Source organism: Lissotriton helveticus, chromosome 8 (genome assembly GCF_964261635.1).
Source record: "Lissotriton helveticus chromosome 8, aLisHel1.1, whole genome shotgun sequence".
Lineage (NCBI taxonomy): Eukaryota > Metazoa > Chordata > Amphibia > Caudata > Salamandridae > Lissotriton > Lissotriton helveticus.
The window spans coordinates 428,334,116-428,478,294 of record NC_136069.1 but is presented as its reverse complement, the minus strand read 5'-3'; the positions used below and the strand labels follow the sequence as shown (position 1 = coordinate 428,478,294).

At 44.6% G+C, this 144,179-nt stretch overlaps 1 long non-coding RNA gene across 1 annotated transcript; it reads right to left on the bottom strand.

The window, feature by feature from the left end:
- Positions 1-50,791: 50,791 nt before the first annotated feature.
- Positions 50,792-119,134, bottom strand: LOC144771670 (uncharacterized). The gene is made up of 3 exons (XR_013599421.1): positions 118,964-119,134; positions 51,046-51,092; positions 50,792-50,885 (listed from the first exon to the last, which is right to left on the bottom strand). It is a non-coding gene; the product is annotated as an uncharacterized LOC144771670 (long non-coding RNA).
- Positions 119,135-144,179: the final 25,045 nt, after the last annotated feature.

Below are 144,179 nucleotides of genomic sequence, written 5' to 3'. Positions count from 1 at the left end.
ACATAAGCCTAGGGCTACAGGCAGAGGGGGAGGAGTGGGAGTGATCTTTAAAGAAGAGCTGGATCTCAGACTCTTACAGACTAATGAAGTTGAGGGCATAGAAATGATGGGGTTCGCATTATACTCTTTAAGTGGGAACCTACTTACCGGATTTCTATGCTTTAGGCCCCCGGGGGGCTCTACAGACTATCAGAACCTTTTTGGTGTAATTGCCAATCTTACGCTGGCCCACTCCAGAATGATTATTCTTGGAGACTTTAATCTCTGGGAAGATGGGAAGGCTAATAACCATCTGCGAGACCTAAGACATACTTGTACTAATCTGGACCTCATCCAGATGGTGGAAAGCCCGAAACATGAAGGGGGGCACGTCCTTGATTTGCTATTTTCTAATCAAGCCCCAATGAGGGTACTAAATGTAATGCCTCAGAGTTGGTCAGACCACCATTTAGTCCTGTTTAGCATTAGGACGTTGCACCCAAGGGATAGTGAAGGTCAGCAAAGGTCCCATAGGATAGGCAAGAAATGGGCGAAATTAGGTCAGATTAGACCCCCAGTATTTGACCCAGAGGTCACACATTTCGACCCCATGTTATCGGTAGAAGAGAACTACTTACTATATACAAACCACATATCTGCCATTTTAGACCAGGTAATCCACATGAAGAGGATAAAAAATAAGAGGAAGGCTACAGCGACTTGGTCTAATGAGGAGCTGAAACAGCTCTGCATGCTCCGCAAGAAGGCGGAAAGGAAATGGAGGAAAGGGTATGGAGAGGAAGGTAAAATCGAACTAAGACGGAGACAGCTACATTATAAGGAAAGCATCCTTAAGGTTAAAGCCGACTTCTATGCTAGATCAATTGCCCATGCATCGAATGGGACAAAAGCCCTTTTTGAAATCACTAAGGCTTTGTCTGCCCCTAAATATATGGACAATAAAATGGCAGCATCACAAAAACTCTGCGATGAAATTGCCACACATTTCCAAGATAAAATCGCTAAGATTGTGGATAGTTTTACTGCTACCAACAAGGCTGAACAACTTAATCCTGTACAGACGGGAGCTGAAGATCAATTACAACCGGTTTCTCTGAATAATTTTCAAACCCTCCCAAAAGCTGCATTTGATAGTCTGGTAGAGAGTGTTTCCTCAGGCTCACCGAATTATCCCCTCCACTCCAGAATATGGAAGTCATCTGGCCGAGACACTCTTCCTTGGTTGAGGCAGATTTGTAATCAGTCCCTGGAGAAAGGAGAGGTCCCAGAGGAATGGAAAAGGACAGTGGTGACTCCACTGATTAAAAAGCCCTCCCTGGATCCATCTGAACCAGCCAATCTCAGGCCCATCTCTCTACTACCCTACCCAGTGAAGATCCTAGAAAATACAGTTAGTAGGAAACTGTCGCGCTTTCTGGAGGAGAACTCTGTACTTGACAAAGATCAATTTGGCTTCCGCCCTGGTCACGGGATGGAGACGGCCCTGGTCACAATGCTGGATAACCTGCGGGTGCGTGCCGACAATGGGAATGCGACTGTGCTAGTGCTTCTCGATATGTCGGCCGCATTCGACACGGTGAACCACCTCATCCTACTGGATAGACTACAGAATCTGGGAGTGAGGGGGCGGGCACTATAATGGCTACAATCTTACCAGGCAGGACGTCAGCAGGTGGTAACACTAGCTCCTTTCACTGCCAGTAAATCATCAGTCATTCATGGGGTGCCGCAGGGCTCTGCGATCAGCCCCATCTTATTTAATATTTATATGCAGCCCCTGCTCCCCATTATAAAGTCTGCCGGAGTCTGCACAGTCAACTATGCGGACGATATACAACTGGCATTCTCTCTGGAAGGTGACAATGCAGTATCTCTTGACCTGTTTCAGGAATGCATGCGGAAGAATTCCCTACGCAGGAAAGACCGAGGTGGTCTACTGTTCCTCGGGTAGGCCACCTAGACCATTTACCTCTGAATTTAGGCTTACCCCAGAGGAGGAACCATTGACCCCGGCAAGCAGAGTACGTAACCTGGGGGTGCTGATTGACAAGGATCTCCAGATGGAATCACAGGCTAATAAGACCACCAATGTCTGCTTTGCTTTAATACGTATGTTGCGTAAAATATTTCCCTTGCTACCTAAAGAGGCGCACCCACTGGTAGTAAGTAGTATAGTGGGTAGCAGGCTGGATTATTGCAATTTGCTGTATCTGGGGGCCCCATTATACATTCTGCAGGGGCTCAATAGAATCCAGTCTGCAGCAGCTAAACTTGCCCTCGGTTGGTAACGCTGCTCCTCGACAACACTAGCCTTGAGAGAGCTGCATTGGCTACCTGCGATGGAACGTATTCGCTTCAAATCCCTGTGTTTGGTTTTTAAAGCGGTACATGAGATAGGGCCAGTTCCTATGCAGGAAAGGTTCTCCTGGTATCAACCCACTAGGCAGCTCCGATCGTCCAGTGCCGCACTACTCACGGTGCGTAGGTTAAAACGGGCCAGATTAGGAGGTAGAGCAATTAGTGTGTTCGGCGCTCGGTTGTGGAATGGACTCCCCCAGAGCCTTAGACAGATCAGCGCCCTCCTAGAGTTTCGCAGGAACCTGAAAACCTGGCTTTTTCCCAAAGCCTAGCCTGAGTCCCCCATTGAGGCTCAGGCAGGTGTGACCTATTCAATCGTGGTTCAGTTGTTAGTCTGAACCACCAGGATACCCGTGGGGTGACAGTAAGCGCTATATAAGTTCTAAAATCAATCAATCAATCAAGTCAAACTTCAGTGAGGAGCAAAATGAGATAATTGGTCACTGAGGTGACCAATCATCAACATCAGCTGTTTGTGAGCTCAAAGCTGCCACTATTGAAAAAAGAGGCAATATGGCAGACTATCGTGCAGAAAATAAATGCTGTTGGCCAAGCTAAGAGGACAGACAACGACTGCAAAAAAGCACTTGCACGATTACAAGTGCAGAACAAAGGCCAAATTAGCGTTGATCCTCAAGGCTCCTTGCAGACTAGAGGAGAAAGCCCAGCAGACCAGGAGGTGTTGGATGCCCTGGAGGAGCAGGTGACAGCTGTCATCATGGAGGAATTGGTGACTGGAATCCCGGGACAGGACAATGCAGCACATAAGAACCAACACCAGTCATTGGGTAAGTTACAACAAGCCCAGATATGTGTGTCCTGGGGTTAATTACAGCCAGATATGTACCTGTGCCCCAGTGTGCTATGTGCATCTTGATGTTATGTCTTCAGGGCCTTAAACCATGTACCCACACCTAAAGTAAATGACACCGGCCAATTATACATTGCACAGGCCAAATCAGCTCCATCCTGTCCCTACCTGCTATGCCCAAAGATCAACACCAGTCTATGTCCCACTTGGCCAACTGACTCTGTTGTTAAATGTACAACATGGTAACCAGATTTACAAGTATTTTAGTATGATATACTGCGGGCATATTTACAAGCCCCTTGTGCCGCCATGCGTCAATTTTTGTGACGCACCGGCAGCACAACCTGCTGCCCCATATTTACAAGGACACGAAAAGCCACCATGTGTGGCTTTTCCTGTCCTTGTAAATGCTGTCCCTTTCCACGCATCACTTTGCGTGAAAGGGGTGTTCCATGGGTGTTGTTGTGGGTGTTCCCATGCAAAACCCAAGGAACCTGGCACATTCCCAGATTTACGAGAAATCATAAAACTGGGAATGCCGCAGAATAGTACTCTTCCCAAGGGGAGGCATAGGGAGGCGCAACAAGTACAAATATTTTCATTTCTCCTCATTTTTTTCCTCTTTCTATGCATTCTGCAGCTCACATAGAAAGAGGAAATCATGTTCTGTGGGACAGGAGAATGCTCAATATTTACAAGGCAGCCCTGAGGCCCTGAGGAACCTTTTTTTTGGTTTAATGCTGCGTTGTAAATATTGATCCTTTTAACACAGTTTTATGCATTCAAGGGGCGTGCAATGGGTGTTGCTGGTGGCTTTTACAGTAACATCGATGGCATTTTGACACTATCCCAGATGTATGTGCAATCGTTTTTCTGACGCAGTGCAAAAAATGTATGCCTCCCCATGGGATGCGTAAGGGAGGCACAAAGTTATACATTGTTATCCGCGTGCTGCATTCTGCAGCACACATAGTAATGGCACTAACCCTCATGTGATTCATTTTCTATAAAGTTTCCCTTCCTGCCCAAGGCAAACACCCATGCAACTCAGGCACACTAACACCTTGGTGCAAGTATGCCTGCTTTGTTGCATGGCAGACAATTGTACACCAGCACCGGGGTGAGCAATTGCATCTGTCATATAAATGTAAATGTGACGTCTGACTGTTCTCTGAAAGTAATTCTGCACATTTCATACATATGTCTTGTGGCACCACACTGTGTTCGTTTCACGTTCATATTTGTAATCTTTCTGTGCACCACTCATGTACCTTCACTCTGTCACAATCCTTACGCATGCTTCAAGCTGGTATAAGGAGTAATGTAGGGATTCACAAATGTGAATTGCCCTTGTGTAACAACACATTACTGGAGTTGCAAATGTTGTGCTAGACACTCCATCAATGCTTGATCATTGCACAAACAAATGAGTCAGGGTTACAGACGTATCTGTTGAGGCACTTTGCCATGGAGCTCCATGAAATAAATTCAGTTCCACCAAGGTGTTTAAAACTTTTTGCTGTTAAAAGATTTGCATTGCAGATTTTCACTCGAAAAGCACAGTTTTTCACACATCAGGCCGATGGTGACTCACTGACTGTACAGGTCACTAGTCCACACAATGCATATGTATGTGTGAGTATAGCTATGGGTGTGTAGGTAGGCATTCACTTACCAAGAGGGCCGCCGACTTCCAATCCTAGATGGTCCTGCAGGTCCGTCTTTCTACTGATGACATCTTGCCAAATGTGCTTCAACTGGTGGACTGTCCATGTCGTAGATCCTGACCATCTGCTGCTGGACCCTTTCCCACCTTTGCCAGTGTTTCTGGAGTGGGTAAACCTTGCTCACAAGGCCACCAGTGCCAATCATCCTTGGCAAAACATTTTTTTAAATAAGACAAAGTAGGCCCCCAAACTCGATGGAGGACAGTTTTTTGGACCTGCTTCCAGGGCTGGACTGGGAACCAAAACCTGCCCTGGCAAAGTGCTCAGCCGGCCCACGCCCCACCTCGGGGGTTGGGGGTGCCGCCGAGCTCTTTGCCAGGGTCGGTTTTCGGCCGATTTTGTTACAGGGCCGATTTTGCAGATATGCTGCAAAAACGGCCCTGTAACAAAATCGGCCACCAGGGGCCCAAAATCGGCCCCCACCCGTGCGGCGCACCGGGGGATTGCCCGGTGCCCGCTACGGCCAGTCCAGGCCTGCCCACTTCACATCACTGTGAATGTAAATTTCGGAACAAAAGAATTTACAGCAGAAACTTAGAACCCAACCTTAACCCTAAGCTTCAACTATTGACCCAAAATAAGCACACACACTCCACAAGACACCAATTTGTACAAGATAATTTATTTGACAGGACAGGACAATATAGACAATAATTTAACAAAACAATGACCAAATGCTCGACAATTTGACTCGACAATTTGGCTCGACAATTTGACCCAATTCTCTCAGCTCCACACAATAGATTCCACCAATAAACACAGTCCTAGGAATAGTAAGTGAAAGAGACAGTAACTGTGTACTTCCTTATTTGCAGCATGGCTGAGTCATTGCATCATTTCCTGTATAAATGCAACACGTTTCTACGTTTTGCGTCAAATTTTGGTTCTCTGCATCGTTATTCTAGACACAACATCCATTAAAAGATCACTTTATCTGCAGACATGATGTTTGTCAATGATGTGTTGTTTTACCATATGGTGCATTACGCTTAGTGTAGAATCAGTTATTTGTACAGGGGATGCAAGAATATAATATTTGATGCGTCATTTTTCTGAGCAATGCAGCACGTTTTGTATGCAATGAATCCCACAACCAAGTATATAATTGAAATAGGTGATGCGTGACTTTTTGTAAGGGATGCATCACGTAATGCTTAGGTTTTGTTAACTTACAACAAAATGCATGAGATTTACAGTGAGGTAGACATTTTTGGGACAGACATTCATGTACGTGCTAAGGATATGTCACCACTATTTCTTATGCATCAATATTGTTGAGTTGGTGTGCTTACTAATGACACTTTGCATAGGAGATGTGTAAAGCACTAATGTGACACATCCCATTATAGTGTACTATGCACTGTTGGTTATGCTTTGACATTGCCTATTGGCGTATTGTTTCACTACATGTATTATTATCATACATACGCCACTTTTATACGTTTGTGTTGGGAACATCTTGAGAAAGATGCACCTGCAGCAAAAGGCAAATTGAACAATATGACATGTGAGGCACAGACCCCATGGTTGGCACATACGTTGCCAGCCCTGTAAGGCAATGCATTACTGTGATGGACACAGAGGCTGCTTAGAAGCAGAACCATTATTGCACAGTGCAGACAGCAACACAACAGAACTGGACGGCACCCACATGAAAGGGGAGGGGGGTTGCAAGCCAATTACCCACCTATACAGGGCTGCCATCATTGTGCGCTATGCCACATATGCTATTTTGCATACTGTCATTGTTTTACCCGAATACTTGTTTGACTCTGCTCCCATGTCTGTTGCATGGCACAGGTGCAAAGGTAAAGGTATGTACCCATTTTCATGGGGCCATGCACACATGCCAATGTGTGTGCCACATCTGGAGATGTTGCTTGTGATATGAGTGCACCTGGCCTGTCAGGATCGAGGAGTGCGCACATTAGTGGCCGCAACACCTTTGGTTTTAGGACATTTTTCTGGGACAGCAAGGCATGTGGAGACATACGTTGCCCACCCCGGGCATTTGGATCATACGACCCATGGTTTTTCATTTATTTTCCAAGCATTTGTCTATTGATACTGTTGATATCTCATGACCTGTGAACAAAAGAAACACACCAGCAACTCTTTTGTGAGTATTTATGTTTTTATTGTGTACTATTTTGGACATGTGGAAAATCTAAATTACATTGGAAAAAGTGATTGACAATGTGTGTGTGTCATTTGATCCCAGCAGCAGTGTTGAAGATGTCTCTGCCATCTGCTTCAGCTTCATCCTCATCGTCGTCCATTGTCTCAAGGGGCTGTTGCTCTTCATCCCAGGACACATTACTGTTAACACATATATTGTGGAGTATTGGACAAACTATGATTATCTTACAGACCTTTTTGGGTGAATACAGCAGCCTGCCACCAGATAAATCCAATCAACAAATCCTGTCCTTGAGCAGGCCATAGCGTCTCTTGATCACTTTTCGTGTTCGGCAATGGGCATGGTTGTAGGCCTTTTGAGGGTCTGTCTGGGGTGTCCAGCTAGGGTCATCAGCCATATCTGTAGGCCATATCCTTGATCAGTTGTAAGTGAAAAGTAAGAGAACTGTATTAACTGTTGTTCATGCTTCACAATACATGACATGTGGTGTATGTCATGTACGCTGATATTTTCAGTAATATTACAGAATTTCTGATTTGGTAGAGTGTTTAACACATAGTTGCACATTGCTTGTGAAACATGTGACATAACTTCCTGTGTGTCATGTCAAAGGCATGACAGGGATGGTGCGTTGCTGGCGTTGAGTTACTGAATGCAATGTATAATGGCTTGGATTCTGTAATGGAAACCTGGGTCCCTATTATGTATGGTGCACACTTTCCATGTTTACGCATAGCACACCTTGGGGTCGTTGCACTGGATGCAAACATGGAAAGTAGGACCTATTGCATAGATTGTGCTGAACCCGTGGTTGCTACTTATTCATACTGCCATGAAGCCAGCACATTCAATTGATATGCATAGCAGCTTTCAAACAGCTGCTCCGTGTTTTACTGTGCACATGGAAATCAACATGCACTTTGACAGGGTATTTCATTTTCCCTTGAAGGCGGATGCAGTGATTGGCTGCAACCGCATGCAAGGTGATGTCTGTGGTAGCCATGGGACACCCTTTCAAGCCTCCTGATGGCGGCACTTTGTGGGTACACTGGCAATGTCCCATCTCTAAGGTGGTGCACTGCTTGTGCGCATAATGAGAGCTTCTTGGCCTCTGCACCTGGGCCTGTGATACAGTGCAGGCATACAGCCAAGGGTATTTGTTCATTTGCATGGTTTCACACCACCATGCCAGAGTGGAGACGCACCCTTCAGACAGCTGTTGCCTCGTAGGCACCAGGGCTATCAGCATTTCGCAAGGTGAGTTACATGCATCTGTGTAGTGTAGTTCCTATATTCCCAATAGGCTCTGCGCATTGGAATAATATAAACAGCAGTGTAGACGTAGGACTGAGGTCATCTAGGTCTCTACTGACTATATTAGACTTAATTAGTTTTGCCAGCTAGCTCAAAGGTCACTAGAAACTTTCTCAAATAAACAAGGAGGAGTTTAACTTCCCTGGATAGACAAGAAGGGATTAGCTTCTGACAACCATAAAACATGACAACTTTGCTCCCTCAGAATAAGAGTGTATCTCTAGAGTCGTGTGAAAACAATAGACAGCTATTTCACTCAGTCAATTGTGCATACTTAGTTTCACCAGAGTGCAGAGAAATAGAGAGACGGGCGTTTTCAATAAAAGGTGTTATTTATTGAGCAGTCTTCTTTCTCATGCAAGAGAAATGAATTGCCACAATTGCAATACTTATAGTAAAGTAAAGTGTGTACAGTAAAAGGAGTATTATAAAATAATACTGTAAAAGCATTGATATGGTTTCTTAGCCATATGATACTTTAAAATACATAAAATATATACATACATAAATACATTGACTAACGTACTCAACTGGTGCTTCTAAATACGCCAACCCTGGTGTACCTGACCTAAGCCTAATACGTGGGAAGGAGTAAGTAAGTAGCAGTTTAAGTTAAGTTGGTTTTGCCAAGAATCTGAATCAAGAATTCTCTTTAAGGGTTTAGTCAGCTCCGTACCTGGGTAATAGAAAGCAGGAGGTCGGTATCTCTCTCTCAGGACTCGATATCCCAGCAACCCGCAAGGGCAGCTAAAAACACCAGAGCTGGATTTTCTCGGCTGGGGAAAAAGACAGCGTCTCTCTCAGTGGGTCAAAAGGGAGGGGCGGCGTCCGTGGGCTCTTGCATCAGCTGGGCTCTCGGGCAAGTAGATAGCCGCTCTGCTCCAAACCACCGTGTGTTTGCTTAAGGCAGCGTTGGTATATTTATACCTGAAAGGTGCCGGGTTTGACGTAAGGTTGGACATAAGACGTCAATAAAGATGTCACTAAGAACTGGTCCGTTCTTTCAGTGCTCGCAGGAGTTCTAGGACAAATCAAAACAGAAGCATGGGGATTTCCCAGGTTGCTGGAGGTTTGCTTTGTTTAAAGAACGCGTTGTACTCTCTAGGAGTCTGGGGAAGTAGCCTTGCTTAATTTGGACTGCATGGGCTACGACTAAATATGGATATGATTCTTATGCCTTTATAAGGATATTATTTATTATAGCCATATAAGGGCATACATTAGGAATATCGAATTAGGGTCCTAGATAGAAATACAACAACTGTAGAGATCTATGTGATTGCAAAGTGCCCTGGGGGCACACATATAGGGCATATAGGCCTGTTAGACTGCCAATGGTGTATGTACTTTTCTACTGTATGTTGTGTGCTTATAGTGGATATGTGTGTTATCCTTTGCACAATGACAAATTTTATCAGTATTATATGAGGACATGAGTTGTGCCTGATGCCCAGCTATTGTTACATGGATTCTTAAAATGTTGCTTACCTACAGGTAGACCATTGCCATATTGCCCAATTTGGAAGCGGTCACAGAAAATACATGCATCATGCACACTAACAGGATATTTGGCCAGTGAATTGGTGAAGAGTCCCCGATGGTCCACAAAGGTCTGGACATTGATTCAGTGGGTATGCTTCCTCTTACAGTATAGATGGGCAGTTGCTGCAGGAGGGACCAGTTGTACATGCGTGCAGGCCATTGCTTCAAGGACAAGCGAAGCCATAAAAACCTTGTTTTATCGCCATCTGCAGATGTTGTGTGTTGGGGAAATGGAGGTACTGTGATGTGAGGTGAATAATTGCAGCCAGGATTGATGGAAGGAAGGCTGAAAAAGAGGTCTGGGAGACACCTGCCACTAGTGCTGCTGTAGTCTGGAATGATCCTGAGGCCAACATGTGTAAGAGGGCCATGAGCTTGTACTGTGGTAGGATGTTGCAGACCCTGTCAGTTGTTGGCTGTAGCCATGGTGAGATCTGATGCAGTATGATCATAATGGACGCCCTCCTGAGGCAATAATATCTGATAACATCTTCAACCCTGAGCCAAATGATGGTGGTTCTCTGTAGATATATGCGCTTCCTTCGCCTGAGCTGCCTTTGTGGTGGTGGAGGTGGGGGCAGTTGTGGTATTTGGTCTGGTGGTGGTTGTCGTCTTCTCTTTCCAACTCCCAGCTGCAAGGTCAGGAGGTCCATGTTGTCTGATTAGATGGAAGACTGTTCTGTTAGTTTTCTCTTTTATTTCTATTGCACATGCATCATTTCTTACGCATGGGTTTGTGAGGCACAGGGATTCTAACGCACTTTTCAAGATACATGACGCAGCCCAGAGATGTGTCTTCATGGGGATAGGTTGTAAATATACCTGTGTCAGTATTGCGAGACATTTTACGTAGAAACGCCTACCTTGCATATATTAAAACTTACGTGGCGCAGCAGTTACCCGTGCAGATCCATTCCGATGCAGTGCTGTCTTCCGTGACACATCTCCCTTTTTTCACTATGGAAATATATCATAAAAAACAAAACATTGGTGTGTCACAAAAAGTGATGCACCAGTGGCGCAAGGGCTTGTAAATAAGCCCCTTACTATTTTTCACGCTATGTATGCTGTGAGGTGTTGCATGACAGGACAGGGCCATTTCTGCTACCATATGGTGCTGCTATTTTCATTCGCTGTGCTGGCACACTGTCTTGCTGCCTAGCGCCGTTCTCAGACTTTTGCACCATGGTGCAAAAGTGTCTGCGTACGTCAAGCATTTGTTTTGCACTGGAATGCTGCCCATCCAGTAACAAACACTATGGTTAGACATAGTTTACAACATTCCCAAATTTGTATGTGTGATGTACAGCACATGTACTAAGTTAGAAAAATGTAGATTTTCTCCAAGATTGCACCTGCCTCGAAGAGGCACGCATCTTTGGCACAGAGCCCTGGGTACAAATATTAGTGGATAGAGTTATGCATTAAAAACTATCGGTCGCTGTATGTGAATACCCATGTTTCACCCATGGAACACAACCAGAACTCAAAGTAGCATGAAGCACTCCTTTGCTTTATTTTAGGGCTATTTCCCACCTCAAATCAAGTTTGACGCTGGACAGTCCGATATCAATACTGTGCCATCACTTTTAGTGGCTTAAACCTATGCCAAGAAAGATTGTGAAAGTAGCTGGAGTCATGTAGGTCTAGGCTGAATAACTGTCTGTAAATTTCATAGACCGTCCGTTATTTTTGTGTCACGTCCTTCGTCCATCATCATTTCTTTTAAGGATGTCTTTTGTCCATAATTTTGGGGATTGCAGCAATCTGTGTTGTTCCCCTGCGAGAAGCCCCAACAGTTTAACGTTTTCACAATCAGTGCCAGCTCGCACTTCTCTTTTAAACTCTAGAAGCTCAGTAGCCCCTCCTCCCCGACCTCACCCAGACTGTGAACAGGCCCTATGTCATTCTGACTGCGGCTGATTATCACATAAAGAATGACAGTGGGCCCTTGTGTAGTTACAGCTGTGGTGTGCCTTCCCCTACATAGGCCTAGGGTATGGCTTTCTGCTTTTGTCGAAAAGCCATGCTGGGGGACTATGCAGCATTTTGAAATTTTCGACAGGATTAATGGCAAAGACTTCTGAGTGCTTAGGGCACCTGCAATTTTCAGGCTATAGCAAAAATGTCTAACTCTGGTGTATAATGTATCTCTTGAAGAGATCTGAGTTTTCACTAATCCAAGTTTTGACTCATCATAAGAAGGTACAGAGGGATGATGCACCTCTTACAAAGCACAAAGTGTAACATGCAGATCAAAGAAATATTTTGCATAATGCTAAATATTGTTTAGTAGTGACAACCCCAACCACTATGTTATGTTTTAAATCCTGAGTTTGTGTTTCTCTGGGGCAAGCCCTCTTAACATGCATTTGGCCCACTGGAATTATGTTATTGTGCAGCTGGAATGTTTTCCGCATGATTATGGATTTGTCGTATTTGCCACATAATCCATCATCAGCTGGATAATCTGAAGATTCTAATTAAAAAATAGTTTCTAGCTCAAATGGTTGAAAAAATAACTAAAAATGCAGTGACAAGTGTTGCAAAGGGCCTTTGCAAAGGTTGACTGGTCACCTTTCCTTTGCATATTGCTATATTTGGTACTAATGAGGTGCCCAGATATTGTTAAAAGTTGACAAAAGAGGAAATAATGTAGTAATTCTATCAGAAAATGTGCCGCATCACACATCATAATTTCTCTGTTCTTGCCAAATAATTTAGTCGACCCTGCAGCATAATTTGGCCCTCCCCTGCTGCATAATTCCAGTGGCCTTGCATATAGTACCTATGAGTATGGATGATAGGTGAGTACTACATCTTGCAGCCCTCACTGTATTAAGTAACATTTCCAATACATTGATTTACAAACTTATATGAGTCATTGTCTCTGAAGCGCCCAACACCCTACATTAGGGCTGAGTAGCACTGTCAAAGAAATTAAACACACATGAGCGAGGGTCTATATAGAGATGAGGAGCACCATTGGAGGTTGATAGTGAGGGAATCTGTGAAGAGGGAGGCCTTTGGTGAAGGGGTGCAATAAAGGTCTCTACATCTCCTGCAGTGTGGGGGCAGACAACCCTTCAAGGGAACCCCAAACCTTCAGGAGGCCTCATATAGCCTAAAGCCAATGTACATATGTGAGATATAGGGGTCTCAGGCACCTCATTTCATTCTGCAGGGGCCCCCATAGTTTTGCGTTATGCCACTAAGTTTGTGGGAGGGTGCACCAACAAAGACTGTCTTACCAGTTGCAACAAGCACTAAAGCCGATCCTGCCAGGGTCGTAGCTATCATTTCTGCAGCCTGAGCTGTGCCCCAGGCTCTGAGGAAAAGTACTGCAGTATTTGAATGTAGGATGACTAGTAGGAAGGCATAACCTATGAACTGAGGGATTTTATTTTATTATAACCTGTGTTTATGTACAGTGTTTATTTCACCATTTCCAGTTAATGGAGGGCGAAGAGCACAACTAAGAAATGTCTAACATAACAAAACTGGTGGACACTAATCCCAAAACCTCATAGTGCCTCACTGTAAACTGCCAGACAAATGCTCCGAGCTGGAGCCTTGGATACATTTCTCCCTCATTCTTTGAATAATAGTATTTTTTCCTAGCAAACTGTGATTTTCTATCTGTATGTATGTATATGTTATTTCTGTAGTATGACCCTAGCCAAAAAGGCAGCAGAGAGCTGTACAATGTCCAAAACAAACTTTATGTCTGAAAACCGGTGCCAAATTTATGATGGGTTTATTTACTAACATTTAATGCAACACAGCGCAGCAAGTGAAGTTCTGCTGTGTTGCCTGAAACAGAAATAGCACAACAGCACCTTATTTTCAAATATATGGTGCAGTTTTGCTCTCTCCTAGTACTGGGACATTTGTGGCAGCCTCGTACCAAAACATTGTGGTCAAGTACGTTTTTTGTGCAGCAAGGGAAACCTATCCTTTGTGGCTATTTCCTCTTTGTTTGTGTGCTGCAGGATGAAGCATACATGCAAAGAGGAAGTAACAAGGAGGAATAAATATATTTCTTCTCATTACACCTACCTCAGTTAGGCAACCCATTTTGGCACAAACCCTTGCTTACTAGTTTTTGTAAATGTGGGCTTACATTGAGATGCATTGGGATGTGCATGCACCACCCATGTAACACCTACCTGACCGTTCTCTAACTTTGCAGTTAAAGACAGAATAGCAAAGAGGACTAGTTGACCATCTTTTTGTGCTGATGAAGAGCGTGTGAAAACAAAGGCTGTGAGCTGACAGTGTTTTTGTAACACACTACAACTTTAGTACCTGTAAACAAACTGTGCAAACATTTCAAAACATATCATTAGCTAGAAAGCCACAAATGGACCCCTCGTTTGTAATTCAGAAGTGTGCTTGTGTTAGACCTGGCAACCTAGGTGTAGTTTTTCCCTGTATTTTTGCCTCTACCTCCTGTGCTGTGTGCTGGACTTCGTTTTCACTGGTCTAGATGCTTTGGGCACTTTGCCACTGCTGATCAGTGCCAATGTGCAAATACTCCCTCTATAAATTGTGACTATGGATCGGTGTTTCCAAGATTGGATTGTTTGACTGACTATTAAGTCCCTAGTACAGTGCACTGTGTGTGCCCAGGACCTGTAAGTCAAATGCTGCTAGTGGGCCTGCTGCGCTGATTATGCCACCCACATAAACAGTCTTGCAAAAGGTTCTCAGACCTGCCACTGCAGTGTCTGTGTGCAGGTAGGACTGCCATGTCAACCTGGCATGTGCACACACTTGCCAGGCTCTAACTCTCCCTTTTCCTACATGTGAGTCACCCCTAAGATAGGCCCAAGGTACCCCTGTGGGAAGGCCGCAATATCTTTGAAAAGTAGGACATGTTTTGATGGGTGTAACATGTCCTGATAGTGAACTACCATACCAGCCAACATGAGTGTGGAAGCTCCACTCTTATATTTTTTGAGGCAGCTCTATGCTAATATGAAAGCAAGGATACGTTACGGGGTAAAGGGTGAATGTACCGCATCATTGGGCATAGAGGGGAGTAAGATAGGGCTGCGTCCTGGCACCTTTTTTATTTACACTCTATACCAATGGATTGGGACAAGCATTGGTGGATTAGTGCAAGGACCTGCCACAAATTGATAACCACCCTATACCGGCCCTTCTCTACACCGATGAAGCCGTCTTGGTGTCAAGTACACAATTGGGGCTCCAAGGGGTGTTAACTAGTTTCATTGCGTACATGCAGAACTTTGGACTTCAAGTTAATATCTTAAAGACATTTATTATGAAGTGCGGGAGAGGGAGCACAAAGTGTGGCGACCTATACATAGATAATAAAAAGATAGAATCTACAAAGACATCCCCTTATTTAGGTACCCGTTTCAGTCACAAAGGAGCATTGTCCCAGCGTTTCTTCCTGATATCCATGTTTACCCTTGCGAATTTTGCAGGAAAATTGGGAAAAAGTCCTCCTGAAGAGTTGTTAAGCATTAACACTGCAAAATGTGTCACTACCGCTATATGTGGCACTGGTGTTTGGGCCTATTCTGACACCCAGCCCCTATAGTTGGTGGCGAATGCCTTTTTAAGATTTCTTTTGGCTGTCCCAGGCAGTTCTTCCACTTATACATGCCACGCAGAGTTGGGGATACCCTATGTAACGGACATAATAAAAATACAACCAGTTCTTTTGTGGCACAGTACCTGGACCACCACGAAAACCAACTTTCACGGGGACATTATAAGAGACTATCCCAAGCTCAATCAGGCTCTTGACATTCCATGGCTAAAATAAATCAAAGATTTTATGAACAATTTGGGACATCCGAAATATTATGAGGATCCAAGCTCTACACTTTCTGTCACGAGAAAAGATCTCAAAAGAGAGTGCATGACTCTTTTAGAGACAAATACATTTTCTGCAGAAATAGCAAAGCCAACAGTCCAGTCCAATTAATTGATCCTGACCCCGTACGGTATTTCAGCCTTTTCTTAAAAACATTGAAGGTTTACAGGATAGATTTGTCGTGACTAGTTTTAGGTTTGATATATTCCATCGATTAATAACTTTACCTGTCATGAACGACTGGTCAAAAATATTAAGTAAATGTCCATGTGACAACGTGTCCATGCAGTCCACAATAAACACAGTCCTTTTCTGTAAATTGTATGTAGTCCAAAGAAAGAGGTGGATCTTGCCAATTTGAAAGCTACTAGGATTTAGACAATGCTGTCCTGAATTTTTATTTTTTGCAATCCCTAAATAATGAAGGTCTCATTCTCTGACACCAGAGAACAAAGAGAAATTGAATATAAATATTGGGGCCCAGACCCCAGAACTTTATAATACAAGCTGGGAAAGCTGAAGGAGAAGTACTGCCCCTTTGCTGTGTACTGTGTGCCGTGTGCTTTCTGGGGTTGGCCTGTAGTGGCTGTTTCTGCCAAAGAGAGGTTAAAGACTTTGCTGTGTGCTGTGTCTCCTGCTTGAAGAAGATCTCCAAGGACTTGAAGTAGAGCGTGTCTCCTGTTCTGAAGTCTCAGGGACACAAAGATTTTATCACCAGCTCCCCTGAACTTCCTTGCTGGGAGTTCTGACCTGCCAAGAGGTGCCTGTTGCTGAAGCCTCTGAAGGTTGTTCCTGCTGTTGGGAGCTGGAAAAGAGACACAACTATGAGAAATGCGACGCATACGCATCAGTTTCAACGCATCGCCTCTGTACCGCTGTAAAAACCGACACAGCGCCTGCCACGGCTAGACAAATTGCCAAACGCCAAATCACATGCACTGATCTCCGAAGTCCGAGATCACCGCACTGATTCCGACACAGGCCCTGCTGTGCGGCTGCAAGAACCAACTCATCATGGGACCCCGGCTGAAGAGACCAACGCAGCTCCGTTACTGCTGCTGCTGCATTGAGAACTAATGCTTACCTGATCCCCACGCATCACAACGGGGCATCAAGTCTACAAGAACACCGGGGCCGCAATAAGAAACTGACGCATCACCTCCCCACACAGTAAGAAACCGATGCATCACCTCCCCTTTAGTAAGGAACACACATATCACCTTCCCTGCATGGCAGTAAGAAACCGACGCATCACCTCCCCTGGAATAAGGAACCTATGCATCACCTTCCCTGGATATACAGAACCGACACATCACCTTCCCTGCGGCTGCTTTTGTTTATGATTGTGATGCATCCAAGTTACTTTGTGTTGAAAGTGTTGCATCTATAGCTTGCTATGGACAGAACTGTCTCTACCTTCTGAAGATTACATTTTGATTACTGTATTGTGGATTTCTGCAATGTTGGTCTTGTTTGTTTTAGAAAAAGATTACTTGTTTTTCTAAACTAGTGCGGTGTCCATTTGTAGTGTTTTCACTGTATTTCTGTGTGTGCACAAATGCTTTACACACGTCCTCTGAGATAAGCCTGTCTGCTATTATCAAGCTACCAAGGAGGTGAGCAGGGGCTATTTTAGAAGTGTATCCCCCTTACCCTCACTAGGAAGCAGGGTCCCTACTTGGACAAAGGTACAAACCATTGGCAACTAGAGACCCCCATTTCTAGCAGCTTAAAACAGAGTTTTAATAGGATCAAAACAATCAAGGCACTTTACTTGGTGATGGTCAAATGATACATATTTGCTGAAACCACATTCCCACAGATTATTGTTTGTGCGCTATTTAGTTTTATCAAGTAAAACTGCATGTTGGTATTTTGCTGGCATTTAAATGGAAAATGTCTTGTATGTAAAAGACAGTTCCCCTCTTCTGACCTACAATAATGCCTCAACAACGCATACAACTTCTAGTCTGTAGCCCATTTCTGTGCATAAATGAGAATCTGCAATTTACAGCTCACAAAAATGAAACAGCCGAATCAGTATACTATTTTCCATATACAGGTCAAATAAGGAGGGCTGATAAATGGCTACCCAGGGCTTTATACAGTAATGTCGACTCCTCTCTAACTGTTCTGGCTCACAATAGTACCATAACAGTCAGCAGTCTGCAGCCAATTATAACTAATGCAGGCTGGTTAATAACTCTCTTTTCCTGCTTCATGCTTTTACCCTCACACAAGACCTGCCTGCTATGTGTTTTATCCATAACTTAGTACTGTCCTAGTCCCTAAACCAGTTTTCCCGAGCTAAACAGACATGGGATACCTGGAGGTATCTGACACATAAAGCTGGCCACCCAGAGGATTGCACTCTAGTCCAGCACAGCAGGTCCCAACTAGCTACATTCTGTGTGAGGCTTTACATCTCACAAAGGCACTCGGATATGAGATGCTAGTAACAAAGTCCATCCGAGCAGATCTTCCGACCACTTCTCTCACCAAAAATGCCTGCTCAAGACCATGAAACATGAACACAATATTATACTAGGCAACCCAGTGCGGTAACCATATAATTAGATTATGATCATATGAAATACCACAAAAAGACCTGCACAGTTGCTCAAAGCTGCGTGCATACCAAGAAACCATGAAGTGCAAGATTGTCTCAACCTAATATAAACTTATTTTGACTTGCACTTAAGCTGGTTGTGTATTTACTTACTTAAATACTAACAATCAATCAATCAATATAAACTGTATTTGGTTCATAAACGAGTGAACCATACACAATCTTAAAAATACTTGTAAAATGACTGAGCATAATCATAAAATATACAAAACCAATTAATGTAGTGCTACCAAATACATTTGAAGGTACACAATAAATTATATAAAACATATTGTTCCCACACAGAACTAAAACCAGATCCTAAAACTATAAAAAGCATCATAGGTGGCACGGTTACTCAAAGTACTTAGGGACAACACATTTTCCCATAGACACAGAATGGGCAAACCCCTTTGATGCATCTGGCCCATAGTGCCTTGAGATTGCGCAGCTGCGCGAAGAAATACATTTACACATAAACAGGTCTCTTCATCTGAAATTTGCTGAAGATGGCAGTAGGCCTGAACACAATACCTTAAATTCCTTAATCTTCAAAGGAAATAAAAACCTCTTGGTGTAAATCTAGAAAATTAAGCATTGATTGGCTAGAAAATGTATTGCATGGGGAAACTTTGCTTTCTAATTTTTGCTGATATCCAAACGGAAAGCAAAGCAAATATGTATTCATTACAGCTCTGAAGCGAATCAACAATGAACGCACCCAGTGTCCTCTAATATTCCATAAATAACAGGTAGAAGACATTTCAGGATTTATGTGTAAGTAGCTAGCAATAGATATTTTCAAGCGTTCAACATTTTCCCTGCCCACTTGTAACTGAGCCCACTTGTACTTGCTTTCTGTCACTCGAAGCACAGAGTGCCCTATCAATAAAAATCTCCTTTAATCCAATCTCCTTAAACGATTTATTGACAAATGCCGGCCATGGCATTGAAAAACCCTTATTGCAATCCAAACAATAAGTTATATGGTCCCTAATTAATGATGCCTCCTCTTTTTCCAAACAGGGAGCCACACTCAGGGGGTCCAAATAAGCTACATTCTTTGGATGCTGCTTTACATCTCACAATGGCGCTCAGATATGCGAAGCCAGTAACAAAGTCCATCGGGAGCAGATCTTCCTGAGCACTTCTCCCACCAAACATGCCTGCTCAGGACCATGAACTGTGAACAAAATATCAGGCTGGGTAACCCAGTCCAGTAGCCGTATAAATAGATTATGATCATATGAGATACCACAAAAAGACTTGCACAGTTGCTCAAAGCTGCACGCATACTGAAAAACCGCGAAGTGCACTATTGTCTCAACGTATCATAAACTTATTTTGACTTGTACTTATGTTTGTTGTTTGTTTACTTACATACTCACGAGTGACCTTCTCTGATGTGTCTGTAAAATCAACATTTTGTCCCGAATTTTTGTCCTGAATTTTGACCTTCTGGCCACAATTTTTATCCTGGCTTATGACCCTTTGTTCTCAATTTTCAGCCTCACGTCCTGAATGTGCACCCAAGCCAGTTGGTCAGCCTATGTAAGAGGATACTTTGGGTATGTGAGGGTGTGGAGTTTAGCGTTGTGTCGCTGCGGGATTAGGTAATTCACATCAGAAGCGCTGCATCCGGCTTTACTTATCGATGTGCTTGCCTACTAGGATCCTGGTATTAGGCCTATGTTGACATGCTTGATGCTGAATATCTAATATGCTCTCACAGAAGCCAAACCCCAGACAACACTGGCCATAATGAAAACTCTGCCAGATTTTGAGGCCAACCCAGGAAGTTGTGTCATGAGGAGGAACGTTTCCGTAGGTGGAGAGGTTTGCATTGCTGACCATTGGTGAGAGAAGCGATAGATTAGGAGCTGGAAGTCAGCGATAGAGAGAAAAGAGGCTGTAAACGTGCACATAGTTTGGGCTGAAGAGCTCAGAAGCAGAGACAGTGAACAGAGCCCTTCAGAAGGCACAGGGAGAGTTTTCAGTGAAGTGGGAACAGGGCTGGCTTTAGCACTGGTGCCGCCCTAGGCAACAATCTTTGTGGAATCAATTAGTCTGCGCTGATAATTGAATGAGGAGTTGGCCTAACGGCTAGGGCGCTCGACCTCGGACCTTGGGATCTGGGTTCGAGTCTCGGTAACGACGCCAAAACCTTCCTGTGATTCTGGGCAAATCACTTAATCTTCCCGTGCCTAAAAAATGAAAGTGTGTCGTAACGTAACTGGAAAAATATGTAATGCGCTCTGATACCTTATTCGGGTCTAGTTCGCGCTATATAAAACTCTGCAAAAAAAAAATGATGAGTTCATTACAATGTGGAAAAGTAAATTTTGCCATGTTCTGTGTCCCTACGTGTCCCCCATCTTATGTTATGTGTGCATGATTAATATGCATATGTATTCCCCATGTTCGATTAAAGACGCAATTACAGTTGTGTCCATCTCTAGTATGCTAGTTTCCAGTTCTCGTGAAAGCTACGAGTATTAGGCCTATGTAAAGTCACGTTGCCACGTTTCTCAGTGTGCACGTTATTTCATTGAAAAGTCCCCGTTTCTAGGCCTCAAAAGGGCCCGGACACCAGATTCAGCTCCTGTCTCCTGAACCCTCGCTGAGGAGCGATACAGCCCCCACCTGTATTCCTGACCCTTCACTTACTTCCTGCCTCACAGTGCCCGGCTCAGCCTGGCTCTGCCTACGAGTCTGCCAAGAGTATGTTATGATTCTAGTTATCAGTCCAGCTCTCCTTCTCTGCATTCCTAAGCTACTGAATCGCATCAATAGTTTCCGTCATTGTCTAGCCTTTACGTCTCCATGTAGGAGAAATACTGCATTTAATGGTCATTTAATATTCCTCAACACGCACTACATGTAGAATAATGCATGCTCCAGTCTTAGAGTCTGTTAGCCTCTCCCCTCCTGACTCTTAGTTTATATCAACATGTTCTCTAAACATTAGATACTAGATAGGGTTTAGGTACATGTCGCCCTGACTCTCCAGACTTCAGTCTCTACTCCTAGCGCAGAGTTCATAGCCCCCAGCTTCTCCTAGTAACACGTCATTGTCAGTTTGCGCGCACCACTAGGTTAGAGGTCCCGGCTCCTTAGGTAGCCCCCTCCATGTTTCCGCCCCATTTATGACATATTCTGTTACGTTTACATCACATGTCTATGTATACGCCTCCTGTTACACCTACTTTCACCCTTATCTTTCGCGACTGCTATTGACCACACCCACTGTATTCACTGTAATGCAACTGTTTTAGTATATATGCTTGTGCACTGTTATTAAATGTTATCCTTTCCTTTATTCCCTTACGCCGATTCCCTTGATCCTGTCCCCCCTGCAGGGCCCTGCCATCCTGTTCCCGTGCAGGTTGTCCTGTTCCTGTCCTTTATGCTGTATTAAACCTGCAAACTCCTACTACCTCGAATCTTGACTCTTATTTATTGAGCTATCTGTTATTGCTATGTCCAGTCAAACCTAGATCCGGTATTATTTATTTATATACCACATAATGGCGCCCGAATAGGGACATGCCCTTTCCCCACGCGCCGGTGAAGCCACGCCGGCCCCCTGACCCTCTGCAGCCGTGACGGAACCATACCGTGCACGTGCAGATATTTCTGCTTCAAGTATCCCTCAGGCCCACGGAGGAGACGGAGGTGGCGGTCCAGCATCCAGACGAGGCGGTGGAGGAACGCGGCGAGTCCCGACCAGAGCCCAAGCCGAGAGTTCAAGGTCCGAGGTATCCGGAGGCCCACCCGTAACTGAAGTCCGAAGTTCGTCCGTCCGGCGTCGAAGCAGTCCAGTCCAGTCCGAGGCTTTCCGTTCTTGCTGCCCGGTGAGTACCGTTGCTGGGGTAGTATCTAGACAGGGTCAATCTAATCGACTCTGGTCCGTGGGTTTTGGTGGTACACAGACCCAAAACGAAGTGTCCACTTCGGTGGATGCGGGTCCTGACGTGTCTCTTTATGAGACCGGTAAGTTTCGTACTGTTTTAGCAGTGCATCTAGTTTCTGTTCTAGTCAGTTCTGTTCTCGAGAAAAATTTATGTATTCTGTTTTCAGTATTCCAGGTAGTATTTTGCCAAGACTGTTACTTTAAAATGTCATTCATGTATTTTAATGTCGTGGTATGAAAGTGGTGTAATTATCGTGTTCATTGTGTATTGTACTGTGTCTAGATTACAGTTCAGTCATGCCCTTGTTTTCTAAATTACGTCAGTTAAAAACCAGAAAAGGTCTGTTAGAAGCAGCAGTTCCTGTCCCGCCTAGGGACAGTCCAGGTCACTTTATGTATCAAAAGCATGGCATAAGTGCCATATTATATCTAGATTTATGGGTGGAGTACACCAAAGAGTTAGAAGAAAAGTATAGATGGCCCATATCAGGTACGTGGGATGCCGAGTGCATCATGCGAGTAGAAGAAGCAGTATGGAAAAAGAAAGCCAGACAGTCACAGAAAGATGCCATCGAGTTATGGCGCAAAGAATCTCATAAAAGAACCGAAAAAGAAATCAGAAAGTCAGAACTAAGTAGAGAATCCTTAGAACGAGCCCAAGAAAGGGAACTAATCGAGATAGGTGAACGAGTTAAAACGGAACAGTCAGACAGACAGAGGAATGCCCTTATTAAGGGTATGTACCCTCTTCTTGCCGAGGGCTTGCCAAAAGCAACCCCGGAGGCATCCAGTAATTTCCCGCCACCATTAGTTCCGATCAAGCTACGTCACAAACCGACCGCAGCTGATATTTTTATCTCGTCCTATTTGGACGACACAGTCCCAGAATATGCAAATCCTGTTCCGCCAGCTCCTGTAAATAATGTAAATCCTGCTCCTCCAGACACCGGGGCACCTTTTGCAGTACCTGCTACGGTACCCCCGGTCCAGTCTACATTACAATTTCCCGCCGCGCCAGCACGAAGAGTATCAGTCGATGATTCTAGTTCAGGGGCCGCAGGAGGAGGTCCTCCTGGTACCCCGCCACCACACCAACGTGTAACGTTAGTCGAGTTACATGAACGTGGGTTACAGCGTACGCCCAAATATAAGTCCGTTGCAGAAATCCGACGAGCTCTTACTGAATGCCGCTATGATCCAGTCACAGGTGATGATAGTACGGTTATATATTCCATACGTGTAAGACGGGTGACCGGGTATTTGGACACCCTACCGAATATGAAAGAAGATCTAGACAGAATATATCGTTTCATCCGTACAGGGGATGATCCAGAAAGTATTGGCGAAGCCATGTCTCAAAGGAAAGCTGAGATCCAGCTCATGATATTAAAGTTTCTGATTAATTGTTTAATAAGAGAACAAGATTCCCCGACTAAAGATCCGGCCGAAATGAGAATCCTGACAAGGTGGAGTGATAATATAGCCGAGGGTAAGCACAGAACCATCAGTAGTATAGAGAGTATGTACAAGAAAATTCGTAAAGAAATAATAAGGTTGCACGAGAAGCGCAAAGAAGCACTAGTCAGCGAGAAAGAAAATGACTCTTCTACTGAAGAGGTAGACGACGAGAATCCCACTAGAATAGCGTACGTAGGTAGAACTAGACTTTCCGACCGACATTCACGTCTAGACTACAAGAAAACTGTTCCTCATCCAGCACCAGAACAAGGTTCTCTAGAACAAGTATTTCAAGCTACCGATCACATTCTGAAATCACGAATCGGTTACAGTGAGTTAAGTACTATGCATGAACAAGAACTAGCCCGATCAGCAGTCCGATGGATTACTGATTCTACCACTTTTCCAGATGAAATAGTGGCTCAAATGTTTCTGAAACTGCCCCCAGCCGAGCAGCGACTGGTGGGTATGTATATGATCCAGCACCTCATTACTCTGTATGAGGGTCAGCATTCCGATCCAGGTCCGTTACACGATGTCCTGAACGAGTTACTCCAGTATAGATGGAAAGGTCTAGGTACCGATTTAATTAGTGTTATTCTAGAACAGCGCCACAGATATAGAACGTTTTTGAACCCGCATTTTGTCCATGTCTCACCTCCAGAAAGTAAACCGTTTTACATAGATAGACAGAATCCGTTACGAGAAGTACACCCAGTTAGGACAGCGGATGGAGAAATGCAACGAGTGTTTGTTTACACTCCGATTACAAAGATGGAACTCTTAGAGATGAAGAAATTAATTCCCTGTCATGACAAAGATCCAGCAGGGTTCCACCGAGAATTAAAAGACATGCTCCGTATGGGAGAATACACGTATCCAGATATAATTAAAATGTTAAAGGTCCTGTTGCCCGCAGGGGTATACGAGAAACTCAAGGAAAAAGAATGGGAGGTGGGAGAGAAAAAGATCGATTGGGCAGTTCTAGAAGCTGAAGATAAGATACGAGTACCAGGTACCGGTCTAGGAGAGAAATGTAAAGAATTACCAGAACTGTTAATTCAAGTTTTGCCAAGATTATTAGCCACTAAAAAGGAAGACTGGGATGCAATCTCAGCCTGTAAACAGAAACAAGACGAAGACATTAGTGATTTTTATTCTAGATTTGAGAAATGCTTTAGTATTAACAGTGGCCTCAAGACAAGTAGTGAGTCATACCCTCATCTTTTTGTTACTAAACTAGTCGAGAATTCAAGTCCACAAGTTAAGAATCGAGTTTTGAAAGTCGAAAGTACCTGGCAAGCTAATACCCCGTCCCAAATGTTACAGATGCTTCAGTATCACCAGAATAGAATCAGAGAAGAGCAAGATCATGAAAGGAAACGTATGAAAGACACGAAAATGAAAGTATTAGTTGCACAATCTGTTCCTCAAGACAGTCAGAAGAGGGGTACGAATCAAGCCAGTCATCCTGCTGCTCCCGTTAAAGGGACATGTAATTATTGTAAACAGCCAGGTCACTATATAAACGAGTGTGCAGTTCTGAAACACAACATAGCTACCGGTAAGACTAAAGAAAGACCACGTCCGCCTAGACAAGAACAAGTTTCACAGACTTCTCAGCCACAGAATGCACCGCAGACAGTTACAGTACCGCAGCCTATAGCTGCAACACAGCATGTTACACAGCAGATGTATCAGTATGCACAGTCCGAGTACCCAGAGTACCAGCAGTACTCATGAAACAGCCTAGAGAGGGAGGTAGGCTTGCCTCTCATCGAGATACCTGTAGATCAAGAGGGTCCCTATGTTCACAGTCAAGTATTAGGGAAAGACAGAAAGTTTCTGATTGATACAGGGGCAAGTAGGACCACCATTAGTCACGACGAGGTTCCAGGGGCTCCGCTCTCAGGCTCTAGAAATGTTTCCCTTGGATTTTCAGGAAAGCCTATTGTAAACGAGATATCAAAGCCAGTTACTCTAGAAGTAGGTCCATTGTCCCGTACTACTGATCTATTACTTACGAAGTCATGTCCAGAAAATCTGTTAGGCATTAAGACCCTGAAACAATTAGGTGCAGTTATTTGCTGCTCCCCAGAAGGAATACGACTGTTCTTGCGTGATTTCAAGGGTCACTATGTATTACGTGATTTTGATCCAAGATTGTTAAATGTCCCCCAGCATCTATGGGCACAAGGTCCAACTGATGTAGGTTATATGCAAATCACACCCCATCGTGTGACTCTCAAGCCAGGTGTAGTGTTACCACGAATCAGACAGTACAGATTGCCACCTGAGGCTGTAACAGCCTTATCCAAAATTATTGACGAGCTCATCGCTCAAGGAGTAGTTGTAGAAACTGACTCCAATGTATGTAATTCTCCGATCATTCCAGTCATGAAACGTACTGATCCAAATGCACCCCCAGTATATCGATTAGTGATTGACCTTCGAGAACTCAATAAATGTATTATTCCCCAGTACCCAGTTGTCCCAGATATCTCTTCCCTATTGACAGCCATTGATTCTGAAGCCTCATTTTTCACAGTCATAGATCTCAAGAACGCATTTTTCAGTGTCCCCATTCATCCAGACAGCCAGTTTCTTTTCGGATTTTGTTTAAATGGAAGGAGCTATATGTTCACACGAGCTCCTCAAGGTTTCACAGAAAGTCCTAGTATTTACAGTCAAGCACTTAAGAGACAACTAGATAACATTCACATGCCAACTGACACTGCCCTGCTCCAGTATGTCGATGATCTACTGATCACAGCCCGTTCTGAACGTGCTTGCGAGCGAGCGTCACTTACAGTTCTGTATTTCCTAGCCGAAATGGGGCACAAGGTGTCCCCTTCGAAGCTTCAATTCTGTGTCCAGCAAGTGATCTATTTAGGCCACTTACTGTCCAAGAGGGGTAGGCAGTTGACACCTGACCGTATCCAGTTAATAGCGAGTCTTCCTCAGCCCAAGACACAGAAGGAGGTGCGTGCTTTTATCGGCCTCACTTCTTACTGCAGACAATGGATTCCTCAGTATGCATTTCTAGCCAAGCCACTGATACAGTTAACGACACAGGAGGCAGCCGTATCGACTGTCCTCCCTTGGACATCTGAACATACACTTAGTTTTAATGAGTTAAAGAAAGCCTTATGCCAAGCTCCAGTTCTAGCTACACCGAACTACAGTAAGCCTTTTACACTTTTTGTCACAGAACGTGAAGGTACAGCATTATCTGTTCTCACACAAGATCAAGCAGGACAATACAAGCCTTGTGCTTATTTTTCGAGCACACTAGATCCTGTAGCCCAGGCTCTGCCTGCGTGCCTCAAGTCAGTTGCAGCCACAGCACTAGCTATCAGACAAAGTGATTCCATAGTATTAGGTCATTCCTTGACAGTACAAGTTCCACACTCCGTGGAAGTTCTTTTAAACCGAACACAGACTCAGCACTTGACAATTGCATGTTTAACAGGTTATGAATTGACACTGTTCCAGCCACACATAGAAATCAGACGCTGCAACGTTCTAAATCCTGCTACACTGTTACCGTCAGTTAATTCGAATCCTGCCACACACGACTGTGTGGAAGTAGTTAACACTATGACTAAGCCGAGACAAGATCTGACAGATATTCCATTACCAGATCCCGACCTGACACTTTATGTGGATGGTTCATGTATGAGAACAAGTACAGGAGAACTAGTAGCCGCATATGCAGTGACTACTGATACCGAAGTTATTGAAACACACCGTATTGACACTCTGTCCGCTCAAGCAGCAGAGCTAGTTGCTCTGACTCAAGCCTGCATATATGCTAAGAACCAGAAAGTTAACATATACACAGATTCACGTTACGCATTTGGAGATGTACACGACTTCGGAGTGCTCTGGCAGGAGAGAGGTTTCATGACTTCTCATGGAACCAAGATTCAGCATGGTCTCCTTATTCAAGCTCTGTTAGATGCCATACACTTACCGACATCTATTGCTATCATGAAATGCAAAGCACATACGAAAGTTACTGACACTATTTCTCAAGGTAATGATCTAGCAGATCGCACAGCCAAGCTTACAGCACAGACTCTAGATATCTCAGTTAATCCGACACAGACACATACTCCAGATCCGACTACCTGTATGACAGTTAAAGACCCCACTCAAGATGTCATAGATATCCAGTTGCATGCTACTCCCGATGAAATCAAGAAATGGTCCGAACAAGGAGGGGTCCAGACAGATCAGGGATGGGTGACGAAAGGAAAAGCCACATGGTTTCTCCCCGACTCTATGGTTCAAGTCATTATCAATACCGCACATAGTCCAGCACATTTAGGAGAAAAAGCTATGTTAGACAGTATCCAGAACATTTGGTTCAACAAGCATTTACGAGCTGCAGCCAAGCAGAAGGTCCGTACCTGTATGATATGTTGCCAGTTTAATCCAGGTAAATGTGTCCCGGTGGAACAAGGTGGATTCCAGCCTCCTGACCACCCTTTTGAAGTCCTCCAAATGGATTATATTCAGATGGAGCGATGTCGAGGTTTCAAGTATGTCCTTGTAGTTGTATGCGCTTTGTCTAGATGGACAGAGGCATATCCAGTTCCAGATTACACAGCCGCGACCACTGCCAAGCAGTTGGTTCGTGAATTTTTCCCCCGTTACGGACTCCCTAGGGTCGTATATTCAGACAACGGCCAGCCATTCTCATCTGAGCTCATGAAACACATCTCCCTTTTGTTAGGGTACCAGTGGAAGTTCCATTGTGTACGCCATCCTGAAGCAGCCGGTCTCGTAGAGAGACATAATCAGACCCTGAAAATTCGAATTGCAAAAGTATGTAAAGAGAAAGGTGTGGACTGGCTGGTAGCTCTGCCAGTCGCTTTGTTTTATATGCGCATGGTCGCACATTCCAGATCAGGTCTGTCCCCGTACGAGGTCGTATTCGGCCGCCCCCCTAACATGTGGGGTACACCTAGACCCCGAAGTATTACAGATGTTTCAAGTAATATGCTGACAGATTACCTAGCTTCCTTGATGTCTGCCCTACACTCTTGTCGTTCACAGGTTGCCGCCGCATTTCCAGACAATACCAAGGTGGCACCGCATGAAATCGTTCCCGGATGCATGGTTCTTGTCCGGAATTTTGATCGTTCAAGTCCGCTGGAGCCCCGCTGGAAGGAACCCAAGCAGGTCCTCCTGGCCACCCGTACTGCCGTCAAGCTGGAAGGCAGGAAAGGCTGGGTCCACCTGTCTCATGTGAAAAGGTTTTACGGACTAAAGACTGTTTCCAAGAACATTTCCGAGGATTTTAAAGACTGCCAAAGTACTATTCTCAAGGACTGTCCCGCAAAAGACAATGATACAGATTCCTCCCTGTTAGAAAAAACTCCGCAGCAGGAGTATAAGCTAAAATTAAGGTCTAGTAAAATAAGTCAGCCAGTTTGATTGTCTAAGTCCTCCCCTAGGTGAAACGGTTAGACCGGTTTCTGACATGTATATAATAGACCCCCACAGAGAGAGAGTTAGTGAGAACTCTAAAAATTGCACTATTATTTTATGTTTTCTGCTATATCTCAGCCTTATGATTACCTGCACAAGTTATGCATGTTATTTGTGTTTTCCAGTTTCCCATGAAAATAAGTCTGCTGATGCTACAGTAGAGCACACGTTTAGTGATCTGCCTCCTCATGAACTCTCTTATCGTCTTGCTATGCGAAATAATTCCTTTGTCCGCATGTTACATTATTCACACCAGACCAGCAATGCCACTAATTGTTGGGTGTGTGGTCGACTCCCCCCTTTCCAGACACCGAAGGGAGTTCTGCCACTCTTTCCTTATCCATTTTCACATAATGGTTCGTGTGGAGCATGGTCCACGTTAACGTCATCCTCAACAGATATGTCTTTTCTAAACAGTACATGTTTTCCAGACAAGCAAGGTCTCTCCCACAGAACCGGGTTAGATCTAGAAAATGAAGTTTATAATTTAGGTAATTATTCTTCGAATTTTATGGTCCTGAATGTTCAGTCTGATTCTACTCCAGACTTACCCTCTATGTCAGTATTATCAGTCAAAGGTGAATTATGTGTCCGAAAGAATGGTTCCGTACATGTAGGCCATAGTGATTGTACGACTATTGTCAAGTATAGTGACAGTAGGAAATCTATTTTCAAAGCTTCACGTCATTCTTATTTTGTTTGTGGTCAGACCGCATATGTTCGTCTGCCCCTCGATTGGGAGGGAACCTGTTACATTGCCTTCCTACTGCCACCAGTTTTTCCATCCCACCTGACTATCATAGGAATTCCCACCTAGTACATACGAGACACAAGAGAGACCTCCCGATTGTCGATTATACTGAAACTGCTCTAGAGCAATACATAGATATCAATAAAGGTGTCTTTCCCTACTTAGGTACTGTCGTGAATAGTAAACTGATACGTAGATTAACGAGAACCCTTGAAGCAGTAGTGATTGAGACTACCTCTGCTCTAGGTAACTTAACTGAAGAGCAATCCTTTATGAGAATTGTCGTGCTCCAGAATCGTCTCGTCCTTGACGTCATACTGGCCGATAGGGGCGGGGCATGTAGAGTCATCGGATCTAGTTGCTGCATTTTCATTCCTAATAACGCACCGTCTGTTTACTCAGCTATTACCAGACTCCATAATATTGCCCATATGTTACACCAAAATCCAGGCACCTGGACATGGTCCGGTTGGTTCTGGAATATAATTTCTGCCTGGGGATGGAAAGTATTGTCATTTCTAGGTATTGCAGTAGCTATCATATTCAGTTGCTGCCTCTGTTTACAATGTGGCCCTGCGATTTGCGGCATTTGTGCTACCTCTTGTATTCCTAGTCCCAAGTTCCATTCTAAATCCAGTTCCAAGAAAATTCGAGACGAGCAAATGATACTGTATGAAATGATAGATGGTATCATGAATATTGATGTTTCCTGATGGAAACGTAGTGACAAGGAGGGAATGTGGAAAAGTAAATTTTGCCATGTTCTGTGTCCCTACGTGTCCCCCATCTTATGTTATGTGTGCATGATTAATATGCATATGTATTCCCCATGTTCGATTAAAGACGCAATTACAGTTGTGTCCATCTCTAGTATGCTAGTTTCCAGTTCTCGTGAAAGCTACGAGTATTAGGCCTATGTAAAGTCACGTTGCCACGTTTCTCAGTGTGCACGTTATTTCATTGAAAAGTCCCCGTTTCTAGGCCTCAAAAGGGCCCGGACACCAGATTCAGCTCCTGTCTCCTGAACCCTCGCTGAGGAGCGATACAGCCCCCACCTGTATTCCTGACCCTTCACTTACTTCCTGCCTCACAGTGCCCGGCTCAGCCTGGCTCTGCCTACGAGTCTGCCAAGAGTATGTTATGATTCTAGTTATCAGTCCAGCTCTCCTTCTCTGCATTCCTAAGCTACTGAATCGCATCAATAGTTTCCGTCATTGTCTAGCCTTTACGTCTCCATGTAGGAGAAATACTGCATTTAATGGTCATTTAATATTCCTCAACACGCACTACATGTAGAATAATGCATGCTCCAGTCTTAGAGTCTGTTAGCCTCTCCCCTCCTGACTCTTAGTTTATATCAACATGTTCTCTAAACATTAGATACTAGATAGGGTTTAGGTACATGTCGCCCTGACTCTCCAGACTTCAGTCTCTACTCCTAGCGCAGAGTTCATAGCCCCCAGCTTCTCCTAGTAACACGTCATTGTCAGTTTGCGCGCACCACTAGGTTAGAGGTCCCGGCTCCTTAGGTAGCCCCCTCCATGTTTCCGCCCCATTTATGACATATTCTGTTATGTTTACATCACATGTCTATGTATACGCCTCCTGTTACACCTACTTTCACCCTTATCTTTCGCGACTGCTATTGACCACACCCACTGTATTCACTGTAATGCAACTGTTTTAGTATATATGCTTGTGCACTGTTATTAAATGTTATCCTTTCCTTTATTCCCTTACGCCGATTCCCTTGATCCTGTCCCCCCTGCAGGGCCCTGCCATCCTGTTCCCGTGCAGGTTGTCCTGTTCCTGTCCTTTATGCTGTATTAAACCTGCAAACTCCTACTACCTCGAATCTTGACTCTTATTTATTGAGCTATCTGTTATTGCTATGTCCAGTCAAACCTAGATCCGGTATTATTTATTTATATACCACAACAAAGATGCTAGTTTTTCTTTGAAATATACATTGCCGTCTCTACGTACGAAGTAATGTAAATGGTATATCTGATGAAAAGACACAAATAACGTACATATATATATATGTTAGGCACTATATTGTTTGCTATGATGTTTCGGCCTTGAGAAAGTGAATTACAGCAGTGAAAAGTGTTGGCTGAAAATAAAGAGTTTAACAACTGTGTAAATAGAATTCAATTACCACTTGAGACACATAAGTGACCTTTGATTTTTTTATTATTGTAAGACTCAAATGAAGTTGGCCGAGTACTTTTGTTATACAAATACTTTAGAGATGTCCTGTTTTGGTATGAGTGCAAACTGGTAAACTCCTTTTGCACTAGGCAGTTCTCCACCATACCTCTTGAAGTTATTGATTGAGATGTGATGAGATTGACTGTGATTAAACTAGAGAAGTGGGTACCTCTTGATATGGGCTCTTTTATAAAAATTCTGGCAAGTATTAAATCAGGTTCTCCCTGTGACCCTTTCCCGTCTTCGGTGCTCCTGCAAATTGAACAGCCCGCTTTGAGAGTTGTTATGGAGTTATTTAATGCCTCTCTTAGCGAGGCAGTGATCCCATCTGTTTGGAAACATGCAATGGTCCTGCCTTTGCTGAAAAAGTTAAATGCGAATCCTGCTAAGCCGACTCATTTTAGGCCTATTTCCCTACTCCCGGTGTTTTCCAAAGTCTTGGAAAAACACGTGAACTCCCAATTGTCTATGCTTGTGGAATCCTCTAATTTTTTGCACTCTTCCCAGTCTGGCTTTAGAGCAGGGTTCTCAACTGAGAATACCCTGCTGGGTGTCACGGAAATGTTACGCCGGCGTTTGGATGCAGGCAGTACAGTGGCCCTTATATTATTAGATCTAAGCGCCGCATTTGATAGGGTTTCTCATTCCATATTAATTAAGTCTCTACACTCTCTGGGCATTTCGGGATCAGCACTCTTTTTTATCTGAGCGGACATTCCAGGTTTTCTCCTCTAGGGCCGCCTCTAAGTCTTACGTCTCCCCGTATGGGGTGCCACAGGGCTCAATTTTGAGTCCTCTTTTTTTCAACATCTATGTGAAACCTTTGGCAGTGATTGCTGAAGAGGCAGGGCTGGCACTTTTCTCTTACGCCGATGACACTCAGATCATCTTTTCCTTATCGACTGACAAGAGATCGGGTCCTCTACCTTGCAATTGGGCTTGCATAGGATTGCATCGTGGATGCAATCTAACCTGCTCAAGCTCAATGGGGAAAAGACGGAAGTTCTCATTTTTGGGAAAAAACACAGACCATTGGGGCCCTCAACACTGGCCCATTGAAACGGGGCCTCTATCTGGGCCCTCCTCTCAGGTTTCATCTTGGCTTCATCATCGACAATAAATTGTCAATGAAACAACAGGCAGTACAAACTGCAGCCACCTGTTTTACCATCCTCAAATGGTTAAAGAAAATCATTTGGATGCTCCATGTTGCTACCCAAAGGACGGTAGTCCAGGCACTTGTAACATCTCTCCTGGACTATGGAAACATCCTCTTTTTGGGTGCAAACAAGGATGTGCTGCGCAAGCTTCAGGTGATGCAGAATTCTGCAGCCAGATTGCTGTGTAAACTTCCTAGAATGTCCAGCATGTCTAATGCCTTGAGAGAACTGCATTGGCTCATGGTGGAAAATCGTACAAAATTCAAAGCCCTGTGCTTTATGTTTAGAATCAAGAATGGTTCTGCACCCAGATACTTGCTAGACCTGGTATGTCCCTATCTCCCTGCTCGTCTGTTACGTTCCTCCACTGAAGAGAAATTTGAAATTCCCAGGATTAAATTGGTGAGAATGGGAGGTCGCTCCTTCTCTTACCTTGGCCCAACCCTGTGGAACTCTCTACCTGATGTGATGCGGAAAAAGAGATTGTACCCCAACTTTGCAAACAATTAAAAACTTGGCAATTCAATTAATAATTCTAATCTAGGTTTTCAGAGTTTCTTTCAGGGTCTGCGCTGGGAAACCCTTTTTGGATAGCTATGGGCATTAGAAAATAAATTAACATAACATAACATGTGACCTGTGTCGCTCCTTTCCTTGGTAACTCTTTGATTTTGGTGCGTAATGCCAACTGATCGTGTAAAGAGAAACTAATCTGCCCAGGTCGGTATCAGTGGTACAAAAGGGGGTGGTGATGGACGGAGCATCTGAACCAATCAAACACTCACACCCAGTCAACAGTTCTGGGTTTAATCCATCACTTTTCTTTAGCCCACTCTGCCACCCCAGTTCAGACAGCGGTATCAGTTGCAGAGATTTCTTGATAAACTCTAGTCAAAACCCTTGAACCTTCTGGAAGACTGCCATTGTGGCTATGACTTGCCGATTGTGTACACGATGTTTACTCCCTACCAAACCTTACTTGGGATAATAGCAAATGGACATCATTGTGCTCAAAGGATTATTCTAACCTATCATTTGTCATCTCCCAGGCCACAAAGTTCCAAGAGAGCATCAAATTACCTTCTCAAAGAGAAACTGCTTCCCAGGCAGCTCCCGCCTCAATCCTAGTGGATTTATAGGACGATGATGGGACACAAATCCATGCCATCAACAAAGCCAGAAAGCAGGCACCCTTAAGGAGCAGATGAGCAGTGAAAACAGAAGCGAAGGGCCTCATTGGGCAGCAAGAAGGTCTGCGATTACCTGACCCAGCCCTGAAAGTCATGAACATAACAGCCGCTACAGTCAATTATGGAAATGGCAGGTGGCCCCTTGAGGTCACACCGCCAACCCTGAAAGCTCAACAAAGAAGTTCTGAAAACAGAGGGTAACAAGAATGTCCCCAGAAGAAGGTTCAACAATGTCCTGCTGTGTCACACAACCCAACCGCACAACATGGCAAGCCCTAAAAGATAAGCCATGCTGTGGCCAGGTAATGGTGGCATTGACAGATCCCATGACAGCGGTCAGATGCAACGCCAAAAACAGGGAACCCCACACTACCCTACAGGTCCTGCAAAATCTAAAGCATATTACTGTAGAAGACTGTGGCCCCATGCCACACAGAAAGCATACTGCGGAAGCTGAGACGTAGAAGAGAAAAAAAGAAAGCATATAAATATGAAACACAAAAGTGCCGAAATGAAATGTAAATGTTTACCTACAAGCGAAAATCATCATCTCCCGATGGAGATGGAAAAAATTGAAAGTGCCTTTGACGACTATGGGGCAGATTTACAAGCCCCATATGCCACTTTTGCGCTGCGGTTGCATCACTTCTGTGACACAGCGGCGGCGTAAAGCCAGCGCCATGCTGTGGGGTATTTACAACGTGACGAATTTAGGGAGATGCGTCACATTGTAAAGCCCTGCACCACATGAAACCTGCGTCAGGTTTCATGTGGGCGTTCTGGTGCATGGTGGGGGTGTTCCGGCGCAGGAACGCCTCGGAAAAATGGCTGAGTGAAATCTACAAGATTTCACTCATTCACTTTTCCGACCCCGCTGCGTCAAAACCTTGCGCCTGCTTGAAGCAGGCGTAAGGCTTGACGCACCATGTTAGACATAGGCAGGGTTGGCACAGTCCTGGAGTTGCATCGCGCCCACAACACAACTCCAGCACTGCTCCAACGTTACGACAGCAGATGAGACATGCATCTGCACTTGCGCCAATGCGGCGCATCCGTGGTGGTGCAAGGATTGAGATGTGTATCGCAAGTTTCCTGGCGCATCCCTGCTGATTTGCAGGGATGCCCTAGATAACGAAAATCTGCCCCTATGGGTTCTATGGGAGATGGAGCCTTGGCCAGTGTTTTAGAAAAGGAAGAATGGCTACTTCACTAGGTGGAAAAGGGAAAAACAATAATGAAGTAAAGGGCTATTTCTTTCCGGGTGAGAACTTTTCTCACTTAGATAAGGACAGGGATGATGAAGATGAACCAGGCGGTAATGTCTATAGATTTATTTGACAGCCATGGTGATGCTTGATAAATAGATAAGGCGATACGAAAGGGGATGATGAACGGAGCGTTCGCACAAATCAAACACTCACCCCCAGTCAACTGATCTGGGTTTAATCCATCACCATTCATTAGCCCACTCAGCCACCCCATTTCAGACATGGCTATATGCAAATCAGTCTGACCCTGTGCCTCCTGGGAACAGTCCAGCCCGAACTGCCAAGCCAGGTCTTCCATGGACCGGAAACAAGCATCCTGAGACCGGTTTTGGATTCATAATCCTCATCAGCCAGGCTATTTGAATCCAGTGACCAACTGAGCAAGGGACTCACGTCTGAGCATACCCTGCCACACTTAGGGCGAACAAAGCGATACGAAAGGGGATGATGAACGGAGCGTTCGCACAAATCAAACACTCACCCCCAGTCAACTGATCTGGGTTTAATCCATCACCATTCTTTAGCCCACTCAGCCACCCCATTTCAGACATGGCTATATGCAAATCAGTCTGACCCTGTGCCTCCTGGGAACAGTCCAGCCCGAACTGCCAAGCCATGTCTTCCATGGACCGGAAACAAGCATCCTGAGACCGGTTTCGGATTCATAATCCTCACCAGCCAGGCTATCTTGAATCCAGTGACCAAGTGAGCAAGGGACTCATGTCTGAGCATACCCTGCCACACTTAGGGCGAACAAAGCGATATGAAAGGGGATGATGAACGGAGCGTTCGCACAAAGTTTACTGGGGGTGAGTGTTTGATTTGTTCAAGCGCTCCGTCCATCATCCCCTTTTGTATCGCTTTGTTCGCCCTAAGTGTGGCAGGGTATGCTCAGACGTGAGTCCCTTGTTCACTTGGCCACTGGATTCAAGCTAGCCTGGCTGATGAGGATTATGAATCCAAAACCGGTCCCAGGATGCTTTTTTCCGGTCCAGGGAAGACATGGCTTGGCAGTTCGGGCTGGACTGTTCCCATGAGGCACAGGGTCAGACTGATTTGCATATAGCCATGTCTGAACTGGGGTGGCTGAGTGAACTAAAGAATGGTGATGGATTAAACCCAGATCAGTTGACTGGGGGTGAGTGTTTGATTTGTTCAAGCGCTCCGTCCATCATCCCCTTTTGTATCGCTTTGTTCGCCCTAAGTGTGGCAGGGTATGCTCAGACGTGAGTCCCTTGTTCACTTGGCCACTGGATTCAAGATAGCCTGGCTGATGAGGATTATGAATCCGAAACCGGTCCCAGGATGCTTGTTTCCGGTCCAGGGAAGACATGGCTTGGCAGTTCGGGCTGGACTGTTCCCATGAGGCACAGGGTCAGACTGATTTGCATATAGCCATGTCTGAACTGGGGTGGCTGAGTGAACTAAAGAATGGTGATGGATTAAACCCAGATCAGTTGACTGGGGGTGAGTGTTTGATTTGTTCAAGCGCTCCGTCCATCATCCCCTTTTGTATCGCTTTGTTCGCCCTAAGTGTGGCAGGGTATGCTCAGACGTGAGTCCCTTGTTCACTTGGCCACTGGATTCAAGATAGCCTGGCTGATGAGGATTATGAATCCGAAACCGGTCTCAGGATGCTTGTTTCCGGTCCATGGAAGACATGGCTTGGCAGTTTGGGCTGGACTGTTCCCAGGAGGCACAGGGTCAGACTGATTTGCATATAGCCATGTCTGAAATGGGGTGGCTGAGTGGGCTAAAGAATGGTGATGGATTAAACCCAGATTAGTTGACTGGGGGTGAGTGTTTGATTTGTTCAAGCGCTCCTCATCCCCTTTTGTATCGCTTTGATAAATAGATAAGGGCAGAATTTAGTGACTAGCTTGCATGAATGGATTATACTGCTGTTAACAGGAAATTTGAGGTTTCAGGCCCTGTAGCAATAAAAAACGCCAGAAAATAACATTTCAGTCTTACCCAAATGTTAAGCCTGCTCCTTAATGTAAATAATTAATGCAAGAAAGGAGTATATTTTTTAAGGAGACGTACATCACTTACTGTAACTAAGTTTGATATACATTCATAAATCTTAGTAGGTAAATCACCAAAAGCTGTACGCATATCCCAAATCTCAAATGCTAAATGGGAATTCCGCTGGATTATCAAGGAACTACCAACCCTGACCCACAAAAATGTATCAATCAAAAAGTATGAAAAAACGTCTCTCATAAGGATCACTGACAGAATATTGGAAACAAAAATATCATGTGGACAGAATATTGTGCCAAAAATATTGAGGACCAAAATATTGAGAAGGTAAGTGCAAATAGGTAAGTATAGATTTACTATTCTTATCCACATCTAAGCACCTTGAAGATAAATATATCGCCAAGGGATAAAAATGTGGGGTTATATATAGTAAAACTTTGCTTATCTATAGAAAGTTAACTTCACAATATTTTTCCCCTCAATATTCGTGATACAATATTTTGTCCAACAATATTTTTGTTTCCGAAATTCTGTCTAAATACCTCTCACAGTGTCACGCAGTAGGTGTTGTGAGCACTATAACACTCCATGGGAAAAGCAAGTGTGTAATTTTGCTGATGGAAACTCAGACAATCTCAAAGAAATTCAGCTGTTAGAATCAGGATAATCACTGTCAGAACTCCATCCATGTCCCCAGGAGAAGGTCCAACAATGTCCTGCTGTGTCACACAAACCAACACAACATGGCAAGCCCTAAAGGAGAAGCCACGCTGTGGCCAGGTAATGGTGCCATTGACAGATCCCGTGACAGCAGTCAGATGGAACGCCAAAAACAGGGAACCCCACACTATCCTACAGGTCCTGCAAAATCTAAAGCATATTACTGTGGAAGACCATGACCGCATGCCACACAGAAAGCATACTGCTTGAAGCTGAGACATAGAAGAGAAAACAAGAAGGCATATGAATATGAAACACATAAGTGCCGAAACGAAAAGTAAATGTTAACCTACAAGTGACTATCATCACCGGATGGAGATGGAAAAAACTGAAAGTGCCTTTGACGACTATGGGTTCCATGGGAAACGAAGCCTTGGCCAGTGTTTTAGAAAAGGAAGAATGGCTACTTCACTAGGTGGAAAAGGGAAAAACAATAATGAAGTAAACAGTTATTTCTTTCCGGGTGAGAACTTAGCTCACTTAGGTAAGAACAGGGCCGATGAAGATGGACCAGGGGTAATGTCTATATATAACTTATTTGACAGCCAGTGTGATGCTTGATAAATAGATAAGGGCAGAATTTAGTGACTAGCTTGCATACATGGATTTTACTGCTGTTAACAGGAAATTTGAAGTTTCAGGCCCTGTAGCAAAAAAAAACCAGAAAATAACATTTCAGTTTTACCCAAATGTTAAGCCTGCTCCTTAATGTAAGTAATTAATGCAAGAAAGGTGAATATTTGTTAAGGAGATGTACACCACATACTATAACTACGTTTTTTTTTTTCTCCAAAAACCTTTATTGCACCTTCAAGTTCACACAGCTGTAGGCCTACAACCCACCGGGCCGGCCGCCATCACATTCTTGTTAGCAAAATGCGGTGATATCAGACTGGGATCAGCAGGACGGTTAATGCATCGTTACTTAATTGCATCAATTAAAAGGTACAGTACTGTCAATATTCGTTCGTTAGTACATGTTCTTGGTTTTCTCTTTTTGAGCAACAACAACAAAAACAATTCGAGGAATCACAATATGGTCAAGCAGTTTGTCTAAAGGGTCGTATCAACTAAATATATAGAGGCCCCTCCCCAGAGTCCCACATCTGGTCCCCTCCTCCCCCCAGTAGAGCTCGCACGTGGGACTAGCCAGGCTTCCGTGGACTCGGTTCTCCCGGTCCCCACTCACCAACCCTCAAACCCACCCCACAGTGTTTTGGTGCATCCAGTTCCCGTGATCCCCTTGCCGCTTTATTCCATGATGTGTTCTACACCTCGTCCCCCTCTTCATCCGACAAGTCCTGTTCGTCTACTGGTAGGGGATCACAAATGTCCCCCCTATACTCGTTCCACTTAGTCCAGATTTTATTCCACTTCCCCGGACATGCTCTGCCAGAGTACACCGCTCTTTCTGTCACCATAACTCTGTCCATGTTAAGGCACCAGTGTGACTTTGTTGGTACGTCTGCCGCCCCCCACTTCTGTGCTATGTCTCGTTTCGCTATAATCAAGCCCACTATGACCCAAAGACGACCATGCCTGGACAAATCAGTTGGTTCCCATACGTTCAATAGGCACCTTCGTGGTTCGGGCAACAATGAGATCTCCAGCGCTTGTGACAGCGTTCGCATTATTTGCCTCCAGAACTCTTGGATGAGAGGGCAGTCCCATATAGTGTGGTAAAATGTACCCTCCTCCCCGCACCCACGCAGGCAGTAAGGGTGTTGTGCTCTATTAATGCGGTGTAACATTGTCCTAGTGTAGTATGTTCTATGTAAAACTTTTAATTGCACTAGCCTCAGTCTTGCGGAGATGCCTACTTCCTTAGGCGACGCCATCGCTTCGTTCCATTCCTGTTCGTCCATCTCACAGGTGTCACCCTCCCATTTCTCCTTCAATAGGGCCAATGGGTCTGGTAGGTTGTTAAGTAATTTACGGTATGTAAGTGAAGTCGCACGGTCGGTCATGAACTCCGTGAGAAGGCGGTCTTCCAGCGGGGAGGATTCCGGCAACTCAGTGTCGGGGGGTATGACTGCGAGTAATGCATGTTGTATCTGTATGTACCTGTACAGTTCCCTCTCTCCCATGTCGTATAACTCTCTCAACCTATCAAAAGGTATCACACCTCCCCTTTCCCAGAGGTCCCCCCCCGTGGATATCCCTATAGTGTCCCAGTGTGAGAAACCTTTGCTGTTTCTCATGTTGCCCAGGACTCGAGAGTCCCACAGTGGAGTAAGTTTGGTCAGCCTCCCCTTCCATCCCAGCGCTGTCGTCGCCGTATGCCACAGCGTCGCCGTCAGTCTAGTAGGCCCCACCAATTTGCGCAGTTTGTTCCGGTCATATAACGGAGCCAGTAGACTAACCACACCCAGTTGAGCCCTGTCTGCTCGAAACGCCTGTTCAATTTGTGGAGCATGCAACCAATGGGTGATTGGTTTCAGTTGCGACGCCCAATAATACAATTTCAGATTAGGCAGTGCGATTCCTCCATCATACCAGCCTCTATGTAGCTTGGTCAGCGCAATTTGTGCCGGGAGGTTCCCCCACAGCAGGGTTGAAACCAATGCTGCGACGTTCTGAAAGAATCTCGGAGTCACCGGGTAGGGAGTATTTTCAAGTATATACAAAAATCGGGGCAGGGACAACATTTTGTACAACGCCGCCCTCCCCAGTAGCGTTAGGGGCAGTCCCGCCCAAAACTGAACATCTTGTTTGAGTCGCGCCATAGGAGGTCCCAGATTTTTATCCATAAATTCCGCTGGGTCCTTAGTAACATGAATACCTAGGTATTTAAAGGAGGACATACATCTCTGACTTGCTCCAGTTTAAGGTATAACCAGACACTGCACCATGGTTGTCACAGAGTTGTAGGAGCGCCGGTATCCCTTGTTCGGGGTTTGTTAAGTACACTAGCATGTCATCTGTATAGAGGGAAAGCCGGTCTTCCCAGCCCTCCTCCCAACGTATCCCCGTCAGTAGCGGGGAGGTCCTTATTAAAGTGGCCAGTGGTTCCAGGGAAATTGCAAAGAGCAACGGCGAGAGAGGGCAGCCCTGTCGAGTGCATCTCCCTAGCGGGAATGATCGTGAGATATGGCCGTTCGCCACCACCTGTGCTTCCGGGTATGCATATAACAACTTAATCCAAGCAATGAACTTGGGGCCGAACCCCAAGCGAGACAGGACCTCAAACAAGTAATTCCACTCTACGAGGTCAAAGGCCATCCTAGCGTCCAGGCTCAAGATCACCGCTTGTGTTGATAACGAGTCCGCCCTAGCCAGCGCCCCATGTAGTCTGTCAGATTCAGCGCTGTGTTTCTATGTGGCATGAAGCCGGATTGATCCGGATGTATGAGGTCAGGCAGGTGCGGCAGAATTCTGGTCGCCAAGAGCTTGGCGAGGATTTTGGTTTCTGCATTAAGCAGCGAGATGGGCCGGTATGAGGAGCATTCTTCCGGTGGTTTCCCCGGCTTGGGGATAGCTACTATCGTGGCCAATCTCTGATCTGGTGGAAGTATCCCCTTCTCTAAACATTCTTTGAACATTGCTAGTAGATGCGTACTTAGGCTCTCAGATGCCGATTGATACCATTCTATAGGTATGCCATTCGGTCTGAGCCTTGCCCGGGTTTAAGGCATTTATAGCCCGTTGGATCTCATCCTCAGTGATGTCTGTGTCTAATTCCGTTGCCGCCTCCGAGGATAGTGCTCGGACCTCGATACCCTCTAAAGCTGCTCTGGCCGTTTCAGGTGTTATTACTTGCTCAGGGGTGTAGACCCCTTTGAAGTGAGTCGCAAGCGTCTCTACTATTTGTTCCGGGTTCGTGTGTAACATCCCCCGGCTATCCCTCACTTGTTGGATTCATCTAGAGCTGCCTCCTCTCTTATCGAGCCATGCCAATATTTTGCCCGCCTTATCCCCAACCTCGTATATCCTATTCTGGGTGTCAGCTATATGTCCCTTAACCTGGGTCCGCAAATGGTCTGTGTAAAGCTGTTGTTGGAGGTTAAGTGTGTGTAACGAGGTCAGGGTGGGATGTAGTTCATGTGCCGTTGTCAATTCCTGTAGTGTCAATTCCAATTTGGTCAGTTCTTGAGCTTGTTCCCGTTTATAGCCTGTAATTGAGTTCATAGCCTGGCCCCTTAACACTGTCTTGTATGCCTCTCATATGATTCCTGAGGAGCTTACTGAACCCGTGTTTTCAGTGAAATACAGTGTCGTCATTTGTTTGAGTGCTTTGCGGACTTGGGGAATCTTGAGGTATGTAGCGTGTATAGGGTAAACCCGTTTACGTGCCTTCTCCCGTGTGGATATCGTCAGCGTGATCGGGGAGTGGTCCGAGATGCCCCTAGGGTGAATTTCTATGGTGTCTACGTGTTGGACGACATTTTCCAGTGCCAGGAGGTGGTCAATTCTCGACATGCTGCCGTGCACTGCAGAGTGAAAAGTGTATTGCCTAGTCTGAGGGTGGGTGTGTCTCCATATATCGATTAGGCCTATAGCCGTCAGAAAGCGCTGAAAGCGGGAGGGCATTAAAGTCTCCCCCCAGAATAACATCCCCCTCAGGAAGGGTCAGTAAAAAGTCAGCTAGTTTCGGCAGCTGTACAGAGTGGAGTGCGGGGGGGATGTATACAGAAACCAGATTAAGGAGCTTACCCTCCCACTGTCCCTGCAGCGCAGCGAAGCATCCCAGGTCATCAGTCTTAGTTTGCAGGGGAATGAACTTGGAGGACTTGTGGAGTAGGATACCCGTTACCCTAGATCCGGATGTGAATTCGGAGTGTATTACCATTTTATATCCCTTCCTATCCATTGCCTTGGAAGCCCCCCCTGTTAAGTGCGTTTCCTGCAGTAGTGCTATCGTGGGTTTCAGCCTTTTCAGCGCGGAAAGCACTAGTCCCCTCTTCACCTTGTCGCCCAACCCTCGCACATTCCATGTCAGTATTTTTAGGGACAGGTCTCGCGGGCCCGGGTCTGTCCCTTCTGTGAGAGGTGGTGTGTCTTCTGCCATGCATGGGAATGAAGGTGTTAGTGTAGCCAACCTGAGACCTAGCACAGGATCTATCTATACAGCCATTCCTCAAATTGCATAGGATCCTCATAGAGGAGCTAGACCTTCTTCGTGTATATCCAATCATTGTTAAATCGCCTATGTACATCATAATGTTCCTCGACCAAACCTGTGCATTCCAAACAACTTCAAAACATTCCCCCCCCACTTCCCCCCTCCCTGCCTCCCTGCTTAACGAACTTCCAACTGCCCGCCTCCCAAACTGAGCAGAGTGCTTATCCCATCCCAAAACTAGAGTACTTGCGCGTAGGGGGGGAGAGTATCTCCCCGAGCAGACGGCATCCCTGCTCGTCACCGGGGCTAATCAGCCCAGCGTCCAACTGCAGCCGTAGAACTTTAGATCCATTGATACGAGACAGCGACCGCACTCGTCCGGTCTATTCTCGGTCATTCTGTTACACCAGTGTCCGTGAGTCCAAGGGTCGGCGAGCCTCCTGCTCCTCCTCTGTCCGATGATTGCGACCCCGTCTGACTGTCGTCTCGGCGTCCATGATTTGCTCTGTGAGTTTTTCGGGGCCGGTCTGTAGAGTACCAACCCTCCAGCCAGTCCCTGGCCGCATCCGGGGAATGGAAGAACCACACCTTTTTATCAGCCACTACTCGGAGGGGGGCGGGGAAGAGCATTGAATATGGCAGTTCTTTTTCCCTCAGTGTTTTCTTTACCTCAAGAAAAGTTCTTCTCCTCCGCGAGACCTCCGCCGTGTAATCTGGGAAGAAGGACACTCTAGAATTCTGAATCTGGATGGCTGGAGCAACTCTGGCTGCCTGTAAAATGGCGTCCCGGTCTCTAAAGTTGAAAAGTCTTGCTAGTATCGGTCTCGGTGGGCCTCCAGTCCTCGGCTTCCCCCCTGGAACCCTGTGTGCCCTTTCCACTGAAAAGAAATGTGAAAGTCCTTTGGGCTGAAGCTGGTTCTTTATCAAATCCTCCACATAAAGGTCCATCGCCCCTGTAGTGTCCGACTCCGGTACCCCTAGAATTCGGACGTTGCTCCTCCGGGAGCGTCCTTCCTGGTCGTCCAGCTTGTCTTTAAGTAGTTTATTATCCGCCTGTAGTTTACCCATTGTGATTTGTAGCTCCGATACGTCCTCTACCAAGGACTTGGCCACCACTTCAACTTGTTTCACCCTCTCATTCATCTTCTGGAGGTCCACACGTATAAAAGTGACTTCAGTCGCCGTCGTCCCTACTGTTTCCTGCACCCGAGCCAAAGCTGCTAGAACATCATCCAGGGTAGCCTTCTTCGTCCCTTCCGTATCCACCATCTTCCCCGTAGGCTTGCGCTGTTCTTGGGGGGGAGTTTGTTTTTCAAAGGCGAATTTGTCCAACTTAGCCTGAGTTGAGGCGTGTCTGGGGCCTCTATTCGACATGCTGTACCACCCGCGTGCGTGCTGTTGTACCAGCCGGGGCGTACCACCCGGCCAATGGAGGAGTAGCACTCGTGAGTCCCGTGCGGGAATCGTGGCGCACCACACTGCGTGTGATCTCGGCTATCCCTCGAACCAGCTGGGAGCGACACCGGTCTGTGCAGGCTTTGTGTAGTCTTTTGGCAACAGGGGTGTCTTCCCCGTCCGCCCCCAAACAGTAAGCGTGGCGCTATGCGCTTCCCGCCGCCACTCCTGGGCCTTGTTGCTGCGTGTAAGCCTCGCGATGAGTCACCAAAGAATGGCTAGTGTAGAGAGGGTGCCTGGTGCCCGCTGCCGGCGTTTCCCGGCATGTATGCGTATCACTGTTCCAGAGCTTGCCCCTTAAATCCGCTTTGTGTTTCACCCGCTGCAGGGGTAGTCAGTTCATCAGTGATGGGATGGGGAGGTGGGGGGGGAGCTTTTGCCCCTCGTGGTGCACTGGCTCAGAGTTCTCCGCACCCCGCAGAGGGTATTCCTGAAGGGCCCTCACCCCCCTGATGTCCTCCTCCCCGTCGCTGCAATTATACCTGGACCGCTGTCTAGTGTCCGACTCCTGAGGCCGCCGCTCTCAGGATCGAGCCGTGGCCCAAGATGGCGGCTCCGCCTCCTCAGCCGCAGCGCCGCCCGCGGCTCTCTGAGCTCGATATCCCCGGCCGCATCTTCCGACACCGTCCTCCGCTGGCCTTTCCGCTGATTGTGGCGGCCGCTCTGGTCTTCGCAGGCGGATGGATGCCCGACACTTCCGGTGTATGACTCCCGCCGGCGTTCCACTTCCGCCCGGGGAGTGTCCGCCGACCACTCCGCTGCTCCAAGGAGGATAGCAGGCCTCTCCTCTCACTCTCCGAGTACTTCGATCGCGGAGCCGTCGCCGTCCCCAAACTGCTGCGGTGAATGCCGCCCGGGCGCCCAAGCCCTTCCGCCCCGGCAGAACGACAAATTTAGCGGATATTTATTACGGATAAATGGTGGATGCCGCCTTACTGCGGGAGCTCTCCTAAGCTGCGGCCGCCATTGTTGGCTGCTAGCCACGCCCCCCCCTACTATAACTAAGTTTGATATACATTCTTACATTTTAGTAGGTAAATCACCAAAAGCTGTACGCATAACCAAAATATCCTATAATACCTTCACATATAAGCAAGCACCTTGAAGATACATATATTCACAAGGTATATATATGTGGGATTATATGTAGTAAAACTTAGAAAGTTAACTTCACAATATTTTTGCCCTCGATATTCTTGACTCAATATTTTGTCCGCCAATATTTTTGTTTTCGATATTCTGTCTAAATACCTCTCACAGAGTCAACACTTCAAGCGAAAAGCAATTGTGTTATTTTGCTGATATAAACTCAGACAATCTCAAAGAAAATCACTCACCAAATAAAATACGATTTTGAAAGTCCACTGCATGGTGAGTCTAGCCTGATGCGCTTTCAAGGGGCTGTTTGAATCAGGATAATCACTATCAGAACTCCATCCCTGTCAAAAAGCATAATGTTGTGCTATAATGGCGATGATTTGGATGATTCTGTTGAGTGAAGATGCAACTTAGGAGTAAACCAGGGCGGTGGGCATGATCAAAAACCATTTAAATATGATGATGCACAATGCAGCACACATAGAAGTTACAAATCGCCATTCTGGATTGTTTATGTGCCGGAAGGGACACCGTCTGGCACATAAACAATCATTCCCTCAACGCAGGCCCCCTTGTACCTGCGTTGGCACTAGGCAGTTGAATTTAGCACCAGCACAGGGAGAAACACAGGGTTGCCCCTGTATTATTGTAAATGCGGTGCATGCCTACATTTCTAAAGTGACGGAGTGCAAAGTTAGTAATTTTGCAGCTAACCGGTGCTTTGCCACTTTCCTATACATATGCCTCTTCATTTTTTGCGAGTTTGAAGTCCTGATATTTTCTGGGCTGAATTTCATCGCTGGAAAGAGAAGCAGAAAATACAGAAGCTGTTGCTAACTCTATAAGTGCAATCTACTATCTAGTAACATACTATAACTGAGGATAACATATAAGAGCACACTTTTTGAGAAAATATACTTGACAGAATAGTAACCCCTAACTTCTGTTTTGTGTGAATCTCACAGAAAACAGATATGTATGCTGCCAAGGTTTGTCAAAATAAATACATTAAATTTGTCTTGCATAGAAGCCAATAACTTTCGGACTTTGAGCTATGTCTTATTAAAAGTCACAGCCTGTGATATTTCATTGACACAAAGAGAGTTGCTCATCAATAACAATCTCATGATCACAGAGAGTGATCAGGTATGTTGTATTTAAGAATGTGGTAAAGACCAGTGAGAGGCACAGAAAAATGATAAATGTAATGAATAAGAGTGAGAGAAGAGGTCCCCCTATATGATATATATGATCGATAGATATTATATTCAGTTGTAAGATTTCCAACGTTATTTATGGACGTCCATGAACTTAGGGAGAATTGAGTCAAAGAGTGGGTCTTCGCAAACTTTTATTCCTGCCTCTCTGTCTGTCTGAATTTTCTACCAAATCATGAATCTAAAGGCAAAATTTGTAAACATTCTGGCACTTGCAGGGGATGTACTGAGAGAAATACACTTTCAAAAGTTCAGAGGGAGGAAAAGCTGCAGGAAGTCATATTTTGGTAGGGGCAAGGAGATTTGCTGGATACATATTGCTAAATGGATCATCAAGAGGAATAATTACACTGCACTTTATCCCGATAATGCAGAATATTAAACTCTGCCGTAAGATTTCTCCATAGATAAATGGCCTGCTGCAGAGATGTGAATATCACATTTCATAATTAGGAAGTCAATAAAAAAAGTACCATAAGACCTCTTATGGTTCTAAGGGCCATATGTATGAAGCTCAAATGGGTTCGCAAACGCCTAAATTCGCAGAATTTCGGCGTTTGCGAACTCATTTTCGCTAAATGGTATGTATGTAGCAAAATTGAGTGCAAAATAAGGAATCGCAAATTTGCGATTCCTTATTTTGCGATTGCATTTAAGGAATCGCAAATTTTGCGATTCCTTAAATGCAATGTATGAAGCACCCAAGTTGTGCGATTTCTCATTAAGAAATCACAAATTACCACCAACTTGAAGTTGGTGGTAATTTGCGATTTCTTTCACAAAAGCACTTTTTTGCATTTGTGAAGGTGCCATGTGGCGCACATACATGCCCTTAGGGCATGTATGTGCGCCATATGCACACACATGTGAATTTCAGGGGTGCATCAGGGTGTCCTTATTTTTTATTTTTTATATTTTAAGACCTTTATTAGTCAACAGCGGTGTTACACAGCGTTCCGCTTACAACCCATCTGGGCCAGCTGCATGTACTTTGCGTTGTTTCACAGGTAGTTAATGAACACAGCCTCAAGGCCGACAACCCTGGGGTTCGGCGGCGTAAACGGTCTTATTTCAACAGTGTACAATCATACAAATATTTGGTGACGTGGAGATGTAGGTCTGTAGAGTTTTCTTTTTATTTGGTAATATGTGTGAACTCGTGGGTATAGGGCTATGGTAGCACTCATCAATACTTTCAAATAGATTGTGGTCCGTTGTGATACACATGAGGTGTGAGGAAGGGTGGCAGCGGAGGTCTCCTCCCAAGAGGACGTAGGGTATTGACAGTGAGGGATGAGGCTATTCAGCATCCTAAGTGTGTCGGTGAGCGAATATCTATACAGCTTATCCACTCTGATGAGAGTGTCTAGTGTTTGTACTGGTATTCAGAAAGTATCACTTCGACCATGACCGTCACTCTCAGAGGTCCCATGGTGTAGCGTGTACAATATCCAACTTGGAAAAGCCTGGTTGAGAGGGGAATGGGACCAGTATTTCAGTAAACTTTAGAACAGTAACATGGAAAAGATATGCTAAAAAAAGGGGGGGTGTATGGAGGTAGAGATTGCCATGGGTTGAAGGAGGGAAGTGCGGTGCCAATGTATCGGTAGCGGTCCAGTGGGCAAGTAGGCAAGAGATTATGGCGGGCGTCTCCCCCGCATGCTAAGTATTCAGGGGGGGATCACCGCCATAGGGGCGTGCTAGGTATGGTAATACGGTATTATGTGTGGGGCAATCGGTGGCAGAACCCCCCGAGATGGTTGGACGTGCGGGGACGCGAGCGCGGGAGGGGCAACACACACGCCAAAGCGGGACAGCCAGATTTGTAGCGTGTGGCGATCGAGGCATGGGGGTCATGTAGGGAACGAGTAGTGTAGCGTATGTGAAGACTCAATCATGCGTAGGTGTTAGGGAAGGGGGAAGAGGGAGGATCGTATGAGTAGGGGAGTCTATTGGGTGTGGGTATTCTTCATGATGTCCACTGTAGGGAGGGGAAGGGAAGGGGGGTCAGTATTTATCTCTTCACGTGATACCCTGTTCCACACATTTCTGTTGAAAGGACTGGAGGATGTCATCCCAGTATTGTGCGATCGGGAATTTCCGAAGGCCCGCTGTCTCTTCTCGCCGCAGGACTGTGCTCTCCGTTCGCACCCAGGTTGTGAGTGACAGGCACCAGTGTCGGATGTGTGGGGGTGTGTCAGCCTTCCACCGCTTGGTAAGCAGTCGCTTGGCCGTGATCAGTCCAAGATCCCAGTATCGGGCTGGGACCTTGTTCAGTCGAGTGCGTTTGTATAATCCCAATATGCAGGCCTCCCAGGTCCTCGGCACTTGTTCTTTGGTGCAATGCGTAAGTAGCGTGGTTACCCCATCCCAATAATGTTGAAGGGCAGGACAGAGCCGGAGCATGTGAAGGAGGTCCGCTCCCACCATGGAGCAGCGGCTGCAGGCAGTATCCGTAACCAAAAAGTACCTATTTATTTTGTCCGGGGTGAGGTATGCGCGGTGTAGTATGTAGAGCTGTATGATTTTGAAGCGAGGCTTGCGTGGGATGTTAACTGGGCCAGCCAGGACCATCACCCATTCTTTATCCGTCCAATCCCTCCCCCTGTCCGTCGCCCATTTTTCCCTCAGCTGCGCAGTGGCGGGATGAGTATGGAGAAGAAGAGCTTGTGCCAGCCAGTGGATTATGTGCGTGCCATTGCTCATAACATGGAGGTATTGTATAAGATGGTGTGTGGGCAGTTCGTCAGATATGTCGCCCCAGGCAGCAGATAGTGTGTGGGTGAGGGACGCGTGTAAAAGGAACTGCCCAGCTGGAAGAGATGTGTCTTCTGCGAGATTGGCAAAGGGTAGGAGGGAGCCATCAGAGTACAGGTCCCCTAGTGTTTCCACTCCCGCAGTGGTCCAGCTGTCAAGTCTCACGGCCGTTAGAGTCACGCTGTAGTCGGGGTGCCTAGCAAAGGGAGTATCGGGCATATGGTATTGTCTCCCGGTGTCAGGATCCTCCCTAGCAAAAGGTCAGCAGGGGTTCTCAAGACGAGGAAACAGAGCTGGAGTTTGACCCCTTCCTGGTCCAGAGCATGGAATTCACGGAATTCCAAGATGGCGGATGGAGCAGGGGAGTTACCAGTCTAGTTTCTTTGGACATTCCAGAGCGGAGTTCAGGTGAGGCGCGTGCTCTATCAGAGCTGCGCACTTCACCGAGTATTCAGCCGGAGTTGGTAGTGAGAATTCCGTTAGAGTTTTAAAACGTTTAAATAGACGTTTGTTTAGTGCACAGAGTGTTCCGTAGGAAGAAAGAATAAGAAGAGACACAGCAAAGTTGGTTCCTCGGTAGTTACGTTGCCAGTTTAATTGAAGAAATGACACAGCTGACAGAAACGCGCTTAGAGAGGCTCCGACACAGACAAGCCTTCCGACATCGCAGGAACAGCCCAAGAAGCATTTGAGTCGAGAAGAGCAGCGTCTACAAAGGAGCTAAGTGAAAGCTTCAATTGGACAGTTCAGTTTTGTTTGGGTAGCGAAATATTTGCAAGACTGTGCCTGTTAACAATAAAAAGAAAATCTGTAGTGATAATTAGAGCTCATGTTTCAAAACAACAGCAGCAAGGAACGAGCATAAATATTCAAAGAGAAACGTTAATAGTTAAGGTTTAGCCTTTAGTTCGGATAGTTACACATTAGTAGAGGTAATAGCGCTTACCTGAAAAGTTAGTGAGACGTCATCACTCAAGCAGGAAGGCAGCATTCCTAAACGGAAAAAGACAAGTAAAACAGAATCCAATTAAGAAGAAAACAACTAACAGCACTGGTAGGTCAAAAGAGAAAAAGAGATAAAAGAATAATAGTGAGAGATAATAGGGAATTAACTAATCTACTGTTTTTGCAGAAGAGGTTCACACAGACAAGTTGCTAAATACAAGAGAAAGAATAAAAGACACGGAGCTGCATAGAGTGGTAGGTTAAATAAACCCAAATCCTTTCCTGCACCAAGAGAGTAACAAGAGATGAAGTACTAAATTGAATTTATTTGTTTCAGTGAGAATAAAACACAAGTAGGCAGCCCAGATAAAAGAGAACCTCTCAGGAGGAGGAAGAGCGACAGGTCAACACAGTCCCATGGGTATGTAAAAGTAAACACCAAAAGAAAGGTAGAGCAGGGTATTGATATTAGGACTTATTATTTCTGTATGTGTTTAGTATTCACAGGACTCTTTGGTAGGCTTACTAAAAGCAAGTAGAAGATTTGCTGGAGTATCGAGGGGTCTGGACCAGTTTCTTCTGTGCATTTCTTTTCTTATGGTTATTTTCTCCACTTTTCCCCTTCCCTTTTTCTGATTGCTTGGAGTTATGATTTCATTCTGACTCCGACTGATTGGAGAGAGGGAGTTAGAAAGCTAGCATCTTCTGTTCCTGTGCAAGTCGACATAGAGACAAGAATTGGTCATTCGTGGCCTTTGACACCCGGGTGAGGCGCAGGCAGCAGAGGAAACATCTGCGCGCCACCGCAAGGTACAGTTGTGAAGGGCGGGGAGCCTGGGTCAGCGGGTGAAACAGGACCTGAATCTGCAACTGTGACCAGACAGCGGTGTCCGTGGCGGTGTCCCCCAGGTTCTTACCACCTAGCCATCCTGACACCCATTGCATTTGTGCCGCCAGATAATATAGCTCCATGTTGGGAACAGCCAATCCCCCCGCCTCGGTAGGCATATAGAGTTTCACCAGCGCAATGCGCGGCCGACCCTTGTTCCAGATCAGGTCGCGCAGTAGGACCTCAAGGTCGCGAAACACTCGGTTAGGGACATAGGATGGAATATTGGCAAAGTAATACAGGAGCCGTGGCAGTACTATCATTTTTGCTAGGGCTACGCGGCTGGGAACGTTCAGTGGTAACGTTTTCCAGAACCCTATTTGTGATCTAATGGATGCGATCGCTCGCCCAAGGTTTCCCTCTGATAGAGCGCGCGAGGTCACCCGACCAATAATTTCGCCGCTTCCGGCTTCGGGCCCATATATTTCAATTCACCATATACATTGAGCAGGTGACTTCACGCTCTACTACCAATTTGTGTGAATTCCCTACTGTTACTCTTCAGCGTACCCGACTTACCATCCACCGACACGGGTACCTATGACCACAATGGATCAGGGAGCTAGCTGTAAAAGGAAAGGCAGCAAAATACAAACCCAACCAATAACATTCAATTTATCTGTAAAATGACCACGGACAACTGGAAGTTTTAAAGTGTTTATCTAAAGTTCGTTCTCAGAGATCATTAGATTTACAAGAATAAGACAATCAATAATCAAGAGAATGAAAAGTACATAACTATAGAGAAATAAAGTCAGGGTAATCATTGAAATGCAAATATGAGATGTAACTGAAATATGCTATGCAATGTTTAGAAGAACGTTTTTGAATGGACATTCATTTAAGGAAACAAATGCTATAAGAGAGCCTATGAAGAGAAACACGCTATGTTTAAGGCAAAAGTTCTTTAGTCAGTCTAAGTAAGGAGGTTCTAGACCATATCAGGAAATGACAAACTGCAATGCAAAATATAATTTCTAACAGGTAGGGTAACATAGGAACTCTTTATGAAATAAATGCAAATGACTTTATGATTTCAATGGATGCGAAAAAGCATGGAAAATTAACATATGCAAAGGTGTCTTTATTAAAGCAAAAGACAGAAATTCAGAAAGGTGCAAGATTTAGAGATTCAGAGCAATAATTACCTAGACTGGTGTGGAAACCAAACCCTGGCCACGGGTCAGTTAAGGACAGGAAACCCTCAAGGAAGGATACCCCTCAATGGACAGCAGGTGCAGAATGGACACCCAGGACAGGACAGGAAACCCTCAGATTAGGAATCAGGACAGGAACCCCTCAGGACTGGACCAGCACCCGCAGTTCGGAAGCAACGCCTGCGCTCCACCCTCTCTGCAGCTATCGATCAAGACCCCGATTGGGTCAGCGAACTCCCAGCAAAGTGCTCCGCCAGCACTTTAAGGTTTAGTAAAACCTTAGTCTATGGTCAATTTCGGACAGAGTGCTCCGCAGCTCTCTGTATCTTCAGTCACCTATTGAGTGCGTTGGGTCAGTGACAGGTCAGCTAAACCAGACAAGTCGGACAATTTCCCTAGGTGAACCCAGGGTAGATATACTGTTTTGGGACGGTGTACCACCCCCCAATGTTGCAAAGTGTCAGAATCCCTCAATTTGGATTGGTCCTAAGGTAGGATTTGGGTAACACACCAATCAGAACAGACTATTTGGAGGCCTTATTTACATCTCTGGGTACCGCCTAGCGGGATTGGGGTTCCCATGAGAAAATCGCGCAGAATACAGTGAAAGAATACAATTTAGCAACATAATAGAACAATATCATGATGCTGCTGGGCGAAGGTACAGCTTCCCAGGGTGGCTCTGGTATCAACCTTCTTTGGCCTCTGTTCAATGCCATCATGGCTCCTGGCGAGTTTGCGCACAAGCACCCTCCAAGATGGATTCCCCAGCCCAGCACCCCTCCGAGTTGAGGATACATGAAAAGTAAGCGAAAACAAATTAAAACATAGAAGTGACGATATGAAAACACATCATTTGTTTTGTACTTTGAACTTATCATTATAAGTAAATACTATGCAGTTTACGAGTTAGCAACATATACACTGGCACAAGAGCGACTGCACGAGCAGTATCACGTTATTACCAAAGCTATGTATTACGCAAGCGCATTTTTTCCCTCCAAACCTGCAAATACGTCAGGCCACGTGAGTGTGACCGACGCATGCGCAGACGCTATTTCAAAACGGCGGCCATTTTAAAGACTCAATTAATTTGTATTAGAAATACACATGTGCAAGCTTCATCTATTTTCGGTCGAATATAAAAATAAACATTAGTAAGACGTACAAATTATTAATTGATTATACATAAGAGAGGTTCATGACTAAAGCAAGTCGCGATGCGAAGCTTTGCTTCATCAATCCCCTCTTTGATGATATTTACTATCATCACAAAAATAATGGAATCAGATGCCAACTTCTCACACTTTATACAACTCTATCTCTTCCAGCAAGCGATTCAATTTTTCTCTCTCATTTTTGGTAGGGTGAGAATTCTTCACCCTTTTATAGATCTGATTATTCATTTCCTCCAATTCAAGCTCATCCACACTTCGTTTCACTCCTCTGGCATTCACTTGATGCTTTCTGGTGTGCTTACGGCATTTGCAACAGACAAAGATGAAAAATAGGATAAGACCTATAATTCCAATTGGCATCAGTATCTTGAACAATAAGCTTTTACCTAAGCTAGCAAGCCAATGACCTACATTTGAGAGACCATCTACCAGTCTCTTCCAGGCACTGTCAACCTCGAGTGGTTTGAGTTCTTTTTCCAAATTAGTAATGTTTTTCACATATCTTTTGAGCTGCACACTTTTGTCCGGAATATAAGTGCAACAATGTTCAACATCCGGCAGACTCTGCCCTCTTTTGCTAATAAGGTGTCAAGCGCAAGTCTGTTCTGCAAAACCATTGATCTGATCGCAACCATTTCGGTATTGACCAGCAGAAATCCATGAGCTGTGTCAGTAGACAACACATCCACTATAGTGGATAATTTGCAAATTCTGTGAGTGTTCAGAACCACTCCCACTCCAGGTATCAGTGCACTGAAAATACTACCCATTATTTCACCTACGCTTTCTCTTTTACTACGCACTAAGCCATTAGTATTTTCACTGCTTCCAGCAACTTTGTTCACATGGTATATTTTCGGGAAGACAATGCCAAAGTAGCAACTTCCATACCAGTGATCCGGCAATTTGAAATAAGCCTTGTCCCCACAAATATAATAAATTCCAGGAAACACAGGCTCTGACCCATTTTTGAAACCCCATCCTCCAATTACCTTGTAATTATGTTCACATTCACTGGAACCAATGAAAATGTTATTATAGTAGCTAGTCTTCTCGCGGTGAAGACATAGCTTTCCTTTCCTTTCAAAATCCAGCAACAGAGCAGGACCCGCCCCACCATTTGAGGTGCCTTCCATGTTCTTAGCCCATTTTGGCGTTTTCTGTCCCTCGTCATCTGCCCTTCTTTGTATTTTTATTCTCCTTTTCTCTGCCATGTTCAGGAACATCTTTTCCTGCTCACGCAAAGAACAAGTCAAGTTATCTCTGTGTGCGTCACCTATGTCGATATTACCTATAGTCAGAAAGTATTCGCCCATATAGCGAGTAACGTCACTTTTGGTATGTACAGGATTCAAGTTCCCACGTATAGGAAGTTCGGAAAAGATCACGTCATTGTTAGAGTAATAGTACTGTAACGGTCCTCTTTTGTAAAATAAACTTGCTAAAATGCTACAGGATATTCCATACGTCAGGGGCAGGTGATGGTATGTCACGCCTTCAGCTACAGAGGTAGGTAGCTTCATGCAGACATAGCAATCTTCAATTTCCATAGTCTCTACATAGTGTATTAACAAGTTTGCGAAAACATTTAAATGTGTCTTATTCTTAACTTCATGATAATGTAGTCCTCCCTCATCTGATGCTTCTAGGTCTCGTTTTGTTTGCTTCAGTGCTCTCTCATGTCTTACTACACTCTGTGTTGTCAGCTCCTCACTGTCAGTATTTACAATTTCAGTAGGGTAAATATTAGTATTTTTGCTCACCGCAAAGGGAATGAAAACTGTTAGTCCTATCCAAACTAATATCAATATAACTATACTACATACACATACCTGGCAGCATGTTTTGCAACAGCTGCGACTAGGTCTACCATTCACGCTTGAATCAGACATTTTGGCTCAGAAGAAGTTTCTCGACCCCTCTTTGTGTCTTTACACAAGTAGCTTACTTTGTGCAAATTCACGGTGGCTCGTCTTCTTCTTCAGCAGAGTACTCAGGGACGGGTTCTCCGTCGCTTTCGTCAGTTATATCAAGATCTTCAAATTCTTCCAAAACGAGCGTCCATTCAGGAGACTTGTACTTTTTGTTTTGTCTTTTTATTCGATCACTCCTTCTTTTGGAGGTTCCTTCTTGTTGCTCAGCTATGCGAGCACTTCTCCTTTCTTCTGCACGTTTTTCTTCCACCGTTTTTATCCTTAGCCTCAATTTCTTTACGAAGCCAGGCTCAATGTGCTTTCTTTTCTTAAGTCTTCTAGTTGGGACTTGGACTTCGTTTTCTTCTCTTGCCCTCTTGTTTTCATTAGGTTGTGGCAATTCTGCTTCAGTTTCTCCCTCTTCTATCTGACTAGTTCCAGGGCTAGCATCAATTTCTTCTGCCTGGTTACTAATCTGGCCTTGTTCAGGACAGTTTTGTTTTTGCCTTTCAAATGTCTCTGTTTCTGTTTCCTGAACACGTTCTTCTATTCCTATCTGATCCTGTTCGAGCACTTCGATCTCTTGATTTTCTTCCGCTCTAACTATTATTCTATGTCTAGTCTGTCCCTTCTCGACATCAGGAGTCAGTGGAGGAGTATCGATCACTTGTTCTGTCCCTGTCTGACCTTCTCCTTCCTCAGTTTTGACGTGAATCTCAAGATCCTGAGGGTCTTCGCCTGTGCCTTGCTTTTCCTCTCTAGTCCACTCTCTTCCTTCCCGAAGTCGCTCACTTGTTCTGATGGGGTCTTCGGTGAGATCAATCAATGGTATTCATTCCTCTGGCCATATGCTCGGCAGCTCGTCTTCAGCTACTTCTGGCTCAACTTCTGGGACCCCTTCAGCAGGCTGGACTCTTGGTAGTTCGTTGTCAACTACTCCTGGACCACCGTCTGTTGATCCCACAGCTCGACTGGTACTGGGCTGTACGTCGTCGGCTACTTCTGGTCTGGCTCCTGCAGAGTCCTCTGCTGGACGCCCTTCTTCTTCAGGCTCCTCGTCTGGTAATACCTTCTGGGTGTTGCTGGCGTGTATCCAATGTGGTACCCCTGCACACTTTACTGCTGTGGTCGTTACAAGGATCACCTGACGCTTCTCTCCCCACCTTGGTTCCAGGCAGCTCTTCCGAGTATGCTTCTTTATCTTGACCCAGTCCCCCGGGACCAGTTTGTGGAGAGGAGTCGTTGGATTGAGGATGGCGTCTTCTCCGATCTGGCGAGAGATAGAACGCACTTGGTCACCTAATCTCTTGCAGTATTCAAGCACCAAATCATCAGTAATACTCAACAGTTTGCTTCCTGGTACCCATGCTTGTCTCATCACTCTTCCCATTAGGATCTCATGGGGACTTAGGCCTGTCTTGCGGTCAGGAACACTTCGGAGTCCCATCAGGACCAAGGGCAGGGCCTTCACCCAGGTCATGCCAGATGCATCACTCAGTTTTGCTAGTCTGTTTTTGATAGTTCCATTTATTTGTTCCACTATTCCAGAAGCCTCTGGACGATATGCACAGTGGAGTTTTTGTGTGATTCCAAAGGCCTTACAGAGTTCGTCGATTACCTCATTCTGAAAATGTCGGCCTCTATCTGATTCAATAGTGACTGGAACCCCGAACCTGGGTATCAGTTCTTTCAGTAAACACTTAGCTACTGTCAGTGCATCATTTTGGGGAGTAGGGAAAGCCTCCACCCACTTTGAAAATAGGCAGACCATGACAAGGACATATCGCTTCCCTTCACAACGTGGCATGGTGATGAAGTCAATCTGTATTCTCACAAAGGGACCACCTGACCTCCCTATTTTCCCCAGTTCCACCATTGTTCTCTTGCCTGCGTTCATTCTTTGACATGACAGGCACCTCTGGCAGAGGGACTCTGCTACTTTCCTGAACTTTTTACTGTACCAAGTCTGTTGGAACACTAGAATCATGGCGTCCCTACCAATGTGTGATCCTTCATGTATCAATCTCGCCATTGTGCCAAGTAAGTGTCTAGGTAACATAGGCATACCAGTTGGGCCCAAGATGACACCATCCTCACGTCTTGGTCTACACCCGTCTTCCTTCCACTTCTCTCTCTCTTGCCAGGGTGCCGCCTGCTGCCATTCTCTCACTTCATCCCATGTGGGCACTTCTTCAAACACTCGAAGTTGGCAGCTGGTTCCGGACCCCCCTCGTTTTGGATTTATGATATATCGATCTCTGGCGCACCATTGGGCCACTCGATCAGCGAAATCATTTCCCAATGATACAGTGTCAATGCCCTTCTTATGAGCGACGCACTTTACCACTGCCAGTTCCTTTGGTAACTGGATTGCCTCTAAAAGGTCTTGAACAACTTTTCCATTTCGAATAGGGGTACCTGATGAAGTCAGGAACTCCCTCTGTAGCCACAATTGGCCAAAGTCATGCACAACTCCATAACAGTACTGACTGTCAGTATACACTGTTAGGCGTAGGTTTTTCCCAATTTTGCAAGCTTTTATCATAGCTATCAATTCGGCTACTTGTGCAGACTTTACTTCAAATAGATAACCTGCTTCTTCAATTTTTGTTAAGGAGACTACCGCATAGGCAGCACTCAGGCCTCCTTGTTCATGTCTTAGGCATGAACCATCCACAAACAATTCCTTGTCATGTATAGCCAAAGGTGTTTCTTTAATGTCTGGGCGTGGCTTTGTGCTGAATTCTGTTAAATCAATGCAGTTATGCTCATCGTCCTCCCCATCTTCCATATCCATTGGGTCGGGGAGCAAAGTGGCGGGGTTCAGAATACTGCACCTGACAATTTTTACATTTGCAGCACCCACAAGAATCCTCTCGTATTTAGTCAGCCGACTAGGGGTGAGATACTGAGTTTTCGTTCTGGTCAGTAAAATTACCACTCCATGTGGAACATACACAGTTACAGGATGTCCCATGACAATGGACTCACTCTGCTCTAAACTTGTGCAGGTAGCAGCTACTGCTTTCAGACATCCTGGTAATCAGCAGCCACTGGATCCAGGGTGGCAGAGAAATATGCCACAGGCCTTCTGGTGGTGCCATGTTCTTGTGTTAGGACTGACAATGCACAATTATCGCGAGTGTCACAGAACAGGGCAAATTCTTTGGTATAGTCTGGCATTCCCAACGCAGACAATCCCGTAGTTTTGTGAAGGCTGTTAAGCTTTCATCATCCCATTGTACAATATCCGGTGTTCCTCTCTTGGTCATTTTTATCAAGGGCCTAGCTAGGACTGCAAATCCCAGAATCCATTGCCTGCAGTAGCCTATCACTCCCAGGAACATTCTGATTTCTTTCTGAGTACGGGGTAACTGCATTTTTTGAATTATCCTTACTCTTTCTGACGTTACTTTCCTGACGCCTTTCTCTATCTGGTGCCCCAGATACTTCACGGATTTTGCACAGAACTGTAATTTTTCAGGGGCCACTTATGTCCCTTCTCACTCAGGTGATTCAGTAGGGCAATGGTGTCAATCACACAATCCCTATGACTTTTGGACGCCACCAAGAGGTCGTCAATGTATTGCACTAGGACAGAGTTTCCAGGCAGGACCAAAGTTTCCAAACATTTTTTCAAGATCTGATTAAAGATAGAGGGGCTCTCTGTGTACCCCTGGGGGACCCTGTTCCAGACATACACGTGACCATTGAAGGCAAATGAGAAAAGAAATTTGCTGTCTGGATGCAAGGGAATGGAAAAGAATGCATTACATAAGTCTATCACAGTGAACCACTCAGCATCCCATGGAATCTGGTACAGAATCACTGCTGGGTTCGGGACAATAGGGCAGCAGGGAACCACTATCTTGTTTACCTTTCTTAGGTCCTGCACTACTCTGTACTTGCCACTAGGCTTCTTGATGCCCATAATCGGTGAGTTACATGGGCTACTCATTACTTCCTGTATGATGTTTCCTTCTAGCAATTTCTGTATTTCCAGGGTAACACCTGCTCTCACTTCTGCATTCATTCTGTAGGGTTTAGTATTGGGGTATACTGCATTGTCCTTTATTGCTATCTGTATGGGGTCCACGTTTTTCATTAACCCTACATCTTTCCCCGTAAAGTCCCATACCTCTGGCTTTACTGCTTCTTGAAGTTCTTTGGGCAAATCCTGCATAGTCATTCATTTAATTTCTGAGTCAGGTCTGATTAGCATCAATTTATAAATGCCATCTTCATCTGGGGTCTGAATTTCAACACCCTTTGGTGTGCAAAAGATGGTACAGTTCATTTTGCACAGCAAATCACGTCCCAGTAAGTTTACTGGACTGGTGTCACAAACAACAAATCTATGCATTTCTTTAAAGTTTCCAATTGAGATCTCCATGGGCTCGGTAACAGGAGTACTAATCAATTGATTAGATACACCCACTACTTGGATGGCTTCTCCCGAGAGGGGTAGGTTTGGAACGTCCACTGTTCTCACAGTAGAACGGGTAGCGCCAGTGTCCAACAGAAAGGTGACATCATTTCCGTCAACCTTTCCTTCAATGTATGGTCCGGACTGGTCTACCGGCAAGGAGGCGCCAAGTACGCACTCCTCCTCCTCCCCTCTCAGGCCCCGTCAGTACTGGTCATCACAAAGGAAGGTATCTTTTAACAAATACTGCGAAGTTGCTGCATTTCTGTTCTCATTGCCTTCCCAGACTTCTATCTCATCACCCTCCGTAGATTTTCCCTTATACACTTGCTTTGGTGCTCGGGGCAACTGAATCGTTTTTACCTGTGGTTGAGTCTTTCTTGGTCTTTCTTTCTGCGTCTGTGAAGTTAAATCAGGTGTTTTGGGGTTATCATCTGGCAAATAAGGACACTCGTTTCGCCAGTGTCCAATTTCTCCGCACTGATGGCAGGGGAATTTCTTCATAGCCTCTTCCCTGCTCATTTTGGGCCGGGGCTTACCTCCTCCCCCACCCCCAGGACCTTTGTTCTGAGTGTTTTTGGCCATCTCACTCAACTGTTTTTCCTGCTGTTCTGCGAGCTTCACTTGAGCCCACATAACCTTCTCCTTGAGAGCCTTTTTCTTTTCTGCCATCTCGTCCTCACAGTATTTTGCATACCGTAGGACCTCGTCTATCTTTTTTGATTGCCAACAAATTTTGTTATCTTTTATCCACTGACAAATTTCGGGTCTTAAACCATTTACAAACCTGTAAATAAAATGTGTCATATCCTTCATCTCGATGTTATCTATTCCACTGTATGTTTTGAACACCTGCAACAACCTTTCATAATAGGAGTGCACGGTCTCGTCTCTCTCCTGTGTTGTTCTATCTATTTTGGTCCAATCAGTTTCCTTTGCGGGCACCTTTATTTTCAAATGCTGAATTACCTGTTCATATTTTTTCATCACTTCTACAGATGGTTCCCCTGTGTTAGAGTCCCTCGGGTACTCCTCACTGGGCCAGGCTATGGCAATTTTACACTCGGTCCACAGATCTACCGGGACCACAATGTCGAAAAACCCATCCAGGTCTTTCCACAGGCATTTTTGTACCTTTACGAACCTTTCCACCTGCCTGTACCAGTCAACTGGCTTTTCACGCAATTTCGGGAAATCGTTAGTAAAGGACACAATATCCTGTCTGGACCATGGAACGTGCACATACCTCCCACCTGGTACTTCCCGCATGGGGCATAACTTCTCAGGTTTGTCTACTTCTCTCAACGCGAACTCAGGGGTCGCTTGTCTGGATCGAGCCTCATCTTTCTTTCGAGCCCACCTGTTTTTCCATTTTTCCACATCTCCCCATTTTTGCAGCACTGCTAACAACTCTTTAATCCGCAGCTTTTCCCCTGACACATTCAGGTTCTCTATATCTTTGTCTGAGAAATCGGCTCTGTAGGGTTTTTGCAAGGGCTTGGATTTCGAAATATCTACCCCCATACTAGCTGCGGTGTCTGTCAGCTTTTCGTGGAGCACTCTGGTACTTCTGGTAAGGCTTTTACACATAAACAGCAACTCTTCTTCAGAGTAGGTATTTAATCTGTCTAATCCCACATTTCCTGCCATTAATTCCTCTATTTCTATCCTCAGTTTGTAGAGGTCTAAAGGTTTCGTCTGCGGAGTCTGTTTCTCTAATTTGCGACTCCAATTTTCAATTTCTTCCGGAGTTACCAGAGAGACACTCCTAGTACCTGACGTTGACTCCAATTTAATTTCTTTCGTATTAAAAGGATTATGCCTCTTCTGCATTCCCTTTCCGGTCTGTTTGTTTGGCAGGTCCAAGAACACAACTTCAGACTCGCACTCACTGGACTGATCATCTATTATTATGGGTTCCTGTCTTGGTGGCGCCACGATTGGGGAAATAACTGGAGGGTTTGGACTTCCCCGATTATTCCCATATAACGGAACCACTGGTCCAATCGTTACCGGGATAGTCAAAGCCTCAGGACTGGTATTTAACTGGGAGATTTTTCTGAATTATTTCTGTTCTCTGTTTAGCTAGAGCCTCTTGCTCCCTTTCATCCAGTACCCTTCCTAATGTTCTGTCATGTAATATCTGTGGAGTTAGGTGAGGGGTAAAGCTCGGGGCAGTAGGATGCGTTTCACCTGGTCCCCCACCATAGTTTGGTTTTGGGAACAAAGTTCCGGTGCCGAATGACCTACGCTCTTCCTCATATGGAGGCTGTAAAAAGGGCATTCCTGAACTTGATGGTTTTTCTTCGTTCTCATAAAGAGGTCTGGGGAAAAAGACTCTCTCACGGGAATATTTTTCCTCCTGGCTCGCGGGCACTCTAGGATATATATCCCTTACCTCCGCGGGTCCGGGATTCTCAAAATAGGGCGGTATCTGACAACCTCCTCCCCTACTTAGGGATCTGTCCTCCTCCTTAATAGAGGGACGTCGGGGATTCTCTCCTGCACTGAAAGGTCGGGCTCCCTCATTATAAGGGGGCGGACTTCTCGTAAAGATGTCATCTAACAATTCATCGTCTGACTCCCCAAGGGGCCCCCAATGTTTACTCTTTTCTGTCCTTTTCTCTCCCGCAGAAAGGTTACCTGCTGGCATCATGGGAAACAGACCCTCAACAATCATGCTCTGTCTCCACTGTTTCATCTTTTTATCCCTGGTTTCTTGTTTCAGCTTTGGGTACCATTTGGTCAGACCTTTGTCCATTCGGGGTTTTTCTCTTTCGAAAGCCTCAATCTCCCATTCCTCTAATGCCTCATACTGCGTTAGTCTCGGTCTGGGATGTAATTCATTCATTCGGGTTCTCAAATTAAACAAAATCCTACCATTGAAAGTACCGTCTAACGGAAAGGCCAATATCCCGTCATCTTTTGTGTACTTTACCCAATTTTCCAACCACACACAGGTATTATACCCTCGGTCGAACATCATGAAAGAGGCGGGAGTATTGGGTGGTGGAACAATAACGCCCTCTCTGGTTTTAATCGGGTTGTCCTTTTTGAAGTAATTCTTCACCTTATTTACAAGTGACATTTTTCTCTTAGTTCCGTACATAATATCGTATCTATTGGCTTTCCACTGATCCCTTTCAAACCCTTGGTTTCTTGGATCGGGTCTAGTCTCTGTACAATACGAGTGCCACATACGATTTCTACGCTTAACTTTGTTTACAAAGTGATCTCCAATCAGAATGCGTCTTGCAATTCCGTGCGACCAATGGGTGCACGCGTTCAAGTATTTTCGACCAATGGGTGCGCGGCCTTTTCGCGAGGCAGTTCTCACGCTTCGGTGCTCACCCCTCCTTCACAATTCCAGCTCCGCTACCCGCCCGCTGTTTCTACCAATCCCAGCGCGGCACAGAGTGACGTCAGAGACGCTTCGCTGCTGACTCCCTCCCTTCACAAGGTAACGGAAACTTTCTTTCTTTCTAAAGTGCTCAGTGCTTGGTTATTTAACAACGAATACACATTCGCCACAGTGCTCAAGTGTCTAGACAGGACAGAGTTGTTTTACTGCAAGTAAACTACTTCCATTTACTTTTCACGCGCTGCGGGTAGATTCTCTTCCGCCTACCCTTCACTCTAGCATCAGTGAACCTGTTACTCCCTTAGACCCATCCACTTTTCCGGGATATATCAGAGTCTAAGGTTTCCCAGCGGACCCCTTTGCTTTCACTCAAGCTCCGATGAACCTGCTACTTTTCCGATGTGACCCTTATTAGGTTACCAAATGGAATGGGCGTGGCGCACCGCGTGTTTATCAAAGTTTTTTAGGAAAGGTGAACAGAGTATCAAGGTGAAGGTGCTCCTACAGGCGGCGTAACTGTTCAAGGTACGTCCTAAATGGTTGAAGGGTTGAGTGCGCTACAAGGGTGTAGGCGCATCCCTGTGGTGGGCACACTTATGTGGAGCTGTGTGTGGTGAGACAACACAGTGGTTTCCAAACAATTTTGATTAATAAAGTTCCAAAGTTGAATGTTTCAGGTAGGTTTTTAATCCAGGTTTGTCATATGCAGTGAATCATATTATATTCATATGAGTTAGCAGACCATCAGTTCATAACGTCTGAAACTGTACATAGCTCCGATGCATTTCGGACAATGGTGTCCTTTCTCAAGGAGCTCTAAAACAAAGAGGATATATAGCCACATCAATATCGTTGAAAGTCAAAGAATGCAAAAACATGCGATACATTTCAATGTGTCAGGGTTAATATGACAATTATTCAACATACATCAAAAGGTCAGTGACGCAAGGAAGGCAGGTTACAGAAATTAAATAAAGGGTGGCTTAGGGAGCATAAACGAAGAGAAATAAGGGAGCGTGAAAGCCGAGAAATGTGGACATGATAAACCAAATGAGCCATGCGGGCTAAATAAAACGCAGTGTCATGGATCGGGTGCGGGGGCGCGGGATCAGAGGAACGCTCGGGTTTCAACACGGGAGCGTGTGAACAGTAGTAGCTCCGGCGAGCTTCAAAAGCAGCAAAGCGTAACTCAATCTACTGGCGATCCCGTTAAAAGGTATACGGGTCGCTGAATCTTTGCTGGGTAGCAGGGGTTCACTCGGTGAAAGGTAGCGGGAAAAGGTGGTGCCATAAAGCTTACCGGGTCAGTCTCATCAGCAGGACCGGTAGAAGCGGCCTGTGAAGGTGAAACTCCGTGAAGTGAATGCGGAGTTTAGGAGGAGGGTGTAAAAACAAAAAACGGACTAGGTGAAATGTGGATAGGTCGAATCACAAGAAAACGGGGGTGGCCATCTTGGAAGGGAAATTGGAAAGTGAGCTTCCTGCCTCAATAAAGTGGCATAAATTTAAGAGAATAACAATATCAAACGCAAACAGCAAGACAATGTTACAGTGCATCAAAAGGTGCCCGAGGGCGGCATTACAAATAGCAACTTAACTCAGTCCGGTCATTAAGACCAAAAGGTTTCTGTGATTGTAGCCTGTACATCCAGGCTGTTTCTCTCTGCAGCAGCGCCTTGTTGTTGTCTCTGCCTTCTTTTTGTTGAACAATCTCAAGAACCAGATATTTAAGTTGAGATATATTGTGGTTCGCTTCATTAAAATGAAGCGCAATGTTAGATTTGGAGTTCTTGGTCCTGATATTGGACTTGTGCTCGTTCAATCTTGTTTTGATTTTCCTACTTGTCTTTCCCACATATGTTTTGCCGCACAAGTCCAATATCAGGACCAAGAACTCCAAATCTAACATTGCGCTTCATTTTAATGAAGCGAACCACAATATATCTCAACTTAAATATCTGGTTCTTGAGATTGTTCAACAAAAAGAAGGCAGAGACAACAACAAGGCGCTGCTGCAGAGAGAAACAGCCTGGATGTACAGGCTACAATCACAGAAACCTTTTGGTCTTAATGACCGGACTGAGTTAAGTTGCTATTTGTAATGCCGCCCTCGGGCACCTTTTGATGCACTGTAACATTGTCTTGCTGTTTGCGTTTGATATTGTTATTCTCTTAAATTTATGCCACTTTATTGAGGCAGGAAGCTCACTTTCCAATTTCCCTTCCAAGATGGCCACCCCCGTTTTCTTGTGATTCGACCTATCCACATTTCACCTAGTCCGTTTTTTGTTTTTACACCCTCCTCCTAAACTCCGCATTCACTTCACGGAGTTTCACCTTCACAGACCGCTTCTACCGGTCCTGCTGATGAGACTGACCCGGTAAGCTTTATGGCACCACCTTTTCCCGCTACCTTTCACCGAGTGAACCCCTGCTACCCAGCAAAGATTCAGCGACCCGTATACCTTTTAACGGGATCGCCAGTAGATTGAGTTACGCTTTGCTGCTTTTGAAGCTCGCCCGAGCTACTACTGTTCACACGCTCCCGTGTTGAAACCCGAGCGTTCCTCTGATCCCGCGCCCCCGCACCCGATCCTTATTAGGTTACGCCACTATGGGAATTTTGCCAATGAACCTCGTTACTAACATTTATTCACACATGTATTCAGAAAAAGCCCTAGTTAGTGCTTCCCGGTCTGCCTAACCTGCACCTAACTTTCCTTGAGCCTGCGACCTCAAGGCAATGGATTCTATTCACCACTTGCCTGTTCAATTCCCCGGGGATTTCTGACAACACTTAATGAGACGGTTTACAAACGCATGGATTAATACATATAACAATATAAGAACAAGAATAACAATTTTAAAACAATTCATAAATTTCAAAAGCAACACATTTCAAGAGAATGATCAGGTCCCTCGGAACGGCCGCTCTTATAGCAGCATCAATATACTAGCAGCTACCGACTTGACTAGCCTAACTAGTCCTACCTATCCTTTAACTAGTCCCTAACCATCCTCTGCTACCAGAAAAACTGATAGAGCGCGCGAGGTCACCCGACCAATAATTTCGCCGCTTCCGGCTTCGGGCCCATATATTTCAATTCACCATATACATTGAGCAGGTGACTTCACGCTCTACTACCAATTTGTGTGAATTCCCTACTGTTACTCTTCAGCGTACCCGACTTACCATCCACCGACACGGGTACCTATGACCACAATGGATCAGGGAGCTAGCTGTAAAAGGAAAGGCAGCAAAATACAAACCCAACCAATAACATTCAATTTATCTGTAAAATGACCACGGACAACTGGAAGTTTTAAAGTGTTTATCTAAAGTTCGTTCTCAGAGATCATTAGATTTACAAGAATAAGACAATCAATAATCAAGAGAATGAAAAGTACATAACTATAGAGAAATAAAGTCAGGGTAATCATTGAAATGCAAATATGAGATGTAACTGAAATATGCTATGCAATGTTTAGAAGAACGTTTTTGAATGGACATTCATTTAAGGAAACAAATGCTATAAGAGAGCCTATGAAGAGAAACACGCTATGTTTAAGGCAAAAGTTCTTTAGTCAGTCTAAGTAAGGAGGTTCTAGACCATATCAGGAAATGACAAACTGCAATGCAAAATATAATTTCTAACAGGTAGGGTAACATAGGAACTCTTTATGAAATAAATGCAAATGACTTTATGATTTCAATGGATGCGAAAAAGCATGGAAAATTAACATATGCAAAGGTGTCTTTATTAAAGCAAAAGACAGAAATTCAGAAAGGTGCAAGATTTAGAGATTCAGAGCAATACTTACCTAGACTGGTGTGGAAACCAAACCCTGGCCACGGGTCAGTTAAGGACAGGAAACCCTCAAGGAAGGATACCCCTCAATGGACAGCAGGTGCAGAATGGACACCCAGGACAGGACAGGAAACCCTCAGATTAGGAATCAGGACAAGAACCCCTCAGGACTGGACCAGCACCCGCAGTTCGGAAGCAACGCCTGCGCTCCACCCTCTCTGCAGCTATCGATCAAGACCCCGATTGGGTCAGCGAACTCCCAGCAAAGTGCTCCGCCAGCACTTTAAGGTTTAGTAAAACCTTAGTCTATGGTCAATTTCGGACAGAGTGCTCCGCAGCTCTCTGTATCTTCAGTCACCTATTGAGTGTGATGGGTCAGTGACAGGTCAGCTAAACCAGACAAGTCGGACAATTTCCCTAGGTGAACCCAGGGTAGATATACTGTTTTGGGACGGTGTACCACCCCCCAATGTTGCAAAGTGTCAGAATCCCTCAATTTGGATTGGTCCTAAGGTAGGATTTGGGTAACACACCAATCAGAACAGACTATTTGGAGGCCTTATTTACATCTCTGGGTACCGCCTAGCGGGATTGGGGTTCCCATGAGAAAATCGCGCAGAATACAGTGAAAGAATACAATTTAGCAACATAATAGAACAATATCATGATGCTGCTGGGCGAAGGTACAGCTTCCCAGGGTGGCTCTGGTATCAACCTTCTTTGGCCTCTGTTCAATGCCATCATGGCTCCTGGCGAGTTTGCGCACAAGCACCCTCCAAGATGGATTCCCCAGCCCAGCACCCCTCCGAGTTGAGGATACATGAAAAGTAAGCGAAAACAAATTAAAACATAGAAGTGACGATATGAAAACACATCATTTGTTTTGTACTTTGAACTTATCATTATAAGTAAATACTATGCAGTTTACGAGTTAGCAACATATACACTGGCACAAGAGCGACTGCACGAGCAGTATCACGTTATTACCAAAGCTATGTATTACGCATGCGCATTTTTTCCCTCCAAACCTGCAAATACGTCAGGCCACATGAGTGTGACCGACGCATGCGCAGACGCTATTTCAAAACGGCGGCCATTTTAAAGACTCAATTAATTTGTATTAGAAATACACATGTGCAAGCTTCATCTATTTTCGGTCGAATATAAAAATAAACATTAGTAAGACGTACAAATTATTAATTGATTATACATAAGAGAGGTTCATGACTAAAGCAAGTCGCGATGCGAAGCTTTGCTTCATCACCTCCAATACATCTGCAGGGTCACGGTAAATGTGAATCCCGAGATATCTGAATGTCGTGGGATACCACTGTAGTCTCTCGCCACCGATGCGTATCTAACTCTCGGGAACATTCGGGTCAAAGGAGTAAGCCCCTGATTTGGCCCAATTTACTTTCAAGCCCGACATTTCCTCAAAGGTGCAAAAAATGTCAGTTAGTGACGCCGAAACATCACTCAGGTCTTTGATATAAAGGAGGAGATCATCCGCATATAATGACACCGCATGTAGGCCATCCGCCATCGGTATACCCCACTCCGTCCCTCGGGACCTGAGCGTCGCAGCCAGGGGTTCCACAGCTAAAGCGAACAGTAAGGGCGACAGGGGGCAGCCCTGTCTGGTGCCCCTCTGTACACGTATTGGGTCAGAGAGCAACTCGCCAGTGCGGACGCGGACCGTGGATCTGCGTTATAGGAGGCCAACCATGGTCTCATAGTCGTCCCCCAGTTCAAATTTGTCCATGACCGCTCGCAGGTAAGGCCATTCTACCGAGTCAAACGCTTTCTCCAGGTCCAACACTAGGCACCCGGCGCGTGGCCACCGACTTGTGGCGTATTCTTGTATGCGGAAGAGACGGCGGATGTTGTGGGACGTGTGGCGCGTCGGTACAAACCCGTTCTGGTCGTGATGTACCAGCGTGGGTACCATAGGGGCTAGTCGTCGGGCAAGCGTGGAAGCGAGAATTTTATAGTCCGTATTGGGGAGGGCTAATGGACGGTAGGATCCCATGCGCTCGCCATCTCTGTTGGGTTTGAGCAGAGATACAAGCGTAGCTTCATCAAATCAGGGTGTCCTTATGACATCCTTGCACCCTTGAAATTATTCTCAATTTGCAATTCTCAAATTGCGAATCGCAAATTGAGAATAACTTCACATTCATTCCGATGGGCCTCCTGGTCCATAGAAATGAATGTGAAATTATTCCTTAATTGCGATTCGCAATTAAGGAATTTTAAGAAATCGAAAAAAATGCGATTTTCCACATACATACAAATTTGCCAATCTCAAATAGCGATTTCTAAAAAATCGCTATCTGAGATTCGCAAATCTGGATGTTGATACATCTGCCCCTAAATCATTTAAAATGAATGCTAAGGTGAGTTGTACTAAAATTGAGCAACTGTTGTGCTGCTATGCATTCACAAAAAACAGCTTTTTAGCTCACAGCAGCAGAATACAATATAGGACGAACAGTCCTACTTTGTTTGTGGTCCGGTTCAAGGAGGACCCAGCCTTGCAGTCAAGGCAAGACTGTTCCCATGAGGAGCAGGGTAAAAATTGATTTGCATATGGCTGGGTCCATACTGAGGTGGCATGGCGGTCAAAAATCAATGAATTGGTATTCAGCCCTGAGTGAATGCCAGTGGCTGAGATTTTAATTAAGCATTCCATTAATCAACTTGTTGTTGTAGCAGTTGATGCCCTAAGTGCGGCAGGTACTCCCAATTGTGGGTCCCGTGGTCACTGTGCCACTGGAATCAATCAATACCGGGCTACAAATCCCATAATGAGGGAAAAACTGGTTGTTTTTGCCTTAAAAAAAGATAAGGTTAGTTCTCCTGAGGACATGGATTTAATGACCCAGGACACTTATTGTTCTGTTTTCTAAAGGTTACTGGGGGGTAGCTGCATTTTGTTCAGCCCTTCAGAACATGACAAAATTGCTTGGTGGTGCCCCAAGATTATACAATATAAATAAAAACCCATCACAAGGCATTAATGGGCACTCTATGGCAGAGCAGTGAATAATAAATGAGCGGCTCCTGCTGCTCATTTATAATCCCCTTTTTTTGGACATAGACAGATTAATGTTTGTTAGGGGTGGGCAGGGGTCGCCCCAGGGGTCTTGTCCGCTCCCTGCAAGCAGCCCCTTGGGACACACATGAACTGGCAACATGGTTTGGCTTTTTTCTAAATACAAAGTGAGGTGACCCTGTGCCCACCCGGTGCACACCACAGGATTACATTTTGATGGGGTCTGAACACCAAGCTCCAAGGGCCCGCCAGCTACCTGTAAGAGGTCACATGGGCTGCGCAGGAATTGGGTACATATTCTGTTTTGTTCTTTTCAAAGTAGGGTGCTCACTCGGTACCCCCACAGCATTTCCTACATTGTGGGCTGTGGCAAAAACCACATGGCTCCCGCAGCTCTGCCAGCTCCCCTTCCAGCGCCCATCCCACATGGGGCTGGAGCTGGCATTGCTCCCACCTGGCAAGAGCAACGTTTCTTTCTGCTCCTGCTGAGCGGCAGCTATTCTTCCCACAAGAGCATGGACAGGGAGAACTATTTATGCTCTCAAAGGTTCCCACCGGGGGGTGATCACAAAAGACTTCCCTGCCCACGCTCCCGCGGATAGGGAATAAATGGTGTCCTGGAGTATGGGGTACTTGAGACACCATCACAGAGCCAGCCCTAGAGAGGGTGTGCCTGGGAACATAGTGTGGTTCAAGGAGGAGGGCTGGACGCCTTCTCCCCTTAATTTATACATGGCTCTTTGTCATGGGGGACAGGGGATTCAATACGGCTTGGGGAGAGGGGCCGCACACTCCCTCCCCATAATTTTTAATTCAGCCCCGGGCGATGGAATGCCAAGGGCTTGAAATGGTTCAAGGAGAAAGGTCTGCATGCCCCTCCCCGTTTTTATATGAATTAGATCCGGAGATGGGGTTCCAGGGACCTGGATCCCCCGCCACTTTCAAAATAAATCGGTCCTGGGGAATGGGGTCAACAAAGCTTGGAAATGGCCCAAATATAGTGCCCCCCGAGTTTTAAAAAAAACCTGTCCATTTAAAAAAATAAATTACCACATATCTTAGCGAATCTGTAATTTTTTTTAAATCGTTTTTTCTCCCAGGGGTTTCACCAGGCCTATGGTGGCAGGGCATGCCTACCTTGCCCCCTTATATGATTTTTTAAACTTTTTTCAGGACATGGGACTGAGTTCCTGAGTCCCAAAATGGCTGCCATCGCCTATTGTTGATGTGGTGGCAGCCAATGAGATCCTATCTATAGATTTGTCAGCTGTTGACTAGATATGTCCACGGCCACTGGGTAATATGATATGAGTTCTAGAGCCTCAGGGTTGGGGTTCATGTTGTGGGTATCTTGGAACCCCACTATCAATCATGTAGAGCCTCCTGTTTACCTTGATACAGGAAAGACGAGCCACCAGGCACGGCCCGTGCCGGGCATTATACTGGGGCGGTGACGTCAAGCAGGGGAGGGTCAGGGTGGTGGGTTGTAAAATGCAGGATATGGACCATTAGAGGTAAGTACCGATAAAAATAAATAAAACGAATTTCGTTGCCCTCGCTGCATCACATTTGGCGATGCAGTGTGGGCAACGAAATTCGTTTTATTTATTTTTATCGGTCAGTAATAAAAACTTTGTCAACATTGAATTACAGAGATTCATAAAACTCTAAACTAAATGTTCCCAGATACTGCAAATGAACCTAGGGAGCTCTCCCTGTTAATCTTAGAGCTCACCTCAATGGGAGAGGCGGTGGAGTGGGCTTTATTTTTAAGGACTCTCTCTCGCTTTCTCACCTCGAAGTCAAATCAGTCAAGGGCTTTGAGCTCATAGGTTTCTCTCTGAAAGATCAGAGTGGAACACTGGTCGCGGGGCTACTCTGTTATCGTCCTCCCACCAGCGCGACATCATCTTTACAAGATCTGATAGATCTAATTTATGATCTATCTAATACCCATGCTAGACTCTTAATCCTGGGTGATTTTAATCTCTGGCCCAGTGGCCCTCATGACCTTGCATATCGTGATCTGTACCAAGCTTGCAATAATCTGCACCTTACGCAGCTTGTGTCCGCCCGACTCATGTCAAAGGCCATGTCTTGGATATGATCTTCGCTGCGGAGCCGCTGGTCTCGATTAAGGAGGTCGCGGCCCAATGCTGGACAGATCATGCTCTGATCCATTTTTCTATTCTGCTACCAGCTGGATCGCTGAGTAATAGCGTTCCGGTTAAGCCTAAACTCAGGAGACAATGGGCTCGGCTATTCACGGGCTCCAGCACACCCACACTACTGCCCGGGGCCTTTTCCTTGGGTCAGAATGTGGAGGAGAGTTATTCAACTCTCTACCATCAGCTCCTTGAATCGCCTGATAGGATGATTCCAATGCATAAGGTGAAAGATAAACCGCTAAAAGTCACTCCCTGGTTTTCCAGTGACCTTCTCCAGCAGAGACTTCGTTGTAAACAGGCGGAGCGGGTCTGGAGAAGACACTATTCAGAAACAGATAGACTGCTTTATAAAAAAAAAACTCCAGGAGTACAAGATTCAGATTAGGTCGGCTAAAGCTAAGTTTCTTGTGGCCACTCCGACTAAAGCAGGTAACAAGTCGCAAACCTTGTTTAAGTTGTTTAAAAATCTTGCCAACCCGGCCTGCGCTATATCTGCCATCCCGGCCTCACAGGAACTATGCGACTCATTAGCCTCGGCTTTTGAGGAAAAAATCAATACCATCTTGACTGGACTTTCGGCCCCCAACCTAATTAGCCATCCTGTTTCTTGCTCCTTGGATTTGGTCAGCGGAGCAGCTCGGGAAGTGTTGGTGAAGGAAGCAGTACACCCTCGGCTGACCTGCTTTCCCACTCCTTCCCTGGAGGAATTTGGTCTGCTGGCGAATGGCGTGTCATCTGGTTCCCTGTTAGACCCCTTGCCACACAAGTTCTGGAAGGTGTGCCAGGCAGAGCTCTTTCCTCCGCTCCACTCCATCTGCTGCCAGTCATTGACCACGGCCATGGTCCCGGATAGCTGGAAACTGGCAGTGATTACCCCACTGCTAAAAAAGGCCACCTTGGACCCTTTATGCCCGACCAATTATAGGCCTATTTCACTCCTGCCTTTCTCAGTGAAAATCTTAGAGAAATTGGTCACTAGGGTCCTGTCCAGCTTCCTTGAATCTAATGACCTCTTGGACGTGGCCCAATTTGGCTTTAGGCTGGCCCACGGTATGGAGTCTGCTTTGGTGGCCGTTTTGGACGACCTGCGTTCGCGTGTCGACATGGGAGGAGCAACGTTTTTGGTGCTGCTTGACATGTCGGCCGCGTTCGACACGGTTGACCATACGGTTCTATTAGGCAGGCTCCGGGAGTCCGGGGTAACCGGCTTAGCCTTGGACTGGCTGGCATCATATTTCTGTAACAGGCGGCAATCCGTGGCCATGCGGCCGTATCGCTCGGCGGTGAGAGATGTAAAACAGGGAGTGCCGCAGGGCTCTGCAATCAGCCCGATCCTTTTTAATTTATATCTTCGCCCTCTAATAAGTTTGATAAAGTCATTTGGCATGTCTGTCATCAATTACGCCGATGACACTCAACTTATTTTTTCCATCGAGGGCAGGGATGCGGTCTCCCTGGAATCCTTTCACCAATGCATGGCCGCATCTGCGGATTGGCTGCGTCAGAACTCGTTACAGTTTAATGACTGAAGTTCTTTATTGCTCGGTAGACCGAACGCCTCGTCCTCTGCCAGAGGGGCTCTGGCCTTCTTCCACCTTAGGTATTGTTGCAGCGGCATATTCTATCCGTAACCTAGGTGTCCTGCTCGGGCCTAGTCTCCAGCTGGACGCCTTCGTGAACAAAACCACGGCGACCTGCATGCTGCTGTTACGTATGCTGCGGAAGATTCTTCCACTACTCCCTCATTCAGCGAGGACGGAAGCAGTGCGTAGTATCATCCTCAGTAGATTAGACTACTGTAACGCACTGCTTCTGGGGGCCCCCAGTACCCTAATTATGAAGCTACAGCGGGAACAGAATATGGCAGCTAAACTGGCGCTTTCGCGGCCATGGTCTGCTTCATCTTCTCTTGCCCTTTCGGACTTACACTGGCTGCCGGTTCAAAAACGGATTTGCTTCAAATCTGCTTGCTTGGTCTTTAGAGCCTTGAATGGGCTGGGCCCAGTGGTGCTGCGAGATCTGTTTTCCTGGTACTCTGCTGCCAGACTTTTGAGATCCTCCTCGGCTTTTTTGGTGACAGTTCCCAAGATAAAAAGGGTGAGGATGGGCGGCCGCTCATTCAGCTTCACGGCCGCCAAGCTCTGGAACTCCCTACCTCTGGCCCTAAGGTGCAAGCCGGATCTCTCGTCTTTTAAAAAGGATCTTAAAACGTATCTTTTCCCGAGGGCAGTTTAATTGACATCTGTAGGAATGCTTGTGGTCAAAGCGCCAGGATACCCTTTGGGTGACAGTCGCGCTCTATAAGTATGTCTACAAATACAAATACAAAAATACAAATACAAAAATGGATCCCTGATCAAATATCGATAACAAAAACACCGACCTACAAAAACATCGCCGCAAAAATATCGTACTCAAAAATATCGTCACCATATACTTAAACAAGGATTTACACAAATATCGACATTTTATTATCGACTACAAAAAATATCGTATTAAATTATATCAATTACAAACATATCGACTACAAAATTATCGAAAACACTTAAAATAATAGGAAACACTACAAAAATATCGACAACACTATTATCGACTTACATACAGCCTAATAACGAATACAACAAATATCTACATTTTTGTTTAACATCAAATACAAATTCCTCTCAACAAAATAACAATTTAATTATTAATAACTTTAAATAAATACTAAATAAACATATATATAAATATAGTATACATTTAAAATATGAATAAAATAATTATTAATAAAACAATAAATATAAACATACTTAATAATTCAAATATACTTAATTAAAAATATTAATTAACACACATTACATATATAAACATTTTTTTAATTATAAACCAAATATATCAATTTAAAAATAAAACACATACAAAACATCTTTAATTATATACTACTACTAAATAACAAATAAAACACCCTCAATAAAAAATAACGGATCCCAAATTCAAAGTAAACTTCTCAACCAATGAATTTAAAATAAACCAATCAAAATGCAGAAGTACTTAACTAACTACTATAAAAAAAATTACATAATCAACTAAAATTACCATTCTTGGAACAAAGTCGAAGAAAAACGGTTACTTTGCTGAAGAGAAAAGAAAACGAACCTAGAACAACTACTACAACAGATTATACAACAACACAAGTAAGTAAATTCCCATTTTATGTACCATTAAAAACTCAAGAAACTTAGCTAAACTCCCTAAAATATATAAATTCTCACTTTTTTTATTTAAAATAAAAGTTCCTACCAACAACAGCCACAATGAATAAATGTACCAAAAAATTACCAGCCTTATCAATGCCTACATAGAAATGTAACAAATAAATAAAGATTTAGCAAACTAAAGGTTAAAATGAAATTACATTGTGTAAATGAAAAATAAATCCAAATAAAATGCACAACTAATACAAATACTTATTATTTCAGCTTCAACAAACTTCATCTACTAAACTACATGTACGCAAACCAAAGCTTCTACAAAATTAAGTAAGTATAATCACAGTTTATATAAATAATAACAGAAGAGAAATAACTAAGTATCAAACAATATTATTAATTACAACTGTTCTCTACCACAACTACAGGAATTACAACAGTGAAACTTCACTAAAAAGAAATAAAGACATCAGAAAAACAGAGAAAACAACATTGTAAGTATAATTTTAAAATTACTAATTAAACCTATACATTGAAATAAATGTATTGCATATTAACTAAAAACACATATATATGTCTTCACAGATATACCCTAGAAATTGCAGAAGGAGCTACTTTTTCAAAATTCAAAGTAAACTTCTCAACCAATGAATTTAAAATAAACCAATCAAAATGCAGAAGTACTTAACTAACTACTATAAAAAAAATTACATAATCAACTAAAATTACCATTCTTGGAACAAAGTCGAAGAAAAACGGTTACTTTGCTGAAGAGAAAAGAAAACGAACCTAGAACAACTACTACAACAGATTATACAACAACACAAGTAAGTAAATTCCCATTTTATGTACCATTAAAAACTCAAGAAACTTAGCTAAACTCCCTAAAATATATAAATTCTCACTTTTTTTATTTAAAATAAAAGTTCCTACCAACAACAGCCACAATGAATAAATGTACCAAAAAATTACCAGCCTTATCAATGCCTACATAGAAATGTAACAAATAAATAAAGATTTAGCAAACTAAAGGTTAAAATGAAATTACATTGTGTAAATGAAAAATAAATCCAAATAAAATGCACAACTAATACAAATACTTATTATTTCAGCTTCAACAAACTTCATCTACTAAACTACATGTACGCAAACCAAAGCTTCTACAAAATTAAGTAAGTATAATCACAGTTTATATAAATAATAACAGAAGAGAAATAACTAAGTATCAAACAATATTATTAATTACAACTGTTCTCTACCACAACTACAGGAATTACAACAGTGAAACTTCACTAAAAAGAAATAAAGACATCAGAAAAACAGTGAAAACAACATTGTAAGTATAATTTTAAAATTACTAATTAAACCTATACATTGAAATAAATGTATTGCATATTAACTAAAAACACATATATATGTCTTCACAGATATACCCTAGAAATTGCAGAAGGAGCTACTTTTATAACATCTCAAAAAGGAAAAATAATGCTGAGCTACATGGGTTATACCTACACCCAAGAAAAAGTCATAGATAACAAAACACATTGGAAATGTAGCAAATACTATTCAACTGCATGCTATGGTAGAGCTACAACTGTAGATAGCAATGTTGTAAATGTACGAGAGCATAACCACCCACCCAAGGTGACCGAACTAGAAGTAAGGGAAGCATTAGAAACACTTAGAGAAGCAAGTACAGGCTCCCAACAAACAAGCACTGCAATTTTGAAAAATGTATTAACCAAAGTCCCAGAACACGTAACAGGACAGTTACCCTCAATCCCCAACTTGAAACCATTAATAGCTAAAACGAAAAAAGCATCTGATCCAACTCCACCTCTACCCCAAAGTTTTCAAGAAATTAAAATATATCCTGAATAAACTATTACCCATATTACCCATAAAGAGGACAAATTCTTGATGTGTGATAACGAAAGCCATGATAAAAGAATTCTACTTTTTGCAACAAATAACAACTTGCAAAAACTTAAAAATTGTGAAACGTGAATAATGGACGGAACTTTTAAAGTGTGTCCAAAACCTTTTTATCAACTTTATACCATCCATGGTGAATACCAGGAAACTAATATCCCCTTAATTTATACATTGCTGCCAAATACAACAAATGCAACCTACATAGAAATATTAACAACAATCAAAGACTTAACAGATAATTACTATCCACAAAGAATCATAATAGACTTTGAAATAGCTACTCAGGGTAAGTGCTGGACAGTAAACCATAATAATTTACTATTCTAACTCCAAGTCCAACATAACTCAGGGAAAGTGCTGGGCCGTAAACCATAATAATTGACTATTCTAACTCCAAAACTAATATAACTCTAAGAAAGTGCTGGACAGTAAACCATCATAATTTACTATTCTAACTCCAAATCTAACATAACTCATGGAAAGTGCTGGACAGTAAACCATAATAATTTACTATTCTAACTCCAAGTCCAACATAACTCTGGGAAAGTGCTGGACAGTAAACCATAATAATTTACTATTCTAACACCAAAACTAACATAAGTCTAAGAAAGTGCTGAACAGTAAACCATAATAATTTACTATTCTAACTCCAAATCTAATATAACTCAGGGAAAATGCTGGACAGTAAACCATAATAATTTACTATTCTAACTCCAAGTCCAACATAACTCAGGGAAAGTGCTGGACAGTAAACCATCATAATTTAGTATTCTAACTCCAAATGTAACATAACTCAGGGTAAGTGCTGGACAGTAAACCATAATAATTTACTATTCTAACTCCAAGTCCAACATAACTCAGGGAAAGTGCTGGACAGTAAACCATAATAATTTACTATTCTAACTCCAAAACTAACATAACTCTAAGAAAGTGCTGGACAGTAAACCATAATAATTTACTATTCTAACTCCAAATCTAACATAACTCATGGAAAGTGCTGGACAGTAAACCATAATAATTTACTATTCTAACTCCAAGTCCAACATAACTCTGGGAAAGTGCTGGACAGTAAACCATAATAGTTTACTATTCTAACTCCAAAACTAACATAACTGTAAGAAAGTGCTGGACAGTAAACCATAATAATTAACTATTCTAACTCCAAATATAATATAACTCAGGGAAAGTGCTGGACAGTAAACCATAATAATTTACTAATCTTACTCCAAATCGAACATAACTCAGGAAAGTGCTGGACAGTAAACCATAATAATTTACTATTCTAACTCCAACTTCAACATAACTCAGGGAAAATGCTGGACAGTAAACCATAATAATTTACTATTCTAACTCCAAAACTAACATAACTCTGAGAAAGTGCTGGACAGTAAACCATAATAATTTACTATTCTAACTTCAAATCTAATATAACTCAGGGAAAGTGCTGCACATTACAAAAATTAAATATTATGGTATTAAAATTTCACAAATAAAAAAAGAAATTTCGAAATTCTAAATTTTTTTCATTCTAATTTTAAATTTTTATAACATTTTAACACACATTATTTTTATTACTACCCACCCTTCTCCCCTATGAACCCAACAACCCGCAACTAAAATATGTACAAATTGTATACAATATAACAATTTAAAATATAAGAAAAAATATCTAATTTAAAATTTAAAATTTCGAAATTACAAATGTATTTCCTTAAATTATTTTTTTTAATTTGCACTCATTTTAAAAATTACTACCCACCCTTATCCCCTATAAACCCAACAACCCGCTCCTAAAATATTTACATATTTTATAAAATATAAAAATTACAAATATCCTAATTAATTTCTAATTTTTAATTTAAAATTTCGAAATTATACATTTATTTCTTTAAAATTTAAAAAAAATTAAAATTTTCATACACATTTTTTAAATTACTACCCACCCTTATCCACTATAAACCCAACAACCCGCTCCTAAAATATTTACACATTTTATAAAATATAAAAATTACAAATATATTAAATAATTTCTAATTTCAAATTTAAAAATTAGAAATTTATTTCCTTAAAATTGAAAAAAAAATTACATTTTCAAAAACATTTTTTAAATTACTACCCACCCTTATCCCCTATAAACCCAACAACCCGCTCCTAAAATATTTACACATTTTATAAAATATAAAATTTTCAAGCATATTAAATAATTTCTAATTTCAAATTTTAAATTTCGAAATTAGAAAAAAATTCTTTAAATTTTACATTTTTTAAAAATGTTCATACACATTTTTTAAAATACTACCCACCCTTATCCCCTATAAACCCAACAACCCGCTCCTAAAATATTTACTAAAAATAAAAAAATATATAAAATTACATTTATTATTCACATAAAAACATTGAAAATATATAAATAAATAACTAAAACTATTAAACAAGTAAACAAATGATATCACTAAAAACGTAATATTGATATTATTTACATCGATATTTATTTCAATTATATTTACTACAACGATATTTAACAATGTCGATATTTCTACAAAACTAAAAAAACAATATTTAATACATCGATATTTAATTCATCGATATTTCACAAAAACGATATTCTTACCTCGATATTTCTGCTTGTCGATATTTCCCCATCGATATTCCTGCTGTATACCACCTCAATAGGCTCTTTCAGAAAATCATTACAAAATCTTCCTATCCCCTACATTTAAATTTGATAGTCTAGCATGGCTTTGACCAGCTTCAGTTTAAAAGACACCATCAGTAAAAATAAATGTACCCTGTGCTTTACACGGACCTACATCTGTGATTACATTTCCCCGGACAGTGAAAGTGGGAGAGGTGGTGGGGTGGTCTGTCGGTTTGGTAAGTCAGGAATAAAGAAATAGAGAACGGAGAAGGAAGGATACATAATGGGACGGTAGATGGATGGATATGGAATTTAAAAAGAAACAACACAAATAATGCACAGTAAGAGATAAAAGGGAGAGGAAGAAGATGATAAAAAGGAGAAAGGGAAAGATAGATTAAGGGTAGAGCGAGGGAGAACAGAAAGGCAGAGAGAACAAGAGAAGATGAAAAGGCGATCAATGGAGAGGAAGAAGCTAAGGGAAGAATGGAAGACAGACAATGGGCAAAAAAGTAGATCATGAAAAGACTCAATGAGAGGAAAAGGTGAGACTAAGGAGATGGAAGTAAAGATAAACGAGAGAAAGGAGTTAAAAACAAGCAAAGATGGATATGGCGGAGAAAGAAAAGGGGCAGAAATTGGGGTTTTGGATAGAAGAGTTAGAATGAAATGAAAGAGAGAGAGATAAGTGAAGACAAAGATGTAAAAATGAGAGGGAAGAAGGGGATAGAGAGAGGGCAGGGATAATAAATGGAAACTGGTGTAAAATGAAAGGTAGGATGTATTTAGAAGAGAGGATGAGGGTAAAGGAGACAGTGAAGGAGAGAAGATGAAGAAGTATGAAGTAACGACATGAGATAAGGAGAGAGGGGGTGAAGAGAAAGACAGTTGATGGGACAGCGAGAAAAGAGACTGAAAGGGAAAAAGGAGATGAGCGGAGAAAGGGATGAAAATATGGAAAACAGAGGAAAGAGGTAGATGAGGAACAAATAGTGGCACAAACAGTGACATGGCTATAATTAGTGCAGTAGGTGTAGTAGCACCAGTGCCTACGACTTTAATGGGCTCACTGCAACCCAATTATGTCTATCTTTTAATAACAAGCTACATGGGGAAGAGGGGGGGGATTTATTTTTTCTGTCATTAACCTCAGACACCCTTGATACATTACTGATAAATGGGCTGCATTGTCCCTACACTGAAACCCATTATTTATAAATTCATATGTAGTTCCTTTCCTTAAAGGGTAAAGTTTGTACACCTCACATTTTAGTTTGTTGATTCTGGTGGGTGAAAGTCCCCAGTCATTCAAGCTTACCAAATACCATGCCCACTACGTTGGCCAACTCACTCAAGGTCATCACGGTACCGGTTTTAAGTCCTTTAATAGGATTGATTGCTTGGTCTTGTACTTTTGTTTTTTTCTGATTGAGCTACTTAGCCAATACACTCATAGCATGACTTGAGGGCTTAAAGTCTAGGACTGGAAATGGTGTCTGTGATGACATGGAGTCAGGTGGTAACCCTTCTGCTTGCACTTCTTTTGTTGGATGTAAGCCTTCCATGACTGTATTTAAATACACTAAATATTAAAATATTTAAATGATATATCAAATGTAGGAGGCTGACTTAGTATATGGTGCACGCATATTTAAGTGATGCACCTTGCACTAATCCAGACAACTCTTATGGTCATTTTTTAGTGCTCTTTGATAACCAAAGAAACCTCTCAAAGTGGTAGCTGTGGAGAGCAACCTTCAGGCTTATCTTGAAGCAGTGTGAAGAAGCTTGTTTTACCAATTTTAATCAATAGTGTAAGTTAAAGGAAAAAGAACCACACAGTGTTTATGTAAAAATAAGTCTATTTATTACACAACACAATCACTAACACATTGGTATATCTCCTATCTGGAGATATCAACCCAATACACAAGAATACTTTGAAATAATCAGGTAAGGAGCACAAATATACACTGGTCTGCAGGGGGAGACAAACCATAGATTAAGAAAGTGGAATGTAAACTGCAAAGGAGAACAAAATTTGGACCAGAAGACTCAGAAGAGCTAGGGACACAAGGAACTACTCATGGTAAGTACCCAGGAACTCCAGGGAGGCTGTGTGCAGAGTGGAAACACTGCTGCCTGCCCAATGGAGGTCAATGTAGAAGTCGAGGTTGCAGTTTTAAGGAAAAGGGACCCTCTCCGGAGGAACCTGAAGAAACCCTGTGGAAGACAGAAGGTTGGAGAACCACCCCATCCGTGGATGCCCCAGGAACCAAGTTACCTGCACCAGGGAAGTAAGGGAGTATAGGAGTGAAGTAACGCTGGAACCTGTCGTAGACGACAATGGGAGACTATTTGCATGCATTCACAAAGGGGAAGGGGACACCTTCCCATTTGCTAATGGTTACCACAAAAGTGAATGTTTTGTGATTGCATTTTGGTTGCAAAACATTTGTATATATGGCACAGCGAGTCGGTGTTCGGAAGGGATGCCCTTAACACAACCCTTGCTAATACTGAATACCAAAACACTAATTACAATTCGTTGTACAGTTACTAAATCGGTATTTGGACTTTGTACATGCCAAAAAGCCATTTTGCGTTCACCAACGGGCTGACTTTGCGAATCGGCCCATTTGCGACTGGTGAAAAGTTGTACATGTGGCCCTAAATGAGTGCAAAGATTGACTGGTGAGCGGGTCAAAAGTAACCCTGGTCAGAGTACGCAGAGTGGCACTCTCCATGGAAAAACTCCATGGTACTCCGCTCCGCTCCACCCTACTAATAAACAGAAAATAAAAACACTTACCTGCTCTGTCTTCTCCAGGCTGCCCTCCTCCTGGCCGTGGTCTCTCCTCCTCCTGGCCGTCCTCATCCTCACTGGTCGCAGCATACCCCTACGTTGTATGTATTGCGATGAATGCGCATGCCCGCCTGCTCTTTTAAAGGGGATCAGAAATCCCTTTGCAGGCGGGTGGAGTGAGTGACTGCACTCACCTTCAAGTGGATCTTACACAGCTCACTGCACACTCTTGATGTGACTGCACACCTATGGACCCCATCCCCCTCCAGATGGCTGCTATTAGGGAGAGCACTTTCAGTGCAACCCCTGCCTTTTTTTTTGCCTCTGCGCCCGTGTCTATTATACGGCATGGGCCGGGAGGCAAAGGGGTTTCCTTATTTGCAGGGGGCCACGCCCCCATGCAAATGAGGGAACATCCTCTTGAGAAAGCGCTGGCGCTATATGTGCATCAGCGCTTTCAGTATTACAGAAATGGTCGCACAAGCATCTGTGGCCCCTTCTGTAATGCAAATGTGCTCCAGGGCACGCAAAGCTCACAAAAACGCCTGTTGCGCCCTCGGGGCACTTTGTGTAATACGGCCCTGCAGGTCGCTGAAGATGCCCCCGACAGCTGGTTGTAGGGAACCGCAGTACAGTATTATACCACAATCTGGGGGTGGTATGAACCATGAAAATAGTGTAGGCTCACTTGAAGTTTCAAAGCATGCAGGCATCATTGTGAAGATGCCCCATTAAAGCAGGACCTTTAAGCAAAATGATCTGCATTAAAAAAACATAAAGACTGATTTATTTAAAGGCAATCACAGACACTGTGGTTTGCTCACCCCAGCAGTCTACCATCGCAGTGATTGTGGCGAATCTTAGATGATCACAGTTAGCACCTATCTCATGAATATTAATGAGGTAGGTAGAACTACAACCCTTTGCGATCTTGTATTTTGTAAACTGCCGTATTAGTACACTGGCCAGCTCACAAAATTAAAAACAAGCCTGTAAAAGTAAGTGTGCAATTTGCAACCACTTTTACAGCATCGATTCTTTGTACCTGAGACCCTCAGTGTCTTAAATATCAGTTCTGCATTACAAGCCTCGCTGAATGGAAAACTCAGAATGGGAAGTATTTCTATACTTGGTAATGGAATAAACAGGCTGTAGTAAATACTCCATTCTAATTCTCACAATTTATATTCCAAGCCCTTAAGCAGAAGTCATTCAACCTCATGTTAGATTGATGGTGAACAGCACGTGTTCACCTGCGAAATGTTTTCTACTTACAAAAGAGAAATTAATTTTAATGCATTTCAGTAAAAGCTGATAAAATAGCGCATAAAACGCCTCCATCGTTTAATCTGATCAATTGTATTTGTCTACAGTGTGGGTTTTGTGTGCGTACATGCAAAAGACAGATTGTGTGGGTGTATTTAACTCCCACACCAACACTAATAGCGAATGATAATATGGTGCTCCTTGGAACATTACAGTCGTGTGCTAATTCCAAAGCACTTTACCAGTCCATTACGCATTCTGTCCTAAATCAGCTGAATTTCATACTCCGGGTCTGATTTAGCGTGTGCCAGGTGGGTTGCTCTGGCACAAACATGACAGATATCCGGTCGGTTTTAGTACGAGTACATTAGATCTTATGGTGCTTGTAATAAGGCAGACAAGATATCCATCACATTGTTCTGCAAACACTACATCAGGCGCTCAATCTTTAAAGGGACCTTGTATTTCAACACCTGACATCTGGTTCTGGCAGATCACACCACGAGGTTGCCATTGGAGTATGAAAGCCCTGTCCTGAAATATGTCAGCCCTGATCATAATTACTATCCCTGACACACAAACATTTAATTATCGAAGTATTCAGATAATCTAAGCTTATTTGGTTTCACTAGCATAGAGAATAGCAGACAAATGATATAGTCAGGATATCCTTAATAGGGTTCCTTAATAGGGTTCTGAATGCAGCTACTGGGATATTCCTTGAAGGTACAAACTCAACTTTGCACATGAAACTGAGATTCTAAGGGGAAGATTTACTAAGCTTTTGTACAAAAATACAAATACAAAAATGGATCCCTGATCAAATATCGATAACAAAAACACCGACCTACAAAAACATCGCCGCAAAAATATCGTACACAAAAATATCGTCACCATATACTTAAACAAGGATTTACACAAATATCGACATTTTATTATCGACTACAAAAAATATCGTATTAAATTATATCAATTACAAACATATCGACTACAAAATTATCGAAAAAACTTAAAATAATAGGAAACACTACAAAAATATCGACAACACTATTATCGACTTACATACAGCCTAATAACGAATACAACAAATATCTACATTTTTGTTTAACATCAAATACAAATTCCTCTCAACAAAATAACAATTTAATTATTAATAACTTTAAATAAATACTAAATAAACATATATATAAATATAGTATACATTTAAAATATGAATAAAATAATTATTAATAAAACAATAAATATAAACATACTTAATAATTCAAATATACTTAATTAAAAATATTAATTAACACACATTACATATATAAACATTTTTTTAATTATAAACCAAATATATCAATTTAAAAATAAAACACATACAAAACATCTTTAATTATATACTACTACTAAATAACAAATAAAACACCCTCAATAAAAAATAACGGATCCCAAATTCAAAGTAAACTTCTCAACCAATGAATTTAAAATAAACCAATCAAAATGCAGAAGTACTTAACTAACTACTATAAAAACAATTACATAATCAACTAAAATTACCATTCTTGGAACAAAGTCGAAGAAAAACGGTTACTTTGCTGAAGAGAAAAGAAAACGAACCTAGAACAACTACTACAACAGATTATACAACAACACAAGTAAGTAAATTCCCATTTTATGTACCATTAAAAACTCAAGAAACTTAGCTAAACTCCCTAAAATATATAAATTCTCACTTTTTTTATTTAAAATAAAAGTTCCTACCAACAACAGCCACAATGAATAAATGTACCAAAAAATTACCAGCCTTATCAATGCCTACATAGAAATGTAACAAATAAATAAAGATTTAGCAAACTAAAGGTTAAAATGAAATTACATTGTGTAAATGAAAAATAAATCCAAATAAAATGCACAACTAATACAAATACTTATTATTTCAGCTTCAACAAACTTCATCTACTAAACTACATTTACGCAAACCAAAGCTTCTACAAAATTAAGTAAGTATAATCACAGTTTATATAAATAATAACAGAAGAGAAATAACTAAGTATCAAACAATATTATTAATTACAAGGGTTCGCCACCACAACTACAGGAATTACAACAGTGAAACTTCACTAAAAAGAAATAAAGACATCAGAAAAACAGAGAAAACAACATTGTAAGTATAATTTTAAAATTACTAATTAAACCTATACATTGAAATAAATGTATTGCATATTAACTAAAAACACATATATATGTCTTCACAGATATACCCTAGAAATGGCAGAAGGAGCTACTTTTATAACATCTCAAAAAGGAAAAATAATGCTGAGCTACATGGGTTATACCTACACCCAAGAAAAAGTCATAGATAACAAAACACATTGGAAATGTAGCAAATACTATTCAACTGCATGCTATGGTAGAGCTACAACTGTAGATAGCAATGTTGTAAATGTACGAGAGCATAACCACCCACCCAAGGTGACCGAACTAGAAGTAAGGGAAGCATTAGAAACACTTAGAGAAGCAAGTACAGGCTCCCAACAAACAAGCACTGCAATTTTGAAAAATGTATTAACCAAAGTCCCAGAACACGTAACAGGACAGTTACCCTCAATCCCCAACTTGAAACCATTAATAGCTAAAACGAAAAAAGCATCTGATCCAACTCCACCTCTACCCCAAAGTTTTCAAGAAATTAAAATATATCCTGAATAAACTATTACCCATATTACCCATAAAGAGGACAAATTCTTGATGTGTGATAACGAAAGCCATGATAAAAGAATTCTACTTTTTGCAACAAATAACAACTTGCAAAAACTTAAAAATTGTGAAACGTGAATAATGGACGGAACTTTTAAAGTGTGTCCAAAACCTTTTTATCAACTTTATACCATCCATGGTGAATACCAGGAAACTAATATCCCCTTAATTTATACATTGCTGCCAAATAAAACAAATGCAACCTACATAGAAATATTAACAACAATCAAAGACTTAACAGATAATTACTATCCACAAAGAATCATAATAGACTTTGAAATAGCTACTCAGGGTAAGTGCTGGACAGTAAACCATAATAATTTACTATTCTAACTCCAAGTCCAACATAACTCAGGGAAAGTGCTGGACAGTAAACCATAATAATTGACTATTCTAACCCCAAAACTAATATAACTCTAAGAAAGTGCTGGACAGTAAACCATCATAATTTACTATTCTAACTCCAAATCTAACATAACTCATGGAAAGTGCTGGACAGTAAACCATAATAATTTACTATTCTAACTCCAAGTCCAACATAACTCTGGGAAAGTGCTGGACAGTAAACCATAATAATTTACTATTCTAACACCAAAACTAACATAAGTCTAAGAAAGTGCTGAACAGTAAACCATAATAATTTACTATTCTAACTCCAAATCTAATATAACTCAGGGAAAATGCTGGACAGTAAACCATAATAATTTACTATTCTAACTCCAAGTCCAACATAACTCAGGAAAAGTGCTGGACAGTAAACCATCATAATTTAGTATTCTAACTCAAATGTAACATAACTCAGGGTAAGTGCTGGACAGTAAACCATAATAATTTACTATTCTAACTCCAAGTCCAACATAACTCAGGGAAAGTGCTGGACAGTAAACCATAATAATTTACTATTCTAACTCCAAAACTAACATAACTCTAAGAAAGTGCTGGACAGTAAACCATAATAATTTACTATTCTAACTCCAAATCTAATATAACTCAGGGAAAGTGCTGGACAGTAAACCATAATAATTTACTAATCTTACTCCAAATCGAACATAACTCAGGAAAGTGCTGGACAGTAAACCATAATAATTTACTATTCTAACTCCAACTTCAACATAACTCAGGGAAAATGCTGGACAGTAAACCATAATAATTTACTATTCTAACTCCAAAACTAACATAACTCTGAGAAAGTGCTGGACAGTAAACCATAATAATTTACTATTCTAACTTCAAATCTAATATAACTCAGGGAAAGTGCTGCACATTACAAAAATTAAATATTATGATATTAAAATTTCACAAATAAAAAAAGAAATTTCGAAATTCTAAATTTTTTTCATTCTAATTTTAAATTTTTATAACATTTTAACACACATTATTTTTATTACTACCCACCCTTCTCCCCTATGAACCCAACAACCCGCAACTAAAATATGTACAAATTGTATACAATATAACAATTTAAAATATAAGAAAAAATATCTAATTTAGAATTTAAAATTTCGAAATTAGAAATGTATTTCCTTAAATTATTTTTTTTAATTTGCACTCATTTTAAAAATTACTACCCACCCTTATCCCCTATAAACCCAACAACCCGCTCCTAAAATATTTACATATTTTATAAAATATAAAAATTACAAATATCTTAATTAATTTCTAATTTTTAATTTAAAATTTCGAAATTATACATTTATTTCATTAAAATGTTAAAAAAATAAAAAATTTCATACACATTTTTTAAATTTCTACCCACCCTTATCCACTATAAACCCAACAACCCGCTCCTAAAATATTTACACATTTTATAAAATATAAAAATTACAAATATATTAAATAATTTCTAATTTCAAATTTAAAAATTAGAAATTTATTTCCTTAAAATTGAAAAAAAAATTACATTTTCAAAAACATTTTTTAAATTACTACCCACCCTTATCCCCTATAAACCCAACAACCCGCTCCTAAAATATTTACACATTTTATAAAATATAAAATTTTCAAGCATATTAAATAATTTCTAATTTCAAATTTTAAATTTCGAAATTAGAAAAAAAATCTTTAAATTTTAAATTTTTTAAAAATTTTCATACACATTTTTTAAAATACTACTCACCCTTATCCCCTATAAACCCAACAACCCGCTCCTAAAATATTTACTAAAAATAAAAAAATAATATAAAATTACATTTATTATTCACATAAAAACATTGAAAATATATAAATAAATAACTAAAACTATTAAACAAGTAAACAAATGATATCACTAAAAACGTAATATTGATATTATTTACATCGATATTTATTTCAATTATATTTACTACAACGATATTTAACAATGTCGATATTTCTACAAAACTAAAAAAACAATATTTAATACATCGATATTTAATTCATCGATATTTCACAAAAACGATATTCTTACCTCGCTATTTCTGCTTTTCGATATTTCCCCATCGATATTCCTGCTGTATACCACCTCAATAGGCTCTTTCAGAAAATCATTACAAAATCTTCCTATCCCCTACATTTAAATTTGATAGTCTAGCATGGCTTTGACCAGCTTCAGTTTAAAAGACACCATCAGTAAAAATAAATGTACCCTGTGCTTTACACGGACCTACATCTGTGATTACATTTCCCCGGACAGTGAAAGTGGGAGAGGTGGTGGGGGGGTCTGTCGGTTTGGTAAGTCAGGAATAAAGAAATAGAGAACGGAGAAGGAAGGATACATAATGGGACGGTAGATGGATGGATATGGAATTTAAAAAGAAACAACACAAATAATGCACAGTAAGAGATAAAAGGGAGAGGAAGAAGATGATAAAAAGGAGAAAGGGAAAGATAGATTAAGGGTAGAGCGAGGGAGAACAGAAAGGCAGAGAGAACAAGAGAAGATGAAAAGGCGATCAATGGAGAGGAAGAAGCTAAGGGAAGAATGGAAGACAGACAATGGGCAAAAAAGTAGATCATGAAAAGACTCAATGAGAGGAAAAGGTGAGACTAAGGAGATGGAAGTAAAGATAAACGAGAGAAAGGAGTTAAAAACAAGCAAAGATGGATATGGCGGAGAAAGAAAAGGGGCAGAAATTGGGGTTTTGGATAGAAGAGTTAGAATGAAATGAAAGAGAGAGAGATAAGTGAAGACAAAGATGTAAAAATGAGAGGGAAGAAGGGGATAGAGAGAGGGCAGGGATAATGAATGGAAACTGGTGTAAAATGAAAGGTAGGATGTATTTAAAAGAGAGGATGAGGGTAAAGGAGACAGTGAAGGAGAGAAGATGAAGAAGTATGAAGTAACAACATGAGATAAGGAGAGAGGGGGTGAAGAGAAAGACAGTTGATGGGACAGCGAGAAAAGAGACTGAAAGGGAAAAAGGAGATGAGCGGAGAAAGGGATGAAAATATGGAAAACAGAGGAAAGAGGTAGATGAGGAACAAATAGTGGCACAAACAGTGACATGGCTATAATTAGTGCAGTAGGTGTAGTAGCACCAGTGCCTACGACTTTAATGGGCTCACTGCAACCCAATTATGTCTATCTTTTAATAACAAGCTACATGGGGAAGAGGGGGGGGGATTTATTTTTTCTGTCATTAACCTCAGACACCCTTGATACATTACTGATAAATGGGCTGCATTGTCCCTACACTGAAACCCATTATTTATAAATTCATATGTAGTTCCTTTCCTTAAAGGGTAAAGTTTGTACACCTCACATTTTAGTTTGTTGATTCTGGTGGGTGAAAGTCCCCAGTCATTCAAGCTTACCAAATACCATGCCCACTACGTTGGCCAACTCACTCAAGGTCATCACGGTACCGGTTTTAAGTCCTTTAATAGGATTGATTGCTTGGTCTTGTACTTTTGTTTTTTTCTGATTGAGCTACTTAGCCAATACACTCATAGCATGACTTGAGGGCTTAAAGTCTAGGACTGGAAATGGTGTCTGTGATGACATGGAGTCAGGTGGTAACCCTTCTGCTTGCACTTCTTTTGTTGGATGTAAGCCTTCCATGACTGTATTTAAATACACTAAATATTAAAATATTTAAATGATATATCAAATGTAGGAGGCTGACTTAGTATATGGTGCACGCATATTTAAGTGATGCACCTTGCACTAATCCAGACAACTCTTATGGTCATTTTTTAGTGCTCTTTGATAACCAAAGAAACCTCTCAAAGTGGTAGCTGTGGAGAGCAACCTTCAGGCTTATCTTGAAGCAGTGTGAAGAAGCTTGTTTTACCAATTTTAATCAATAGTGTAAGTTAAAGGAAAAAGAACCACACAGTGTTTATGTAAAAATAAGTCTATTTCAAAATCTCAAAATCTCAAATCTCAAAACTCCTGAGGCGGAAAGCCGGGAGACTAGCAAGCACTTTTTTAAAATTTTCATTGCATTTCTGTGTCACGCTTATTTCTCTGCATTTTAAACCAGCACTCACCCGTCTTCCACCACTGGAGCGGGCCCAGAAGCGCCGAAACAGCGACCCCTTCGCTGCAACTTTAAAACCAGCAACAAACATTTCTGCCGCCATTCACGGCGAGGGAGAGAGGCCACGCCGACTTTGAGGCCACGCCCACCCGCCGCCCACGGTATATAAACGCTGCCTTCAGCGCCCCTCACTAGAATCTCAAAACTCCTGAGGCGGAAAGCCGGGAGACTAGCAAGCACTTTTTTAAAATTTTCATTGCATTTCTGTGTCACGCTTATTTCTCTGCATTTTAAACCAGCACTCACCCGTCTTCCACCACTGGAGCGGGCCCAGAAGCGCCGAAACAGCGACCCCTTCGCTGCAACTTTAAAACCAGCAACAAACATTTCTGCCGCCATTCACGGCGAGGGAGAGAGGCCACGCCGACTTTGAGGCCACGCCCACCCGCCGCCCACGGTATATAAACGCTGCCTTCAGCGCCCCTCACTAGAATCTCAAAACTCCTGAGGCGGAAAGCCGGGAGACTAGCAAGCACTTTTTTAAAATTTTCATTGCATTTCTGTGTCACGCTTATTTTTCTGCATTTTAAACCAGCACTCACCCGTCTTCCACCACTGGAGCGGGCCCAGAAGCGCCGAAACAGCGACCCCTTCGCTGCAACTTTAAAACCAGCAACAAACATTTCTGCCGCCATTCACGGCGAGGGAGAGAGGCCACGCCGACTTTGAGGCCACGCCCACCCGCCGCCCACGGTATATAAACGCTGCCTTCAGCGCCCCTCACTAGAATCTCAAAACTCCTGAGGCGGAAAGCCGGGAGACTAGCAAGCACTTTTTTAAAATTTTCATTGCATTTCTGTGTCACGCTTATTTCTCTGCATTTTAAACCAGCACTCACCCGTCTTCCACCACTGGAGCGGGCCCAGAAGCGCCGAAACAGCGACCCCTTCGCTGCAACTTTAAAACCAGCAACAAACATTTCTGCCGCCATTCACGGCGAGGGAGAGAGGCCACGCCGACTTTGAGGCCACGCCCACCCGCCGCCCACAGTATATAAACGCTGCCTTCAGCGCCCCTCACTAGAATCTCAAAACTCCTGAGGCGGAAAGCCGGGAGACTAGCAAGCACTTTTTTAAAATTTTCATTGCATTTCTGTGTCACGCTTATTTCTCTGCATTTTAAACCAGCACTCACCCGTCTTCCACCACTGGAGCGGGCCCAGAAGCGCCGAAACAGCGACCCCTTCGCTGCAACTTTAAAACCAGCAACAAACATTTCTGCCGCCATTCACGGCGAGGGAGAGAGGCCACGCCGACTTTGAGGCCACGCCCACCCGCCCATTTCCCACTCCTCAAAAGATGTGCAATTACCGGACGCGCAGCGGACGGGCGCAGCGGGCGCGCCGTCAGCGCGCCGAAGGCGCGCCAAAGGCAAGCCCGTCTGGGCCCGTCCGGGCCCAGACGGCCCTAGGACCAGTCACTATGCCCGACTCACTGCCCCTCCTATCCTACCCCCCAGACACCCTCCGTCTCTGGAATACAAAGAAAAACCCGCAGTGTGATTTCATCCTGAAGGTTGACACCCCGTTCACAGGATGTCCCCTCTGCAATACCCCTGAAACCACGAAACCTAGCAGCACGCTTCAACTGGGCCTATTGAACTGCAGGTCACTAGTAAAGCACTCACATGAGGTAAACCTCCTCACCCTAACCCTCTCGCTAGATGCCTTATTTCTAACCGAAACATGGCTGACCCCCAACAACGGCTCAGATTTGGTCAATGCAACCCCCCCAGGCTACCAAATCTGCTGTCTTAACAGACCAGTCGGAAGAGGTGGCGGGCTCGCCATTCTCCATAAAGACCATTTTAGCTGCAGGATCACCGAAGGTACGGTCAAGGACTGTGAAAATTGTAATTTCACCCTTCAGATCTCGCCTACCACTTCACTATCGGGCCTTCTGGTATAAAGACCACCAGGCTCAATAGGGGATTTCTCAAACACTCTGATGGACCACATCCTTTTAAAAACAATATCAACGCCTAACTTTCTTCTTCTAGGAGATTTGAACCTTCACTTCCTAGACCCGGCAGACCACACCGCCGCGAATCTTCTAGCAGATCTCGCGTCAGCTGACCTCCAGCTCCTGAACGCGAAACCCACCCACGAGAAAGGTCATCTCCTAGACCCAGTCTTCACCAATATCAAGAATTTCCAAACCCAAGACCCCTCCCCCCTTCCATGGACAGACCACTTTCTGGTCCCAATGCACTGGTCCTATCAACCCGCTTGTGTCCCCAAACAGAAAACCAGGATTTTAACCCGACGCTGGCACAAGTTAAATCCAGAAAAATGGGAAGCGAAGCTCAGGGATTCCGATGGCCCCCTTGCAGCTGACCCTAACATCGCTGATAGGGAATTTAACAGCTGGCTCACCAACCCCCTAGACAGCCTTATCCCATTAACACGCTCACTTAAACATGTAAAGAGGATCAATCACGCTCCCTGGTACACCCCAGCCCTGAACATTCTTAGAAAAGAGTGTAAAAAGACGGAACGAACATGGAGGAAAAATAAAACAGCAACGGACAAAAACGCCTATCAATCTGCAATGAAGGCGTATAAACAAGCCCTCCTCAGCGCTAAAAGCTCTTTCTTTGAGGTAAGAATACAAAATTCCTCGTGCTCTGCAAAAGAGACTTTCTCCATACTTAAGGAGCTTCTCCATGTCCCAGCCCCCCCGCAGACACCCCTGGACCCCAAAGCAGCCGAGGAGAAATGTGTCAACCTGGCCAATTTCTTTGATAGTAAAATCAAGAAAATCCTTTCCTCTCTACCTGCTACTAACCAGACCACTCCGGGAATCGCTAAGGACTGCACCCCTACGTCTGGAAACCCCATGGACAATCCGGTATCCCCTTGTTTAACCGCACTCGGACCAGTTTCAGAAGAAGAAGTGGCAACCACTCTAGCAGCCACGAAAAGCGGAGCCCCCAGCGATTCAGTTCCCGTACGGTTCACGAAAGACATAGCACGAACCATCACAGCCAGACTCACGGCCCTCATTAACATCTCCTTTTCCCAAGGAATAGTCCCACAAAGCTGGAAGGAGGCCGTTGTCAAAGGTCTGCTGAAGAAACCGTCACTTGACCCCACAGACCTATCTAATTACCGACCCATCTCGCTCCTCCCCTGGATAGGTAAGGTCGCGGAGAAGCTCGCAAACAAAAAATTGTCCCACTTCCTGGAATCAAACCACTGCTTAAAGAACTCTCAAACGGGTTTTAGACCAGGTCAGGGCACAGACACCGCCCTCCTGGCGGCCGTAGAAAAAGCGAGGGAAATCATGGATACAGGAGGATCAGTGGCAGTGGTCCTCCTGGACCTCAGCGCAGCATTCGACACTGTCAGCCATCAGGTCCTAGTCCAGCGCCTAGAGAGCACTGGCGTACAAGACAGTGCGCTGAGATGGCTCACATCCTTTCTCTCCCGACGCTCCTTCCAAGTCTGGGAAGGAGAAAGCCGGTCTCCCTCTATCCCCCTCCGATGTGGAGTGCCCCAGGGCTCCTCATTAAGCCCCACACTTTTTAACGTATATATGGCCCCTCTGGAGGAGTTGGTCGCCCCTTTTGGAGTCACGATCGTCAGCTACGCTGACGACACTCAATTGGTGGTGACCCTCTCCCACCCCAAGCTACAGCCTTCCAACCTGCAAGACTGCCTGTCCACGGTTCATCAATGGATGGGCGACTCCGACCTAAAATTGAACGGGTCAAAGACAGAGATCTTGCTTCTCGGACACAAAACCCCAAGTCTCCCTCCGAACATCTGGCCCGCATGTATGGGTGACCCCCCCTCCCCTAAGACAGAGGTCAAGAGTCTGGGAGTGTGGCTAGAGACAGATCTTACTTTCCGGACACAGGCCAGGAAAACAGCCGGCATCTGCTACGGGCTCCTGAGATCATGTAGGAGGGTACTCCCCCTACTCCCATTCCAGTCCCGCCTGCTACTAATTCAAGGCTTAGTGCTAGCAAGGCTGGATTACAGTAACGCAATCTACCTCGGGGCGCCGGAAGCCACCTTGCAAACACTACAAAAAACTCAAAATGCCGCAGCCCGCCTGCTTACAAACACCCCAGCAAGAACTTCGGCCAAACCCGCCTTGAAAAAACTTCATTGGCTCCCCGTAAGGGAAAGAGTCGCTTTCAAGGCCCTTTGTCTGGCACACAAGGTCCTGAACAATACAGGTCCCCCCATTCTGAGCGCCTGGATCACTCCATACAGACCCTCGAGAGCGCTTCGGTCCGAACAAGGAAACCTTATTGTCGTCCCCAGGGTGAAGAAAACCCGCATAGGCGGCCGCAGATTTTCGGTGAACACAGCCAGAAAATGGAACGCTCTCCCCCCAAACCTCAGAGCTGAGCCAAACCTCCTTCGATTCAGAAAGTCCCTCAAAACCCTCCTTTTTCCCTGATTCTCTCCGAATTTTCTTTCTTTTTTTTCTTTTCCTGTGCCCCCCGTTAGGAGTTCGAGGTTTCAGCGCTGGGATACTCAAGGGTGACTACGCGCTATACAAAAACCAAAATAAAAAAAAATAAAAAATATTACACAACACAATCACTAACACATTGGTATATCTCCTATCTGGAGATATCAACCCAATACACAAGAATACTTTGAAATAATCAGGTAAGGAGCACAAATATACACTGGTCTGCAGGGGGAGACAAACCATAGATTAAGAAAGTGGAATGTAAACTGCAAAGGAGAACAAAATTTGGACCAGAAGACTCAGAAGAGCTAGGGACACAAGGAACTACTCATGGTAAGTACCCAGGAACTCCAGGGAGGCTGTGTGCAGAGTGGAAACACTGCTGCCTGCCCAATGGAGGTCAATGTAGAAGTCGAGGTTGCAGTTTTAAGGAAAAGGGACCCTCTCCGGAGGAACCTGAAGAAACCCTGTGGAAGACAGAAGGTTGGAGAACCACCCCATCCGTGGATGCCCCAGGAACCAAGTTACCTGCACCAGGGAAGTAAGGGAGTATAGGAGTGAAGTAACGCTGGAACCTGTCGTAGACGACAATGGGAGACTATTTGCATGCATTCACAAAGGGGAAGGGGACACCTTCCCATTTGCTAATGGTTACCACAAAAGTGAATGTTTTGTGACTGCATTTTGGTTGCAAAACATTTGTATATATGGCACAGCGAGTCGGTGTTCGGAAGGGATGCCCTTAACACAACCCTTGCTAATACTGAATACGAAAACACTAATTACAATTCGTTGTAAAGTTACTAAATCGGTATTTGGACTTTGTACATGCCAAAAAGCCATTTTGCGTTCACCAACGGGCTGACTTTGCGAATCGGCCCATTTGCGACTGGTGAAAAGTTGTACATGTGGCCCTAAATGAGTGCAAAGATTGACTGGTGAGCGGGTCAAAAGTAACCCTGGTCAGAGTACGCAGAGTCGCACTCTCCATGGAAAAACTCCATGGTACTCCGCTCCGCTCCACCCTACTAATAAACAGAAAATAAAAACACTTACCTGCTCTGTCTTCTCCAGGCTGCCCTTCTCCTGGCCGTGGTCTCTCCTCCTCCTGGCCGTCCTCATCCTCACTGGTCGCAGCATACCCCTACGTTGTATGTATTGCGATGAATGCGCATGCCCGCCTGCTCTTTTAAAGGGGATCAGAAATCCCTTTGCAGACGGGTGGAGTGAGTGACTGCACTCACTTTCAAGTGGATCTTACACAGCTCACTGCACACTCTTGATGTGACTGCACACCTATGGACCCCATCCCCCTCCAGATGGCTGCTATTAGGGAGAGCACTTTCAGTGCAACCCCTGCCTTTTTTTTTGCCTCTGCGCCCGTGTCTATTATACGGCATGGGCCAGGAGGCAAAGGGGTTTCCTTATTTGCAGGGGGCCATGCCCCCATGCAAATGAGGGAACATCCTCTTGAGAAAGCGCTGGCGCTATATGTGCATCAGCGCTTTCAGTATTACAGAAATGGTTGCACAAGCATCTGTGGCCCCTTCTGTAATGCAAATGTGCTCCAGGGCACGCAAAGCTCACAAAAACGCCTGTTGCGCCCTCGGGGCACTTTGTGTAATACGGCCCTGCAGGTCGCTGAAGATGCCCCCGACAGTTGGTTGTAGGGAACCGCAGTACAGTATTATACCACAATCTGGTGGTGGTATGAACCATGAAAATAGTGTAGGCTCACTTGTAGTTTCAAAGCATGCAGGCATCATTGTGAAGATGCCCCATTAAAGCAGGACCTTTAAGCAAAATGATCTGCATTAAAAAAACATAAAGACTGATTTATTTAAAGGCAATCACAGACACTGTGGTTTGCTCACCCCAGCAGTCTACCATCGCAGTGATTGTGGCGAATCTTAGATGATCACAGTTAGCACCTATCTCATGAATATTAATGAGGTAGGTAGAACTACAACCCTTTGCGATCTTGTATTTTGTAAACTGCCGTATTAGTACACTGGCCAGCTCACAAAATTAAAAACAAGCCTGTAAAAGTAAGTGTGCAATTTGCAACCACTTTTACAGCATCGATTCTTTGTACCTGAGACCCTCAGTGTCTTAAATATCAGTTCTGCATTACAAGCCTCGCTGAATGGAAAACTCAGAATGGGAAGTATTTCCATACTTGGTAATGGAATAAACAGGCTGTAGTAAATACTCCATTCTAATTCTCACAATTTATATTCCAAGCCCTTAAGCAGAAGTCATTCAACCTCATGTTAGATTGATGGTGAACAGCACGTGTTCACCTGCGAAATGTTTTCTACTTACAAAAGAGAAATTAATTTTAATGCATTTCAGTAAAAGCTGATAAAATAGCGCATAAAACGCCTCCATCGTTTAATCTGATCAATTGTATTTGTCTACAGTGTGGGTTTTGTGTGCGTACATGCAAAAGACAGATTGTGTGGGTGTATTTAACTCCCACACCAACACTAATAGCGAATGATAATATGGTGCTCCTTGGAACATTACAGTCGTGTGCTAATTCCAAAGCACTTTACCAGTCCATTACGCATTCTGTCCTAAATCAGCTGAATTTCATACTCCGGGTCTGATTTAGCGTGTGCCAGGTGGGTTGCTCTGGCACAAACATGACAGATATCCGGTCGGTTTTAGTACGAGTACATTAGATCTTATGGTGCTTGTAATAAGGCAGACAAGATATCCATCACATTGTTCTGCAAACACTACATCAGGCGCTCAATCTTTAAAGGGACCTTGTATTTCAACACCTGACATCTGGTTCTGGCAGATCACACCACGGGGTTGCCATTGGAGTATGAAAGCCCTGTCCTGAAATATGTCAGCCCTGATCATAATTACTATCCCTGACACACAAACATTTAATTATCGAAGTATTCAGATAATCTAAGCTTATTTGGTTTCACTAGCATAGAGAATAGCAGACAAATGATATAGTCAGGATATCCTTAATAGGGTTCTGAATGCAGCTACTGGGATATTCCTTGAAGGTACAAACTCAACTTTGCACATGAAACTGAGATTCTAAGGGGAAGATTTACTAAGCTTTTGTGCCATGTTTGTGTCACAAAGGTGACGCAAAATGACCCCAAATCCTTTTTTTGTAATTTAATTTCCAGCGCTAAACTTGTTTAGCGCTGAAAATAATGTAAAAGTAATGCGTTACTTTGCGCCATGGGGGCGTATCAAGGGTGGTGCAGGGGCATTCCCATGAACCACCCAGGTTTTCTCAGGCTAAACCCAATTTACTAAAAACAGTAGATTGCATTTAGCGGGAGAAAACTGCGCCCTTTTCAACTAGGTGCACGGAAGGAGAAATGCTGCTGCTGTAATCAGTGCCGGCGCAAGGAAAAGTGTGGAGATAGCCATATCTTTGAAGATGTGGTGCTCTCCTGCTCCCTCCCTGTCACACAACGCAGCGCAGCCTCACAGGGGCTGCACTGCGTTGCGCGACTTTTTTGTAAATCTCCCCCTAAGTGATGCAGTATTTGCCCATGTACATGGAATTCTGTTTCAAGTATAAACAGGTATTTACACCTCGATTAACCTTGCAGTGTGCCCAAAGAACACTCATCCACATCATCACACCACGCCAGCAAACACAAGAACACTTCCACACAACTCACATCCAACCCAACACAACTAAGATAAGCATGTTAGATGAATATCAGGGCCCACAACATCACCTGATGCCCCCTGTTAATGCACACAGATTCAAACTTGCCTTCGAATGCAGCGGCCAAGTAACTCAGTTAGAATGCGAGCATACAGCATAGATCTAAAGCCACACCCAGAAAAAGTACAGCACATCTCATTATCAACAACAAAACATCAACGTATTTCACATTGACATCTGCAGCTTACAAAATACAAGCAAAATCAGACTTTAGTCTGCGAAGTAATTCTGGAAATAGGGCGAGAAGGTACCTATCCCATAGACGCTGCATAACCCTATCAATGACAGAATGCTCACCATGCAAATATACCATACTATGACATAACATAACATAGCATATCATAAAGGAGCATATCAAATATGTCTGTCATAGAAGCCTTACACTCTCATTCTACTCAGTGTCCGGCTCTATTGATAAAATGTTTATGCAGCTTTACATGCCTTACACTTTCATTCTACCCAGTATCAAGCTCTATTGATAGCAAGCATTGGCAATGCCAATCAGTCTCGCAATTGGGATTTTATATGTATTAAGCAATACAGCACATTAGCGTGGGTGCAGAAACATCTACTGTTCCCCTGCGGCCCCACATCGTCGTAGTTAAAAGGGCAGATTTCAATGTCATACTCACTTGCAGGCGGAACCAGCAAATCAAAAGTAAGCGGCCCGGCACTGGCTGCAACTGCTTATAAATACACAGAACACACGGGCCTCTGCACTGCATGGCGTAAAGTAAAAGCCAACTGAAAACACCTTCAGGAGACGAAACCTGGCCTATAATGCGCCGCACGGGCCCCTGCACCACAGCAGTTACAACAAACTGTAGTCTATTATTTAAATTAGAAAAGACGGTTCCTACCTTAGAAGTTGAAACATAAAAACTAGAAAAGTGCAACCCCCTCCTCCTCTGAAAGGCTGCGGGTCCAGATATATTGAAATGCTGCCGTTCCAGCCAGGTGGGGAACCCGAGGGGCCTAGGAGCACCGTCAGACATTCTTTCCCATCCTCTCTCTGTAAGTTTGGTGTGTGGTGAGGTGGGTGCGTGCTCATGCGGTGGACAGCCCGGTGTGCAAACAATGAACAGTGGTGTGTTCTTAGGGGGCAGCAACAATCCAATGACCCGGAGGCAACATTTGGAGCTAAGTTTGTGTCTTATTTATCAACTGACTGCCATTGCAAGCTGCAGTGCGGTGCGCTTAGGCTCCCTTTTAGCGCCTAGAAGACGCCGTGCCTCCTATATCAAATCAGTCAACTTATGCGCAGCAAACAAAGCAGGGAAGCAGCTGGCATCCTACCTAAAGGCAAAACAGAGGCAGCACACGATAGCAGCAATAACAGATCAAACGAACAAGTCCCAAACAACGAACAAAGGAATACTAGAAGTCTTCAGACAATTCTACCAAGAGCTATATGCCGAGGACAAGAACCTGAGCAAAGATGCCGGACTAAATCTGCTCAATGACACCAATCTACCAAAACTCAAGGAGGAGGAGAGAGAGTCGCTCGAAGCCGACATAACGGAAAACGAGATTGAAACAGCCATAAGCCAGCTAAAACGGAACAAAGCGCCAGGACCAGACGGATACTCCACAGCGTTCTACAAAACCTTCGGGAAACACATTAAAACGCTAATGGCACAAACGTACTCGACATGCATCCAGAACGGGAAGATGACGGAGTCCATGAGCGAGGCCAACATCACCATAATCCCCAAGGAGGGGAAAGACCCACAATACCCCCAGAACTACAGACCAATCTCGCTAATAAACGTCGACTGCAAAGTCTACGCAAAGGTCCTGGCCAATAGACTAAACAGAGTTCTGCCAGACATCATCCACACCTCACAAGTGGGATACATCAAAAACAGGCTATCGCAGGACAACACAAGGCTACTATGCCATCTGATCAACCACACAGCAAATAGCAATGAACAAGCAGTCATGATAGCGCTGGACGGGGAAAAAGCCTTTGACAGAGTCTCGTGGCCCTTCCTGAGGAACTGCATGGGGAGATTCGGACTGGGGGAAAAATACACGGCAATGGTTATGGCCCTCTACAACAAACCAAAAGCAAAAATAGTGGTAAACGGGAGCGCATCCGAAACGCTCACGCTGGGAAGAGGCACCAGACAAGGGTGCTCCCTCTCCCCCGGCCTCTTCTTGTTGGCTTTAGAACCCCTTCTAGCCAGAATAAGAGACAACACAGGCATAACAGGCGTCAAGATCAAAGAGAAGACAGTCAAACTAGCGGCATACGCAGACGACATCCTAATCACAACGGCAGACCCCTCTCCGTCAATAGAAGCGCTCATGGCCACAATAGGAGAATACGCAGAAGCCTCAGGCTACAAACTCAAGAAGGAGAAATCGGAGTGCAAGCCAATGAATGTCCACACCACAAGAGAGGTCCTAGGTGACTCCGGACTGGCATGGCAGACGAAACCATTAAAGTACCTAGGACTACACTTTGGAAGACCTCACATCAACGCTCCAACACAACGAGGACCTCACATTGAAAAAAATAAAAGAAAGGCTGGAACTATGGTCGCCAAAATACATAAGCTGGTGGGGAAGAATAGAAACCATCAAAATGATGATAACCCCAGCGATAAACTACACGCTAACAATGCTACCGCTCCCCATGACAGAAGCCTTCCACAAAAAATTAGACCAACTCATAAACATCTTTCTATGGAAAAACAAAAAACCCAGGATAAGCCTACAAAAACTAGAACTGACAAGGGACCTAGGAGGCCTCAACCTGGCGAACTTCAAAACATACCAAACGGCATGCCTGGCGAGACAGGGTATGCCTGGATAGACGAAACACAAACATACAAACCAGTATGGCTAGAGGTTGAACAAGACATCCTCAAGCCAATAGCCCTTCTAACAGCAAACAGACACCCACAAAAGACTAACGCCATACTGAAGCACACGAGGGAAGCACTGATGAAAGTAGACAGACGCATGGCACAGAAGCTGAAAGGCACAGCATGGGAGTCTATCTGGTTCAACACAAAAGTAACCTATCATGGAGCGACATTGCACGACGACATATGGATCGAGAAAGGTATCAGCCTCCCTAAACAGACAGAAACCAAGCAAGGACCGCTGACGTTCCAGAACCTACAGCAGCTACACGACCTCCCAAACCAAGAGCTCTACACCTTCCTAAAGATCAAGACAGCCATAACGAAAGCGAACTTACACAGAGGAGAGCCAAGCATCATCAGGTACCTGCAACTCCTCAACTCAGCAGGTCACCAAACTGCAAAGATCTACAAGCTCCTAAGCCCCTCCAAGCTGGCGCAGAACAAGAAAGCCACCAACACATGGGAGACGCTCCTGGGCAGGCAACTGAATGAAATAGAACGGGCAAAAATGTGGAGCTCAGCGACAACAAACAAAGTCACCCCACAACTAGCGCAAACAAAGTATTGGCTACTCCACAGAGCCTACTGGACACCATCCAGGCTCCACAAGGTCGGCATCGCAGAATCAGGCAACTGCTGGAACTGCCAGAAAGAAGAAGGCACCCTCGAACACCTCATCTTCACCTGTGTGAAAGTCAAGAGGTTCTGGACACAGATCAACACCTTCATAAACGATATGCTCAAAGCCGACCTAACAATCAGCTTCGTAAGCCTGGCGACAGAACACCTGACCGCGAACCTAAAGAGTAGAGAAGAGAGAGAACTGCTAGACCTACTCCTCACAGCAGCCCTTAAAATAATCCTGACCAACTGGAAGAATACAGCCAAAGCAAACTTCAAAACATGGATTAATTGGGTCACTTTCCTGAGAGGGGCAGACAACATCACAGGCAACTTCTCGAAAGAACACAACGCCAAACCACTCATGTGGGGCCCACTTGACGACCACCTGAGGAAACCCCAGTAAAGGACCCCCCCCCCTCTCTCTCTCTCTCTCTCTCTCTCTCTCTCCCCTCTTCTCCCTCCTCGTAACGGAGGGAAAACAAACGAAAGAGCGCGCACCCACAAATGGACTCTCGACATAAAAAAACGCTAATGTACACTCCACCTATATATATATATATATTTTTGTATGTTCCTGCATATTTGTGCTGATGCCAATAAAAGCCTTTTAAATAAAAAAAAAAGAAACTCGTGGATGCAGTGCGCTGTGAAGATCCAGAGATATACGCCTTACACCTGCCTCCGCTGATAGGGAGCATCACTTTTTCCCCTTATCAACTTTTCCTCAAGTTTGTGGATACGTTGCATCGAAAAAGAACTGCCTGGGTCGAGATCTCAACAGTGCCCTGTCCGTGATCTGGCACCTCGGCAGTGTGAGCGTCCTCCCGTAGAGCCATTTAGTGTTCTAGCGCTTCCGCGGAGTGATCTCCTTTCAGTAGTGCCTGTATTAAGAGACTCCAGGTGTGTGCGCTGCACACCCCAAAGAAACAAATAGCATTCAAATAAGAACTTTAAAATCTGAGAGCTGAGCAAGCCTGGGCTGGGAGTGTGCAGTGAGAGTAGAGATAGCCTGTGAAAGGAACGCCACTCCAAAGAGAAACACACGCTGTAGACATTAGAGGCACATTCCGTAGTGCCTGGAGAGGGATTCAATGCGAGGCACTTTGGAAACAGGTGCGAATCACTGGAAGACATTTGCGTTTCTTGTGAGTCATAGCAGCAAGTCGAGTGGGCGAGATCTGGGAGTAGGACATTCCATATGGAGGCTGTGCTGGCCGAAAAATAACTGCCTGGGGTCTAGATCGTTTTACAGTTTGTGAGCCCGCCAGTTTCCCTTTCCCAGCAGGTGCCCTGCATAGGCTGCACGTACCTTCCCTCATCCCCTGTGTCTGGAAGCTCAGGCTCCTGCCTGTCCTCAGTAAAGCTTCACCTATCTTCCCTCATACCCCGTGTCTGCAAGCTGAGGCTCCTGCCTGCCCTCGGTAAAGCGCACCTCAGGAAGCGCATTAGCATTACAGCTGTCATGCTGCTGCTGACATTGACCCTCCTCGCAGCCGCGCTTCCACTTCCAGGTAACGTCTGTATTGGGCATGTATTCTGGACAGGTCAAGCAAAATAGAGTGCAAATTCACTCAGTCAATCCCAGGGGAAAACAAGCAATTATAAATGCACTAGGACTCGTATTTACGCAAGACCTTTTGCATTGTAAACAAAAGTGCTGGCGTCCAAAAAGGCACAAACGGGAGTTGGGGGGGTTGTGGTAGGCATAGAAGTCACAGACTGGGGGAGGGAATGGGGAGAGGAAGGGGATCAAAAGAGTTTTTAAAGTAAAGGGGCTGATAGCCATGGAAGGAGAAAAATGACAACATGGCCGCCAGGAGGCAAGACTAACTTGCCGAGAACCAATCACAAGGCAGCATTTAGGATTTCTAACAATCAAAAAGATAGGTGAAGAGAGGCAGAAAGTGGGTGGAGCTTCCCCCGCTATACCGTATACAGCATCTCTCGACGAGACAGCACATGCGCTGCATAGGCGAGACCTAAAAACGGGTTAAAAATAGGGTGGTTTAGTAGCACACAATCGCCTGTGCCATTATGAAATAAGACTGAATAGTGACTGGAGGAAACAACCATTACAATGTAGTCATAACCAAGTGTGACCATTAGCACCAAGCCTTAAACATGCGTATGCCTTTACCACACATGCTATTAACATGCATGCCTTTACCAGCTGTTTTTTCTTTTTCCCTTTCTACCTATTTTTCCTCCTTTCCCGCCCGTTTCTCCCCTGCCGCTGCTGCCCCCGCTGTCCCTCACCCCCAGCATGACCAGCGTGACCAATCCAGCTCCCCTCCTGCCTCCCAGCTGTCCAGCACTCCCCGACCCCTACTTAATGGCGGCCGCTTGCTGCAAGTCTGTCTTCACCCGTCTGCGACCAGACTGCGACCAGCGCCAGGAACCCTGGACCTCTGCCCCGCCAACGCTATGATCCAGCAGCACTCCATGCACTCAACCCAGGCCGCAACAACAACTGCAAGCTAGCATCACCAGCCGACACCCATGGACCCTTCAGCTGTCACCGCTGCCGGCACACCTGCAGCACCGCCAAGAACACAGATCAGCACAACCCGCCCACAAGAACACAACCGAACCAAAGACCCTGCAATGAACCCTTCTCAATGTCTGATCCCTCCACAAACATGCCACCGAAATCTGGGACCTCCTCAACAGCACCATCCCGGACGTAGCGTTTTTCATTGAAACCTGGACCAACACCACCTCGGGACCGGACATCGACATCGCCATCCCCCAAGGATACAAGATCTCCAGGAAAGACTGCCCCACCCGCCTGGGCGGAGCAATCGCCATCGCCCACAAATCTACCCTCTGACTGGATCCGCTCCTTCCTCTCCGGCAGAATGCAGCAGGTCAGACTCCCCCCTTTCCTCTCGAACCCTATACCTACCACCTACGGAGATAACCAGGGCTCCTCCCTCAGCCCAACGCTCTTCAACGTCTACAAGGCTCCACTCGCCCCCATCGTCAGAACCTATGCACTCAACATTGTGTCATATGCAGACGACACCCAACTCATCCTCTCCCTATCCAATGAGCCCAACACCACCAGACACAACTTTCGAGAAGGCATGGAAATCGTCGCCAAATGGATGAAAAACAGCTCCCTACAACTAAACACCAAACAAATCATGGTTCCAAACCCCGACACCTGGAGCGACACCTGGTGGCCCCCCGCCCTGGGAAACCAGCCAACCCCCACGGACCACGCACTCAATCTGGGAATCATCATGGACTCCGAGCCCAAATGGACCGCCAGATCAACTCCGTCTTGTCTTCCTGATTCCACACCCTCCGCCTCCTTCGTAAGATCTTCAATGGATCCCCCTTGAACACCGAAAGACCGTCACTCACGCCCTGGTCACCAGCAGACTCGACTACAGCGACACACTCTATGCCGGAATAAACAAAAACCTCACCCGCAAGCTACCGAACATCCAGAATGCCAGCGCAAGACTGATCCCCAACCTGCCAAAACACTGCCACATCCCCCAGCACTTGCGCACACTCCACTGGCTCCCCGTCGAGGCAAGAATCACCTTTAAGATGCTCACCCACGCACACAAGGCCCTGCACGGCACCGGACCAGCATACCTGAACAGCCGACTCAAATTCCACACACCCCAAAGGACCCTACGATCAGCCCAGCTCTCCTACGCCATGGTCCCCCGCACCAGAAAGACCAGATCAGGAGGCCTCTCCTTCTCCTTCCTCACAGCCAAAGCATGGAACACGCTTCCGCTCCCCCTCAGACAGACAACATCGCTCCCCATCTTCGCCAGAAACCTCAAAACCTGGCTCTGCGACAGACCCCCTCCTTGATAGAATGGAACCTGCACCCCACCCCCCCCCCCCACCCCTAGCACCTTGAGACCCTTACGGGTGAGTAGTCACACTTTAAAAAAACCCTGATTGATTGAATGATTGATTGATTGATTGATTGATTGATTGATTGCAAGGGGCAGGGAGGGGGGAGCTAGGGGAGTGGCCTGTGTGGCAGGTGAGGCACTCACCGACTCCCATTGCTGCTGCTCTTTCCGGGAAACAGCCATAGCGATTCGTCAATTTGGAAAACGTTGCATTTTCCAGCCGTTACCTGGTTGTTGAAAATTAGCTCATGTTTGTGCTGCAGAACACCCATTGGTTCATGTTAAGTCATCGAGTGTACACGTAGTTTATGGCAGGATGGCCATCAGCTTTCACAGTGATGGCAATAGATTTTCATTAATATCCTCAGTGATTGGTATGCCCACTGAGACTCAGGCGTTTTGTATTATACTTTTTTATTACATTTTAACAACGCATATGCCTTTCCCAAACATGCCTTTACAACGAGATTTTCATGGTAAAGGCAGGTGTGGTAAAGGCATATGTGTTGTAGCAATATTCATTGTAAAAGCATGCGCGGTAATGGCACATCTGTAGTATAAACAGCGTGGTAAAGACATGCGTGATAATTGCATACGTGGGACTGCCATACAACCGTGACTGATGTTAATTTGGGTAGTTATGCAAAATCCTATAATTTGTAGAGAAATGGATATAGCCTTCGGGGAATTCACAAGGTAAATTGCGGCCTCCCTAGGATTAGCTTGGTGGAGGAAATCCCATTGATGGACTCTGCTACAGATTAACACATACTTCAAAAATCACAAACGTGCTTCATTTACTATAGTTTGGTACAAGGCAGTGCAGCAAGCCTTCTTGATATGCTGTTGTGCATCATTATAAAAAGGGCAGGAATACACTGTATATACTAGATGTGGTGCAATCCTGTCCATTACCCCTGCTTCGGTGCACACACAGCAGCCGTGTGACCATGCAAACACCCTTGCGTCATGTTGCAAGGGTACCTGCGTTGTGAGGATGATTGTTTTTGTGCAGGAAGGAGCACCTTCATGCACAAAAAGCATTGATAACATTTTCCTCTTTCTATGCATGCTGCATAGGAAGAGTAAAAACGAGGAGAAATAAAAGTATTTCTCCTCGTTGTTCCACTCCTAGGGAGGTGTAGGATTCTGAAGCATTCCACAGCTTTACAAGAGTTGGAAATCTGGGAATATGTCAGGTTCCATGATGTTGCTTGGGAACACCCACAGAACGCCCCTTTCACGCAGAGTAATGTGTCAAAGGGGCATATATTTACAAGGCCATGAAAAGTCACACAGGGTGACTTTACGTGGTCTTGTAAATATCGGCAAGCCTAATGCACTGAGGTGCATCAAAAAAAGTGACACACTGGCAGTGAAATAAGCTTGTAATTGAGACCCAAAATGTGCCATTACTGCCCAACTCGAAGTCAAGCCATAGGTCACTTTCTCTAACTGGAGCATCTTATGGCATCCCTGCTTGTGGTTATCCTGCTACTCCAAGTTCTTGTTTCTCCTTCGCCTCCCTGCTTGTGGCCTTCCTGTGACTCCTACTTGTTTGTGCTTCACCTTTGGGTCCATAATGGTACTTTTTGGGTGCCCCCATTCTTGTGTCCATCTTTCGCCTGCCTACTTGTGTAGCTCCTGTGCTTTGCCACTTTGTGCCCCCCTCTGTACTTTCCTGCTTGTGATACTACTACATTTTTGTTTTGCTCTCCTGGGATCCCCCTACTGTAATCCCCATTTGTTGCGCACTTTTTCCTTGCCAAAGCCCTTGCACTCCTCCTTCTCCACACTTGCCGCAGCACCCTTTTCCACACTCATATTGTGTGTCTCCCCACCAGCTTTACTCCCTGCCTCCAACACTTACATCTCCTTGCCCTCTCATTCCCCTGTGCATCTATGCATACTCATATGTTGGGTGCTCAAAGGAGATCTTCCAGCTGGCATCACCGTTCCAACTGACCCTTGTGTCCTATGTTCTATTCCAACAGCCTCCCTCCTCTTGCCATGAGCTTGAATATACCTAACATGGCTTCAAAAGTGTACATGAGTGGTCAGCACACTCTCCAAACCCTTGAGGGGTTAATGTAGGTTTTAGAGAGAGGGTCGGGAAGAGTCAAACCTCATGAATTTGTATATTCTTGTAAGTGTTCTACCCACAGAGATGCTTTTCACACTCTGTAATATCCCTGTGAGCAGGCATTGTAACATTACAACTCAAATGTAATATGTGGGATAAAGTAACACCAAATGTACATTATATTGCAAGTCACGGAGGTGTTCCATGACAATTTTGAAGCATGAGGGAGGCAAAATACCTAGTTCTGAGAGGAGTTGCAATATCCTTTTTTTATACACAGTCGGTTTGTTGTTTCATTATATTGCAAGGGATTTATGATGCAAACGTGGGTTTGACAGTGTGAGGGAGGACAACACTAAATAAATCAGGTAATTGCTGACAGAATCCTACATACTGGTCCCCGCTTGCTGTTCCTTCCCACATCAAGTCTGTAATGTTGGTTTCCACCCTCCTTAATCCCAAGCATTATAATTACTACTATACAGTGTTTGTAATTTTAAAATAGGAATATAGTGTCATGTATGAAATAGCTCAGTGCGATATTTGACACCTTCAGCCAGTTCTGGCTTTTTAGCTAACAAGCCTTTGAGCAATAGAATTTTAAACCATTATTTTAATTATTAAAACTAAAGCTTCAAGAACAGAATGCAATCAGAGATGTTTTACTGCATGGGCAAAGTGGGCTCTGGCCCAGGGCCCCAGCCTTTCAGGGGGCCCCCTGACAGAGTCAGCTCCCTTCTCCAGAGTTTTGCCCCAATGACCTTGAGTATTTCTTAAACAGATTGTTTTAAATACTGTTTTCCTTTAAATTATTTTTGATGTACCTGATGTTTGAGAGTCTAGTACAGTCATTTTACAGAGAAATGTTGTGTTTATGTTCCATGCAATATACATAAAAAAAATTCTTGTAGATCAATACAAGGCCTAACATATGAGAAATGGGAGGGCATCACAGAGATTATTTGCAGTAATATTGGTGAACTTCTGCTGTGTTACAATATTGAAAACACAAGTAACTATCTATTATATTACACGTAACTGAATATTAGATGTAAATACATTTATGAGCTGTGTGAAAACAGGGATGCAGCACTTCTTAGTGCGCCCTTCTTGCGACATGATGGATGAATCATATTTACTGTATGACGCATCATGTCGCAAGGAGTTACAGATACCTCAGTATTCCTGACATATCTATAGGTGCAAAAGTGATGCATTGCTGGGGTGTATCTGAAAATAGACGCAACACCAGCAATGTGTCCTTTCACGTGGGGTAAGCCCCATGTGAAAGGCCCTGCATCAGCCTTAAGCCTGCTGTGAGGCAGGTGTAAGATATTGACACAATGGCTTCCTAGAAGTGACGCACTGAGTTCTCATAAATTTCAATGCACCACTTCTACAAGGCTTTTTGCGTGGGAACACCCGCCCTGTATACGCTATACCTGGTGCAGGTATAATGTGGTGCAGGGGTTTACAAAGTGACGCATATGCCTAGATGCGTCACTTTGTGAATAGGGCGCAACATGGCACTTTTTTTACGCTGCCGGTGCATCACAAAAAGTGACGCACTGGCGGCATAAAAGTGAAGCAAGGCCTCATAAATAAGCCCTTAGAATTTGGACAAGTGTTCCTTTGCACTGTCAGTGCGTAATAGACCCATCAGTTATTAAAAAGCCAGGTTTTTAAGTACTTCCTGAAAGAGAGTAGTTCTGTGGTTAGTCTCAGACTCAGGGAGTCTATTCCACAATTTTGCACCTAGAAAGCCGAGGGATCTGCTTCCAGTGCACGACATATTTTAGGCATGATGGCCAGGTTGGCATTGGAAGATCTTAGCGGTCTAGATGTTGTGTAGCGAATAATGCGCTTATTTAGGTAGCCGGCTCCTAAGCTGTGGAAACCTTTAAAGAAGATGGTCATTACTTTGAATTCGATCCGTTCTTTTATGCGGAGCCAGTGTAGAGACTTAAGGATAGGGGTCATACTAGATCTGGGGTTAGGTCTCGGGATGGCTCTGGCTGCCACGTTTTGTACCACTTGTAGGCGCTGGATAAGGGATTTGGGGAGACCGAGGTACAAGCTGTTGACATAGTCAAGCTTTGATGTCACCAGAGCCTGCACCACGATCTTTCTGCTCTCAAGCGTTAACAGTGGCAGGAACTTCTTTAGCATCCAAAAGTATGCCAAATCAAGCACCAGTTAGATTGTTGATTTGAAAGCGCTTGGAGATTGTCTTTTCTAAGACAACTCCTATGTTTTGGAATTTTCTCCTTTTCCGCGGAAGGCAGATCTTTTGGCCACCAACAGCTACAGTCAGGCATTTCTAGATTACCAAAGAAAACAACTTCAGTTTTTTCCCTACTGCACTTCAGCTGATTGATCTTAAGCCAGTTAAAAACCCTTGTGAGGCAAGACCTAATCATTGCCCTGTCAAAGTCAGTTCCTTTTTCACATGTAAAAATCAGCTGAGTGTTATCAGCATAGGAAAAAATTCTGGGCCCTCTTCCTCTACCAGAAATGTAAGGGGGATAGATATATATTAAAAAGGGTAGGACTGAGAATGGAGCCCTGAGGGACACCTACATTCATGGCCAGAACCGGGGATGAGAAAGGGAGGAGCCAGATGTCCTGAGATCTATTTGCCAAGAAGGATGACATCCATGTTAAGGAAGTCCCCCCTAGGCCGATGTTAGCAAGTCTCTCCAGGAGCCTCTCATGTGGGACCGTATCGAAGGTCGCCAACAGATCGAGCAGTAACGGAACAGCCTTGCCTCCCTGGTCTAGCTTACCCTTGAGAAATTCAGTCACTTCCAGCAGAGCGGACTTCGTACTATAGTTATCCCTAAAACCGGATTGGGACTCACGAAGGAGCTTCCCACCTTCAATGTGTTTTTGGAGGGCCTTGTTTACATGTTTCTCTCATACTTTGGAGAGGGTCGAAAGAAGAGTGATTGGCCTGTAGTTGGCAGGGTCCGTCGGTTTGGCGTTAGAATTTTTTATCAGTGGAAGAATATTATCATTCTTCCATAATTTCGACATGTTGCCTGAGGAGAGGGAAACATTAAAGAGCTGGTTTACCGTGAGGTTTATTGTGGGAGCTAATAAGTTCAGGATATTCGCTGAACATGGGTCGGTAGGAGAGCCAGACTTAATGCTTTGGAGAAGGGTCAGTGACTCTTCAAGCTGAAACTCAGGGAAAGCTAGTTAAGATGGAGGATCCAAGAGGTGAAATTTGCTATTAGAACTAAGGTAGAAGGCCAGTTGTTCCTCTGAGATATTAGTGAAGGCTTGTTGGATCACGGAGCTCTTTTTGTGAAAGAATTGAGCTATTTGCTTAGACCATTCTTCCATGCATGGCCCTTCCTTTGTTCTGGCTTTCGGGGCGGTAAAGGATTTAAATATGATCAATATTTCCTTACTCTTATTTTGGGCATTTTCTATCTTGGTTTGAAAGACGTTTTTCTTGGCTGCCTTCCCGAGAATGTAATGAGCTTTTAAGGTGTCTTTATACACCTTCCTGTCCTCAAGTAGCTAGGATTTACACCAGTTCCGTTCCATTTTCCTACAATTTCTTTTGCTAGATCTGGGGTAATCGTTAAACCATGGAGCTGGTGGGGCCGACCTCTTTGAGAAGCGGGAAACAACCAGTACCACTGCACCAATGTAGGTTCAGCGCCATGAATCTATTGAGAGGGCGTCCGAGTCGGGGCAGCCAGACAGCTTCGGTGAGGAACAACCGAGGGCATCTGCTAACATTGGGATGGATATTTCATGTAACATCCTGTAATTAGGGACCCTCTGCCCTGCGTTAGCCCGAGGGACTTTGGCAGAGTTGGGAATGACAAATTTTATTAGGAGATGGTCTGGGCAGGTAATAGGAAGAGGTAGGCTTAATGACATGTCAAAGTTGTGAAAGATTTGGTCTAGGGTATGGCCCTTCTCATGGATGGCTGAAGAAATAGATGGAAACATGTTGCAGGCCTGCAGTGTCTCCAACAAGGAAATTGTTTGAGGGTCTTTTCCATTGTCCATATGTGTATTGAAATCTCCCAAAATAAGGCAGTTGTATTTGAAGGCCAGGGAGGTAGTGGCTGCATTAGGCGTAGTAATAACATTTCCAATTACACAGGGAGGTCTGTAAATCAGAAAAACAGCTATGCTATGATGGGGGGTAAGGTACAGCAGAAGCCTAAGGACTCTGCGCCCTCAATGTTTTCCATTGGGATGGGAGACCAGTCTTGTTTTTGATTGTAATCGATCTCGACACCGCCCCCTTCCCACTCGGTCGGCCCCTCCTAAGGATTTTATAATCTATAGGGATGGCCGAGGTGATAGTAGGGTTGGAGGCTTCAGACAGCCAGGTCTCAGTGAGAAATAAAAGATCAGGCTGTTCGTCTAAAAGTAGTTCATAAATGTGTGGTTCAAGCTTTTGCATAGAGCAACAATTCAAAAGGGTCCCTTTAAGTCCTCTGTTTTCTTATTGTTTTTACACGTATTGTTGCGTGGAAGGATCTTGGGTGCGAGTTTCCTGGGCTGGAGGACAGATCAGTTGCACTTATTGCATCAAAAGTCTACCTCCAAGCTCGGATCAGTCACTGTACATGGACATAATAGTAGCCGCCTAAGGCTAAGCAGTTTTTCCCTATTGTAATATAGTGGAAGAAACTCACAGGTGGGGAACTGGGCAGCATGGCTGGCGCCGATTGCCTCTGGGCTCAGACTAGCTTGCCTTTGGCGTGCCTTCGATGCGCCAGCGGCGCACATCCGTTTGCATCTGGAATATATAGCTTAACGCCTATGATGCAAACTGAATTGCTAACACAGCTAACGAAGCAGAAACTGATTGGGCGGAAGTGAGGAGCCCAATAGTAGCACCAGCCCTCTGCACACTAGGCGTATCAGCTGTGGCGGACCAGGACTGGAGGAAAAGCGAGATGCAAATCGGAGCAGCTAAGGAGGTGTAAGCAAGCAGAATCAAGTAAAGTGCAAGTGCGCGTACGTAGGAATTTTTTTTTAAAGCACCTAGTAGCAGGGCAGGAAACACTAAATACCATAGCTGACAGCTGCGCACTTCCGTTTACATCGGGAATATATAGGCTAATGTCTATGATGCAAACTGGATTGCTAACGCAGCTGAAGAAGTGGAAACTGCGTGGGAAACAGGGGCTCAAATTGGATCATACATTCAAAGCTGTTCTGAACAGGGGCCCCCGAAATATGGTTGGCCCAGGGCCCCCAAAATACTTAAGATGTCCCTGAATGCAATGTACTGCTGTCTAAAAACTCAGGACTGGCTAAGGGTGTCACACTTGGCAATAGGTAACTTGTCAGCTATAAGTATGTCTGCCACCAATATTCCCCAAATACCTCTCACATATTATGTTTTTGTTGCACCGTCCATTTAAACATTGTGGGACCTATTCACAAACTTCGTTATGTAGTATGTTTAGTAGTACTACAACTAATGTACTACAAAATGCTATTCACAAAACGTACTATATGTGGAGGTCTTTGCCTCTGCGTTTCCTACCCCAGCTCTTTTTTGCAGAGATCTCTGCAAAAACTCATGAGAGCTCCGCACATGTAGGTATACGTTTTAGTATTAAATTTGGGAGGGACAGGGGAGTGGCTGCATAATATATAATGCTTATTACTAAAGGGGAGGGTTCTGGTGGGAGTATGGAGGGGAAGGTTTGAAAAGAGTTTAGGTAGGACAGGCACCCTCCCACCAAAGGTTAAGGCCCTTCCTATTCACAAACTGCACTTCTCAAATGACTAAAAGTTCCTAGAACAGTAGTAAATGTACTCCAGCACAGTGCTGGAGGTCAGCACCAAACATGGCCAACCACTGATACTTCATAGAAAATAATGGAAGTAGGGACTAAAAATAGTGCCCCGTAGGAAACAATGTTAAAATAAATTAAGTGATTTAAGCTTTTTAAAAATATTTAACATTTTATTTCAGAGTTAAAAAACAGTATTTTACAATTAAAATATTGCAATTATATTTTTATATTTAAAATAAATGTAACAAATAAAAAAATCTAAATTAGTTCAAATTAATTCTAAACATAACATTAAGTAACTTTACATAATAATATAATGTATATAAAATTGTATTTCAGGTTGTGTTCTTTTAAATATATATTTAAAAAATAATTTAATTTAATATATTATTTAAATATTAAATTTAAAATTAAGTTTACTGCACTAACGTCTTTTTTAATTTGCACTACTTACAAAATAAATATATAAAATTCATTAACATTTACAATGACAATATATATTTTTTTATAAAGTAAACTTTAAACCCGTTCCCAATACTTTCCCGTAGGAAGATCTCTGCCCGATTGCAGAGGTCTCCTCCAAGTGTGCGGAACATCAAATACAGTCATAAAGTCACCACTAGTAGTAACTTTATGGTCATATTACATTTTTTACTGAATCCACCCCGTGTTTCAGGGGCTGGTGTCATGTGAGTCTACACTTTTGAATAACTTAACACTTGTAAATGATGAATTACCAAAAGTAGTTACTCAAAAGTGTAAGAGTAAACTTACACATGTATATTTACTAATATGTAAGTTTTACTTTGTGATCAACCCACTAACCATTTTTGGGTAAGAAGACCCACAGAAACACATACTTTTGAGAGCCAGGAGCAGTGTGTTTTGGAAGGTTAGACATGCGCAGTGGCGGCTGGTGACATTTGAAAGTGGTGAGGCGTAAATGTTCAGGATGAGTGACTGGTAGCGAATGAGCTGACTGCCATAAGAAAGTTTCAGGGGGTTCTCCCCCACAAAAATTTGGGGAAAAAGAGTGGGCAAATGATTCATTTTCAAGCAAATTAGAGAAAGCAAGTAGGTTAATAAAGCGCTATATAAAACTGCAAAATAAACCTGTTTTTGCAATATGTAAAGCCTTTAGATATATTTCAGTAAGTTCTAATTGACACATGATTACATGCAACACTGTCGCTGCCATTCATTCCTGTCCAACTTCTTGAAAGTAAAAAGCCATTTCAGTTCCGCATCTTATGTTGGCAATGTACACATGATAGTATACAGAACGGATGATAACTTTAAATTCCCTGGCCTGGTCAGAAGTCTAGCATCAAAGGAAAGGCTGGGGCCTCCTGGGATTTTCTTTCCAAAAGTTTACATCACACAGACTGCAACCTGAGTCTATACATGATTTTCCCATTGCCAATCTGCTTTGCTGTACACACTATCAGGCCCCTTGTTCGTGCCCTCACAAATTACCTCAATGTGTTGCTTGCATGGGAGGGGGTGAAAAGACTGGTCCCTCAAAGCCATTTGTCAGGCTATAAACACTGAGCTCAGGATGTACATGGGCTGTAAACTACGTTTTACATTTGTGGAATGCATAGAGGCAGATGTCCAAGTCGAAAACCTTTCATGTAAACAATTCTGTTTTTAGTGCCCATATTGCCCCCATCATATTGCACATCGAAAAGTCATGAAAATACCCCTGCATGATGCTCTTGCATCATGCTTCATTGCAAGAAACAAACACATTGCCTCTGCACTCTGTTCTCTATTCGGCGCCCCTTTATTATGACCAATGCACAAAACCCCTGGACGATGCTGCTGTCCATTGCCCATACAAAACGTTTTAACCCCATGCGTGCGGGCGGAATTCCGCCCGTACGCTGAGATTTGCGAAAGCGCACTTTACGTGACAAGCTGGGCTCGTCATCAGCGTAGCAGGAGGCTACCTCATGACGAGCCCAGCTCGTCATCAGCGTCGAAGGGGTTAAGTACACTACTCCTTCATTATAACTATTCAACATACCCATGCACAACAGCCCAGTGCACAATAGCTCTGTAAATTACCGTTGGATGTCAAACTTGTACAGTGCTACTGTACATAACATAGCCCTGCACTGTGCCCTGTACATGTATCCCAGCGCAATGCTTTTACATAGACAGACATGAAAAAAAGCACAGTACAATGCCTCAGCAACATGCCTCGGGGCAGAGCCAGTGCAACATGCCCTCTCACAAAGTAATCTCACAGTACCCCCTGCAAGGTATCCCTTCCCATCGCCCCTGTAGAGAGCCTCCTGCATGGATCTCCAGTTCGCAAACACTTACTTAGGGTGTCTGCGCACGGTCTCTCACTGGAAGCTGCACAGATGACGGCTGGCAGTGATGAACGCTGGCAGGGGCATGCACAGTGACACTATGTTTGGTTAAAGTGCCATACTTGTCTGAGGTGTCCCAGGATCCCTAGGCAGCTGTGTGTAGAGCCCTCTTTTTTTATAGAAGCACCCTAGGTGCACACGTGGCTGCCAGTGATCGGTGTGCAATGCACATGACAATAATGGCCAGGTACCAGGGCATATATGGGTGCCACGGGTGCCAGCTGCAGAAAAGGGCTGTGCACACCTCCCACATTACACAAACAGCACATAAGGGAGATATGTGGCCTAGTTCTAGTGAAAGTGCCCACAGAGGAACAAGGAAACATTGATGCTAATCATGGCTTCCTCTCTTGAGCAAGATATATGATCCTGGGCAAATAATTTTATCTCAGCGCTCTCAGCTGTCACAATTAGATGATTGGAAGCAGGCTAAACAACTCTTGTTGTGTAAATAAATGAACATATCTACAAGAAATAAATCACTTTTGTCATACCACATAACATTACATGTAGATTTTGACACAGCTGTTTGCACACATTACAGACAGATGACACACGCTTGTGGGTTTCTCTGTGTGCAAAAAAGGTACAACACACAAGCGTGTGTTCTCCCTCAGCCTCCAAGGTCCCCCGTCCAGGTGCGCCACAGGAAGAGGCATCCAGTCCTTACCCTCACCTTCTGCTACCCCTCCCCCTCCTCTGTCCTGCTGACCTTGAAAGGTGGGAAGTGGTTGATTGAGTTGGCAGAAAGCTCAGGCCACGCAAAAAATATCTATTAAAAGAATGCCATAAAGGAGCTGTGTCAGACACAGAGAATGGACCATGCTCATGCTGTATATATCGAAATAGATTGGGACTATGTACTTTATTTGGCAAGCTAACGAGACACAAATTGCAATTTGCGCGCACACAGACTCAGCTCCACCCAAACCTGCTGGCTGTAATTTAGATATCTCCGCAGTGTCGAATCCTGCAGAACAATTATTGTGAACATTTTAAGCGAGCAGGGGTCCAGATACTGAAGGAATAAAGCGAGCCATTAAACAGAGATAAGGGTGGAAGTGAAGGGCACAGTTGGATGACGTGTTGCGTTTTATAAACAGGCTGGAAACCTACCCATGACTCGTCGAAGAAATCCCAACGTTGATTTCGCTGCCTTGGTCTGGAATCATCTTACTTTTTCAGGGGTCAGCTAGCAGGCCGTGACTGGAAGACACGCATTCTTCGCCTGGTAACAGCTCTGTTTCCGGAGGAAGGGGGAGCGCGTGCCATCACTCTCCTGTGACTCTGGTGTTCTTGTTGTAGCAGTCCTGTCCACGCCAGGGCGTGGTGACGTCCCAACAGCGCCGGCCAATCACGGAGTTCATGGAGCAGGGCTAATACTGCCCATAATGAGACCCGGCTCCCCCGGGTCTCTGCCTGTGTGAGTGCAAGGAGAGGAGGAGGAGGGAAGGGGCTACTGCGTGTGTGCGCATGCGTGGGCAAGTCATAAAAATGACTTGTCCTAAATGCGCACACACTGCTGCTGCCCCCTGCCCTCCCTGCCACGCTGCTGCTATCTGCTAGCCCAGCCTGCCACTCACAGCCGCAGGCCCGCCCACCCACACCCTTCCGCGATGACGTCACTATAGTTAGTGACTCCGACCGACCTCAAGGCTCAAAATAAATGCATTATGACTCGGTAATTGGTATGTATGCAGTGACGGTCGTCCATGGTTAGTGGGGCAACGCCCCAACGCCCCCAATGGACGAACCGCCACATGCGGCCTGTAACACACAAGGCTCTTGCATCTCAAATACAGGAATGGAAACAATTTTTGTAATTGAACCAGCCTCTAAAGCTGGGGACAATGGACCTTTTGGTTCTTGAAGGCATTCAATTTCCCATTCTAGAGTATCAGAATTCCTCAAATCCACCAGTTTGGCCCACAATGAGATAACAACGCATCTCCCACCTCACCAACAAATGAGATTTTCTGGAGAGGCATGGCCGGGCCTGACTTAAAGAGGGTCGACAGAAGTGTTTGCCCATATCACTCGTAATAGTCTTTAATTTTCTTGGGAAATCAACAACCTTTTAGGAACAGAACCAATGCAAATGATGGGAAGAAGCCTGGAAAAGGGACGGTCTCAGAGAAAACCCTTAAATTTTCAATAAGCAAGAAGCCAATTGGCTGGAAGGAAATGGTTCTGATTTGACCTTATTTTTCCTGGGACGGAGGGAGTAGAGGTCACAGCCCTGTATGGAAAGGGAGACAGGAAGCAAAAGGCAATTGACTGGAAGTATGTGCTGGTTACTGAACCTTAGTCTTCCAGAGTGAAACAGAACCAGTGACTCTCAACAGCCCTGTAAGGATACAATTATGTAAAAACGAAAGGATTTTGAAGACATAAATACTTTACTTCCATGTTTAATAACAATAAAGCCCACAACCCTCCTGACCAGAACTGCTCATAACCCAAGGACCAGGGGCGTAGCAACCATAAGTGCATCCGGTGCAATGCACAGGGGCCCAGAGATAAGAGGTGGCCTAACTGCAACCTCTCTTTAAGCCCTGAGAAGGGACCTAAGTATCCATGCTGGAGTTCTGAAGCTGAACAAGCATTAAAGATGACAAAGTTTGTTTTTAATCTTAAAACATTTGCTGTGCGTTCAAAGACAGATGTCAAATGTCTGTCTAGTCTTCTGATAAATTGTTTCTTATTCTTTTAACATGGAGACTGTTGTTTACTTTTCTTTTGCTTACTGCAAAGTGAGTGCATGTTGTAAAGCTACCTGCACGAAAATCTTTCTGGTGTGAAATTAAAAGCTGTAGGATGTTGTTTTCTTCTTACACACAACACAATATAAATAACTATAAATGAACTGTAAAAATGTTATAATATAGGTAAACAGGAATGCCCAAACAAAACCCTTTTCCTCACTAGTTCTGAAGTGTATGTCTGTGCAAAGTTAGCGGGCATTTCAATGGAAAATGTGCTGTCGACTACAACACCATGCTTTGGTGATATATTTGTGACAGTGTGCTCCTAAATGAGGCACCATCTACACATTACATCCTTTCCAATCTCTTGCTGAATGGCTGTGGTTCATTTTCAACACTTGTTTTTTTATGTGGTGCTTGAATTTTTCAGAATTCACATGAGTTCAGTGATGTTACATTGATGGCAGCATCACTCTAGCACCGCTCCCTATAAGGGCCATGAGAGCACTTGAAGCACTGGGGGCTTGCTGTTACCTCTGTCTGATTTCTTCAGCTGCAGAAGTTCGACTCCAAGCAGTAAAATGTACTGAATCACCTGCAGGGGCACGATGAAGAACTTGTTGCATGTGCACTGAATGGTTGTTGAGCAATGCACATGCTCATCTTTGTAAACGCAGAGGTCACCATTTGGTCCTGGCTGCCAAACACCAGCAGAGATCAAAGAAGAACTTATGCCCATGCTGCTGGGTGACTTCTGAAGAAAAAACAATTACAGCAATTGCTGTGTTCAACCTGACGGGTAAAGGGCAGACAATGGCAGTTAGTAAAGGAACATAGACTTACTTAGGACAGAGTGATGGAGCTGGGAAAATGAATGATTTGAACATTGTTTCAGTTTAACCTAAAAAAATGCACAGGTAGCTTTAAACAACTTTTTGGTGTCGCTAATGCACAATTTGTCCTTATTAAAACCAGAAGTAGGAATAGTTATCCTTCTGAGAACCATGGAAGTTGACCAGATTCTTGGAAAGCAAGATGTTGCTCTCCAGAGCGAGATACTGAGAGGGGTGGACCTCGAGTAACTGTATACACAGTACTGTAGTAGAGTTGGGTGAGTCAACAAATTCACAGGGTCAGATGAGTTAAGGGTCTGTCTTGGCCCTAGGAACCCAGGCACAAGGTTATCCATCTGAGCATTTTCCATGGAATGCATGCAGAAAGTATTATGCAAAAATATGGTAAAGTGTCTTCAACATTCAATAAAGTATATTTCCTTGACAAGTGCTTTACCTTAGTACATCAGCTCATATCACTGCATTCAAAGTCATTCACTATAAGGGATCATTAGGTCGAGCGTAAGCATACAACCTTTTGTATACTTTAGTATACATATATCTTAGTGGGCCAAATGCCATTCCTTGCTTCTCATTAGTTTGTTTCAATGTCCTTTAAAAATCCTTGCTTACTAGTGGCCAGTCCTGCCTCTTTGTCCCTCCTTTTTCCTCCAAGGAGCAGGAACTTAGTACAATATCATTACGCTTTGTTCTGCTGATCTGCTCGTGGGGGGACTATTTTATTATCTTTTCTACCTTGTGTTACACTGTGGGTGCTCAGACATAGCTGCTTACATTTTATTGCAGCAATCACACTCCAGTTTCTTCCATGTGGCTGGCATTCTTTTGTAGTCTTCCCGAAGGCAGCTCCCAGGCGGGCTTGGAATGCAAGCAATTAATTATTTTCTATTTGCTTACTGTTACCATTGTGGCACTCGAGCTTTAGCTGTTAGCATCGTATGCTAAAGAGGGTTAAACTGATTGTTTAAAAAGTAAAAAAAAAAAAAATTGAAAAAAATGCTGGAATTGCAGGCACAACAGCTATGCACTTTCCGACTGCATTTAAAATGTTATTTTAATTGCTTAGCCTGGGCTGCTCAGTAAGAGTGCCCCTGCATTAAAACATTATGGGCCAGGTGTAGGTGGCTAAATACCGAGCGGTAACACAGAAATCCGCAGAATTTTTGCGTTACCGACTTTGCTCTTGCATTTAAGGAATCACTAATTGCGATTCCTTAAATGCAATGTAGGAAGCACAAAAGAAAGTGCACTTTAGGCTTAAGGAATCGCTAATTACCACCAACCTCAAATTGGTGGTAATTAGCGATTTCCTGTAAAAAAGCACTTTTTTTGCTTTTTTTAAAGTGCCATGTGACACGCATTCATGCCCTTAGGGCACGTATGTGCGCCACATGTGCACATTTCAGGGGTGCAACAGGGTGTCTTTTGACACCCTGGCACCCTTGAAATAGCCCCGCTATTTGCGATTCTTTAATACCGAATCGCAAATTGTGAATATCTTCCCATTCATTCCTATGGGCCTCTTAGCCCATAGGAATGAACGGGAAAGTATTCCTTATTAACGAATCTCAATTTGCGATTCGTAATTAAGGAATTTTAAGGAATCGCTAATATTTTAGCGATTCCTACCTACATTCAATTTAGTGAGTCCTTAATAGCGATTCGGTAAAAATCGCTATTAAGGACTCGCTAAATTGAATTTACCTACATCTGGCCCTAAGTGTTGAGTTTTTTTTTGTTTAGAACCGCCACACCGTGCTTCATCTTTAACATGGTGGCAGTACGCCTTACTTTTGCTCTGCACAGCACACCCAACTTTGGCCGGTGTCTGCACCTTTAAATCCTAACTTCCGTGCTCCAGGGTTGTGACATGACATCCTCTTTCACCACGATGTCCTGCTCTTATTCTAGCAATTTCAATTAGAGTACATGCATCTTCTTACTTTCTCTTTTGTTTATGTTTGTCTTTCCTGAGGAAAGCTCCGTTCACCGCCTTCATGTCCCTGCCATGTTTAAGTTCCCCACAGTACGTTGGCTCCCTTGTCTTTTAGTGGGTTTATTATCGGCATGCTCTCCACACCTACGGGCACCAACCACCCCTCCTATATTTTAATTTGATATTGTGCCAGGCTCCTTCTCCAGCCATTGCCATGTACTTCACCTCCAGATCCCATGTTATCCCTGATTCCAATGGTAGCAGCATTGCTGTGTGTAATATTGTGCCACATAATGTAACACAATGACATTTGGAATACATAAGGGGCGCCCAATTCCAATACCATACATCTCGTTGGCAGCATGTGTTGTGTGTGTGTATATGTATAGCGGGAAACACCCTTTACAAAGCAGTCATTACATTGCAACATCTGTTACATCGCATGTCATTACAACGCAGCCATTACATTGCATGTCACTACAAAGCATGTCATTGCAATGCATGTCAATACAAAACAGGCATTACATCGCAAGTCATTACAACGCATACCATTGCAACCCTTGGTACCCTTTCACTATCCAACACTTACCCTACTGTAGCACACACTGGGGTCAGAATAGTAATTTCTAGCCCTACACTATCCTACACTTACCCTACTGGTGCACTCACTGGACTTAGAATAGTAATTATTACCCCTAAACTATCCAACACTTACCTTAAATGCAATGTAGTGGAATGCGTTGTAAAGGTAGTTTCTCAAAATGCGATGTAATGTCATGCTATGTAAAAGAATGCGTTGCAAAGGATAATGCGATGTAAAAACTGCATTGTAAAGGCATGCATTGTAAATGTATGCGTTGTAACGTCATACATTCATGTATAGCTCCTAGCCTGGAACAGGTGTGCTCGCTGATAGAGTTGAGGCTTACCTCTTCTCAGGAAGCTGGCTCACTTTACAAATGCATGCAATAACGGGGTCACAATCTTTCTTACAGTAATCACCATGGTGAACAGTATCATACTTCAACAAACACACACAAAAGTTTTTACATTGTGATGACTTTGTTCTCCCCGTCACTCACTTAGAGGTGTGCACAAATAATTGGTCCCAGACTCGGATACAATTAAAGCTGAAACCTGTTCTTCTAGCAGGGAATCTGGAGCTTAAAATATCTTTACGTCTATTATTTGAGCTCTTTCGCAGAACGTTTAGCTCTTCCACACTAGTTTGTTGTAACTTGGAAACCAGTGTATCTTCTAGTGCAAGTACTGTACCTTTCCACCAGCTTGATTGTTACCACCTCGTAGAAGTAGAAGTATAAATGCAACAAACACTGACTCACAACAATTCTCCCTAACACACTGCACCATCAAGCACAAATATATCACACTGACATCCCGCTGGTGTAGGCTGGCACACAAAGGGCCCAATTCACAAAACTAACTAAAGACAAAATCCTAAACTTACTACTTTTGGGATTCACAGAAGTTAGGATTTTGTCTTAAGTTTGTCTTAAGACAGACTTAAGACAGACATAAATTAGGATTTTGTCTTAAGTCTGTCTTAAGTTTGTCTTAAGCCAAACTTAAGATAAAATCCTAACTTCTGTGAATACCAAAAGTAGTAAGTTTAGGATTTTGTCTTAAGTTAGTTCTGTGAATCGGCCCCATCGGCACCACACTGCACCATCAAGCACAGAACACCATACCGCTACCCAGTCCATGCAGGCAACACACAAAGGGACCACACAGCACCACCAAGCACAGACATATCACGCCAAAACTTGGCTTCATGCGGTCTAGCACAACAAAACCGTACTCAGCACCACAAAGCACAGACAAACCACACCGTCGTACAGCTTGTGCAGGCAACACACTGCACCATCAAGCACAGACACCCAGATCATGGAGCCTAGCACACAAAGGCATGGTGCACCATCAAGCACAAACACAGCCACTGAGCTTATGCAGGCAACACACAAAGGAACCACACTGCGCCATCAAGCACAGACACACCACAACACTCAACCTGTGCAGGCTAGCAGGCTAGCACCCAACTCGGCCAACATCTCTCAGGCTCATAACAACATCAAGGTCATGTAACCTTGTGCACAAATAGAAATCAGGGAAAGGCACCGGGCGCAGACAGTAACTAATTGTAGCACAGAGAGACAACACACAGACACCCCTCACAGACCTCAGACAACCACATCAGATACCTTGAGAATCCAACACAGACATTTGCTCCATACACAGACATCTGACACACACATTGGAGTCACACACACATCAGACATCAAGATCCAGACATAGAACACTCAACCAGATCCAGAAATCACAATCAGACATAAAAAACGGCACACACATCAGAGTCAGACAGACATTAGAATCAAACGTCAGATCTAGAAAGCACACAAACATCAGACCCACATATCAGACTTTTACACAGAAATGATATACATAGCACAGTCACTCAGACACAAACATCAGATAGACATCGCACTGAGACATTGTGTGTCCACACATTCTCCTTCTAAGACACTCTCCCCAATGAAGGCATGAGGACGTCCCTCACGCCACTTTTGGCTGCTGTCTTCCTGGTCGGGCTCGGAAAGTCTGTCACTGCACCGGCTCTGCCCTGCGTGGGATTTGATCTCCAGCAGAAGCGTGAGGCTGTTTTTGTTTTCTTTTCTGAAACTTCATTCACAGTCTCCCCGACATCAACTGCTGCCCTGAGATTGCGGCTGCCCGAGGCCACGCAGTGGCCATCAGGAGGGCGGCCCCTTAGACACAGAGGGCTTCCCCCCGCCCCTCTCTAGCCCCTCTCCTCCCCCGGGCAGGCGGAGTCCCGAGGGGAGCTAGGAGGAGCTGAGTGGTCACGTCCGGTGCGGCAGGCAGGGCGAGGGGTACTTAAGCCCCCCTCGCCATCTTCTCTGCCTCTTTGCCGCACCGGACGCGTCGTTGTGACCTCGTGTTAGGGACACACATTTTCCTCGCTGCCCTGATGCCGTTAGCTCGTCATGATGACGTGTCGTACCTGGTCTGGCGTCGGTTTGTCCGGTGAGTGTGGGCACTGTAGCTATAGGTCTCTCCACCCCCCTTTTTCCTGCCTGCGGTTCCGTTTGGGAGTCGTGTTAAAAATGGTTTTATTGGGCAGGGGTTGGGGGGGTGTCGCGAACTCCCCTCATGGGCGTGGGTGGTGTTTGTGCGGCGGAGGTTTAGAGGCATCGAGCTCGGGTGTCTGCGTCATGTTTGTGTGGCTCGGGGAGTGCTGCGGTCAGGAAGGTGGGTGTCGGAGTGCCCCCCCCTCCGGTGGCTATTCTTGGGGAGGGCAGCCGGGGCTTTCGGCCAGTCTCTCTCAGCGGCTTGCCCTTGCTGGTACAGAGGGACGCTTTGCGGTGCTGGTGCTGTCCATTGGGGCTTCTGACCTTTCCGGGTACGGTACCTATTAGGAGGGTGGGGGCTGGGCTGTTGTGCTGCCACTAGCCCAGTGGCTTCTATATAGGTATGAGTCCTTCCCGGGCCCCTCCCCCTCTGGCACCATCTTGCTTGGGCGCAGTGGATTTCATTCCAAATGACTTCGGGCGAGGGATCTTAGGAGTTCGGTGGTTCTCCCTTATAACTCCTGGATTCGAACGCGGCCTGCCTTTTTGCCGCTCGGTTTCCACATGCCTGTGATGAGCGAGCAGTGGCTAGCCCGGTGAAGATGCTGCTATGCTCAGCGGATTTAATTACACCGGGGAAGCACGAACGGCCTGTTTGTGCCGGAGCGTCCGTTATTGTCTACGGCTCTTCGGCTAGTGTTTTCTAACTTTCTTCTGATTCCCAGTCCGCCAGTAGGATTGCTGGTAAGTCATGCGCGCGTGGCCCGAGTAGGTTGGGGGCGCGGTTGTGCACTCTCCGCGGACAGAGGTGCAGTTGCTATGAGGGCTCAACGGTATACGGAGCGGGGGAGCCATGGTACAGGCGGAGCAGAGGTACAGTTTTGCTGGCTGGGTTATGGCCTGGTCACAGGAAGTTCATGCCCCACACGGGATTAGGAGGATGTTGATATCCGTGTCATCGGTGGAGTCCGTTCATCCTTGCGCGGCCATTTACTTGCACGGGTCGGGGTGAAGGGTGCAGTAAGTTGTTGTAGCCGAGTGGTTCCGGCGATGGACTGGCAATCCCCGTGCAGGTTTGAATCTAACCTCCCTGCCGGTCCCGCCCTCCTGTTTACTATCTACTTAACTTTAGTGACCTCCGGTCACTGGTTCCATTGCAGCCTTCCATCTGCCAGAGGTCGATATCATTACGGGTTTATAAGTAACCCTTGCGCCCCCCCCCCCCTTTAAAGATCTTGACAACTTTGCAAGTGTACCGAGCATGGGTAGTAGTCGTCATCTCCCGGCTTGTCCCACGTTACTAGTATATACAGTAGATCATATACCTCCTACCATTCCTAGGTGACTCTTGTGTACTCCACTTGTATCACCTCCTTGTGTGACTTTTCATCTTGTACATCGGCCATGTTCGTGTGTATCCTTTGGTAATGCTTGTATCCTTTACTTTGGCTCGGGTGCGGGATACCTTGTGTGGTCTTTGTGGGTTATATGCTGCTTGCCTATAATTTTCTGAAGCACACGTCCTGTGATGCCTGGGGGCATGTGGGGGCGCCATGTTTGGGACCACTGTTGTGAGTCAGCCGGTAGCATGCCTTGCCAACCCGCGCCACCAGGGTAGACACGGAGGCTTTGGAGGACAGGTTTTGCAAGTATGGCCCACGTGGTCTATGGCGTCAGGGTGCGGCCATTTTCTTGGGCAATAGGTTCCATTGGTCCAGCCCACGTGTATGTTGACGTACGAACGCGGCCTTCCAAATGTGGTCGCCATACTTGCAACGAGGCAGCCTGGCAAAGCCGCCTCTTGCCGCTAAACGTATGATGTACGCGGGCCGTTGATGGGGGGCCGCCCTCATGGACTGTACAGTCCGAACTGGTGTGCACGGACCTGCTTCTGGCCGCGCAACACAGACTTCACCGGGAGCGGGATCAGATGCGTTCGCTCTCGAGATTCTTGCCGGCCTTTGCTACTGGGTTGCTGGTTTTCGTGCCGCTCTCTGCGACTCCGCCCTTTGGCCAATTTTCCAGTTTGCTCCCCCCTTGTTCACGAAGCGGCTTTCGGCCCTCGCACCGTATGGTCAGCCCCCCCCCCCCCCTTTTGCTTTGGCCTTTTCGCAGGGCTAGAGGTTTGTCTTATCTAAGACATATGTCCCGTCCCGGGGTGGGGGGGGACTATTCGGATGTGCACATGTGTCTTTGGTAAACGTTCATTCTAGGCATCTGGCCTTACATGCGTCAGAAAGTGCTTCTAGTACACCTCATAATAAATTTCCGTTGTAGAAACACCTGGGTAGGTCGAGTTTAGTACTCCCACCACCAATTAAATTGCAAAAGGGGTTTGAACTGCAGCCTCGCTTTATTACTGGGAACGCACCACGCGCTTATGGCTATATGCATTTTATGAGGCATTACGATTGATAGTATCCGCAATTTTGGTAAATATATCTTTCACTTCTCTGTTTATATAATGTAAGCTTTAGCAGAAGCTCTACATTTTGCTTACGCGCCCAATGCCACTGGAACACTAGTTACATTAAGAGGGTCATCTGTAACACGCTGCTACACACCCTGAGCCTTTTTCTTTAAGCTCTCTTACATGGGACTCGTCTGGTCTTGCCCTTTAGCAGCAGCTGTCTTAACTGTAGCAGAACAATCCTTCTCCCCACATCTCATCTACTATAGGGTAAGCGTAATAAAGTTTACTTAATTGCAGATGAGGAACTAAATTACTAATGCACCAAGTTCCAGTTGCGAACGAATGCTTTCCTAATCCATTTCCACAACATTATACTTATGTTAGGTAATACCGGTTTGCTGAAATAACTTTTCCTGGTTATTATTTCCCATGTACCTGTGTTTTGAAAATGACAAGCAATTTATAAAGATAGGCACAATACGATTTTGAATGAGTACCGACACAGCGCTACTGATGTTCTGATTGGGAGGGTCAGCTGTGACTGTGTTAATCATGAATACCGGTTACTTCTTCTAAGTCTCACCCCATAACGGTTGTGCCTCCCTTTCAAGTGTCCAGGAACAGGTGTGAGTGCACAAGCCTTTAAACGTCACCAGTATTGTTCATTTTGTAGGATGCGACATTATGAATTTCATCAAATTCATTGTCTCCTGAACGCCAATATGTTGCTGTGTTGGGAGTACGGCTTAGTGGGATTTTGACGTTAATGTGCAACATCCTGTCCCACAGGTATCTTGCTATAAGTTGTCCAACCATTACACTATAATATCAGCCTTTTAGGTAGCAAATGACATGCTCACGATCAAATCTCCAAGATATATTGAATATTCTTCCAGCATCATCAGGAGATTCAGCAGAACAGTTATACTGTCTGCGATGGAGGGTTCGAGTTGTTCATTATAGACATTTATATTGAAAGCGATCCTTTTCTTCGATCCCTGCTTCTATTTCTAATAATCTAATACTTTAAGTCTCAATGACCTATCCTGTACCCTGAATATTTTGATACCCTCCAGTTTTATAGAGTATTAGTTGATCCTCTTAATAACGAGTCCTCGAGTTAAGGAGCGCACTAGCACGGCTCACTTGCATACCATTGGTATAGTCTTCCAATTTGTACCACATATATGTTTGTCGATGGCATCGTAATCTTTCGTCAAGTATTTCTCATCTGTAGCATAGTGTCAATTTGGAAATGGGTAATATAATCCTGGTTGGTATCCTCATCTTTTGATCTGTACACCAGTAATTATCATTTCAAAGTGTGTTCGAGGTCGCTGATAGTTATGAAAGGCCCAGCGCCCCTTTTTGTAAATATGCTTTTGGTGACCATCAGTAAACGTGGCTGATTTCCAGCCCCACCAAGAGAATCATTTCTGAGTTCTCTTAACAGCTGGTAAATCACTTCTTGAGCAATTTAATATCGTGAGTCTTCTAGGGACCTACTCCTTCAGGTATTTTACTGGCAGTCCAGGCTCAGGCTGAGGTTGCAACAGTTCCTCCACTTGTATGTGAAATGAGTTTTACACTGCAGGCTGAGGGCCCTACATTCAACTGAGTGGCAGCAGGTGTTCCTAAACTGATAGCACAGCAGTTGGTCTGCCTTCCAGATTCCAGAGCCTTGGATAAACAGACAGACAACAGCAGTATTATGGAAGAGCGAATTGACCATTGTCATATGACCTTTTCTTCTCATAGGTTAAGTTAAACAATAGTGTAGGTCCCGGGCTTGTTCGTATAACAAGACGTTATCTGCATCTCTTGGTTAAGGCCCCAGGAGATTCAAATGTGCATGGGGCATTTGGGCTCCTACTAGCAAAAGGCAAGACCTGGAAGTTGTTGAAATTATCCTAATTTTAGCACAGCCTAGAAGGACTTCCATACAGTCAATCCTTCGCCATGACAGCACAGTCAAGCTAATAACTACTAGAACTGAGAATACAGAATAGCTACCTAGCTACCTGGGCCAGGCTGCACCAGGGAGTATCGCAGTGATGGCGGGATTTAGCTTAGTGCACTGTGTGATGAGGCATGCTCCATTTTACTTGTCTAAGTGTAGTCTTATGCTACAAGTTGCTAATTTTTCCAAGCGCATGCCCTGGCAGGCTCCACTTGTGCATTCACGGCGTTCGGCCACTTTTCTCTCCTCACTTCTCCAGCCTACAAGCAGCGCTTTGTTTTCCTCCTATGTCTGCACCTATGAGCGTTACACATTTGATAGGTATCGAACATACCTTTGGATGAGCCCAGTGAGAACAGCCTTTGGCTGTTTAATACGTGTTGTTGGCCGGGAATGTGGGCCACTTCTCTTAGGGGTTCCGGGGCCACATGTTGGTTCCAACCCTCCCTGCTGGTAGACAGGCCTACCCAGGAACGAATGTTTACGCAGGCTTTAGTGTCACTGGTGCTGGTCAGGTAACGAATCGTTGCTTTAGTAGCACATAGCGGTTACAAGAGGTTAGTAATAAATGTATGTCACTATGAGTTATTACTCTGGTAGAAGATCACTTGACAAGTTGTCAGACTCTTTTACAACAAGATCTCACTGGGAAGACACTTCCACACTCAAGGCAAGTAGAATTACTAGAATGTCTGCCATCAATTATGGGAGAGGGCATGTAGTAGCAGTGGAAGTGTCTCTTTAAGGGGAGATCTTGTTGGTCAGTTTGCAGGCCCACGCCTTCACTTTACTTATGCAGAAGGCGCTTTAGGCCCTCTGTGACTTAGAGTGTTGTGACGCGAGCATGTTAGTTGAGAGAGAGTATTCTCTGTACATCGCAGACTCTTTCCTCTGGGCAACAATGGGAGGACCCTTCCTTAGTAAAGGAGATTTTCATTATTAGGTCTTCTTCAGTTTAGAGAGGGCCTGTAGTTTTGGGAGGTGTCTTTTTAGGAGAAGAACCTTGAGGTCAACCTTGTCGGCCCGGGAGGAGGAAGTGTTCCGGAGTTGAAGTAGAATGGGACGGGGGCAGTAGTGTCTTTTCCGCACACTCCTAGGCGCAGTGGTCATTTTCATACTTGGCGTGTGTATCTTGTTTTAGTGTCGCGGCGCTTCACTTCTGCATCAGGCGCCGGAAGAAAGCAAGCTTGTGCCACACCCAACTCCTTCGACCAGGTATTGGGGGCGACCTAGTGCTCGAGCTGTACAACTAATCTGACCTCTGTCGTGTGGGGGCAGTATTGGCGGCCTGTGCTCTTTATGATTAGAAGACAGGGTGGCCTGTACTCAGCTGCACCCTTTCCTGGGCATTGGGATCTCCCCCCTGACCGTACTTGTCAGCTGGACTGCATAGGCTTGTACAGCGTAGGTGCCCTTGGAGCTATGGCAGCTTGCAATGCAGCTAGGATACAAAAGTCTGATGAGCAAAACGGCTTCCCAGTACTCCAGGAAACACGCACAGCGTTGTTTAACATGTCCTTCGCATCGTTGATAGTTGAGAGGCCGGCAAACGGCAGCTAACGTGCCTTGTGCGGGCTTCCACTGCCGGGTCCTACAGGGGATCTAGCAGGCTTTCTGGGATAATTCTCAGGTATATGCAACTTGGGGCGTACAGGCTCCCCAGTTATTGGAAGCTGTGTTCATTTTAAGCATTGGTGTTGGGCACTACTTCGTTCCCTACGCAGTGGTATGGCAGAAGGCTAGATTTGCAAGGTGAACAGAGTGCAAGTGGGTGCCTATTTTGCCCATAGATCAAGGAGTAAGATAGCAATGTCGCCTAACTATAAAGAACAGTGCAGTCCGACATCCGACATTCTTGAATGTGCTGCAGATATATGATAATTTTCTTTCTGATAGTCATGATAATTTTCCGCGTTTTCTACCATAACTTCTTAATTATCAGAGAGATGGAAAGGTCAGGGCGGAGGCACGTTACTGGTTGCTGATCTGATATTTTACCCATGGAGTAGCTGGGACAGCGTGCCCTGTAGCGTTCCCTACATGTTTTATTGCAGAATCCTTAAGTGCATTCCCTGTAAAACAGAACTCCAACAGCTTTCTCCCTATTATTAGGGACACGCTCGATGCACTAATAATCCCTAGAGTTTTTGGACGAGCCTGGTCTATAGGCTGTGCCAATTTTGGACGCTAAGGTTTTATGGCTGCGAGTAAGCAAGTAAAGCTTCGATAGTATATTACATTATGCTAGATACCTTAGTAGAGACACTGCTATATGAGTAAGGTTAATTGCAAGACATATGTACAAAGGTTGCAGGTAGGAAGGAGGCTAAGTAGTGGGGGGCCAGGCCGGCGACGGTTGCCGCCGGCCGGGCTGTGGCGGAGTTACAGGGCAATCCGGAAGCAGAGAAGTTCAGCACTGGACCTCAGCCGGCGCATAGGGGTGCCAGAGCCTAAGACCTGGGGCCTCAGGGGAGGTTCCGGGAACCTGTGTCAGCGTCCCAATAGTCCTTTGGGCGGTTGTGGGCCTGTGCAACCGGGGGTTTGCCTAGTACGAGTATTATGTTTACCATAAGGGACAGCACATGGTGGTTCGCCACGGTGCTGCCTGGCTCATCAGGCGGGCAGGTGGCGAGAATGCGGCCTGCCCTTGGATTGCCCGTAAGATAACCCACTATGATTACATAAGGTTGTATGTAATAAATAAACCTGCAGCAGTTTTTTTCCCAATCTAACACTGGTGTCTAGTGTGTTATTTGCGGGATGCATGCTAAGTGTGGGGTGGAGGGGTCCTGTTGCCCTGAAGTGTCTATGCCGTTGACATCCAGGGGGCGGAACGTGTGCATTTCCGGCGCAGGAGGAGCCTGCAAAAATAACGTTACCCGCCCCCCTCCCCTCCCCCACCCACTCCCATCAAGTACAATAGCCCAAACCAACCAGGTCTAAATGCAGCACTTTCAAACAACACGACAAGTGTGACAATTCCAGATATGCAAGTTCAAACTACCAGTTATACAAAAATAACACTTGAAATAAGTACAATGCAGTTCTATAATATCCCATCTGGTGCTCATGTTCAGTGCTCCAATGCCTTTTATTTGTATTTGCGCTATCTAAAACTGCACAAAAAAAACCTAAACGTACACATTAAACAGCAGTAAATGTTCTAGCACCCGAGATAATATGTTGCTTTACTAAAAATGTGTGAGGTCCCAAAGGTGAGACTGATTGCATTGCAAATGCTTGTTTTTAAATATGCATGTCCCCACCGCCCACTCCGACGACAATACTGTTAGTGAACTCGGAGGCAAGTCAGTTATCATGTGCTTCCTACATGTGCACATGACAGGCTGAGATGTCATCCTAGTGAAGGGCAACAGTTACCTTGCTTACACTAGGGCCCATGGCAACCTAGCTATGGGACAACAGAAAATATGAGATTAAAAAATGCTCCATGTGGGAGCAGGTGCTGCCAGAAAACAAAAGAGAATGCAAGGTCCTTGGTTCATTACAGCGGTTGTGGGTTACATTCCTATTTTACACGAAGCATTAAGGCAATCACAAGAAAGATTTAGCAACAAAAAAATCAAGAGGTACAATAAAATTAAATAAATGCCAAGGATCACACAATTTGGTCACATGGCCAAGCCAGATTTTCTAGTCTCACATTGTGTAATTCAGTCAATAGATTGATATCCCATTCTCGCTCCTGTTGATGTCAAAGTTTAATGCAATGTCTTACATTCTTGATACACAAGGTTTGAGTGTGGGTAGCAGGCAGAAACCACAAGAAAGCTAAGCTAATTTTGGGCTTGAGGGCACACGAGAACCTCGAGCTGAACCAAAGCCTAGCAGTTGGCTTCAGCTCTCACTGGTTCAAACACGTCTAAACTTTACTCTGAGTATTCTATGTCTGTAATAAGCTTAGATGCTGCTGCCATTGTGATGCCTTATTTTGTATGTGCAGATATTTTAGCTTACACTGCTGATGGACATCCTGTACCTGTGCTGCTTTTGAAGGGAGCTTACAATGCTACCAAAGGTTGCATATTGTGTGTGTGTGTGTGTGCGATGCTGTCTATATTCTTGCATTGTTTCTGACCAAATTGGTATGTGTGCTATCGGTGTGAGAGACGCTTGTACTCGTGCCTGGTGCTGTACCTGTTTTGTGTGTGGAAATTTTGCAATGTATATGAGTCAAGCTTTCACTCATACACCTCAGTGCTGTTCCGTACACTTGTGCCAAATCTGAAAAGCTTATTCTTCATTGTATCCCATGGAGGCGTCAGTGACCCTACAATACCACACTTGTGACATGTTTTTGAAGGAAGCTTGCACTGGCCCTACAGTGCCACACTTGTTCCTTGACTTTGAAGGAAGCTTGCACTGACTTTCCCTGTGGTAGCATACTTCCTCCATGACTTTGAAGAAAGCTTGCACTGACTGTCACAGCTGTACCACCCTTGTTCCATGTCTTTCAGGAATGATTGCCATGCTCTTGACTAGTGCTTTATGTATTTTGTGTGTGAACCAAGGACCCCCTGCACTCCTGCTCCCTGTGCTCTATTTATTTCTGTGTTTTAGCCAACAGACTGGTTTAGCGGTCTCTCAAGCCCCATGTTTTCTCAAAAATAACATATGATCTTCCTTAGAAAAAATGGGCTTTAGGTAAGCCCACTTCAGATATTCTTCAGCCAGATAATCATTCACATTTTAACTCGGGACCTACAGAACGGCATACATACAATTGGGCAGTGGATCGGCCCTCTTCATCCATTGGCTTTGTTGCCAATGTTTGGCTCTGCCCAGTATACATCTGCTGGTCTTTAGAGTATCAGGTAATTTAAGTAACAGCATTTTGTCTGCTTAATCTGTGTTACTCTGGACCTCTGGAAATATTTCCTTTAGTTAATCCACTAGCAGCTCGTCTGCAAATGCAGACTAGTGCTAGTCCAGTAATGAGAGTAGCAGCAGCTCGGCTGCCATTGGACCACACCTTTCTTATGCACAGCACCAGTCTGTGCACAAGGCATCACTGCTGTAAGCTTTGTAACCATGCCACCATCTTCAAACAGCATCATGCATACTCTATCAGTTTTAACTGTTCCAAGATGACAGACCAGTGTGAAGCTTTAGTCCTTATTTTTTTAATTCATGCGTTTGCCCCCCACCACATTTAGTTTATTTTGTTTTTCTTTGTTACTATCTTTTTTAGTTTAGCATATGCTTGCACTACACAGAAAATCACCTTATTGCTTTGTAGAAGGCAAGCAGGACTTTTTTTTATTCCAAGACTCTTCCTCACAAATGTCCACAAAGATCAGAATTGCATGGTATTCAGTGTCGATCCAAGTCCGAAAAATCAACGATTATATAACCTCAATGGATATTCAGCCTTTAGCATAGCTTAATTCAATAGCTTTCAATTACACTAGTGAACCGATGCACTAGCTAATCAACCTGTGCCTCTTATGCCACCATCTGCCCAAACTTTGCTCCTTCCTATGGAACAGTATACTTGTGCGTGAGGAGTGTGCTTGTATGAATGCAGGAGAGCCATCATGTTTTATCAGTGCATGGTGAGGGATGTGCCTGTGTGAATGCAGGATTAACATTGTATTTTGTGAGTGCAGGGTAAGTAGTCTATAGGTTGAAAATTGTGTGTGTGTGTGTATGGGTGTGCACAGAGTGAGGCCCATGCTTGTGTGAATGCAGAATGAGGGATGTGACTATGTGAGGGCAGCAGTGTTAGTGTGGGGTGCTTGCATATGTCTTTGTATGCATGCACGTGATAAGGGCCATACCTAATGGCTTTGGTAATGCTTTTTAGGGTTATGACTTTGACTTTCAGAAATACAGTGCAGGGAGTGGAAATAGTGTGTGTATGAGAGTGGGAGTGAGGTTTCATATGGCGGATGCAGACTCTGTTGAACGAAGTTGAGGAGTGTTGGGGGCAGCTGACAAACTGAGATGTCATCCTAGTGAGGGGTAACAGTTGCCATGCTTGCACTAGGGCCCATAGCAACCAAGCAATGTTACAGTAGAAAATATGGGAAAATACACAGCAGGTGCTGCCAGAAACCAAATTAGAATGCAAGGTCCTTGGTTCGTGACAGCGGTTGTTATTGGTCAATTCATCTCGGGGGTCTCTGTGAAACTTTACAGAATAGAAGCGGCCCAATGTGCAATGGGGCTCCCGAGAAAGTCATATATTTTACTTGCAAGGTTCCCAATATGTTTGGAGTAAATTTATAACTTCAACAGTAGTCTCGAAGAATTTGAACTGACCTGAAAATCTCAGACTGTCAAAGACTTCCAGGACTTGTAGAATGGACAAGTGCCTATGTTTGTGGCAAGTCCAAATTTTTGTATAGGGAAATGCCACATTCAAGAGGTCCAGAGGCTTTCCAGTCCGTGTTTTGCAGTCGTCCTAACAGGAGCGGGAGCAGAGCTGAGAGCAGAGGAGCAGGCTGCGCGTTGGTGTGAGCGCTGGGAGCTCGGAGCGCTGGGATAACAACACCGCCGCGGCCTGTAGTACTGTAGTACTTAGCAGTATTCAGTAGCATTCAGTGGAACCCAGGAACCCCGGGAAGCTGTGGGAGTCAGGCCCGCCTAGACAGCCTGAGAAGCGGAGGCGGCCGAAGCTCGAGCACTGAAAGAGGGGCTTGACACCACGCTCTGTCCACTGTCTGCAGCTGCAGCCACCGGTGCCTTGCTGACCCGCATCACCTGCATTACCTGCATTGGCCACACCACCTTCGCCTCAAGGCACCAGATGCTACCGGCGAAACCCACTGCCTGCACCCTCAGGAGTCTGCTGGAACTGCCTCAAGCCGCCGCCTCGAGCCGCCGGGGGGAAAAGCTTGTGGTAAGCATTCCCAAACCCTCACTTACATATCATCTCATCACCTGTGGGGGGGTATCTGCGGGGGGTGTATCTGCATATCTGTATAAAGTACAAGTGACTGTTGGGGGCTCTGGAGCACCTTTGAGCTCTGCCTCTGAGCCCCACCGAGCACCAAGCCCGGCGCACCCCCTCTGTGTCTCATTGGCAGCAGCATTGGCAGCAGCAGTTGTTGAGCCAGGGACCAGGAACGTGAACGTGAAGCATGGGTGTTAGGAAGGTGAGGGGAAGGTGAGCTGAAACCCCCACGAGCCGTGGAACCACCATTGAGACCAACTGTGAACCACTGTGAACCACTGTGGCCCACCGAGACATCAGTGACACCAGCTCTGATCAGCTTTGATCCCCAGGAAGGAAGGAAGCAGGGGTTGTGAACCCACCACAACACTATAACGCGAGGGGGAGGTCGGTGGCCTCTCTTAGTCCCCCTCATCCCCCCCCCTACCGACACTCCGCTTCACTGACACCCCATTCCACAGGGGAAGCCAGGACCACAACAACTCGACCCCTCACTCCCTCACTCCCTCGGTTGGGGTGTGCGGTTACCTTTGACAGGCCGCAGGGTTCAGCTAACTCAATATGAGGTCTGGCAAGAAAAGGGTCTACCAGGAAAGTAAGCCGAAGGCCAAATCAAATTCCCAGTCAAAGGCAAAACGGGAGCCCACATCGAGCACCAGTGAGACAGGAAATGTCAAAGAAGTCAGTGGGAGCTGGGCAGCGATTCAAGGTGAACCTGGAGTGCTAAGCGATCAAAACTCTCCAGTTGTTGTGATCCATCGACCCAACTTGCGACAACCAAAAATTACTTCAAAATTTAATTTTATTAAAGATCCTTTTTCCACCATCTTCTCGTCCAGTGGGAAAATTGTGGGCCTTCAGGATTCACTCCTTCCTCTTTCCCCGAAGGATCCGCCGCTTGCACAATCTCTGCAGCAAGCCAGTTGTACCCCATTTCACTCTTCCACGTTGGCCAGTCAACCAGAACTGAGTCTTGTGACAGTAGGGGCAATAGGGGCCCTGGTCGAACACGAGCCCTCCAACAAGGCTAGTGGTAGTCCATCACCACCCCCAGCAGGCGGCTGGGGGGCAACGTCTGTTTTTCATCTTCCCTCTTCTGCCAAGGTCCTAAATTCTCCAGGGGATCCAGAGGCCTCAAATTCATGCACAACAAGCCAGATACCGAATAGCTCCATGCACAACTCTCCCTCCAGCACCGGTGTGGAGCTCAACCAACGGCAAGAAGCCCCAAGGAGGGATGACATAGGTCTCCCAAACAACTCGCCGATTTCAATAGCTGGTCCGTCCCTCTGGAACAGTCTCCCCAACACCCTTAGGCTCTGTAAGGACTATCTTCCTTTCAGGAAAATGCTAAAAACACTCTTATTCAGCTTCTAGATAGCTAGCGTGCTCCGGATCTCATTGGGGTAGGAGTCAAAAGCGCGGAGATACTCCTCCGGGAGTCGAGGCCAGCGCGATACAAGCCTATAAATAAATAAAATAAATAAATAAATAAATAAAGACATCAATCATCTGCCCCAACCGGTTAGCTCAAGATTCCTTTCACAGCCTCCATAAGGAGCAGCAAAAGTGCAGCTAGATGACAGCAAGGAGGACTGTGCCCACAAACCATACCCTGGGAGTGATTGCCTTGCCAATACAACCTATTTGGGCTCGCAAGAATGGGCCGATCTAGTTGCCACATACATCTTACCCACGCGCATGGATCCAGCGTCGCTAAAGGTGGAACCAATAAATAACACTCAAGCTCTCAGACAGGGTCCAAGCCAGGAGGATTCCCTTCCAAACTCAACCTCCGTGCCCAACGCCTCATTGTCCTCAACCCCCAATAAAAGGGACCTTGAAATAGGGCAATCGACTAGATCACAAGGAACAGAAGTGTCGAACACGTGGGACATTTTGCTCAACACTATGCAACAAACTGTTGATACCCTCTACTTCCAATCAGATAAAATGGACCTACAGTTGTCTCTACTAGACACCCTGGCCGTTTTTGTTGGGTGGATAGACGACAAACTCGGCCAATTAAACTCGCTAATTAGTAGGGCCCAGCAGGAGGCAAAGCTGTCATGTAGCTGCGGTCCCATTATCGATAAACTCGCAGCACTTCCGGAAATTGTATCTGGTCTATTAGAAGGGCTGCAAAAAGGGACAAACGCACGGCTTCAGTGCACCAACCCAGACGGACCAGCCCATCGCGTTGCTCCAATAGGAGGGTCAATCGCATCGAGCACCTCCGACAAAGTTCCACCGGAGCCACCGTTGGGTAGCCAGCCACCAGTCCCGTCTCACACTGCAACCAGTTCCACTCCGCCTCCAAATGCTTGTAAGCCGCCCCTCAATGCAAAAGGGCGGCGCCAGCTGAAAAGGAAAGGCCGGAACAAACAGACCTTAACAAGTATACCAGAAGTTTACCCACTCTTTCAATCAGGAAAAAAACCTGAACAGCTGGTTAGGAGTCCTATCGCAGCAAGCCCTGTCAGTAGAGATCCTCCCCCTACGGCCTCTGGACTCTCCCCTAATGGAGTACCACCAAAAACAAGTCTTACCCCTTCCACGTTGGAGGATGGCAGAGTTTTATCCAATGGTAGCAACAGATTCCAACATAAGCCTGAGGAACACTGTATCTGCAAAGTGATTGATGTAAGCCCTCTTAATCTACCTCGGACATCGGAATCTATCAGTTCAGCCAACTCAAAATTCGGATACTGTATGGAACGAACCAACCACTCCAAGCAATGTAAGCCTCCGTCCCCGAGAGCTGGCAGTACCCAGGCTCTTGAGCCCTCAAATCAAATTCATATCCACCACAGCCAGCTCCATCATGGACCTTTCTATGCCCGCTCTAACAATCCTCACCTCCGGTGAGAATCCTATTGGAATCCAGCCTCACCCTGATCATAGCAATTTAAGTCCGCAAGCCCGGAACAACCAGCCAATCCCCCTGCAATCTTATCCAAATGATCTCTCTTCCAGCATTCTCTTTACTCCAGAGTATCAATCAAAGGGCCCATTTGACATTCTGAATAGAGGGAACTTACTGCGGCTACTTAGCAGCATACCAGCTCTTAAGGATTTGTCTTCAGCGGACCTCTTGTCCATTGAATTCATAAAAACAGGCAGGCTAGATGGGAATGAGGCGACAAAAGCTACATGGACTTCCACTGACATAGTCAACAAAATCTTCAAGGAGCAAGGTCTCCTTAAAGCATGGGGGATCAACATAGCTGCCCACTACAACACAGGATACCCGCTGCCCCTGCTTGAGCGGCCCCAGCAGCGACCAGACACAATCACAATGACTAGGTCCGTGCTGAGGGGTGCACTGGGTCGCTCTACTACTACAGCACCGCAGGCGATACCCACGGAAAATACCTCAAGGCTTACCACCAACAGGTATCGCACAATTGAACATCGGCTCATCAGGATATGTAATTCACAAGGAAATTCTCAATGACAAGGCCGTCGAACAGAGAGAGATCCGCGCATGGAGGCACCGCACATGGAACTATGCTCTTGGAACATCAACGGGCTTTACAATAAAGTAGCGGATACTGATTTCCTACAATATGTCAAATCGTTTGACATCATCCTCCTCCAGGAAACATGGCTGGAAGAGCCAATTCATCTGGAGGGTTATACCTGCCACCATTCCCCAGCCACAAGGAAAAGCAAGTTTGGTCGTCTGTCAGGAGGCCTAGCAACCTATCTCAAAATATCAACGATTGGTTACGCTCGGGCACTCAGCACAACCTCCTTGGCTATAAACACAGTGGAGGCACTACTTAACTTCGGGGGCCAGAAGAAAGAGGTACAGCTGACCAACACCTACATCAACCCTAAAAACAAGGGAAAGGAGGGGAAAATTCTAATAGACCACTTTTACAACGTAATGAACACCCGAACATCCCCAAATCTAATTCTGTCTGGAGACTTTAATCAGTGCATCTTGGGGACTTCAGCAAACAATGATATTCAGGCACAGTCTTATTATTGGGATATCCCGAACCAATCATTTAGCGGTCATTGTAAGGCTTCAAAGGCTGCAAAGGCACTATTGGAAGACCTTGAACACATGGGCCTGAGGGTCTTAAACAGAAGATTCGCAAAGGATTCACCATCCGTGCCCTCATTCATCTCAGGCACTACTACCTCTTTTATTGATTATACGCTAGTCTCCCTGACGCTATTTCATCACGTTTTGGGCTACAACTTAGGTGACAAGGGTGAAAGCGACCATCGCCCTCAAGAAGTCAGTTTAGGAGCCCTTCCAGACGATATTCTCTTAAACACAACTGGGCCGCAGGACAGTTACACCATCAACCTTAAGCGTATTAAAACGTCAGTAGCAAATACTGCGGAGTAGCTTCTAGCTGCAAAAACTCAACTGAGCACTTCAAACTATCCTTCCGGCAACACAGTGGCAGGCTGGGAACATTTTACGAAGGAGTTTGCAAACAGCTACTCAACAACTGTACGGCATTTTCCACCACCAGCACATGGTGTTACAAGGAAGATCTCGGGCACCCAGAAACTGGCAATGAAATCCTACAAAAAAGCGATTAATAAATCTTTAAGATCGCTGAAGAAAAGCCCGGGGGATGGAATGCTGCTAGCACAGATTCGCAAGCACTGAGCGGATCTAAAAAAACTGAATGGGGTAATCAAAAGAGCTAACAACGCTGACTTCTGGGCCAAACTTCATCATGCATCCAAGGGCAACAATAGCGCCCAGTTCTGGTCGATCATAAACAAATTGCTAAACCCAAAAATCAGTGGTATAACATCACACATATCGAAATCATCTTGGGAATTATTTCTCGACGAACATTTTAATCACCAGGACAGCAAAACAAGGGAGCCTCTTAATCTTCTGGATGGCCGACAACCGCAAATTTGCTCACCAAGAGAAGATGACAATCTAGCACCTTCTGCGGCCCAAATCAGGAAATTAATCTCCAAAGGTAGAAAAGACGGGGCAGCTGGACCAAATGGTATTCCCCCGGCGCTCTTCAAACTTGAACCTGATTATTGGGCCGACATATTGATCCCCCTCTATTCATCCGTCACCAACTCTGGGTGCCTTCCCGTCTCATGGAGGGGCTCGATCATCTCACCGATTTATAAGGCGGGGGATAGACTCCTTCCAAAAAACTACCGACTGATTGCACTCCTCGACGTTGAGGCCAAATACTTTGCAGGACTCCTATTGATCCATCTGCGAGAATGGGCCGCAAACCAAAGCATAATACCATCTAGCCAAACGGGGTTCTGCAAAGACATGGGGACGACAACCAACTTGATCGCCATCTCGTTGCTCATTGACAAGGCTAGAGCGACCAAGCAGGCTCTCCACCTCTGCTTTGTGGACTTTAAGGCGGCCTTTGATAACGTCAACCGAGAAATCCTCTGGCAAAAACTGGCCTCCTGGGGGATTCCCCCGCCTCTATTAAGCCTCCTGATTGAGTTGCACACAAACACGTGGGTCCAGGTAAAGCTTGGGAACAGCTCGCACCTCTCTAGGCGCATTCCTACCACCAAGGGACTAAAGCAGGGGTGCGTGTTAGCTCCAACTCTCTTCAATCTCTTTACAGCCGACCTGCCACCCGCCTTAGACGCCTGCAATTCTCACGCTCCGCGGTTAGGAGGCAAAGGGATGTCCAGCATCTCCTATGCAGACGACGTGGTCCTGGTCAGTCACACGAAAGTTGGTCTTCAAAACCTTATTAACACGCTTCATGGCTATGCCGTCAAAAACCTACTAGAAGTGAACATTAGTAAAACAAAAGTTCTTTCTATAACTAGGAGCAAAAAGTCGTACACTTGGATGCTCGGCTCAGAAGCAGTTTCAAACTGCTCTGAATACAAATATCTTGGGATCCAAGTCGATAACGGTGGGCGCTACCAAAACCAACTAGAGGCCATCAAGAGGAAAGGCATGTTAATAGCCGTGACACTGAAACAGCTAAAGACCAACCTGACTGGCGAGACTCTACTTCCACTATTACGAGTAGCTAAAATCAAAATAGAGTCATCAATCACGTATGGCAGTGAGGCCCTAAGAGGAATTGACACAAAACTTCTGGACACAACCATCTCAAAGGCCTACAGACTTCTCTTTAATCTGCCACTCTATACTTCGCAGGCCCAGATTCGGTTGGAATTTGGGCTGACGTGCCAAACACTTGCTCGAAGAGGCTCATACATCAAGTGCTGGCCCAAATTAAAGAATTCTCCAGAAAACACCTTGAACCGACAGCTCTGGCAAGACATGATCACCTCATCACGGATGCCGGCGAAAAAATACCTAGAGGAGTCCCTGTCCATCACAGGACTGAAAGACCTATGGGAGACTCCTCTATCACATGCGCAATACAAGCGCATAGTTAACAAGAGTTTAAAGAGTCACTCGCATGTGGAGGACAAAGCTTTGTTCTCCCA